This window comes from Anolis sagrei, chromosome 4 (genome assembly GCF_037176765.1).
Source record: "Anolis sagrei isolate rAnoSag1 chromosome 4, rAnoSag1.mat, whole genome shotgun sequence".
In the NCBI taxonomy this organism is placed as follows: Eukaryota; Metazoa; Chordata; class Lepidosauria; order Squamata; family Dactyloidae; genus Anolis; species Anolis sagrei.
The window spans coordinates 196,349,346-196,471,241 of record NC_090024.1 but is presented as its reverse complement, the minus strand read 5'-3'; the positions used below and the strand labels follow the sequence as shown (position 1 = coordinate 196,471,241).

At 41.2% G+C, this 121,896-nt stretch overlaps 2 protein-coding genes and 1 long non-coding RNA gene across 3 annotated transcripts; all 3 read right to left on the bottom strand.

The window, feature by feature from the left end:
* Positions 1-1,503: 1,503 nt before the first annotated feature.
* On the bottom strand, positions 1,504-13,823 carry LOC137097006 (uncharacterized). The gene is made up of 5 exons (XR_010909892.1): positions 13,228-13,823; positions 9,801-9,845; positions 8,720-8,749; positions 7,448-7,517; positions 1,504-2,992 (listed from the first exon to the last, which is right to left on the bottom strand). It is a non-coding gene; the product is annotated as an uncharacterized lncRNA (long non-coding RNA).
* Positions 13,824-13,874: 51 nt separating this feature from the next.
* LOC132773374 (complement decay-accelerating factor-like) lies at positions 13,875-53,449 on the bottom strand. The gene is made up of 11 exons (XM_067467106.1): positions 53,377-53,449; positions 49,882-50,070; positions 47,467-47,488; positions 45,672-45,757; positions 24,192-24,380; positions 21,914-22,004; positions 17,138-17,226; positions 16,547-16,747; positions 15,276-15,458; positions 14,433-14,540; positions 13,875-13,894 (listed from the first exon to the last, which is right to left on the bottom strand). Exons 1-11 carry the CDS (start codon positions 53,447-53,449, stop codon positions 13,875-13,877), a joined length of 1,251 nt encoding a protein of 416 aa, XP_067323207.1.
* A 32,290-nt stretch (positions 53,450-85,739) lies between these two features.
* On the bottom strand, positions 85,740-121,055 carry LOC132773376 (membrane cofactor protein-like). Its single transcript, XM_067467105.1, has 12 exons — positions 120,927-121,055; positions 117,124-117,487; positions 111,474-111,656; positions 110,388-110,478; positions 107,741-107,826; positions 101,832-102,029; positions 100,017-100,196; positions 94,944-95,024; positions 91,583-91,633; positions 90,434-90,463; positions 88,573-88,648; positions 85,740-87,403 (listed from the first exon to the last, which is right to left on the bottom strand). The coding sequence occupies exons 1-12, from the start codon at positions 121,053-121,055 to the stop codon at positions 87,325-87,327; spliced, it is 1,548 nt and encodes a 515-aa protein (XP_067323206.1). The 3' UTR covers positions 85,740-87,324.
* Between the last annotated feature and the right edge of the window lie 841 nt (positions 121,056-121,896).

Sequence of the window (121,896 nt, the reverse complement as noted above, 5' to 3'; positions counted from 1 at the left end):
TGTCTCACTTAGGAGATACAGAAGGGTTAAGGTTTCAGTCCTACCCAAAAATTAATTAAAACTGAACTCGTCTTACGTAATTTGGTTACTCCTCCTTCCAGCTTTAACATGGTCAAAAACGAAAATGGCAGGGACCTAACAGAAGCTGAAGAGATTAAGAGATGGCAAGACAATACAGAAGATATGGATTCAGATGTTATCCCAATGCTATGCCACCAATATATGTGGAGGACCTGTGTGTTTTTAAATCCACACACTCAAGGCGAACCCAAAAATCTTCTTGCAGAGGGCCCCTTTATTCAGCCCTCCAGACCGCTGCCACCAATATATGTGAGGGAATTATTTGATTAATTAATCAAAGGTTGAAGACTCAAATGCTGCCACCAATATAGTAATATTCTGAGGAGTTTTTACTATAGAATCAGGCTACCACCAAAGTCAAAAGGGTTTTTTAGTTTTCTTGTTTGACTAACATATTGAAAGTAGCAGGATAGTACTGAATTCGAACTCAGGGCACAGGACACTGAGGTGGATATTATTGAAATTCTTCTAGGTAGTTGCTGCCACCAATCTGGAAACTCCGTTTCCCTAATTTGCTATGGATACTTCTTCAAACAGAGGCACACTGAGACAGTTGTTTGTTAACAAAGAACAAAGATGTATATTTGTGTGGTTTTCAAAAACACAGGCACTTAAGCGTAACAGTTGCAAGAATGAGATGAAGCTTATTTGGTTACTTTAAAACAGTTCAGTACTTGGTTTCCAATAACAACTCTTAACTCCCTCAGGAAACTAGCAGACTTCTTCCTGACTAGAATTATTTTACTTCAAACAGTCCTTTTCCTGGGATCTGTTTATAATCACTAAACCAGCAATTCTTCCCTAATAGATCTCTGAACTTTCTAACTAACTCTTTGGCTTCACTAATGTCCATTTTCCTTCTCCTAAGGCCCAAAATTTGAAGCTGGGTTGCAGTTAAACATAAAAAACCAAGATTGTGCAACCGATTTGATTGATAACTGGCAAATAGAGGGAGAAAACATGGAGGCCATGACAGACTTTGTATTTCTAGGTGCAGAGATTACTGCAGACGCAGACTGCAGCCAGGAAATCAGAAGATGCTTACTTCTTGGGAGGAGAACAATATCCAATCTCAATAAAACAGTGAGAAGTAGAGCCATCACACTTGCAACGAAGATCCGCATAGTCAAAGCAATGGTATTCCCTGTAGTTACCTACAGATGTGAGAGCTGGACCATAAGGAAGGCTGAGCAAAGGAAGATAGATGCTTGTGAACTGTGGTATTGGCAGAAAGTTCTGAGAGTGCCTTGGACCTTGAGAAGATCCAACCAGTCCATAATTCAGGAAATAAAGCCTGACTGCTCATTGGAGGGAAAGATAGTAGAGGCAAAGATGAAGTACTTTGGCCACATCATGAGAAGAAAGGAAAGCTTAGAGAAGACAATGATGCTGGGGAAAATAAGGAAAAAGGAAGAGGGGCTGACCAAGGGCAAGATGGATGGATGGTATCCTTGAAGTGACTGGCTTGACTCTGAAGGACCTGGGGAAGGTGATGGCTGACAGGGTGCTCTAGCGTGGGATGGTCCATGAGATCATGAAGAGTCGGAAGTGACTGAACAAATGAACAACAAAATAACATAACAGTTACCTAGCAGGGTTATGTCCACCTGCTGTCTCAGGGTTTTTGCTTAAGAGCAATGGTTGTCTGAAATGCCCCGAATGGAAAGAAAAAGCTACACCAACTGTTTGCTGACAAATGTCTATTTTTACTGTTTTGTACATTGATTTTTTTTGTCGTGTCAGGAACGACTTGAGAAACTGCAAGTCACTCCTGGTGTGAGAGAACTGGCCGTCTGCAAGGACGTTGCCCAGGGAACGCCTGGATGATTTGATGTTTTTATCATCCTTGTGGGAGGCTTCTCTCATGTCCCCGCATGAGGAGCTGGAGCTGATAGAGGGAGCTCATCCGCCTCTCCCCGGATTCGAACCTGCGACCTGTCGGTCTGCAGTCCTGCTGGCACAGGGGTTTAACCCACTGTGCCACCGGGGGCTCCTTGTATATTGATGCATAACAATAATCAGACATCTTCAGCAGAAATACCACATGTGAAACTTGCAGTCTTTTATTTAACATAGGTTTAATATTGATCAAAGTTATGTTTTATTCAATTAACAAAGTAAGGATATGTATACAACCCTGTAAGCAGTTTACAAATACAACATTCCTCAAAAACACACAAAAGCTCACAAAGGTATGACAAGCTTGTCCTCCATATTGTAAAAAGAACAGTGCTTTTGAGACACACCAATTCCAGTGGCATAATTTCTTACATCATTTTCACTGAATTATTTGTGTCCTAGAAGTGCTCTTGATTTTTTTGGTTAAGTATAAACATTGTTGTTACTTATTAAAATACACACAAACACAGAAAAATTTAGATTAGGCACGTGTTACTTTTGGATGTTTTTATGTAAGAAATCCTGAGGAGATCACAAGTACAATGGACTTTAACAGCTATGCTTTCATCCCTTCAAGAGATAAATAGGAAACAAACCCCGAGGAAAGAAACATGTGGTCTATTAAATAATCTTCAGTGTGTCATATTACAAAATGGCCATATACTTTTTAAGATAAATAAAAGCATCACTTTCTGGGTAGAGAGAATAAAAGTGCTATACAGAAGAAACAAGTGCAAATAAACAGGTGTTTTCTGATGTGCAAAATTTCTTCATGCTCCAGATGCCTCGATCTGGACAGTCAATTTCAGTAACGAAAACTATGGCTATATTTCTTCACTCTGTTCCCATTTCCAATTCTCATGAAAACTGGGAAGTAATAGGTAACCGAAAGGCTACTAGCATTCACTGCAGAAAGTCAGTGCAAGAAGATCAGGATCTTGATGGACCTCCTTTCCCCTGCATTTCCATATTTTTACTTGGGTCAGGTGTACCAGGTTGAGAGCCCCCTTTCCTGTGGAAAAGGCACACATTTTAAATTGAATATAAATACAGTTTACTAAATGGAATTTCAAAGCAATTTGTGTTTGGTTCTCCCTGTCAGAAAAAAAAGAGGAAACACACGTGATTTCCATTAAACAATACACCAATATTTTGAAAGAAATGTAAGGACAGCAGTCATACTAAAAAGAAGGGCAAAGGCTGCTGATTCTGACAGGAAAATCCAATTACACAATCCAGGGAATCAGAAGTAATCTAGTTACTGTTAGTAACTGCAGGATAGAAGCAAAGAAGAATGAATACATTAGGACAGAAATCTTTGAAATGCTTGAGGTCAGAAGTGGTTTGGATTTCAGATTTTAGAATATCTGTATTTGCATATACATATTGATATATCTTGGAAAGCTGTGTTTAATTATCATAAGTATTAGGAATACAGGTTCCATAAAAAGTTATTTGGACAATATTGCTTTGATGGTGTGAACTCTTCTACTGATATGTTTCCTTTCAAGGTGGCGTATTTCCTAATGATGGAAAATAGCAGCATTTCTTTCTCTTCCCAAATAAGAATATACTTCAGCTTTTGCAATCATCTGTCTACTTACTAGTAATAAACCTCAAAGTAGAAGCGGCTCTTTTTCCAATCTAAACCGGTACACTAGCCCACCTTGAATTGTGAACTTGAACTTTTTGGCCATGACAATAAGTTGGGCTGGATACAAGCACAGGGAATTTAACTCAAACTTACACAAGCAAACGGTCCTCAGAAAAAATCGAAGATGTATGTTGACTTTAAGATCCCTATTACCATAACTTAGAAAAGGTTGAACCTAAACATTATGGATCATTTTTTGTTTTTTTAAAAAAGAATCTTTATTATGTTTGTTTCCTTGCTCTAGCCTCATGTGTGTCTCTCCTACAAAGGTTGCTTGTGGATAATGTAAGTACTTACAAGCAAAATCATGAAACTGGTGTCATGGCTGATGGGAACGCATGTACACTACTTGCAACAATTATTGTTCTGTTCCCCGAACTAATTCTCCTCAGGTGCCCTATTCTCGGCAAGAACAGAGTTGGAAACAAAAGGTGTAACAGTAAGCAAAAAGGAAGTTAATTGTATTGAAGACCAGCACTCTTAACTCCTCCCAGGGTCAGACCAACAAACAATTACTTGATGGAACAGATGGAAGCTTAGAACTTAACTGGGTTTCTCTTGATTTCTTCGAAAGGGATCCTCTTTCTAGCCTCTTTTCTGTGTCCTTTGTGCAGATTTTACTTCTATCAACATCTCCTGTTTAAGTCTCTTTTCTTCTTCAAACTGTAGACTGGGTTCCTCAATACCTCAAACTTGTTTCCCCAAGTTTTAAACTTAGTTTCCTCAACCTTTGACATGGAAGATATTACAGCCTCGAGGCTCCCTGTCACTATCTGAATGACAAACTGCAAAGGAATGGCTGAAGAGGACTGCAAATTCTGACTTGTGGAGGGGGTGTCCTTAAAAGGGACAGAATCTAATTATGGTTCCCTCCCACAGAAAGCTGTACAAAAAGGAACTACGCCCATTCTAAATAAAAGGACAACTGAGGCTCAACAAAGAAAACAGTAAAAATATCTGTGAAGGGTGTGACACTTACAAGCCATTCACTACATTTTGATATCACAACACCACTAGAAAACTTTGATCACTGCCTATAAAGGCATTCTTGAAAATATTTCAATTGTCAGTTGACAGTCACTCTATGAGGATCAAGATCTGAAGGCTGTGATGCAACTGTCTGAGTGTCAGCTGCATTAAGATCACTTCTGACCACAAGGTCATGAGTTCAAAGCCAGCCCGGGTCGGAGTGAGCTTCCGACCAATTGTGTAACTTGTTGTTGACCTTTGCAACCCGAAAGACAGTTGCATCTGTCAAGTAGGAAATTTAGGTACCACCTATGTGTGGAGAGGCTAATTTAACAAAATTTACAAGGCCATAAAAAAGACTCCAGCAAAGCACTCCAGCAAAAAGCATACGGGGAATGTGGAAGTACTTCATCAGTGTTAGAGATGGACGATGAAAGCGACAGCTCCCCTGGTGGTCAGAAAAAAGTTAAATAGCCTCTCACTGTTGGTTTCTATCTATTGTATGTTTTTGGCATTGAATGTTTGCCATATATGTGTACATTGTAATCCCCCCAGAGTCCCCTGCGGGGTGAGAAGGGTGGAATATAAATACTGTAAATAAATAAAGAAAGGCATCACCACCAACAACTCAGTTTCCCTAACCCTGAGGGAAACTGCACTGTGGAATTAAAGCAGTTTGATACCACTTTAACTGCCATGTCTTAATGCTGCAGATTGTGGTTGGGGGAGGCACAAGCCCTCTTTGGCAGAGAATGTGAAAGACTGAAAAACTTCAACTCCCAGGATTCCACAGCAGTGAGCCACAGTAGTTAAAGTGGTGTCAAACTGCACTAATTCTATAGTGTAGGTGCTCCCTAAGGAGGAAGAAGCCTTTCATACAGCAACTGATAACTATCATGCAGAAAACAGATTTTTGTTAGTATCAGCTAAGATCTTATTAGTGTAGAAGTGATGCAAAGATCCTGCCTCCCTCTCATGTCTGAAATTTTGCCATTTCAGTGCCCATTCCCCCCTTTTAAAGAGATCTTTTGGGGGCTCTTCCCAAGTCACTTTTGCTCTAATAATTCTAAATAACTCACTGCTATCAACACGGCTGGCTCATCTTAATTGTAGTTCATTTACCGACAGGTTGAATATTCTAGCCCCAATACAGGTCTTTGCATGACCAAAGTGATTTATTTATTTATCGTGTCATCAGCAACCATTGTATTACAATTCTAACAGAGCAAAACAAACACAGACATTAAAAAGAAAAAGAAAAAAAAAAGAAAAAAAAGGGAAAAATACCCACACAGATTTTGCAAATTTGGTATTTGGTTAAATGTTCTTTGACCAGTATCTGGCCACTTGGAGTGCCTCTGGGGTTGCCGCAAGAAGGTCCTCCATCGTGCATGTGGCAGGGCTCAGGGTGCATTGCAGCAGGTGGTCAGTGGTTTGTTCTTCTCCGCGCTCGCATGCCGAGGATTCCACCGTGTAGCCCCATTTCTTAAGGTTGGCTCTGCATCTCGTGGTGCCAGAGCGCAGTCTGTTCAGAGCCTTCCAAGTCGCCCAGTCTTCTGTGTGCCCAGGGGGGAGTCTCTCATCTGGTATCACCCATGAATTGAGGTGCTGGGTTTGGGCCTGCCACTTTTGGACTTTCGTTTGCTGGGGTGTTCCAGCAAGTGTCTCTGTAGATCTAAGAAAACTATGTCTTGATTTAAGTCGTTGACGTGCTGGCTGATACCCAAACAGGGGATGAGCTGGAGATGTCTCTGCCTTGGTCCTTTCACTATTGGCTGCTACTTCCCGGCGGATGTCAGGTGGTGCAATACCGGCTAAGCAGTGTAATTTCTCCAGTGGTGTGGAGCGCAGACACCCTGTGATAATGCGGCATGTCTCATTAAGAGCCACATCTACTGTTTTAGTGTGGTGAGATGTGTTCCACACTGGGCATGCATACTCAGCAGCAGAATAGCATAGCGCAAGGGCAGATGTCTTCACTGTGTCTGGTTGTGATCCCCAGGTTGTGCCAGTCAGCTTTCGTATGATGTTGTTTCTAGCGCCCACTTTTTGTTTGATGTTCAGGCAGTGCTTCTTGTAGGTCAGAGCACGGTCCAAAGTGACTCCCTGGTATTTGGGTGCGCTGCAATGCTCTAGTGGGATTCCTTCCCAGGTAATCCTCAGAGCTCGGGATGCTTGTCCGTTCTTAAGGTGAAAGGCACATGCCTGTGTTTTAGATGGATTAGGGATCAGTTGGTTTTCCCTGTAATAGGCAGTAAGAGCACCTAGAGCTTCGGAGAGCTTCTGTTCTACCATCTCAAAGCTCCCTGCTTGAGCAGTAATGGCATGATCATCAGCATAGATGAAACTCTCTGTCCCTTCTGGCAGTGGTTGGTCATTTGTGTAGATGTTGAACATGGATGGAGCAAGCACGCTCCCCTGAGGCAGGCCGTTCTTCTGTTTCCGCCATCTGCTTCTCTGGGCCTGGAACTCAACAAAGAAGCTCCTGTTTTGTAGCAGGTTTCCTATGAGGCGGGTGAGGCGGTAGTCCTTTGTGATATTATACATTTTTCTCAGGAGGAGGCGGTGGTTCACAGTATCATAGGCTGCTGACAAGTCTATGAAGACAGCTCCTGTGATCTGCTGCTTTTCAAAGCCATCTTCTATGTGCTGATCCAGAAGCAACCAGAGACCAAAGTGATTACAGTCCTCCATTTTGACCTCATACACTTACCTCTGATTTACGGAGTGTCGACTGGTTACAGAACAGAAGAGGATGCAGTGAAACCCGGAAGCACAGACATGTTCACACAGCCACAGAAAGGATACAAGGAAGCAAAGGCAGTATAACTGGGGCTCACTCACCCCCGAGATCTTTTGTACAAAACAAATGAACCAACTGCTATAGCAAGAGCAAGAATTCCAAGCACAACACCTGGGAAAGGAAAAAGAGAAAGAGAAAGAAACTCAGTGATATCCGGTACATAATGGTAACAAGACAAAGTAACAGGGTTTTTTTCTGTCCAGGAAGAACCCAGTGTACCACTGAAAACTCCCAATAGGAGCTTTAAGAAAGGTTTAAGGCAGTGGTTCCCACCCTGTGGTCCGGGGTCCACCAATGGTCCTCAAGAACTAAAATATGTTTTGCGGCCTCACTGTTATTACACCGTTGCAATGAGAGTGACTGGTTTTGTGAAACCCTCTTATAGTGTCAAGGCTCATTAAATATGGTTTTCTGTGGGCAAGCAGATGGTGACTATTGGATGGTGTATGTTCTGTATCACAAACTAGAGCTAATGTGGTCTACCCAATGCAATTTTCTGAATCAACACCCCCAAATAACCAAACCAAATCTAAAGTTGACAAAAAAAACCTTTGGTACTAATGTTGGAGAGTGGTCCCTGGTCAAAAAAAGGTTGGGAACCACTGGTTTAAGGCAAAACATCCAACCAGGACGAGACTGTATTATATTAAACATAGTCTTCCTGTTAAACTGATGGGAAGTAAAAAACGGTCTTCTTTTCAGGGAGGGAATGCAGAGTAACCTGGCAGAGAAATGATTGACTATGATGCTGAAGATGGAAACCTACTTGTTTGAATATTTCACGGAAAGTGTGTCTAATGTCTAACTTGCATCTTGTGTCAGATGCAAGTTGCCTTCACAGCAGAGCCAGGAAGTTTCTCATTATGTATTCATTAAGCTGTGCCATTTTTAAACTCCTCTTAGCAGCCCAAGCAATAATTTAATGCAAGTAACAGCTGAAGTGCTGTCCAGAATTTTTCAAGGTACAATAAAACCACTCAAGTACATTAGTTCAGTTACCTTGTAATGCTGGGCACAACAGGTTGTCTGCCAAGACAGACAGACACACAGACAGACAGACATATCTTAAACCAGAAACTGAACATTCTTTTTAAAATCTCTATCCACAGAACTGGATTTGGAGCCACCTTTTTTGCATCCTCAATAACTCCTGTTAAAAATATTCACAATTTCCTCCAAATGTGATTTTTCATGGTTGCATCACGAAATGGTTTGATAAGAATAGACTCATAGTATTCAGTTTTCTAAAGTTAAATTCCATCAAGAACTACCATATTCACTATATTAAAATTTCTAGCACTAGAAATACTTACCAGTGACAATTGCTGGGATATTGCTACTTCCTAAAGTGAAAGAGAAAAAACAAAAAGATGAGAAAATTGATATTTAAACAGCGTGCAGGAGGGATCTCCAATCTTTCTCTAGCTGAACCGAGGTTTGGCCTTTTTCAGCTATTAAAAACAAGTGTCATGAAGATTAAAGAGATAATCAAACTTTCAGATGTTTTCTGCCTTTTTTTGAATTTGTCATTTCAGAAATTGTATTTTTAGTTGTCAAAAGGCCAATTGCCACAGCAATATTTATTTACCATATTTATCCCCTGCCCTTCGCAACCCCAAAGGGGACTCAAGGTGGCTTTACACATAGGCAACTATTCAATACCTTAAAAACAACATGCAATTAAAATAAACATTTAAATTAAGATTAAAATTAATACACATCAAAACAGTTAAAACATTACATCAGTTATTAAAACCACACCATCCACAATCATAATCCAAGGCCATGCCAATTGTCATTGCACTTCTCCGAAGGCAATAAGTGAAGGCATAAGTGAATTGTTTGCGCAAGGGGAATAATTAATTCAAGAGACAAGCATGCTTAGACATTCTTTAGAGTCCTAAATAAACTGCCAACACCATGTCTACATTCACCACTGGACTGGAGAAAATGCCATCACTTCAGGCCTCTACTTGGTAGCAAGTCCCATTTAGTTCAGTGGGACTTACTCTGAGTAAGTGGGAACAGAATAGCAGCCTAAAATGTGTTGCTGAAAAACATTAGGGTTGGTGCTCATCTCCATTTCTAAGTCGAAAATCCGAGACACCTCCAAGGTCATGCGGCTGGCATGGCTGCATGAAGTGCCGTTACCTTCCCACTGGAGCAGTACCTATTGATCTAATCACATTTGCATGTTTTCAAACTGCTAGGTTGGCAGAAGCTGGGTCTAACAGCAGGAACTCACCCTGCTCCCCAGATTTGAACTGGTGACCTTTCAGTCAACAAGTTCAGTTGCTCAGTGGTTTAACCCACTGCGCCACCAGGGGCTCCTGTGTTGCCTATTAGAAGTCCAAAAAAGATGGCTGGTTTGCTACCACCATCATTTAGCTTTACCTGATTCATCACTAGGAACTGTTCCACCTGGACTCTGTGTAGATCCTATAAGAAAAAGGGAGTTTTGGGGTTAATGACAAACAGCACAAGTTTAAAAAAGCAAAACAGGGGGAGGGGGAATCACCAAATAAAGAGAGACCCCCTATGCAGAGAAAAAGAATGTGTAAGTTATGCAGAGGTGGACAAAACCTAAGCGAGTGCCAAGATCTTTTATATCAGCCCCACCATCCAAATGTACCATTTGGGTCCATTAGGATACAGCCTACCAAGGTCCACTGGATGGCCCTCTATGGCCCCATAACCTCCAACCACTGCCCATGAATCTTCATTTCATTTATCATAACAGTTAAGAGATATTGGATAATAGACATGCACTGTAACAATGCTTGGGTCCTTGAATACAATTTGAAATTTGAGAAAATGCCATGGGTTCCATCATCATAGATGGACAATTGTTGTCTGCTTGGGACTCAAAATAAGGAATTTTATGGGTTCTGTCATTGAAGGTTGGCAGTGGGTAGCCTGTTTGTTACTCAAAAGAGGTAATGTGCCCAACGCATAAAGGCTCAGGTGAGATCAAGATCCACATGGCAAACCATACCTTTGCCCCTCAAAACTCAACAAAATGATTGCACTTGCACTGTAAATATCTCCTCCCACCAAAAAAACCCCACCAAAAGACAACACAATGCTACAAACAAGATGGACACACCACAAGAAAAACTGCACAGAAAAAAAACACAGACATCAAAAATTACAGCAGGTAAAAACAAGTCGCCCTACATCACTCCCTGCTACTGCATGTTCTGTGCTCAGAAATTTCGCTTCTCTTGGTTCCCACTGCTCTCCCACTCCATTAAATGCCTCCTGTTCCTTTCCTCACACATTTATTCTAAAACTCAGTGGCTGCTATACTGGCTAGGGTAATGTAGTAAGCATTACTCCTGATACCTATTGAGGTCACCATAATAAATCTTAAACCCCTTTGCTAGATTTCACTAAAGTAGAGACATTGATTCCATTAGATTTATTTACATACTGACTTACCATTTAAGAACTGATTCAATGGGATTAATCTAGTTGGGAATAACCAAAAGGTTTCTACCCAGTGGAACCTCTACTTAAGAGCATCCCACCTTAAGAGCATTTTGAGTTAAGACCCATGGCTCACCTGGGTTTTGCTTTGACATAAGAGCTATGTTTTGAGTTAAGCGCTAATGCCAGAGGAAGCACTAGCACAAGTGTACAGGGCTTTAGGGCTTCAAGGGAACAGACTCCGTGACGCGTGCTCTTGTCAGTTTTGGGAGATTGCTGTCTGCTTTGAGAAACTTTGGGTTAGTTGATTTTGTATAGTTTTTAATCCTGGTATGTTTAGTTTCATGAAGAGAGGGAGAAAGAAAGAGCAAGAGAGGGAGGGAGGCTGGAATGAATACAGTATGAAGAAAATTGATGCTTTTGCCTCATTACTTTGTGCTTCCTTGCCACAACTTTGTGCTTCTACCATTGTACCACAACTTTGTACTTCTACCATTTTAAAGTTGATCTTTCTTTTTTATTGCTCCATGTGAATGTACGTTTTATACATTGTTTGTTATTTATAAAGTACATTTTCATATTTTAAAACACATAATAAAAATGGGGGGGGGGAGTTCAGGGGCGGAACCAATTAATTGTATTTCAATGGGAAATTTGCTTTGAGGTAAGAGCATTTTTAGTTAAGAGCTTGGTCAAAGAATGAATTAAACTTTTAGTGCAAGGTATCACTGTATTCTATTTTGGAGACAAGGTCAGGATATATCAATGTACTTGTTTACCCTTGATTTACATTGTATATATATATTTCTTTCTATTTTTCCTTCTCTCTCTCTCTTTCTCTCTCTCTTCTTCCCTCTCATTTTTCCTAGTAATCATAATTTTCAAATCTAGTAATTTTTAGAAAGGCATTTTGGCTGGACATGCTAGAAATCAAAACTTTAGTCTCTATTTGCCTGGCCAGGTTGCTTTCTCACATAGAGACTTGGGGTTTCTAGAGAAAGAAAACAAAAATGGAAAGCAAGCCAAAGGCCAATCTTTGCAATACATGGTGTGGCAAAGCCATTTTAAAACAAACTAAAAATAAAAAAGGAGAAGTAAGCAACAGGATTAAAGAAGGGCTTCAGGTACATATTTGGCAGGCCTAAGGGACAAATTTGCATCCCCAGCACTTATTGCAAACTGTACCAGATCTGATAGTGCTAATGTATGCAGAATCAAAATAAAACTTTGACACCAAATGTCAGGGGAAAACCTTTACCTTTACGTTAACAGTAAACTCAAGACGGTTGAGTCCAGCTAGATTTCCGATAGAAAAAGGAGCCCTCGTGACGCAATGGGTTAAACCCTTGTGCTGGCAGGGCTGCTGACCAAAGTTCAGTGGTTTGAATCCGGGGAGCTGGGTGAGCTCCCGTCTGTCAGCTTCAGATTCTCATGTGGATACATGAGAGAAGCCTCCCATGGTAAAACATCTGGGCGACCCCTGGGCAACATCCTTGCAGACAGCCAGTTCTCTCACACCACAAGTGACTTGTAGTTTCTCAAGTCACTCCTGACATGAAAAAACACAGGAAGAAAAGAACAAGAGGGAGGTGTCGACAATCACAAGAAAATGCTAAGGTCTGCCAAATCACCAAAATCATTTTGGACAAATTGAGGATAAATTGCCCAAAACACAGCCCTGTATAGGACAAGATATGAAGACCTACACCAACACTGAAACTTTAGTTGATAAAGACGAAAACAGAAGCATGAAGGAAAAGAAGAGCGCAATTCTGGTCAGAACTTTGAACAGGAGTTGTTATTTTAGGAGGACAGATATAAAGAGCAAAACCACATTGCATATCTAACGGTTCAGCCACTTCTGCCCTGCCATGTAGCTTTGACCTAGCAACATCTCTCCACAATAACCTCACACAATGAGGAGAATACCCATCGTAATATCCTCCAGTTAAAACATATAGGATACCGGGTAAAGGAAAGACTTTGCCCAAAATTGCACATTGCTGCCATTAAGTGCAGTTCATGCTTGAACAGATGCCACTTGTCTAGTTTTGAATAAAGTACATTCACTCAGTCAAATTGATCTTTGAATTTAAACTTAGATTTTATCACTATGAATGATTTTAATATGTTTTAATCTTAGTTCTGTGTTTTTAATACATGTGTTTTAATGGTCTCATGTTTAGTGTATGTATTTTAACTCAAGCTTTGAGGAGAGGTGGGTAACAAATCAAATTGACCTCTATTACTACTGCTACTATCTGTTCACATACAATACACTACGAATCACAACACAGAGACAACACAATCCACTGTGAATTTTGCTCAGGGTAGCAAAATAATCTGGTAACAAGCAAACAGAACACCATTAAAAGTAAAAGCAATTGTTTACCAGCTTCATTGGTAATGATTTCTTCTGTGGTCCCAGAAGTTGGTCTTACAGTTGGCCCTAGAGTTGGCCCTGTGTAACAAGAGACAGGTACTTACAGGTCTTGGCTGCTCATTTATTAATGGCCTCTTTCAACATTCAGGAATCACAGAAGTCCATATGTATAAGCTGCCATTCTTGAGAGGTTCACCCAGACTGGTTTCTTTTAAGACGTGGTCTTTGGAAAGTTAAACCATCTATATATATGACATGACTATTCTATTTATGCATGGAGACTGCCTTACTACAAAGTGCAGCTAATGTATTTGGCTGTCCCTAAAAATACCTACTGGCAAAACATCAGTTTAAATCAAGGCAATCTTAACTTAATTCAACAGGATGCTGTGGAAAATGGTTTATCTGTGAAATATACCTTACAACCAATCTAACAAAATAAGACAAAATTCAGCAAAATTCAGTAATGCATTCCAAGATACAAGGTTCCTTGAAATACATTAATTGCTGGGGGCAATGAAGGGCCAACAGAATTATTTTTCTTCACATTGAATCATTACCATTCAGATCTTTACTTGGTTAATTTGGAGAATAATAATAATAATAACAACTTTATTTATTTCTCTCCCTATCTACCCTTGGGGAAACAGGGCAATTCACAACAAATAGCGGCAACCTTTCAATGCCGTAAAGCGCAACCAAAAAACAATAACATAAATCAAATAAAATATATTAAACAAGAACATAAAATAGTGGTAATAATTAGGCAACACATAACTATTAAAATTATATCTTAACAAATAAGCATTTAGGACACCACTCAAAAATTAGGGGCTAATAGTAATTAAAACATAACATTTTAAAAGCCTGAAGAAAACCATTTCCATAAAACGCACTAATTACTGGCATTTTGTCAAGTTTTTGGTCACTTATTATTTTTTTGATACGAAGGTACAGAATGAAGATGTGGCTACAGAATACCACTGTGTTTATTTCAAAGTGGAATCATCATTATATTTATTTACATCCTGCTTTTTCCAGACTCAAAATGCCTTATGACGATTTTATAAAAATACAAAATTCAGAGTATAAAGAAGTTAAAGAATAATTAAAGTATAAAAATGTTAAAATCATGTAAAAACATAAACCATTTAAAGTAACAAATATAACACCCAGCACAATATACAAGCCTGGTTTCTTCTTTCTTAACTCACCAATATCTCCTCCTCCTCCTCCACCACCGCCACCGCCGCCGCCACCACCACCACCACCACCACCACCACCACCTCCAGCAGTGGTGGTAGTTGTAGTTGTAAATATACCTAGCCAAAGAAAGAAAGAAAGAAAAAGGAACACAAACAATGCAAGTGATTTGATTAGAGCATGGGTCCTCAAACTAAGGCCCGGGGCCTGGATACATCCCTCCAAGATTATTTACTTGGCTCTCACTCAGGGTCAACTTAAGTCTGAAATGACTTGAAAGCACACAACAAAAACAACAACAACAACAACAAATTTGTTAAAAAAATTCTTCATTTTAATTATTGTATTTTTTTAAGTGTTTTTTTTGCACTACAGTGTGCATAGGAATTCATTCTTTTTTTTTTTCAAATTAAAAGCCGGCCCTCCAACAGTTTGAGGGATTGTAAACTGGCCCTCTGTTTAAAAAGTTTGAGGACCCTTGGATTAGAGGGATGTCATGTACCCAACTTCAAATTCTTTTAGTGGTTCTCAGATTTGTGATACACCCAACACCTCAGTTGTGACTTCCAAACACTTTTGGTTTTGGTGGAGCCAGGTCCCCTTTGCCATAGAACAGCCCCCCCCCCCTTCTTAGAAAGCATTAGGTTGTTTGGCAAGACTGAGTAAAAATGGGGGTGGGAGAGATGGGACCTATATGGCTGCATCTTTCCTCCCCCCCCCCCTCCTTTTTTTTTTTTTTTTTTTTGCTTTCCACTCCCATTTTAGCCCTGTACAGAGAGGGAGTTTGAAGTCCAAATGGAACATTTCAGAATGCAAATGTTCTGAAATGTATGTGTGTATAGTAAGATACCTACCCTTGACACAAGTTGGAAGTTCAGGATGCCACTGATTGTCAGCACCACATTTGACAAACTGACTTCCTACCAGAGTGTGGCCAGCATGACACACAAATTGTAAAACGTGGTTATACTTGTATGTAGGCTGAAATGGACTTGTTAGCCTTCCGTCTGCAATGCTTGGTCTGGGGCAATTGACCACTGGAAAGGGAAGAGAAGATGCATGGAATAAGAAAGTGTTTGTATCCAATAAGTACCTAGAACCTTCAATCTGAAAACAATTAAACACAATCCCGTGTGTTTTAAAATCTACCATGTATTGCAATGTACATATACAAGTTACTACCACTGCAGCTGCTTTTCTATGTGTTTCATAAAGTCAGAGAATGGTGAACTTATTTTGCAGTGTAATTATTTTAACCCAAACTGGGATTTCCTCCTGTATATTGCTATTACTCATGTTCACCCCACTTGGGAAGCCCCCATCCAAGGGGCTTTGGGGCAATATTTATTCAAACACATTGAGAAAATGAGACTAGCCCAAGATCATTCACCCAATGTTTACAACTACGTGGGGATTTGGAGCCTATCTCTTGGAAACCTGCTCCAACATTCAAATCACTATACCGCAATAGTTCTGTATGCTGCCTACTGTATATAGGGCTCACAAGATGAAATGGATCCACTCCATCTATGGTTGTATGATGATAACTGTTACATGATGTTTATCTTAACTGTGGTGCAGAAAGGAAAACTATGGAATTATTATTATTATTATTATTATTACTCCTGCTGCAATGGCCACAAAAGTCCAAATGACCTACTTGAAAAAGGAACACATTTCAGTAATATCCTCACACCACTTCAACAGAAATTTTTGCAGACACACTGAAAGTCATGACACGTGCTTAGTTGGGAGCCCCCGGTGGCGCAGTGGGTTAAACCCCTGTGTCAGCAGGACTGAAGACTGACAGGCTGCAGGTTCGAATCCGGGGAGAGCGCAGATGAGCTCCCTCTAACAGCTCCAGCTCCTCATGCGGGGACATGAGAAAAGCCTCCCACAAGGATGGTAAAAACATTTAAACATCTGGGCGTCACCTGGGCAACATACATGCAGACAGCCAATTTTCTCACACCAGAAGCAACTTGAAGTTTCTCAAGTTGCTCCTGACACGTAAAAAAAAAAACAACAGTTTGGTGAATAACACCATGGCCAATATTTTTACTTCGGTAGTTTTGTGCAATCAAAGTGATGTCATGTAAGATATCAAAACATGCATGCCCATCACCTTTACATTCCGGTGGCGGTCTATCCCACTTTCCGTTTACGCCATCTGCTGCAACACTACAGGTAATACTTGGATGTCCAATAAGGGAAAAGTCTTTGTGACAAGTGTAGGTTACCACTTGGCCTTGCACATAGTGATCAAGACTTATGTCACCACTGTGATCTCCATTGGCAATTTGGGGAGGGCGACTACAAGGGATTCCTGTGGAAGAGAATCATTATCAGTGGTTCAGGTACATTAGAACTGTAGACAAAGCAATTAGAGCACAGGTAGGTATCTGCAAAAAAGGGCCAATTTTCATTCTCCACCCTTCCTGCCAGTGGACCCAAATCTATTTAAAAAATCACAGCATGTTTTTTTTTTGCCCCCAAACTATACAAAATGTTTCAAATCTACAATCAGACCCTCATTTTTATTTGATTATTCGCAGATTATTTGCTGCCATATCTGCTGCTGCCATTTTAGTAAGGATTGTAAGCCTCCCAAGAAAAATGGCATAGGTCTGGAGAGATCAAATACTGGCAATGTGGAAATGACAATGAAATCCACTGACGAAAACACTAATGAGCATAAATGAACAGATGATCTTACTTTCACAGTACGGAGCACTTCTCTGCCAGCCAACGTCTCTGCCTGAAGTCAAAACACATAGAGAAGTCTTGGCCCCCAGTAATCTGAACCTAAGGAGAGAATAATCTTACATTTTAGTGCACAAGAGGTAAAAAAACAAAAACAAAACAAAAACAGAATGCAAATACATAACATCATGAATCCATTGGGCTTAGTTTTCTGCAAGCTCATTAATATTCTAACATGTTTTCATTCTCAGCCCCCTCCTAAAAAAAATAAAAGATTATAAAAACAATAGCTCTTCAGTACAACAAAGGAATAAGAATTTATGAACAGTAGGATTATAATCAGTTCAGGAAATCTTTTAAAGAGATCTGAGCAATAAAAGTGTGAGAGCGTCTTTGCTTGGTGATGAATAAACAGAGTACCAGAACAAGAAAAATATTCTATAGGGCACCATGACAGAAAACATCTGTTTTATGGTTGTTTGTTACTAACTCAGGCGCAGATAAACTATGAATTCACATAATTACAGGAACTCCTGATGGCGCAATGGGTTAAACCAGGTGTCCTCAAACTAAGGCCCTCCAAGGTCATTTACCCGGCCCTCGCTCAGGGTGAAACCACTTGAAAGCACACAACAACAACAATCCCATCTCATCAGCCAAAAGCAGGCCCACACTTCTCACTGAAATACTAATAAGTTTATATTTGTTAACATTGTTCTTAGTTTTAATTATTGTATTGTTTTTAAGTGTTTTGTGCACTACAAAAAAGATATGTGCAGTGTGCATAGGAAATCATTCATGTTTTTTCAAATTATAATCTGACCCTCCAACAGTTTGAGGGACTGTGACCTGGCCCTCTGTCTAAAAAGTTTGAGGACCCCTGGGTGCCTTCCCAGAATAAGGAAACTCCCAGCAATATGTCCCTCAATGCACTTTATTAGTGATCTAGGAATGTTTTCTCACTCATTCCTCTCTGAAAATTCGATCTTAGTTATATTTAACCTGGTCATGCTCAGCATTATTTTATAATTTTAATTATTACATTTGGTCCAGACATAGGCTTTTAAACGTTGCTGTGTTACTGTTAATGTTTAGTGCTATTTTCTGTTTATGGGTTTTATTTTATTGTTATGTATTATTGTTGTTATTGTTTTTACTGATGTGCCATGAGCCTGTCCTCATGTAAGCTGCACCAAGTCCCTTGGGAGGTGGTAGCGGGGTACAAATAAAGTTTTATTGTATTATTATTTATTATTCTTGGTTTGGGGGCTCTTAATTGTTAAGAGTTAGCCAGCCATGCTTGCCCAAAGAGTGTAGATGAGGAAAAGGAAAAGGCATTTCCTCCAATCTGTGCCTGCTCTGGGTGGAACAGCAGATGGCTGAGATCTTGTTCTTCTTCTCTAGGTTGTGTATCTACGCTCAATTTCCATTGCCATTATGCTCAAAAAGAGAGCAGGAGATAGGAAATGGATGAGCGAAACAGTATCTATAAAAAGTCCTTTTGAGATAAGTAGGTTTTTTTATTTTCAATTTACATATTTGTAAAAAAAACAATGAAATAAATCTATATACATGTATATATGAATGAACCAGTACAATACTTCCTAACATCTAATTTTATACATTAGTATTTGGTTAAACTCACCCCTCCTCCCACCCATCCAAATTAATGACTTTGGAGGCATTCATATATAATTCCGTTCTTCTTTCCTATTACATTGTTTTTCTATTCTTCCTTCTGGCCTGATATTTATTATTTATACATTCCCTACACCAATTCTAACAGGTTAAATTATGAAGCCTTCTATAAAAACTGTTCCTTCTTTCTTTTTTAGAAAGTTTAGAAATGGTTCCCAGTCCTTGATAAAACTTATTTTGTGTGTTTCCAAAAGACTTCACAACCTCTTAGGATACCTGCCATAGATGCAGGTAAAAAGTCAGGAGAGAATGCTTCTAGGACATGGCCATACACTCTGCAAAACCTACAACTCCCAGCAACTCTGAACAACAACCCAGTAATTCCGGCCATGAAAGCCTTCGGCAATACATTGTTTTTGACTTGTACATCATTGCTAATTTGGGCTCCAATTGTATCTTTGATTGAAAAATGTCTTGTAGTGTTTTTTGTACCTTGTTCCAGAATTCTCTTGCTTTTTTACAGGGCCACCATATGTGAAAGAAAATTCCTGTTCTTTACATTTCCAGCACTTGTTGTTGCTTCCCTTATACATTTTAGCTAGTTTTGCGGGGGTCAGAAGTGTTAGTGGACAACACGTTGAACATGAGCCAACAATGTGCTGAAGCAGCTAAAAAACCCAATGTGATTTCGGGCTGCATCAAAAGGAATATAGTGTCTAGATTCAGGAAAATAATAGTGTCTCTCTATGCTGCTTTGGTTAAACACCACCTGGAATACTGTAATTCAAGAGAGATACTGACAAGCAGGAACATGTCCACAGGAGGGCAACTAAAATAATCAAAGGTCTGGAGACGATGCCCTATGAGGAGTGTCTTAAAGAGCTGGGTATGTTTAGCCTCCAGAAAAGAAGGTTGAGAGGAGACATGATAGCCATGTATAAATATGTCAAAAGATGCCATAAGGAAGAGGGAGCAGGCATGGTTTCTGCTGGCCTGAAGACTGGAACTTGGAGCTATGGGTTAAAATTACAGGAAAGGAGTTTCCACCTGAACATTCCTGAACAGTGGGACTCTCTTCCACAGAGTTTGGGGGAAGCTCCTTCCTTGGAGGCTTTTAAAGAGGCTGGATGGCCATCTGTAGAAGTCTTCTCAATTTCATGCTTCCTTGTTTGTTTATATAGTACGTTGTTATGGTATTGTTGGTGCACACCCACATGAGTTTCTCAAAGGATTTTAGTGCTTTGAACACAGTCAGCACTTCCAAGTAATTTTTTATAGTGCTTGACCTCTAACTGAGACCATCGATCATCAGCGGTTAGTCCTCCACAGTGAGCCCCCATACCATCATACAAGCACCTGTGGTGATGGAAATTGAAGGTTTTAGGGAATGGAATGGGACCCTTATGCAGACATTGTTGGGTTTTTTTCTACCATGTGAGCGAGCTTTGAATTTGGTCAGAAATCACAAGTCATTTCAGATGAGAATCTCAAAGAAGTCAAAATGTTGAAGAAACTGAACCTGCTGAGGCCTCATGTGAAGTCATGCCAAAGGGATAACTGCTGTAGTTGAGGCAAGGTGTCGTGGCAGGATTTGAGTGTCTTTGGCACAAACTCTTTTGTGTTTCTGACAGAACAGCACTGAGCCTTGGAGATTTGTAAATCTGTCCCTTGAAAGAAAGGCTCTCTCATTGAGGGAGTCGAACAACATCCCCATGGTACATTGGGATCAAATGAGATTTGTCCTTGTTCAGAATTATGCCAAGATTGTCCAGGAGACCCAGAATGGATTCTATGTGCTGCAGGAGCTTCAATGTCTAGGGAGCAACAATTGAGCAGTCATCAAGGTATGGATATGTGATACCTCTGATTTGAAGGTAAGCTGATTACCAGCACCATACACTTTGTAAACGTGGGGATCTATAGCCAGGATGAAGTGTAGAACCTAAAACTCAAAAAGGTGTCTAAATTCAATCAGAGTTGGAAGCTGCTCCTCGAGAGTGGAGAGTCCACAATCTCTCCTTCAGAATGCCCTTCAGTCTCTGTCATCTCTTTTTAGAGAGGAGGAGGTGAGCAATCTCCGTGTGGTTGTTCAGATCTTGATGGCTTAGAAACTTCCACCACCTCAGGCTCAAGTTCAATTGCAGGCTGAAGCCTTGCCCTGGTAAGGGAACAACTGCTTGATTTTGTGGTCTTCTTTTTCCCAGTTTCTTGAGACGGTTGCATCTCTGGGATCACCATTTTCTCACATTCCCTATGTCCAGATGATTCTTTGTGCTTGTTCTATTTTGAAGAGGTTACTTCTTCCATGGACCTCTTAAGAGATGCTTTCATAGATGAGGCATAGGTTGTGTCAGTACCAAGGACTCTGAACTCAAAGATTGGGACCCTTTTGAATCCTATGAAGCTCTTTAGACTGATTTCAACGTAGATGGCTGCACCATCAAAGGCGATGGAGGAGACAATTTTTTTTAACATGAGAGGGCATGTAGACAAGCCTCCCACTTTTTGTGTGGCTGGAGTATAAATGCTTGTTATGGAACACAGGACTGCACAATATGATCTTCCTCTAGGCACACAAGGCATTTAAAATGTCGATCTGTGTCAGGCATTTTTCCACTGCAGGCCTCACAATGAGATTATCGACCTTAGAAGTAGATGATCTGAAGAAAATACCACCAAAAGAATTATAAGTTTAAAAAAGAGTTTAGCCAAAAGCTCAGGGAAAATCTCACAAAAACCAATGAATATAAGACCCAGAGAAAAAGAAAGGCCTCAGCTGAAGAAAAGCACAAGGTTCCTAGAAGAGGCTGCAGTGAGAATGAAAAGGAACTGAGGGTGGTGGTGGCAACCAGTGCCTTACTTGCACTCAAGAGAACGGACAAGGTTATTGTGAAATATCTTCTGCCTAGTGATCCTAGAAGGTTTTGAAGAGGCTTTTTGCAGGTGCAGAATACATGTGATTCACAGAGACAATGATGAAGAAACTGCAAAAAATGAACAGAGGTTCTTTTCTGCCCTCTTCTATATGAAAAAATGCAAACAATGAATGGCTTAGATGTAAATACCATCTATAAATCTTTTAATATATTGCTATCAAGCCCCTTATAGAAGTTTTAGACATATTTGTTAAAACAAATAACCTGTAACTCACCCAAAGTCACAGTAAAAAGTTATTTCATCGCCAAGTTGGATACTGCCTTCAAATCTGCCATTGTTTATAGTTGGAGGCCTGCACTTTTTTCCTAGAAGAATTAGAACAACAATTATCTCATGGCGTCCTGATTTGTAGAGCAGAGTGAACATACTAACCAATGTCTGAGAAAGTAGTCTATTTCAGATCTTGACACTTCTATCACATTCAACTACAAGTGACATGCATATGAAAGAACAACTGCCACCCAGAACTTGATGCTGATCTGACCTGTATTACAGAGTCCTGTTTGGATAAGACTTTGGGGTGGGGGAGGTTATTATCTTTCAGCTCTGCCCACCTGCAGCAGAAGACAAGACCTGAGGGCAGAGGAGTGGAGTTGCAGTGGTCTATTGAGGTTCCATCCCCTGATTAGGTTCTGTGTCCCACCGTCTACAGCATTTGAGCGTGTATACCCAAAGGAGTGTAGATAGAACAAAACAGGGATTCTCTTGGTGTACCATCCACCCCACTGCTTAACAGTCTCCCTCCCTGAGCTAGCTGGGGTGAACTTGGAATTGGCTACTAGTGCTGTGACACTTCAACATCCATGCTGAGACTTCCCTTTCAGGAGTGATTCAGGACCTCATGACCTCCATGACAACCATGGGTCTGTCCTGAGTGCTATATGGTCCTACTCACACTGCTGAGCACACTCTGGACCTTGTTTTCTGTGCAGGATGGGATGATAGTATTGGTACTATAGAGGAACTCTCCAGTTCTGTTGTCATGGACCAATCAGTATCTGAAAAGGTTTAGACTTGCTGGGACTCAATGTCTCTGCAGGTGTGGAGGACCGATTCGAATGGTTCCTTCCAGGAGGCCAAAGAATCCAGATGGATTCCTGATGGCTCTTGGGGATTTTCCTGCCACCTCAACAGACGATTCTGTCAAAGCTCTGGCTGACCTCTGGAATGGGGAAATGGCCAGGGCAGAGGACACAGTTGGCTCCGAGTATCCCCTCTTACAGGTGGAGCCAAACCAGTCCTTTGGTTTTCCTGGGAACTGGTGGTGATGAAGCAAGTGAGATGGGGGACTTGAGGAATATTGGCGGAACACTCAAAAGGAATCTGACCAAACGCTGGTTAGAGCATATTTCAAAGCCTACTCCATGGCAATGAAGACAGCAGATAAATCATTTGTTGCTGCCAGCATTGTGTCTGCAAAGAACCACCTAGCTGAACTGTTTCAAGTGGTCAAGGACTTTTAAACTGATCCTCAAGAACAAAATGCTGACCATTTAACAGCTCCCTGTGAAGAATTTGCACAGCACTTTGCAGATAGAATTGCTCAGAGTACCAAAGGGGGCAGTTTTAGTGTTTCTGGTCATACACATTTGGACAAGTACACATAGTGCAAACGATGAAGGAATACTTCAGACACAGATAAGTAAATTCATTTTAAAATTATTTTAGTCACATTTCGTTATGAAAAGGAGCCAGTACTTTTTTCCCAGCATTATCTGATGGGGAGCAGGTGGGGGGATATGACTCCATGGTCAAAAGAATAAACAAATAAAAGTTGCTTGCTATTGGACATTGGCCAAGAACAGGGAAGCCCAAATAGGCTTAACACAGAGCTGAATAAGTGAAATCACATGGAAGCAGCTGACCTACAGAAATCTAGAAAGTTAGAAATAGATCAGACGTATCAGTTTTTAACCATTAAATCTTATCAATGCCAGCTGGGACCTGCAATTAAAATATTCAATATATTTTCACCTCCTAATATATGTGTATCAGGCAATCCAGACATATCCTCCATATCATGTTGTATGTTTTTATAATGGTGTGTATTTCAGGTACATATGATTTGACTTTGCTGTACCCACCTCAAGCTGTTAGGAGAGGCATGTAACAAAATTTATTATTATTATTATTATTAACTACTATCCCCACACCTGATTTTTTTATTTTTGTCAGTAAAGAATGACAGCTAGCATTCAATACCAACTAAGCATGCCTAGTTTTCATTAGCCTATTTTTTATTAATCCATAAATACGTGTATTTTTGTAGTTCTGAAGACATCAGAGAACCATCCCTTGAATTTGATGCTAGGAAAGACAGTGCTCCAAATATTCATTCTCTGCATTTTAAATATTTGGATCTTTCAGAAGTTTTAATCAAGCTTTCATAAAAACCACTGCTGCCTGCAAAATTTATTTGATTTTATTTATATACTGCCTTTCTCCTTGTAAGGTAGCCAAGGCAGCTGGAATCATGGAATAAATATACTCACCTTCACAAAGACTCGATTCTGATGACCACTTAAAATTGGACTGACAACGTATAATAGGTCTTACTCCAGATTTGAATTGATAACCTGGGATGCAATCATATCGCAGAACTGTTCCAACAGGATAGCTGGCTTTCGCGGGTCCATCCCTTAATGTCGCATGGGGCTGCCTGGCTGGAGCGGGACAATCACCTGCAGATAAAGGGAGGCAGAAGTTTTGTGGAAAGGTGAAGGATTATGGCTAGAAGCAGAACAGTCTGCTTAACGTATCAAGTCTTTCAGTATATTAAGTAAAAGAAATTTACTCCTTCGAAGGGAAATTCACTCCTGGAAGAATTATCATGGGGAAAAGGTGTATTCTCAATCTTCGCTTCCACAACAAGCCGATTTTTTCAAAACCCAATTATCACAGGGACAGGAAGTGAGGTGGAATTTTCTGAATAGGGGCAAGAGCAAGACAAACACCACGGGGATGTTAACCCTTCCCTGTGCTATCTAAACTCATAGAGAGAGAGGGAGGGAGTTACACATAAAAATGTACCTGTTCCAACTTACCAACAAATTCAACTTAAGAACAAACCTACAGAACCTATTTTGTTTGTAACTTTGAGACTGCCCGTACTACTATTACAATGTGTTTTATGTAGTACTTACTACTTACTACATGGACTGTAGTACTATTACTCCATGTAGTCCATGTACTACATGGACTGGATGAGGGTTATTTTGTTAACTTGGAGACTGCCCGTACTACTATTACAATATATTTTATGTAGTACTTACTACTTACTACATGGACTATAGTACTACTTACTCCATGTAGTACTTACTACATGGACTGGATGAGGGCTATTTTATTTGTAACTTGGAGACTGTCTGTACTACTATTACAATATATTTTACATAGTGCTTACTACATGGACTGTAGTACTCCTTACTCCATGTAATACTTACTACATGGACTGGGCTAATAAGTTGAAGGTAAATCCAGACAAAACAGACGTACTCCTGGAAGGAGGATCAGAGTGTGGGATTGCAGCCTGTGCTGGATGGGGCCACACTCCCCCTAAAGACACAGGTTTGCAGTCTGGGGGTGGTCCTGAACTCAGCTGGCCCTGGAACCCCAGGTGTTGGCAATGACCAGGAGCACCTTTGCAGAATGAAAACTTGTGCGCCAGCTGTGTCCATACCTTGAGATGCCAGATATTATAGAAAACAAACGACATAAGCATAAATAAAAAGAAATGACATGAGCTGAAGTTACCATGGTTAATGCTTCACAACTTTATGAATCTGTAGTGACATTGTGGAAATAGAATGAAATCCTTTTAGTGAAAGGGCGGCATATCAATGTCGCAAATAAATAAATAAATAATATCAGTAATGATAAGCTCCCGAGTCGAACTATTAGAACCTGTGAAAGGCAGAACTTAGATGGGTTATTTTTTGGCTTACAACACACTGAGTTGACATGGAGAACCAAGAGCTTCTGAGTTGAAGCCTAAAACACCTGTAGGAAGGGCCCAATGGCTGGTCTACACGGAATGATGCAGTTTGACACCACTTTCACCACCATGGCTCAATGGGAGTTGCAGTTTGGGGAGGTACTGGCTATTTTTGACAGAGGAGGGCTCCTCCTCCTCCTCCTCCTCCCAGGATGCCCTAACACTGAGCCATGGGCAGTTCAAGTGTGGTCGAAGTGCGCGACTTCTCCAGTGTGGATGCATCCAAGAGGATGGTCCTTGCCTTGCCTCTGGCTCATCCTTGGCGCCATCCTTACCCACCCTGGACTTCGGAGGGCAGCCAGAGCAGGAACAACAGAAACTCAGCAGAGCGGACGGGCAGGAGTGGCATGGAAGCGGCTCAGGCCAGAAGAGGTCCTCCTGAAAGCCCTTCCAGGGTGGAGGATGGAGAGGAAGGACCCCGCGCAGCCTCTCTCTCCTCCTGGGCTTCCGAGTGCGACGTTGTGGCTTCGGGGAGCCCAGCCACGCCCGAAGGCGCCCCCTGGCGGGCAGGGAAGGAACGGCCGGCGCGCCCGTTGACTCTTCTTTACAGCCTCTCTCTCTCTCTCTCTCGAGGCGGGATGCAAGCGTGCGCGCTCCCGAGAGGAGAGAAGGAGAGTGAGAGCGCGCGCGCACGCTTGCATCCTGACTCAAGAGAGATGCAGAGCCAAGAGCAGCAGAAGGAGGGAGGGAGGGAGAGGAGAGGTTTGGAAATATGTAATATTTAAATATTTAAATAAGGGGTGTGTGCCATGGCTTGGATATATATATATGTATATATATCCAAGCCATGGCACACACCCCATATATATATAATCCGTGGATATCTATTGCCTGGGACAATAAGTCTAACAGTCTGCCTTGGTTAGACCACACACCTGGAATATTGTGTCCAATTCTGGCCACCACAATTGAAGAGAGATGTTGACATGTCCAGAGGAGGGTGACTAAAATGATCAAGCATCTGGAGAACAAGCCCTATGAGGAGTGGCTTAAGGAGCTGGGCATGTTTAGCCTGAGGAAGAGAAGGCTGAGAGGAGACATGGTAGCCATTTATAAATATGTGAGAGGAAGCCATAGGGAGGAGGGAGCAAGCTTGTTTTCTGCTTCCCTGGAGACTAGAACATGGAACAATGGATTCAAACTACAAGAAAGGAGATTCATTAGGAAGAGCTTCCCGACTGTGAGAGTTGTCCACCAGTGGAACTCTCTGCCCAGGAGTGTGGTGGAGACTCCTTCTTTGGAAGCTTTTAAACAGGCTGGATGGCCATCAGTTGGGGTGCTTTGGATGCAGTTTTCCTGCTTGTTGGCAGGGGGTTGCACTGGATGGCCCATGAGGTCTCTTCCAATTCTATGATTCTATATATAGGCTCATCACACCAGATAATGAATCTGTTTTCTGCCTCCTGCAGAATTCTGGAGTTTGTAGTTTAGTGAGGCTGTTAAAGGCTCCTCCCTAAACTTGTGTGTGTGTGTCAGGAGCAACTTGAGAAACTGCAAGTTGCTTCTGATTTGAGAGAATTGGACATCACTCAGGAGTCACCCGGATGTTTTGATGTTTTATCATCCTTGTGGGAGGCTTCTCTCATGCCCCTGCAAAGGGGAGCTGGAGCAGATAGAGGGAGCTCATCCGCGCTCTCCCTGGATTCGAACTGCTGACCTGTTGGTCTTGTGAGCCCTGCCGGCACAAGGGTTTAACCCATTGCACCACCTAAACTACAAACCCCAGAATTCGGCAGGAGGCAGAAACCAGTTTTAAAGTGGATTCATTCTGTAGTAAGGCTTGTATTGTTGAAGACTTTCATTGTTGTGACCGTGTTCCAGAAGCATTCTCTCAGACAAGAAACAATCAGGGCCAGCAATCAACAATCGGGAAGAAACCACAATAATGAACAAAATCTGGCTGCCAGTATTAAATAACTCTAAAATCATAATGGTAAATAAAGAACAACGCTCAAAAACAGGGGAATTCCAGACAAGAAACAATCAGGGACAGCCAATCACCTCCCAACAAAGGTTTTCCCCAGGCAGTAAGAAGCCAGACCATGAAACTGCTTGGCCATTAAATGCTAATCAACGTGGCCAATTGCAACATTCACACCTACCCCAACAGACAAGAGTTCTTTTTCCCACCTTCCCAGATATATAAACCCAATTTTCCTAGTTTCCAACAGACCTCACAACCTCTGAGGGTGACTGCCATAGATGTAGATGAAACGTCAGGAGAGAATGCTTCTGGAACATGGCCACACAGCCCAGAAAATTCACATCAACCCATCTATGGCTTGATGTCCACAAGAGCCTGATAAGTCTACCATTCAGTTGCGGTGAGTTTTCCAGGCTGTATGGTCATGTTCCAGAAGCATTCTCTCCTGACATTTCTTCCACATCTATGGCAGCCATCCTCAGAGGTTGTGAACTCTGTTGGAAACTAAGAAAATGGGGTTTATCTATCTGTGAAAAGTCCAGGGTGGGAGAAAGAACTCCTGTCTGTTTGAGACAAGTATGAATGTTGTAGTTGGCCACCTTGATTAGCATTTAATGGTCTTGTAGCTTCGAAGGCTGGCTGGTAGGCTGGTAGGAATTGTGGGAGTTGAAGTCCAAAACTCCTTGAAGCCAAAGTTCGCCCAGGCCTGGTGTAGATGCATCCTTCAGTTTAGATTAATGGGGATAGAAACCATGGATGGGCCCATCTATATATATAAATTTGTTAGGGGCATCCAACGAGGAAACAAAACTCAAAAACCCCCCAACGAAACTTAACCAAAATTCCCATGCCCATAACACAACCCACAAGGTACAAACATATCTACTCAAAATGAAAAACAACACAACAACACACTGACAAAACGGCAAAACAACAAAACTCAAAAAAACCCCAACGAAACTTAACCAAAATCCCCGTGCCCATAACACAACCCACAAGGTACAAACATATCTACTCAAAATGAAAAACAACACAACAACACACTCACAAAACGGCAAAACAACAAAACTCAAAAATCCCCCAACGAAACCTAACCAAAATCGCCGTGCCCATAACACAACCCACAAGGTACAATTATATCTACTCAAAATGAAAAACAACACAACAACACACTCACAAAACGGCAAAACAACAAAACTCAAAACTCCCCCAACGAAACTTAACTAAAATCCCCGTGCCCATAACACAACCCACAAGGTACAAACATATCTACTCAAAATGAAAAACAACACAACAACACACTCACAAAACGGCAAAACAACAAAACTCAAAAATCCCCCAACGAAACTTAACCAAAATCCCCGTGCCCATAACACAACCCACAAGGTACAAACATATCTACTCAAAATGAAAAACAACACAACAACACACTCACAAAACAGCAAAACAACAAAACTCAAAAATCCCCCAATGAAACTTAACTAAAATCCCCGTGCCCATAACACAACCCACAAGGTACAAACATATCTACTCAAAATGAAAAACAACACAGCAACACACTCACAAAACGGCAAAAGAACAAAACTCAAAAAAAAACCCAACGAAACTTAACCAAAATTCCCATACCCATAACACAACCCACAAGGTACAAACATATCTACTCAAAATGAAAAACAACACAACAACACACTCACAAAACGGCAAAACAACTGAGCATGCGCATTGGCGCCCAGCCGCAAGTTCCCTGGCGCACGCACATGGCCTTCCGGCCAACGTTCCCTCTGCGGAAACCATGCCCACTCCAAGCCCCGCCGCGCCGCTTCCCGCACACACACACACCCTGCCGCACACACACACGCAACCCCACGCTCCATCACTCCCCCCGCCGCCGCATACACACACGCAACCCCACTCCCCCCGCCGCCGCACACACACACGCAACCCCACTCCCCCCGCTGCTGCACACACACACGCAACCCCACGCTCCATCACTCCCCCCGCTGCCGCACACACACATGCAACCCCACGCTCCATCACTCCCCTGCCCCAATCTTACCTCCTTTTACTTCACGCCACATCCAAACCCCACCCCGCCCCTTCCCGCCCTGTCAAAATCTAGGAAAGACAGGAAGGAAGGAAAGAAGGAAGAAAGAGAAAGGGAGGTAAAGAAAAAGGGGGAAGCAGGAAAGTTAGAGGAAGAAGAAAAAGAAAGAAAAGGAAAGATGGAAGGAAAGAAAAGAGAGACAGCAGAAGAGAAAGAAAAAGGGGGAAGGAAGGAAAGAGATAGAGAAAGAAGAGGAGAAGGAAAGATGGGAAGGAAGGAAGGAAGGAAGGAAGGAAGGAAGGAAGGAAGGAAGGAGGGAGGGAAAGAGGGAAGATTGGCCACAGCAACACGTGGCGGGTAAAGGTTGTTATTTCTATTATTATTATTATGCTATTGTTCCTATGAGACCCTTTTAGGGGGAATGGGAGAGGTGTCAGGTCCCGGAGGCAATGCATTGCATTATTGTTATTGTTATGATGGTGGTGAAATAAAAGGAAATAAAAAGTGAAAGAAGGAAGCAAACAGGGAGGGAAGAAAGGCAAAGGAAGAAAGGGGGAGGGAACGAAGGAAAGAGAGAAGGATGAAACCAAGTAGTGAAAGAAGGAAAGAAAGAAAGAGGTAGAGAAGGAAGAAAGGAGAGAAAGGGGGAGGAAAAAGGGGAAGGAATAGGTAGGTACCTCTCTTTCATAATAGTCCAGATATCTACCTCAACTTTGATAAGTTTTACTATAGGCCACAGCAACGCGTGGCAGGGCACAGCTAGTTCTATATACATCTGTGTTTTTTTTGTTTCAAAACCCACTGAATTAGATGGACTCCTGTCTTGTACCAGTGGATGAAGTAATGTTCCCCATTCCCTTAAGGTCAACATAATTCCGAAACAACTTGATTCGCACAACAATAACAAATCATGATCATACATCAATCCCAAACTCTTTGTTAAAGCCTCCCTTTTCTAGTGTGGGCAGGTCCTAATCCCAGTAGTTAAATATCGGAACAATTTGAATGGGAGCAGATGGTATTTACTGTTAACGGTGAGAGGAATGCCAAAACCGGAATGATATTATATGTATTTCTACTGTAAGTTTATGATTGTTTTCTAATTGTGAACAGCAAACACAAGGCCGTTGCCACTCAGAATACAGTAGAGCATTAGAAAGTGACTAGTACTTTAGCACTGACCTCACTATTTGTCTTGGAAACCAATTTTTTACAATGTATCTTGGGATGCAACATAAAATGTACACTATATAGCTCAAGGGAGCAAACTCAAGTGAATGCAGTGATATTTTGTTTTCAAGCCATTTCTAGTTTTATGCCTTCAAAACATTTCCAGGAAGCCTATAACAAAGTTAAGTGGCAAAACATTTTCAGTAGGGTTTGCCTTTGCCTTCCTCTGAGGCTAAGAGAGTATAACTTGTCCAAGGTCATCCAGTGGGGTTATATGACCAAGCAAGAATTCAAACCCTAGTCTCCAGAGTAATTGTGCCAACACTCAAACCACTACACCACATTGTCTCTCTGCAGAGGTACTAACTTCTGAAAAAAAATATTGGTAGCATGGTTACTATTAGTATTGAGTGCCTTCAAGTTATTTCAGACTTATAGCAATCCTAAAGCAGATCTGTTACGGGATTTTCTTGCCAAGATTGGTATTGCCTTCCTCTGAAGCTGAGAGGGTGTGACTTGCCCAAGATTGACTTGTGGGTTTCCATGGCCAATCGGGATTTCAGACTCTGCTCTTTTAGAGCAGGCATGGGCAAACTTGCGTCATCCAGGTATTTTGGACTTCAACTTCCAGAAATCCCAGCCAGCTTACCTGCTGTTAGGAACGATGGTAGTTGAAGTCCAAAACACCCGGACAGCCCAAGTTTGCCCATGCCTGTTCTAGAGTTTAGTGTCACTAAACTCTAGACTATCACTACACCACACTCGCTCATGGACAGGATTACACTATAAATTGCCCAATTGAGTTCTGTAAAGGTTATGGCTCACGAAAATGTTATTTGTACATGACCTTCTCTGAAGTAGCATGTAAATATGTAACCTCTGCTTTTTTCCCCCCACATGATGGCATATGTGCAGAAAAACCCAAAGTGTGAACTTAAGTGTTTCTAGCCTCTTTTACAGTACTGGCTCTAACTTTAAGAGATGTCACGTGAATCACAATGTCTTCATGCTGATTAGCTGTATAGCCATGTACATAACTACATCAAGAAAATACATATTATTGAATGCATGGAGAAGACTCTCCTAGTTTGAACCTGTCATTGTAATATTCTTCTATGATAAGAAATTTCCCACTTCTGCATTACAATATGTGCTTGGAATGTGAACAGATACATATGGTATGAAAGTTAGAATTACTATGAATTACTATGAATTACTATGTTGAGTAGAAGGACTAAGAAGAGAGGGAGCTGGCTTTATTGCTATATGTATATAGTTTATATACATATGTGTATGTGTGTGTTGTCAGGGGTTCTATGCAGTCATTAAACTCCTGTTCTTGTGGAAATGACTCTATTAGTTCTGGTTAAGGAACCAGGTATCCAAAAACACAATTGAAGTGGTCTTCTACTCAAACAACAAAACACAGAGAGACTTTTATTCTTTCCCAAATAAACAGGAAAGCTTTTCTTTCTCCTTTGTTGCAGCAGTATACAAAGAATATACAATATACAAACTTTACAGTTTCTTCTTCCTCACTCCTCACAGCAGCAATTCTCCAAACCACCATTTCCCTCAGCAACTCTCATCAACCCTCAACAAACTTAGGGCCCTTCCACGCAGCCCTATATCTCAGAATATCAAGGCAGGAAATCCCACATTATCTGAGTGTAGATTCAGATAACCCAGTTCAAAGCACATATTGTGAGATTTTCTGCCTTGATATTCTGGGATATAGAGCTGTGTGGAAGGGCCCCCACTCAGTATAACTACAACCTATATATTTCTCCCATCGCATTAACCACCACACTCTAATTACAGTGACATAACTCTTTTACAGGAGGTTAGGCCAGAGGTATTAACTCTGCTATCACTTAGAAAATGTCAGGTATTTTCCAAATCCTGATACACACATACCTCCAAGTTTATATTCATCTCATTTATGTGAAGAAAAAAACCCATGGAAATGCCTTCTCAAACAAATGCTCAGTTGCAACTAAAAGACTAACGTGTAACTGGAAAATATTTATTAATCACTAGCTGTGCCCTGCCACGCGTTGCTGTGGCCTATAGTAAAACTTATCAAAGTTGAGGTAGATATCTGGACTATTATGAAAGAGAGGTACTTACCTATTCCTTCCCCCTTTTCCTCCCCCTTTCTCTCCTTTCTTCCTTCTCTACCTCTTTCTTTCTTTCCTTCTTTCACTACTTGGTTTCATCCTTCTCTCTTTCCTTCATTCCCTCCCCCTTTCTTCCTTTGCCTTTCTTCCCTCCCTGTTTGCTTCCTTCTTTCACTTTTTATTTCCTTTTATTTCACCACCATCATAACAATAACAATAATGCAATGCATTGCCTCCGGGACCTGACACCTCTCCCATTCCCCCTAAAAGGGTCTCAGAGGAACAATAGCATAATAATAATAATAGAAATAACAACCTTTACCCGCCACGTGTTGCTGTGGCCAATCTTCCCTCTTTCTCTCCTTCTTTCCCTCCCTCCCTCCCTCCTTCCTTCCTTCCTTCCTTCCCATCTTTCCTTCCCATCTTTCCTTCTCCTCTTCTTTCTGTATCTCTTTCCTTCCTTCCCCCTTTTTCTTTCTCTTCTGCTGTCTCTATTTTCTTTCCTTCCATCTTTCCTTTTCTTTCCTTTTCTTCTTCCTCTAACTTTCCTTCCTTCTCCCTTTCTCTTTACCTCCCTTTCTCTTTCTTCCTTCTTTCCTTCCTTCCGGTCTTTCCTAGATTTTGACAGGGCGGGAAGGGGCGGGGTGGGGTGGAGTTTGGAGGTGGCGTGAAGTAAAAGGAGGTAAGATTGGGGCAGGGGAGTGATGGAGCGTGGGGTTGCGTGTGTGTGTGCGGCAGCGGGGGGAGTGATGGAGCGTGGGGTTGCGTGTGTGTGTGCGGCGGTGGGGGGAGTGGGGTTGCGTGTGTGTGCGGCGGTGGGGGGAGTGGGGTTGCGTGCGTGTGAGGCGGTGGGGGGAGTGATGGAGTGTGGGGTTGTGTGTGTGTGTGTGGCGGCGGGGGGAGTGGGGTTGCGTGTGTATATGCGGCAGCGGGGGGAGTGATGGAGCGTGGGGTTGTGTGTGTGTGTGCGGCAGGGGGTGTGTGTGTGCGGGAAGCGGTGCGGCGGGGCTTGGAGTGGGCATGGTTTCCGCAGAGGGAACGTTGGCCGGAAGGCCATGTGCGCGCGCCAGGGAACTTGCGGCTGGACACCAATGCGCATGCTCAGTTGTTTTGCCGTTTTGTGAGTGTGTTGTTGTGTTGTTTTTCATTTTGAGTAGATATGTTTGTACCTTCTGGGTTGTGTTATGGGCATGGGAATTTTGGTTAAGTTTTGTTGGGGTTTTTTTGAGTTTTGTTCTTTTGCCGTTCTGTGAGTGTGTTGCTGTGTTGTTTTTCATTTAGAGTAGATATGTTTGTACCTTGTGGGTTGTGTGATGGGCACGGGGATTTTTTTTTCTAATTTTTTATTGGTTTATCACAATTATTACATACTATTGCATTTTATACATCAACCTCTTTAACATGTTGTTTTGTTGTTTTACTTTGACATTTCCTCCCCTTTTCTCTCTTTTTTTCCCCCCCTTTTTTTCACCTCAGTGCTCCCCTCCACCCGTCTCAAGCCACATTTCTTACATTTCATCTGTCCAAAATTTCATTTCTTCTTGTGACGGTAATTTTCCTTCCTTATTTTTTAGTCCATTTACCACAAATTTTCCCCATATAGCATCAAAATCACTTTGTTTCCATATACCTTTTTTAACCTTTAATATACATGTCAGTTTATCATTTAATGCTATTTTCCATGCTTCCTTATACCACTCCTCTATTCGTATATTCATTTCTTTTTTCCAATTCCTTGCTATGAGCAGTCTTGCTATAGTTAGTAAGTTTGTTATCGCTTCTTTATCCTCCTTTTTCAGTTGCTTATTGGTATATAATGATAATAAGGCTATACTAGGACTTTTGTCTATTTTCATATTCATTATAATTTCTATTTCTCTAAATACCTTCTCCCAAAAATTATTTACATATTTACATTGCCACCACATGTGTATATATGTTCCTGGTTCTTTACACCCTCTCCAACAATTTGTTGAATTGTTTTTATTCATATATGCTATTCTTACCGGTGTTAAGTACCACTTCCATATTAACTTGTAGTAATTTTCTTTAACACGTATCGATAGGTTTTTTAAATGTCTTTGTCCCCATAACTGTTGCCACTCTATTTCACTTATTTTTATCCCTAAATCCTCTTCCCAAATCTCCTTAAGGGTACTCTTTTTTATTTTCACATCCTTCATTTCAATTAGTATCTTATAGATTTTGCTAATTATACCTCTCAAGTTTTCATGTTCTTCTACTGCCCTTCCCTTCTGTATTATTTGTTCGAATTGATTGAGTTGGCTTCCATTTCTATTATTTTTTTTCCAGTTTATTAACCATTGTTCTAGTTGTATACAATGAAACCATGATAATTTTATTTCTTTAAATTCTTCCAACATCCTTTCCCTCTTCATTTCCACCTTCATCCAATCCCCTATTCTATCTAAATTTATTTCCCTTACCTTTTTATCCATTGCTTTTTTTAAATTTTTTGGGAATTTCTTTTCCATCACTATTGGGGTTATGATTGATCCTTCCTTTATTAACCTCCCCTTGTATTTATTCCATACTTTCAGTATGTTGCTCAGCATTGGGTTTCTGATTTCCCTCAGTTCTTTTCTAGTAAGCTGTTTAAAAAATATATTCCAAGTTTCATCTTCCACTTTTCCTGAATCATTACTAAGCCAATCTATTCCCTCTTTTTTAACCATTCCTTCTATAACCAAATTTAATCTACTTGCTTCATAATATTTTTTTATATTAGGTAGTGCTAATCCACCCTCCTTTTGCGATCTATACCATAACTGTTTGTTTAGCCTGTTTCTTTTACTTCCATTGCAGTACTTATTAATCATTTGTTGCCATCTAGTTAGCTCTTCTTCTGTGATTTGAAGTGGTAACATTCTAAATATAAAATTTATTTTTGGAAGTATTTTCATTTTTACTAATGCTATTCTTCCAAACCAGGATAAATGTATACCTTCGTACTCTATTAACTTTTTCTGAACTTCTTTTCTTAAAGTTACTACATTTACTTCCTCTATCTCTTTTAAATCCTTAGTTATTATTACTCCCAAGTATTTTAATTTATTCTTAATTCTTATTCCCATTTTTCTCTGTTCTATAAATTTTTTTTCTTCTTCTCTTGTATAATTGAGTAGCATCATTTCTGACTTGTTCCAATTAACTTGTAAACCCGTTGCTTTCCCAAATATCTCCAAATGTTCTTTTATTCTATCTATTTTCTCCACTATATTTTCTATAAATAACAATGTATCGTCAGCGAATAAGCTCACCTTCTGTTTCTCCTTTTTTCCTAATCCTTCTAAATTTTTATCATTCCTTATATTATTAGCAAAAAGTTCTATCACCATAGCAAATAATATTGGGGACAAAGGGCACCCTTGTCTAGTTCCTCTAGTCACTTTTATTTCATTTGTCACTACATCATTTATAGTTATCACTGCTGAGTTCTTTGAATAAAATTGTTTTAGTACTCCTTTTATTTTATTTCCCATTCCAAATTTATTCAATATTTCCCCTAGTGTCTCCCATTCCACACAATCGAACGCTTTAAAAATATCTAATGATAGTATCCCTGCTTTTCCCTTCCCCTCTTTAACCCAATGAATTTTATTTAGTGCTCTCCCTATCAAATTTGACATTTGTCTTCCTTTTATAAACCCACACTGATCTTCTTTTATGTACTTATACATACATTTATTCATTCTATTAGCTAATATCGCGGACAATATTTTTGCATCCTGGTTTATTAATGATATGGGCCTGTATGACCCTGTGTCTGTTAAGTCTTTGTCAGGTTTGGGTATTAATATTATTAATGATCTCCTCCATGAATCGGGTATTTTATCTCCCTTCATTATTCCATTATACAATTCCAATAATTTTGGGGTTAAAACTTCTCTAAAGCTTTTATAATATTCTGTCCCTAGACCATCCAGGCCTGGGGCTTTTCCTACTTTTAATTTATTAATGACTTCCTCTATTTCTTTTTTCTTAATAGGTTGATCCAATAGCTCTTTATCTTTCTCCTCCAGCTTACTCTCCCAATTTTCTTCCACGTATTTCCTAATTGCCTCTATGGGACATGCTTTAGTTTGATATAAGTTTTCATAAAATTCCTCAAATACTTTCAGTTTTTCTTTCATAGCTCTACATAATTTACCTGTTTTATCTTTTATCGTGTTTATCATTCCTTCCATTTTCTTTTTCTGTGTTGATTTAGCTAGGATCTTTGAATTCCTATCACTAAACTCAAAATATTCTCTCCTTAAATAAATTAAATTTTCTTGTACTTCGTCTATTTCCATTTTATCCAATTCCTCTTTTTTTGCTCTTAACCTAGCATAAATTCGTGTATCTCTCTTTATTACATATGCTTTTTCAATCTCTTCTATTTCTCTTTCTAGATTCCTTTTCCTTTCTTCTTGCCTTCTTTTTAAGTTAATTGTCTCTTTTATACATAACCCTCTGGTCACTGCTTTCATAGTATCCCATAGGACTCCTTTTGTCACCCCCTTTTCGTTGAAGCCCCATATTTCTTGCCATTCTGCTTGCACTTTATCTACTATCTCTTTATGATTTAGTATTCTTGTGTTTAACCTCCACCTTTTCATTTTATCATAATCACATTTCAACGCAATCTCAATTGAAACCAAAGCGTGATCCGAAATCTTAATCATACCTATATCAGCATTTAGCACTTTACTTGTCATATTCTTGGAGACAAAAATATAATCAATTCTTGTATACACCTTGTGTACCGATGAATAATATGTATATCTACTTTCATTCCCTTTTACCAATCTCCACACATCCTTTAATTGCCATTTATTCATTACTCTGCTTAAATCCGTTGTTTCAATATTTCTAACTTTTGATGCTATCGTAGTTTTATCCTTCTTTAAATCCATACAGCAATTACAATCTCCTCCAAATATTACATTTTGTTGATGATAATTCTCTATTTGCTCTAGCACTTTTTCATAAAATTCTTGCTGTTTCGCATTTGGTGCGTATACATTTACTAATACATATTTTTCCTCCCCTATTTCCCCATATATTATTATATATCTTCCCTCTTCATCTTTCAATACCTTGTTTATGACAAAATTACATTTCTTTGCTATTATTATTGCTACTCCTCTTGACTTTGATGACCCAAAAGATGTTTCATAGTTCCTTATCCAACTCGACTTTAGCTCACTCGAGCCCCGTTTATTTTGATGTGTTTCCTGTAGGAAGATGGCGTCTGCCGCGTCCTTCTTCAGTAGAGATTCGATTCGCCTTCTCTTAATTACCGTCCCCAATCCCCTCGTGTTAAGCGTTGAAATTCTTAATTTATTGGACATCATTTCCCTTTCCCTTTAAAAGCTTTTTTGTGGCTTGAAACAACGTGAACCCTTGACCCTTTCCCTCCCCTACCCTTAGTCCCCATTCCCCCCTCCCCCCCAATCCCCCCACTTCCCTCTTTCCCCCCTTCCTCCCCTTCCAATCTTCGGGACTTCTCGTCCCAATCATGGCCCCCGGCCTTCCCAATTGGGGAGGGGGGGGTGAAGTCATCCTGTGGCCCAGAGTCTCCCTCCCCCCGAGTGCTCATTTTAGATAAAAAATAAAAAAGAACGTTGTTGCAGTGTTTAATTTCTTCTTACATCTCGATTCCTCCAACGGCACCAATTAATTCCTCCAATTCTCCTCCATCCGGATCCTTTTCCTCCTCCTCCTTCCGATCTCTTTCTTGTCTTCTTACTATTCCAAGCTCCTCCAGTAATTGATAACCTTGTTCCAATGAATCTATTCTGTATCTCTTGCCTTTCCATTGGAACTTAAGAAAGATAGGGTATCCCCAAGTATACAAAATTCCAGCCTTCATTAACTGAATCGTGATAGGCTTCATTGAGTATCTCCAATTCTTGGTTTCTGGGCAGTAGTCGTTAAATATCTCCAATTTTGAATCACCCATCTTTAGGTAATCAGGATTCTTCTTAAGTATTTTCATCAGGTCTTCCTTCTTTGCAAAATTATGGAATCGAATTATTATATTTCTGGGTGTTATTTTATTTCTTCCAGCCGGGAGGCGATGAACTCTCTCTATATCCAATTCTGACCAGTTCAATACCGGCGTAATCTTTTGCAGCCACTTCAGGATTTCAGCTTTCAGGTCTTCTTTTTTATTCCCTTCTGGATAATTTTTAATTATTGCATTGTTCCTTCTTTGATTGTCTTGCATATAAACAAACTTTCTTTCCATATCTGAAAGTCTATTTTCATTTTGTTGTGTTTGCCGTTTAAGTACAAGTTGTTCCTGTTTGTTTTTTTCAATTTCTGCTTTATTCATTTGTATTTCTCCATGTATTGTTTTCAAAGTTTCTTGTATTGCCTGGAATTTTTTATCTGAGCTTTTTCGTTCCATATCCAACTCTGATTTCATTTCTTTAGCACTGGTCAAGATATCTTGTTTTAATAGCTGAGTCTCACTTTTGATCAGATCTGCTATTTTATTTAACATTTGACTATTGCTCATTTCTTTCTCTGATTTCCCCGGTTCTTCCCTCTCACTTCTTCCTTCTGATCCAACTGGTTTTGCAGTTAGACATGGCAATGGTGTTTTAAGCTGATTACCCTTTTGAAGGGGAGGGCTGCGTCTAACTGCACTCATGTCTTTAGGAAGCTGAGGAGCCTGGGGAGCCTCAAGATTTTCCAACCTGTCCAATCCAGTAAGCCTTGTAAGCCTTGCAAGAGATCTGTCTGAGGGCTTGGTACGTTCCCACAGAGGGTTTTTTGGAGTCTCTCTTGGTGTGTCTTTCCCTTGGTGTGTCTTCCTACTCCTACTCATTCAGTCCATTCAGTCATTCAGCACTGTCCAAAAATTTCCAACCAAATATGTCTTGTATCACTTGCAGCTTTCCCCTTATACCGAGGGATTTGCTTTAACTGATAATAATAACTCACTCCTTCCTCATAGGAAAGGCATGCCTTTAATCATTGCTTTGGTCATTGCTTTTGCCTTCCAAATCATTTAATCCAGTCTCTCCAAAAGTTTTTCTTTAAGTAGGAAAGCTTATGACGCACTTGTAATTAGAAGGTTAGTTTCACTTTCGGCCGAAGCCGGCCAGCCAGCTTTCCAGAGTTCATAAATCAAAAGCAATTAAACGGTAGTAATTTACCTTTAGACTCCTCTTTTTTCAGTTCCTTAGACACACCACACTTTCGCCTCTTTTCCAGTCCATAAAGAGAAATCCTTGATCCATTTATCACTGCATTCTGATCTTTTTGCTCGGGAGCTACCAAGAAGACGTCTTCTACACAGCCATGGTGGCTCCTCCCCCGGGCACGGGGATTTTGGTTAAGTTTCGTTGGGGGAATTTTGAGTTTTGTTGTTTTGCCGTTTTGTGAGTGTGTTGTTGTGTTGTTTTTCATTTTGAGTAGATATGTTTGTACCTTGTGGGTTGTGTTATGGGCACGGGGATTTTGGTTAAGTTTCTTTGGGGGATTTTTGAGTTTTGTTGTTTTGCCGTTTTGTGAGTGTGTTGTTGTGTTGTTTTTCATTTTGAGTAGATATGTTTGTACCTTGTGGGTTGTGTTATGGGCACGGGGATTTTGGTTAAGTTTCGTTGTTGTTTTTTTTAGTTTTGTTGTTTTGCCGTTTTGTGTGTTGTTGTGTTGTTTTTCATTTTGAGTAGATATGTTTGTACCTTGTGGGTTGTGTTATGGGCATGGGAATTTTGGTTAAGTTTCGTTGGGGGATTTTTGAGTTTTGTTGTTTTGCCGTTTTGTGAGTGTGTTGTTGTGTTGTTTTTCATTTTGAGTAGATATGTTTGTACCTTGTGGGTTGTGTTATGGGCATGGGGATTTTGGTTAAGTTTCATTGGGGGAATTTTGAGTTTTGTTGTTTTGCCGTTTTGTGAGTGTGTTGTTGTGTTGTTTTTCATTTTGAGTAGATATGTTTGTACGTTGTGGGTTGTGTTATGGGCACGGGGATTTTGGTTAAGTTTCGTTGGGGAAATTTTGAGTTTTGTTGTTTTGCCGTTTTGTGAGTGTGTTGTTGTGTTGTTTTTCATTTTGAGTAGATATGCTTGTACCTTGTGGGTTGTGTTATGGGCACGGGGATTTTAGTTGTTTCGTTGGGGGATTTTTGAGTTTTGTTGTTTTGCCGTTTTGTGAGTGTGTTGTGTTGTTTTTCATTTTGAGTAGGTATGTTTGTACCTTGTGGGTTGTGTTATGGGCACGGGGATTTTGGTTAAGTTTCTTTGGGGGATTTTTGAGTTTTGTTGTTTTGCCTTTTTGTGAGTGTGTTGTTGTGTTGTTTTTCATTTTGAGTAGATATGTTTGTACCTTGTGGGTTGTGTTATGGGCACGGGGATTTTGGTTAAGTTTCTTTGGGGGATTTTTGAGTTTTGTTGTTTTGCCGTTTTGTGAGTGTGTTGTTGTGTTGTTTTTCATTTTGAGTAGATATGTTTGTACCTTGTGGGTTGTGTTATGGGCACGGGGATTTTGGTTAAGTTTCGTTGGGTTTTTTTTTAGTTTTGTTGTTTTGCCGTTTTGTGTGTTGTGTTGTTTTTCATTTTGAGTAGATATGTTTGTACCTTGTGGGTTGTGTTATGGGCATGGGAATTTTGGTTAAGTTTCGTTGGGGGTTTTTTGAGTTTTGTTTCCTCATTGGATGCCCCTAACAAATTTATATATATAGATAGACAAAAATGTTCCGGCTGGTCCGAAGCTCTTTGGGTCTGAGTGTGAATACAAGTCTACATATCAAGGTCTCCTGTTCATTCTACGGCGGGAAATATTCCACTGGGGATATGAATCAACTATGCCTGTCTTTATAGTGGGTGGACTGCACCAGGAATTGAATACTTAGCTGAATCAATGTCTGAATTGAGACTGTTCTCCCAGCTCCACTGATAATCGGATTCAAGTATTTTTTCCATTTTATTTATTTAAATATTTTATTCCCTATCTCTCGTGAAAAAACTAACATAGCATAAATTGGCAACTTTGGAAACAATTTGCAAAAACAATAAAATAGCCATAAAACTCTGCCCCACTGAAGCAAGAAAGTAAGAAACAATACAAAATATCTGGAAAGGGTAGAGGGAAATCAGCAATAGCAAGCATTTATGCCCAAATGTCTTCCTCAAAAGTAAAGATTTGAGCATCACAGGAAAAATTGAGATTGTAAAGGAGGAAGTGAAGCCAATCTCAAGAAGGAGATGAAAAACATAGGCATTCACAATGAAAGCCCAACCCTAACTCATCTTCAGTATTTAATTATTTAAAAAATCTCCAGATATTTCAGAGAATATGTAATTTACATTAAGCCATTTGTATTTTCTTGCTTTGACCAACTTACTCATGTGGAAAATTAGTTGCATTATCTACCCTCCATAACAATATATCGAATGAGTTCAAAGCCAGTCCAGTGATGTCGGCATCAACGTGACTAGAACATTCTCGGTAATCATACAAAAATAGTAGTTCTTTCCTTTCTGAGCAGCTACTGTACCATGCAAGGCAAGATAAGATAAACGAGTAGGGTTTTTCAACATTTATCTTATTACCAAAACCACTTCCTGTACTGCAACTACTGTTATCTCAAAACTTTGGGGAGAGTACATTTGTTCAAAATGACATGATACAGAGTGATGTTGTTTATGTGCTTCTGTTCAGTGTCACGAAACCGTTCTGATGTTTTGAAGACTCAATACAGTTGTAAGACCCTTCCACATAGCCCTATATCCCAGAATATCAAGGCAGAAAATCCCACATTATCTGAGTGTGGACTCAGATAACTCAGTTCAAAGCAGATATTGTGGGATTTTCTGCCTTGATATTCTGGGATATAGGGCTGCATGGAAGGGCCCATAGTTAACCATCTGTAGTGAGGCTTTCACCTCAACTGCTGCTGCTGACCGAATTCAGTTTAATTTGTTTCTTAAAATATTTACATCTCTTATTGTGACATAGGAATACCCTGTACTACAGAAAGCAGATTTTTATATAATGTTCCCCCCAATGGTACAATAAACAGATTTTAAGCAGCAGAACAGCATGATGGAGTAGGATAAACTTGGCTAAACAGTGATTCCCCCCGCTTTCCTACCCTTGGGATGAAGTCCTAAGTGTCCTGAATTCATTTAAAACAGTGCAAAGTATGGATTAAACGAGAAAGATAACCAAATACAAGACAGCCAAATACACTGGAAAAATGAAATACATAAACTTTTTTTCCGTGTCAGGAGCGAATTGAGAAACTGCAAGTTGCTTCTGGTGTGAGAGAATTGGCCGTCTGCAAGGATGTTGCCCAGGGGATGCCAGGATGTTTTGATATTTTACCATCCTTGTGGGAGGATTCTCTCATGTCCCCACATCGGAAGCTGGAGCTGACAGAGGGAGCTCATCTGTGCTCTCCCCGTATTTGAACCTGAGCCCACATGATTCAGATATTCATGCTATCAGTATAGACAACAGAATTTCTTAGACATCCTTTATTTTCAAACAGCATAGATCTAGTTCTATTCAAACACACAGAGGTTACTCAAATGATGTGGATCCCTCACGGAGTTCCTTCTAGGCTTCTTTTTCTTCACATGAACCAGGTGATATTAAGCCTAAGGGAACAACATTGATCCATCCAGTCACTTATCATTGGAGAAGCCTTCCAAAAATAATGTAATAATAGTTTTAAAATGGGAAGTGACCAATATCTGTCACAGTAAGCAATAATGCAGTATGTGCTGACCTCTAAATTATATATAGTTAATGACAATGTTCTCTTTCAATTTAAGGGAAGGACTAATGGCACAATTTCCTCTTGGCATATTACACATACACAAATCTGTTTCTGTTCAGTACGCAGCATATTTTTAACAGTAATTTGTTACATGCTATATGTGAGGAGGAAATAATAATAATTTATTTCCTCCTCCATCTCCCAAAAAGGATTCAGGGTAGCTTACAGAAGCACATACAAGTGCCATCAATACCTAAAATACAGATAGGATTACATCAACATATTAAGCCAAGGGTCCTCAAACTAAGGCCTTGGGGGGGGAGGGGGCGGGGCGGATGCAGCCCTCCAAGGTCATTTACCCGACCCTCGTTCAGGGTCAACCTAAGTCTGAAACAACTTGAAAGCACACAACAATAACAACAATCCTATCTCATTAGCCAAAAGTAGACCCACACTTCCCATTGAAATGTTTTACCAGCCTTGTGGGAAGATTCTCTCATGTCCCCACATGGGAAGCTGGAGCTGACAGAGGGAGCTCACCCCACTCCCTGGATTTGAACCACCGACCTTTTGGTCAGCAGTCCTGCTGGCACAAGAGTTTAACCCATTGTGCCACTGGAGGCTCCTGGTCAAGATAATAGAAGTTACTAATGAGGAAGGTCACACAACCTAGAAAGGTCTGCAGGAGTTCACTTTTGCCTCAGCCTGTTGGGAAGGGTAAGATTCTTCTTCTGTTTCTCTGACCCAGTTAATTAATTGTGCAAAAAATGACTTTTTCACTCTGAATTAAATTTACAACTATTGAAATAAGATGAGGATAAAGAAAGAAAGTGAGGAGTAGAGAGAGAAACCAGGACAAATCTGCCAAATCAGAACATTTGAAGGGTATGATGCAGATTCAGTATCCTTCCAGTACATCATTTTGGCATGTGCATGTGGCCAATCTTTAAAATAGATTATTTTTTTTTTAAAAAAAACCAATCTAATCCCACCTACATTCAATTATCCAGATGGAATTTGATTGAGAGACACCAATTCTGCTCCTCACAAAACAAGATGTGAAAAAGAGACAAAAGCTGTATCTGCACTGTAGAATTAAAGCACTTCGAAAGCACTTTAACTACCATGACCCAATGCTATGGAGTCATTCAAAAGTAGTTTTGTAAGGTCTATAGCCTTCTCTGCCAAAGACTGCTGGTACCTCTCCAAACTACAAATCCCAGGATCCCATAGCATTTAGCCATAGCTGTTGAAGTGGTGTTCTACATTAATTCTACAATGTAGACACAACCTAACAAAGGAAATGTGATAGAAAAGATTTGTATTCAAAGGCTAAAGTGTTATATTTTAAGAGAAAGTTTAAACTGCAAAGTTAGAGAGATGTGGGAGTAGAAGAAGGAGTAAATTCCTGTCTAAGGAGTTAGCTAGGGAGAAAGGACAAAACAAAGGAGGCTGCAATTTAATCATAATGAAACAATGGCAGAGTAAGGATGTCAAGAGGGCAAATAATGAAAAGTAAGAAGGGGTGGATGAAAAGATGCTGTGAACACACAGGCTTAAAAAAATAAAGGTCAATAGGAATGTTTGCATGATGGCAGCTACAGAGCATCTATTCAATGTGCAGCTCTTTTAAAGTCATGATTGCCACATCTCCTTGTACCACCTTACGAGGAGTTCACACCACAGTTACTCTCCATGCCAACTTTAACTCGGTTTTTCCAAGAGATTGAAAGTGGCACAGTTATGGTTCGGCTTTCTTCTGTAGACTTCAGACTCATCACTTTCTCCTGCTATTGTTACATACATTTTAGGGCAGTGGTTCTCAACCTGTGGGTCCCCAGATGTTTTCGCCTTCAACTCCCAGAAATCCTAACAGCGGGTAAACTGGCTGGGATTTCTGGGAGTTGTAGACCAACACACCGGGGGACTGACAAGTTGAGAACCAGGGCTATAATAGCTGTAAAGCACTTGAAGACTCTTACGTTGACATTTTGGAGGATCTGGTTTCCATTTAACTCCATCTCCCTCTAGGACACACTGGGCTGAAGATGATCCATTTAATTTGTACCTGAGGAAAAGAAAAGAGCAGGTAGCACATTTTTATCTCAGTCTGCTGCAGCTCAGTTAGGAGCCTAGGTAACGGTAAAGGTTTTCCCCTGACATTAAGCCCAGTCATGTCCGACTCTGGGGGTTGGTCCTCATCTCCATTTCTAATCTGAAGAGCCAGCATTGTCTGTAGACAACTCCAAGGTCATTTGGCCAGCATGACTTCATGGAGAACTGTTACTTTCCCACCTGAGCGGTTTCTGTTGATCTACTCACATTTGCATGTTTTCAAACTGCTAGGTTGGCAGAAGCTGGGGCTAACAGTGGGAGCTCACACCGGATTCAAACCTGTGACCTTTCGGTCAGCAAGTTCAGCAGCTCAGCACTTTAACCCACTGTTCCACCAGGAGCCTACACATTTGTAAAATCTATTTCTTTGTGGAAAGAATTGAATGCTGACATGTGCGAGTCCCTGTCTATAACAAATGCACTTGAAAAATGTACTTTGATGACTAACAAAGAATACATGGCGTGTTCTAGCATTATTTTCTCCTGACCAGAGATGCAGGTGAAACATCAGGAGAAAATGCTCCTAGAATATGGCTATAGAGCCCGGAAACCACACAACACCCCAGTGATTCCAGCCATGAAAGCCTTCAACAATACAACAAGGAACTATGCCAAGTTTTCTATGCTTCTGTTAGAAACAGACTCAATTAAATTGTTTTCAAACTTTTAATCTGATTTTATGGCTTTTAAAACATGGCAATAGACATTTTTTTCTTTTATGTTGAAAATGGCAACCTTCTACAAGCCTCCTATTCTAGTTATTTCTTATATATATAATTGTGATTGCTTAATATATTTTATGTATATATTGATATGCAGTTTTCCTTAACTATATGTTGTGGGAGGGGTTGCAGACCATGTGATCAGATCCGGCATTGTTCAGGAGTCAGACTCCATTTTAGAGACAGCATGCTTCCAGAAGCCATTAGACTTTCAATGTAGAAACAGTAAAGTTTAGAAGTCAGTAGAAACAAAACGCTTGAGATAACTCACTCCATGAGACTCCATTAGACTCTCAGAACAGAGAGATGCTTTTGGACTTTGGACTGTTGATTATGAGAAAGATGCCCTGTGTTATCTGCATGGAGAAACTACTTCAAATTCTATCCATAACTGGACTGATAAGCAATGTACCTGTAGGCTGAATACATGAAGTTTGTGAATAACCCAACTATATTACTTTTAAAGAAGTCTACTTATTTTTGTCTCGAGAGAGATTTAAACCAGGATGTTTTAAGAGAGAGTAGATATTATATATGTATGTTTTTATGCATTGGCATATCTTTGTCCCTAGCAGTTCAAAGAGATATCTAGGTATATCAGTTTAAAGGCTGAGAAACCTAATTGCATTGCATGAATACCCGTGGATAATTACCACTAAGGAGAAGGTTGACTCAAGCAAGTTTCTAACTCTTCTCCGGGAGATTCCTGATTTTCCCAAAATGATGGTGAATGCCATTTTCCAAAAGGCTATGGCATCATTTTTTCTAAAAAGGTTATGATTTCTAACAAGTTCATGCCTTTCCAAAGATCATATTTTTCCAAAATGTCATTCATCTAACTCATTTATTTTAATGGGTCTGCTCCAAACATGACTAAGTCAGGATTTATTCTATACATTTTACATCAGTTGCTTTAAAAAATAGCCAGGTCAATACTCACTCTTCCTCACAGATGAAGTTTACTTTTGCTCAATAAAGGAGGTTAGTTAGAATAACAGTGTCATCGTTTTCTGGTTTGCCTGGATCACCACATGATTTCCCTAGTAGAAAACCAAACAAACAAACAAAAAAAGCACGTAAGCACTCAGATTTTTTCAATGTAATGTAACAAAGAGCCAAGTACAATTAAAATCACTTAGTTTAACAACTTTAAAGGCTGTCAAGGGAGAATGTGTTTCCATTTATAATCAGCACATGACAAAATTTAATGTAAGAGACATGTACCTGGGATTATACTACCCAGTTTAAAAGCAAATGAAATACATTATATAGAGATGTAGATATAGATATATATTAGATTGTTCACATTTTTTTCAAAACAACTTATTTACTGAGTCCGTACCCTTATATTATAGGCTAGGCTTGAAATTAAATGAGATAATAAAATACTAACCTTCACAAAAAACTGGGAGTGCTGTCCAGGTATAATTCGTAAAGCATGTCATAGTAGGACTGACCCCAGGGATGGTGTTATAACCCGGACGACACGTATAGGAAGCTTTGGACTCTGCGGGGTAGTAGGTGTGGATATCCTTAGGGTTTATTCTAGCAAATCTGGACCTTGGTGGGTTAACACAGCTGCCTGGCAACAAAAGGAAACAACAGATAAGAAAAGTATGCCAGTAGCAAGGGCTATAGAAGTTAGGCTTCACTTTTTGCATAAACCACCATGTGATATACTTAGTTAGCATAACTTTTTAGCCAGTCACAACATTGTCTGTTCTAGCTCTCCAAACATGTCAAAATGAAACATGTATTGGGTGAGCTTATGATGGTACAAATGCTTGAATAGCTCAAAGCCTCTTGCCAATTGATTACGGAATGGCCTTAGACTCTCATCCCTGGATGGTGTGTTTTAACATTGGAATGCATTTTAATTATGTTTAATATGTATTAAATCTAATTTATTTTTAAGTTAACATTGTATTTTTTAAGGCACTGTTTAGGTGCTACATGTAAGCTGTCTTGAGTCTCCCTTGGGGTAGAGAAAGGCAGGATATAAATAAGGTAAAGAAATAAATAAATGCTACAAATACCTCTGCATCCATTTTACTTCACCTTCTCTGTGTTCCCTTGATTTTTTCCTTTCCTCTTTGCTACTCTGCTTCTGAATATGCATGGCCAGTGTGGAACACATCCCGGCACATTAAAACACTGAATGTGACTCTTAATAAGACATGCCACATTATCACAGGATGTCTATGCCCTACACCACTGGAGAAATTGTACTATTTGAACAGCCTTGAGTCACCTCTGGCTGAGAAAGGTGGTATACAAATGTGGTAAATAAATAAATAAGCCGGTAATGCACCACCTGATATCCGCCAGGAAGTAGCAGCCAATAATGAAAGGACCAAGGCAGCGATATCGCCAGCCCATCCTCTGTTCAAATATCAGCCAACATGCCAATGCCTTAAATCAAGAAATAGTTTTCTAAGATCTACAGAGGTACTCTCAGGAACACCTCAGCAAGCAAGATTCCAAAGGTGGCAGGCTAAAACCTGGAACCTCAATTCATGGCATGGAAGACTGTGTGACTTGGAAGATGCTGAACAGACTGCACTCTGGCACGATGAGATGCAGAGCCAACCTTAAGAAATGGGGCTACAAATTGGAGTCCATTACATGTGAGTGCGGAGAAGAGCAAACCACAGACCAGCTATTACAATGCAGTCTGAGCCCTGTCACATGTACAATGGAGGATCTTCTTACAGCAATACCAGAGGCACTCCAAGTGGCCAGCTACTGGTGAAAGAACATTTACTATAATACCAAGTTCTTAACTTGGTTTGTGTTTTTAAATACATTATAACTATACCCTCAACTCGCTTCTGACACGATAAATAAACACATTTTCATTTCCTTACCATTTACATACAACCTAGGCACTACTTTGATGAAAGATGCCCTATTTGCTAAACACTCTTTGCAGCTTGTTCTGTTCTGTTTAGCCTGAAGAAGAGAAGGCTGAGAGGGGATATGATAACCATGTATAAATATGTGAGAGGAAGCCACAGGGAGGAGGGAGCGAGCTTGTTTTCTGCTTCCCTGGAGACTAGGACGCAGAACAATGGCTTCAAACTACAAGAGAGGAGATTCCATCTGAACATGAGGAAGAACTTCCTGACTGTGAGAGCCGTTCAGCAGTGGAACTCTCTGCCCCAGAGTGTGGTGGAGGCTCCTTCTTTGGAAGCTTTTAAACAGAGGCTGGATGGCCATCTGTCAGGGGTGATTTGAATGCAATGTTCCTGCTTCTTGGCAGGGGGTTGGACTGGATGGCCCATGAGGTCTCTTCCAACTCTTTGATTCTATGATTCTATGATTCTATGATTCTAAGAAGGGCAGGAAGACTTACGTTCGCAAAACTCCTCGATGGAGGTCCACTGTGAATCTGAAAGGCATGTTACAATATCCAGCTTCCCATAGATATTATAAAAACCATCCAGACATTTGTAGGTTACTGACTGCATGTAAGAGAAGCTTTCTCCGAGAAATTTTTCATCTGGAACGGTGTTGTTCAATTTTGGTGGAGGTCCACAATCACCTTAAACAGGTAGAATATTGACATTAATCACTGCATAGCTGATTTGTTTTTCAAATATTTTATAGATTTACACTGAGCATTACCAGAAAAGTATGGCATAACTATATGCAACATATGCAAAATTCATGCAAATCTTCATTAAATGGACATGGATGACAATTTATAAATTATTCCAAGCACAAAAACCTTTTACTAATAATCAGTATCACACTTGCCTCAGTCACACTTGCTTCAAGCAGACAAAAGTTCTTTCTTGCACCCTAATAAAAGGCAATGTTTGTATTTATGTATGTGGATATGTATGTATGTGGATATGTATGTATGTAAGTATGTATGTATGTATGCCCACTCTACATCCTGGTGTGGTTTGGAGGAGGATGGACCATGGACAATGGGACTTGCATATTGGAGTTGTAGTTCACCCACACTCACTGAACCCAGCTGACATTGGATCTAGACTAAACTTGGAGCACAGACAAACAATGCCTTTCTCACATAACCCGGGCATCTCCGGGTCCCCAAGTTAGTATGTATGGATGTATGTATGTATTTGTGTATGTGGCACCTTTCTGATTGGCTGCCACTTCCACAGGCCACTACAACCTCCACGAATGATAGATCTGGGTCAAACTAGGTACACATAACCCCCAACCCACTTTACGTCCTGGTGTGGTTCTGGGGAGGATGGACCATGGATTATGGGATTTTCTGTCCTTTCAATCACTTGGGCTCCTACAAACCACTGTGGCCACCACCAATGACAGATCAGTACCAAACTTGGCACAAAGACCTCCCATTTTATGTCCTGGTGTGTTTGGGGGGGGGGGGGGGGAATTGGACCACAGATGATGGCACTTGAAGTACCTTGACTCACTTCTGAGGCCACTGTGACCCACACCAATGACAAACTTGGCACACAGAGCCCACATGACCCACTTTACATCCTGGTGCAGTTTGGGGGACCATGGACAGTGGGATTTGCAGTACCTTCACCTGATTCACTTCCCACAGAACACTGCAGCTCCCACAAATTACAGACCTGGACCACACAGACACCCCCCCCCCCCATGACCCACTTTACATCCTGGTGCACTTTGGAGGGAATGACAGACTATTGATGATGGGATTTGCAGTACCTTCACTCACTTCCAAAGACCACTGCGACCCACACCAATGACTGACCAAGACCAAACTTGGCACACAAAGCCCACATGGCCACTCTACATTCTTGTGTGGTTTGGAGGAGGATGGGCCATGGACGATGAGACTTACATATGGGAGTTGTAGTTCAACTGCACCCACTGAACCCAGCTGGCATTGGATCCAGACTAAACTTGGAGCACATACAAGCAATGCCTTTCTCAAATAACCTGGGCACCGCTGGGTCCCCAAGCTAGTAGATAAACCTCAGTTTAGTTTCCAACAGACCCCTCAACCTCTAAGGATGCCTGCCATAGATGTGGACAAAACGTCAGGAGAGAATGCTTCTGGAACATGGCCATACAGCCTGGAAAATTCACAGCAACCCAATCAGTATCTCATTCAAACCGACAAGTTTCAAACATAATGAAAGAAAAATAACCTGAAATAGAGGCCAGCATTTTTTTCTAAAAACAAAAATATAACTAGGCAACATTTTGGTTCCAAGGCAGCAAACAATATAGGTATTGTTGTTAACATTACATCTTTTCAAGTAAAGAATTTATCCCTAGACATCAGTTTTAAAAATCTAATTTCCTGTTCAGCAGTCTGACATCTTTCTTCTGCAAATTATTTGCAAGGGTGGTGGCAGGACTGAACCAAGCTTCCTTGGAGAAGACCTGGCTATTTGACTGAAACCCAAGGGTGTAGTTGTAATGCTGAAATCAGTTGCTCTAAATGAAAGTTTCCATAGCCACACCTACCATGGAGATCTAGGGAAATATGCAGGAAAGCTGTGCTGATTTATATCAACAAAATAAATCTAGCAGTTCTCATTACTAGTTTGCTACTTTATTACAACACACAACTGGTTTCCACATCTAGACTACTCAATACAAACTGGCTTTATTCCTACTTTTTGAAACATTGATTGTTTATATATTGTGATTTTTTTTAACCAGTTGCTTGTTAAAAACCAGCACCCAGGCCTCTTTATTACTCTTACTCACAATGAAAAAAGTGTAATTTCCACTCATTATAACTTAATATTTATTATTTCAAACACAACAAGATTAGTACACAGCAAACAAGATCACTATGCTGGTTGTTGTATTGGATCACACATCAGATACTTCCCAAGTGTCTAGGACTATGTGATATATTGTCAAATAATGCATGCAGATCGCAGTAAGGTGGCCTTTTGCAGCTGACAGATGGTAATTTTGTCAGCGCCGATTGTGTTTAAGTGCAGGCCAAGGTCTTTAGGCACTGCACCCAATGTGCTGATCACCACTGGGACCACCTTGACTGGCTTGTGCCAGAGTCTTTGCAGTTCGATTTTTGAATCCTTGTATTGTGTCATCTTTTCCAGTTGTTTCTCTTCAATCTCGCTGTCACCTGGGATTGCAACATTGATGATCCATACTTGGTTTTTTAACATGATTGTGAGATCATGTGTTGTGCTCCAAAACTAATAGTTATTATAATTATATTTATTTCTATCTCACTTATCTCTCCCTCAAAGTGGTTTAACATAGAAGCATTAGTATAACCATTTCTTTTGTTGCTTGATGCTTGTCTATTATTGTTATGTTAGTTTTATGCTTTTAAATTGCATTTTGTTATTGCTCTGCTTTTAATTGTATGTTTCCTGGGCTTGGCCTCATGTAAGCCGCTCCGAGTCCCTTTGGGGAGATGGAGGCGGGGTAGAAAAAAAGCATCCTTAAGCATCCTGGCTCAATACTATTCTGGGATTTGTAGTTTGGTGAGGTGCTAATGATTGTTATACTGATGTTATACTGATGTTTAATTATTTATGTTACAATTGCTTTTAATTTGAGTCGCCTGAGGGCTGAGAAAAGCGGTATATAAATAAAGTAAATAAATAAATAAATATCTTTTGGGCAGAGAAGGCTAAAAACCATGTAAAACGACAACTCTTAGGATCCCATAGTAATGAGCCAGGGCAGTTGAAGTGTCATCAAACTACACCCAGGCAAGAAATCTTCAGAGTTGGTGTTGCCAATCCTCCTTCTGAAATACAGCCCAGGCACCTGGTGTTCAACTGGTAGCCTCCCATCCAAGTCCTAACCGGGGCTGACCCTGCTTAGCTTCACAAGATCAGAGGAGACCTGGTGTCATGAAGGCGCTTCGATACTGACTTACCCCAGATCCCGGAGAGCAGCGACAAGAGACCAAGGAGCGTCCAATTGTGGCGGGAGAGTGAAGGGCTCTCCATGTCACTTGGGGCTCCCTCGAGGGCAGCGAAACGTAGCCACAGGGTCCCAACCCGGGAGGGGAAAAAGCAGGATGCTCTGGGGGGAAATGGGGGCAGGAAAGCCGGCTCCAAGCGGCGGCAATTTCCTCCGTCCCGAGGAAAGACGACCGTGGGTTGTGCGCCCTCCACTTTTCACTACTTCTTCTTTCAGTTTCCCCATTTCCGGCAGTTTTTTTTTTGTTTGTTTTGTTTCACCCTATAAGAGCCAGATGGTGCCTGGGCTTCCAAAAACGCCCCCGCTGCTTGTGGACGTGGGCTTTTGCTGCCTTTTGGGACGAGGCAGGCACTCCTATCCCGCTCCCTTTGCTGCCTTGGTGGTCTTCCCCCCTCCCTTTAAGACTGATCTGTGAGCTGCTTAAAAGCCAAGGAAAGACAGGTTTTTAAAGGGCACCGAGGAGGGGGGACGGGGACGTGGGGACGGGACTGAAAGAGGTTTCGGCTCTTGCTTTTAGGAGCGGACAGCGTTTGCTGAAGCTCTCCATCTCTGCTGCTTTATTGCATCTACACAGGTGTTATGGTGGGAGTTGAAGTCCAAAACGCCAGGAGGGCCAAAGTTTGCCCATGCCTGAGCTACATGGTTGAATGAGCAGTTTGACCCTATTTGGGTTTGTAGTTTGGAGAGACACCAGCTCTCTCTGATGATGATGATGATGATGATGATGATAATAATAGAAACAACAGGAAAAGCTGACACGATATGAGGATTTAAAGATCGAACCACAAAGACTCTGGCACAAGCCAGTCAAGGTGGTCCCAGTGGTGATCAGCACACTGGGTACAGTGCCTAAAGACCTTGGCCTGTACTTAAACACAATCGGTGCTGACAAAATTACCATCTGCCAGCTGCAGAAGGCCACCTTACTGGGATCTGCACACATCATTTGCCAATACATCTTACACAGTCCTAGACACTTGGGAAGTGTCCGATGTGTGAACCAATTCAATAGCCAGCAGAGTGTCTGCTTTGGACTCATCTTGTTGTGTTTATAATAATAATAATAATAATAATAATAATAATTATTATTATTATTATTATTGAACACACAAAAATACTGTGGGACTTTCGAATCCAGACTGACAAAGTTTTGGAACACAATACACCAGACATTCTGATTGTGGAAAAGAAAAATAATTGGATTATTGATGTCGCCATACCAAGTGACCATCTCATTGAGGAAAAATAACAGGAAGATCTCAGCCATTATCAGGACCTCAAAAGCAAACTGCAAAGGCTCTGGCATAAACCAGTCCAGGTGATCCCAGTGGCCATTGGCACACTGAGTACTGTGCCAAAAAATCTCAGCCAGCATTTGGAAACAATAAACATTGACAAAACCATGATCTGTCAACTGCAAAAGGCCACGGTACTTGGATCTGCATGCATCATTCAAAAATACATCACAGAATCCTAGACACTTGAGAAGTGTTCGACTTGTGATTTTGTGATACAAAATCCAGCATATTGATCTCATTTGCTGTGACATACTGTGCTTTTGTGTCAGTATAATAATAGCACTTCTGTAGTTGTTTTGCTTCCAGTTGCCTTATAGGCCATGCCCTGGTTGCTCAGCAGTGGGTCCTGGTTCCTTGTACCCACTTGTTCACGGGTGCCCAGGAGAAGTACTCACCATGGTCCTTATCCTGGACGACGACCAAGCCATTATAGACTTCTTTAGAGTTTGTTTCACCATATTTAAATGGGTTGGATGCACTTAGTTCTATTTCTCAGTTGAGACCACTGTGACTTGGTTGAACCTGCTGGTAGTTTACACTACTGCTAGCACAGCTTGCAACGTGCACTTGGCATGAACTTAAACATAATCGGCGCTGACAAAATTACCATCTTCCAGTTGCAAAAGGCCACCTTACTGGGATCTGCACACATCAGTCGCTGATACATCACGCAGTCCTAGACACTTGGGAAGTGTACGAAGTATGACCAATATAACAGCCTGCATAGTAATCTTGTTTGCTGTAAACTCATCTTGTTGTGTTTCAAATAATAATAGCACAATACTCCTGACATCATGATTGTGTTAAAAAACCAAGTATGGATTGCTGATGTTGCAATCCCAAGTGACAGCAGGACTGAAGAGAAACAATGAGAAAAGCTGACAGATACGAGGATTTAAAGATCGAACTGCAAAGACTCTGGCACAAGCCAGTAAAGGTGGTCCCAGTGGTGATCAGCATACTGTGTGCAGGACCTAAAGACCTTGGCATGCACTTAAACACAATCGGTGCCGACAAAATTACCATCTGGCAGCTGCAAAGGGCCATCCTACTTGGATCTGCACACATTATTCTCTATACATCACACAGTCCTAGACACTTGGGAAGTGTCTGATTGGTGATCCAACATCCAGCATAGTGATCTTGTTTGCTGTGTACTAATCTTGTTGAGTTTCAAAGAATAATAATAATAAGGTAAAGGTAAAGGTTTTCCCCTGACATTAAGTCCAGTCATGTCCAACTCTGGGGGTTGGTGCTCATCTCCCTTTCCAAGCCGAAGAGCTGGCATTGTCCATAGACACCTCCAAGGTCATGTGGTCGGCATGACTGTATGGAGTGCTGTTACCTTCCCGCAGGAATGGTACCTATTCATCTACTCACATTTGCATGTTTTCAAACTGTTAAGTTGGCAGAAGCTGATGCTAACAGCGGGAGCTCATGCCGCTCCATAATAATAATAATAATAATAATAATAATAATAATAATAATGATGATGATCGGAAAATCAGAAATCCAGAAAATCAGGAGGAAGAGGACTTCTGCAAGTGAAACAAATGATAGAAGAGAAACATACACTGGCAGATTATGTGAAAGGCAGTAAAGAACCAACATTGGTGGAAGTCAATAGTAGAAAACTACTCGAAGTGCAAAAGACAAAGAGGGAATAATGTAAAAATACAATGCGAAGCAGAAGGGAAGACTGGCAAAAGAAGGCTCTCCATGGACAATTCCAGGGAAAAATTAAGAGCAAAATTGAAAAGGAAAAAAACATTGATATGGCTCACAAATGGAACTTTGAAAAAGGAGACAGAGGGCCTGATTTTGGCAGCCCAAGAACAAGCCATTATAATCAATGCCATCCAAGCCAGAATTGAAAAGTTGACGACAGATCCCAAGTGTAGACTCTGCAAGGAAGCAGATGAAACGATGGATCACATCCTCAGCTGCTGCAAGAAGATTGCGCAGCCAGACTACAATCAGAGGCATAACACCATTGATGATCCATTGGAACTTGTGCCACAAATACCATCTACCTATGACAAAGAACTGGTGGGATAACAAGCCTGAAAAAGTTACAGAAAATGAAATTGTCAAATTACTCTGGGACTTCCGAATTCAGACTGACAGAGTTTTGGAGCACAATACTCCTGACCTCACAATCATGGAAAAAAACAAGTATGGATCATCGATGTTGCAATCCCAGGTGACAGCAGGACTGACGAGAAGCAACTGGAAAAGCTTACACAATATGAGGATTTAAAGATAGAACTCTGCAAAGACTCTGACACAAGCCAGTAAAGGTGGTCCCTGTGGTGATCGGCATATTGGGTGCAGTGCCTAAAGACCTTGTCCTGCACTTAAACCGAATCAGTGCTGACAAAATTATCATCTGTCAGCTGCAAATGCCACCCTACTCAGATCTGCATGCATTATTCGCCAATACATCACACAGACCTAGACACTTGGGAAGTGTCCAACGTGTGATCAAATAAAAAAGCCAGAATAGTGATCTTGTTTGCTGTGTACGAATCTTGTTATTTATCATATAATAATAATACATTTTATTTATTACCCACTCTCCTGATGGCTTGAGGCGGGGTACAACAAATTAAAAAACAAATGAACATAAGAGTACAATAAATTACATAGATAAACACCACACACACACAATTTAAAAAAATTATTTATAGCTTGGGTACCCAACATTACCCAGGTTATTTGAAAAAGCCAATTTTTAATTGTACAAAATGCATAAGGTGTTGAGTGAACTACAACTCACACCATGCCAGGTTAACCCCCGAGAAACTCCATCAGTACTTAAAGTTTGTTATGTTGGGCAAGTTTGTTCTAGATGCATCATTGGAGGGGTTCAGTGTACTCTCTGGCTGCAGGATAAACTACAACTTCCACGATGGTGAGTCAGTCCCCCTCAAACCCTTCCAGTAGATTGAGTTAGTCATGGGGGTTCTGTGTGCCAAGTGTGGTCCAGTTCCATCATTGGCGGAGGTCACAGTTTATCTGGTTGTGGGTGAACTACAACTCCTAGAAAGGAAGGTCAGTTCCCCTCAAACCCCTCCAGTAATAAAATTTCAACATAGCAAGTTGAAGGACCATTAAGTATGATTAATTATTTTTCTGAGTAATGCTGATTCTTATAGCTACTTTCCCAATGAAGTATAAATAACTGATTTAGAAACAATGGCCTGACAAGCCAGAACTTCCTTGTTGCGGTTCAATATAATCTGAGCTCTTTGGCTTCGCAAACTTATTTTGGAATGCTTTGTTGTGGGTGTTGCCACAGAGAAAGTGTTTCTGTGGAACTACTCTCTTTTTGGCACCTTCTTCTGAATGCATAACCACTGCTGCTATGTACATGTTTGTGGGATATTACTTACAAAGAGAATGAAAGTTTCACTCAATGCCTGGAACCTTTTATTCAGTATTCATTTACTTTTGACAAGTATCCTCAGATAAACAGTTTACTTTCCACATGCTCTTCATCTTTTATTCATTTAACAAAGTACAAATCTGTAAAATCAAATATGGGATTTAAAAACAACACTATTTACAGAAACACACACCAAAAAAAAACCAAACCCTTGAATTTTACATGCCTTGGCTCCAACCTCTCCCTTTTGAGATGTAATTATTTCAGTGATAAAATTAGATTTCTTCACTCTGTTTCAATTACAGTTTTACAACATAAAGCACATATTCGTTGCTTTAAAATATGCAATACAGAATTGATATCATGCACATATAGTTTTACATTTTGAAAACACAGGAGAGAAATAATAAATGTTTAGCTATTGCTCTGTATGAGAAGTCCTGAAGAACTGCGGTGGATTTTGCTATGTTTGCATGCCTCCTGAGATCTTGACCCAAGACTTGAAAAAAAGAAATAGATGCTTTGTAGCCTTCAAGACAGGTAATCCAAAAGAGCCCATGATACTTCCATTGTAGCATTTCCATATGTGTTTAAGGATAACAATGTGCATTCAATGTAGAAATCTGTCCAGCCCCCACTTCCTCTTGGTTAGTCCTATGTTGAAGTGTAGGACCACACATGCTTTCATGTTCAAAATGCTTTCGGTTTGTAGATTTGTGATCTGTGTAATTTGAAAATGGCCAGCACTCTCCACTCAATCTCCATTTCCAGTTCTTAAGCGGAGAACTACTGAGATTCAATTATCAGGAATTCACTCCAAAGCAGATCAAGGTCGATGGCTTTCCTTTTCTTCTTCTACAGCATTGTTAGCTGAGACCTTGTCATAATTATCACAGGGCACTTCTGAGTCATAAAGCATATAAAATGATTGCTGGATCCATTTTTGGGACAATGTAAAATTATTTTTTGTTCATGAAGTACTGAGATGCCACAGATGTATGCGTTTTATAAAGGCAATGATAGTAGCAATCAGAACTATAACACCAACCACAGATACTGAAGAAAAAAAGAAAAAGGGCACACAGTGAAATGCAGTACAAGACAGGACACGTTATATTCAGAGAGACCCAAAGTATCAATACACTGACACAGTATATTCAAAATAGGTTTGGGGGGGGGGGGGATGCAGGATGAAAGCATAGAACAATTAAAATATGAAAAACAAAAATAGACATCTAACATTGATGGGGAGGGAATCTCTCATTTGCTCGGAACAGATACATAAGAAACAAAGAAGCAGATAATTTAACTCTAACGTTAAAGACCATGCTTCACATATGTGAACAATTGCTCCAATTTTCTGATTCTGAATCTAATATTGTATACAAGTTGCTTTCATAGCAGAGATGGAGAGAGGATTCTCATTGACAAGCATCCTTGAAATATGGAGTGTATGAATATATATATGAGTATGTGTGCATGCATACACACACACACACACATATATACACACACATACATATACAGATAGATAGACATACAAATAGATAGATAGTAGGCATGGTTAGGTCCAGTCAGAATCTTCATCATTCGGATTAAATTCGGATCAAATTCCTTTTTGAAGCGATTTTGAAGCGATTTGGGAACCCAGAAGTATCCTTGCCATTTCGAAGCCACTGTTGCCATCTTTTTTCTGACTCAGAAAGTGAAACAGAAAAGACCCAGCATTTGGAGGCAAGCAGCAGCTTGCATGCTGGGATGCTTGCCTCCAACCAATGAGGGGAAACCATGTGGGGAGGGGCGGGTTTCGGCATGGTATGTGTGCCTCATGGGCTCATTGCCAGCCAGGGACGTGAAAGGAAAGGGACTAGGGCAGGCTGCTTGGGTAGGAAAGGTGTCACGCCACTGCTTAGCAAGGGAAGGACAGGGTTGGGAACAAATAATTTCCTTGGGGAACCACACAAAATACAACTAAGGAGCCCCCTTTGTCTGTATGGGTTACACGTTGTACTTTTGGGAACAAGAAATCTATAATCTGCTAAACATTTCCTTGAGGAAAAACAAAACTCCACTTTGGAGCACCCTTTCTCTGCTTGGGTTTCAAGTTGTACTTTTGGAAACAGGAAATCTCCTAATCTAATAATTTCCTTGGAGAAACATAAAATCCCACATTTTCTGCTTTGAACTGGAATATATGACAATATTGTGGGATTTTCTGCAGATATTGTGGGATTTTCTGCCTTGATATTATGGGTTATATGGCTGTGTGGAAGGGCCCTATGAACAACAAAATTAATGTACTATGAGCCATGCTACCTCAAGAAGACCTGATAAAAGCATCTATTAAAGGCACTTTACATTAGCAGAAGGAATGGCCGGGCTTCGGCCTGACTAAGGGGCTCTTCCACTCCAGGTCTGCCTCGGCTGTTAATGCGGAGAAGGTGATACATTCGCCAGACGGCCGTGTCACCTCCTCCTCCTCCTCCTCCTCCTCCTCCTCCTCCTCCTCCTCCTCCTCTGCATTAACAGCCGAGGAGGAGGAGGAGGAGGAGAGCTGAAGAAGGCTGAAGCCTGGTTGTTCCTTCCTTCCTTCCTTCACTTTCTTTCCCTTCTATTCCCCCCTCCCTTTCTCATTCCCCTGATCCTTTCCTTCTTTCCTTCCTTCACCTTCTTCCTTTCCTTCACCTCCTTTCCTCCCCTTCCCTCACTCCTATCATTTTCTCCTTTCCTTTCTTTTCCTTCTTTCATTCACTTTCTTCCCTTCTTCTTTCCCTTACTCTTTCCTTTCCTTTCTTTACCCTCGCTCCCTCCTTCCCTCTCTTCTCCCTCCCTTTCCTTTCCTTTCCTCCCTTCCTTCCCCAGTTTTGGGAAATGTCACCTTGAGCCAAAGTTGCCAAAAATAGGTGAAAAGGCGCCCAAAGCTTGGCCCCAGTCAGTCCCCACTTTCTCTCCACCTTTTCAGTCAAGTTTGTCCTTGTTAAAGGATTAGGTTGCCTTTTGGTTACTCCTCCATGTATAATTTTGGGGCTGGAAATGTCTCCAGAAAACCCAACAGGGAAGACGTCTTGGGGGGGGGGGGGGGGGGTTGAATGGGGCCAGATTTAAGGTGGATCACAAGGTAAGAAGCCTGTCCCCATGTGGGCTCATTTTGCGGGGTTTCATTGACAGCCGAGGCAAGCCTGAAGTGGAAGAGCCCCTCATCAGGCTGAAGCTCGGCAGCAGGAGCCAAGCAAAGCACCTCTGGAGGGGCTTCAGCCTGACTGAGGGGCTCTTCCACTCCAGGCCTGCCTTGCCTGTTAATGCGGAGGAGGAGGAGGAGGAGGAGGAGGAGGAGGAGAAGGCAACAGGCCCTCCAGCAAGTGTATTGCCTTCTCTGCATTTTTTTTCCTACTGTGCATGTGTGTCTGCCATTAACGAAGTATTCTGAAGTTTCAGAAATTTTGGAAAGTTCTGATTTGTTTTCCAAAAAAACCAAAAAAACCCCAAAAACCAGAATATGAATTCCAAATCGAACCACCAGCTACAAAAGTGAGTTTTGAACCATTTTTTAAAATCAAACAAGCCTAATAGATAGATAGAAATAAATGCTCTGTTTGTTTTTAGTGGCATCATAACTCAAAAACTGGTGGACGAATTGATGCCAAATTTGCCCACAACACATCTACTAACCCAAGGAGTGACCATAACTCAGAAAAACACCAAAAATCACAGTGGCAGGGACTTAAAAACCCCAGAAATCTAGAATACACTACAGCGCATGCACGCAAATGACTTGTTTGACCTTGCCCCCCTCCTGCGTGAGAGAAAACAAACTAAACAGCTCTCCCACCTCTCTCGAGAAAAGACTGCAGCTGTCCCCAAAAGGTAAAGAAAGAACTGTATCCAAATGAGATGTGTTTTGCTGTCTGTGCCCCTGTTAAGAAGATTTTGCCTTATTTCTGTCCTTGTAACAGCTGCATTTTGAAAAAAAGCTTCACTGGAGACTCCTTTTCCCCATAATAACTCTTCCCTTCTGATGACTTGATTTCTCTCACTTTCTATTGTCTCGCTCCCATTCTTAACTGTGAGTCGTTTGTAAGTTGAATGTTTGTAAGCCATGGACTTTCAAACATCCTGTACTTGATTTCGGGCCAACTATTTACTTTTTTAACCAAAGTCAATTTTAATTTCTGTGCATACAGTATGGTGAAGCACATTTTGCCTCATGCACCTGCACTCAAAGAACAATTGCTAGAAATAGCTACCCTTTCAGCAATTCTTCAACAAATTCTTCAATGGTTTAGACCACAAAATTGAGAGATAAAAGGGCAGAAAGCATCAAATGTTCTATGCTCATTCCTATCATATATTAAAGTACAAGAGCAATAGATATATATTTTTATTCTATAATAACTTACCCACACCAATTCCTGTGGTTCTGGCAGTTCCTAAAATGAAAGAAAGGAAATAGGAACATGTTTCCAGCTACATTTAAAAAGAGTGAAATATACAGTCCCTGTCTTACTAAATTGAACAAAAGAACAGCTTTCTTGCTATAAATGTTGCAACACGTTGCAGCAGCTCCACTGGCTGCTGATCTGCTTCTGGGCTAAATACAATTGCTGGTCATTACCTTTAAAGCCCTAAACGGTTCAGGTCCAGGCTATTTGACTAACTACATTTTCTGCTACAAACCAACTCAGGTACTACGGTCATCAGAGGAGGCCCTGCTTTCGGTCCCACCCCCTGGAGGAAACGAGAGAGAGAGAGAGAGAGAGAGAGAGAGAAAGAGAGAGGGCCTTTTCTGTGATCTTCCCACACCTCTGGAACTCCTTCCTTAAAGAAATAAAGATGTTCCCCTTCTCTTTTCTCCCTCAAAAACAGCTGAAAACCTATGCTTGCTCACTAGCATATGTATAGGAGGAAGATTAGATGAAGAGAGACTACATAGAGAGACTATCCATGCACATATCTTTGAACCTTTGTTGGCTTTTGTAAATTAATTCAGATGTTTTATATTTACATTTTATATTAGTGATAATTTTTGATAGATTCTGATTTTATTTAAGTCATAGATGTCATGTTTAAGCTGTCCTTTTATATGGGGTAATTCTGGGTTATTACATTTCTACTTGTTATTGAGGCATTGAATGTTTGCCTTTTTGTTTGTTGGAATCTGACCTAAGTCGTCCAGGGAAGATAGAGTGGAATATAAATAAATAAATAAATAAATAATAATAATAATGATTATTATTATTATTATTGAAATATATGCACTGTGAGAATTCAGATGTACTGCCAAATATAATGTGCACTTTCATTAAAATATTGTGATGACTATCATAAAAATAAAGAATGAAATGAAGTTTTATCTTGCTTTACCCTCTGACACTTTAGAACCATTTTGGAAAATTCCTTTTTGGTGATAGGAAAAAGTCAACTGATAACAGCATAGTGAATTTTTAAACATGTACATCAGCTGAAAAGACATTCCTTGATGCTCTAAAAGGTCTGGAAAACTATAAATGAAACTGCTACATGCATGATTTGCCTCCCAAAAAATCAGCTCTTTAGATTAATACAAGTATATGTGAAAGCAGGTCCTAATTAGTTCGGTGGAACATAGTGCAGGAAATTGAGCTATAAAATATATTGCTAAAATTATTTCATAGAAGCAAAGCTTAAGTTTGCATTGACAATGTCTGTGAATTACGAGCAAGCCAACCACAGCTTTTTATCTAGGTGCATATTACACACATACCAAATTTAGTTGTGCACAGAAGCCTCAGGACAAATAATGAGAATTAGTAACTTAATTGCCTCCTCCAGTGGCCCCACTTTCATGTCTATTATTAGAATAGTGTATATTATTAGAAGAGTGAACATAAATACAGAAACAAGATTATTTGTCACCCCACTTTTTAGCTTTACCTGATTCATTTTTAGTAAATCCTTTAGCATGACTCATGGTAAATCCTGTATGAGAGAGAGAGTTAGTTTTATAAAGCACAACTCTATAAAAGAAAAGTTTCTATATACTATACAGGATTGGACAAAGCCTGATGGAATTAGAGAAATATAGTTTCGAAACAAAAGGAAAGAAACAAGATTGAGAAACGTTGAGGAGAGAAGAACAAGAAATGTGTTCCTCTCAATTCCTAGGAAGTGCCTCATAAATACCTCTGAATTTAATGTGAGTCCAAGGTGTATTCTGCAGAATATAATCCCAACAAATCCAAGATGTCAACCCCCCCCCCCCAAAAAAAAAAGAGAGTAGATCAGCTGCATTTGTGCTGACTCCAAATTCTTTGCAGTTTGCGGATGCTAGAAGTTATTCAGAACTTGATTGGACAGAAACCGATTCCTTAATATGAATTCTATTAATTAATGTTTTTTGAAAAAGAAGAAATCACTTAAATGAAATTATAATTAAATTTACTGCAATTTGCAGTGGGGGTAGGGGGTGTTCTAGGACTGGGATTCTTAAACTACTCCACTTGGGATGCCTTTCGGTCTGATAATTTTTTATGTGACCCCTGGTATATAAATATAAAAATAGATATAAAAATCAAACATTTACTGATAACAAGTCAGCATTTGCAAAACTTTCTAAACAGGTTGATTTTTCCTTTTTATGAAGTACAGCTGAAGCATCCTTTACAACAGTGGTTCTCAATCTGTGGGTCCCCAGATGTTTTGGCCTTTAACTCCCAGAAATCCCAACAGCTGGTAAATTTATTTATTTATTTATTTATTTCTTGCATTTATTGACCGCCCCTCTCAGCCCGAGGGCGACTCGGGGCGGTGAACAGCAACAAAGAAAGACAGTGTACAGTAAAACACGACAATACAAACCAGACACATACAACATAACATATACTTATACTAAAAATCCGCTTCGTCAAGTCCTGGGGTCATAGCCGAAATTCGTAGTCCTAGTTCATTCCAGTGTCATTCCAAGATACACTCAGTTGAAGGCCTGCTCGAAGAGCCATGTTTTCAGGCCCCTACGAAAGGCCATCAAGGAGGGCGCCTGTCTAACTTCAGCAGGGAGGGTGTTCCACAGCCGGGGGGCCACCACCGAGAAGGCCCGCTCTCTCGTCCCCGCCAGGCGTGCCTGTGAGGCAGGCGGGACCGAGAGAAGGGCCTCCCCGGATGATCTCAAGGCCCTCGTGGGCTCGTAGGCCGAGATGCGGTCTGCAAGGTATTTTGGGCCGGAACCGTTTAGGGCTTTGTAGGATAACACCAGCACCTTAAATTGGGCCCGGTAGCGAATCGGCAGCCAGTGGAGCTGGGACAGCAGGGGCGTTGTATGCTCTCTGCGTCCTGCTCCCGTTAACAACATGGCTGCCGCGCGTTGGACTAGCTGAAGCTTCCGGGCCGTCTTCAAGGGCAGCCCCACGTAGAGAGCGTTGCAGTAGTCGAGGCGGGATGTGACCAAAGCGTGTACCACCGTGGCCAAGTCAGACTTCCCAAGATACGGGCGCAGCTGGCGCACGAGCCTAAGCTGTGCAAATGCTCCCCTGGTCACCGCTGAAACCTGAGGCTCCAGGCTCAGCGATGAGTCCAGGGTCACACCCAAGCTGCGAACCTGCGCCTTCAAGGGGAGTGCGACCCCGTCCAGCACAGGCTGTAACCCTATACCCTGTTCGGCCTTGCGACTGACCAGGAGTACCTCTGTCTTGTCTGGATTTAGTTTCAGTTTGTTCGCCCTCATCCAGACCATTACAGCGGCCAGGCACCGGTTCAGGACTTCGACGGCCTCCTTAGTAGCAGGTGGGAAGGAGTGACAGAGTTGGACATCATCTGCGTACAGGTGACACCGCACCCCGAAACTCCGGATGATCTCACCCAGCGGCTTCATGTAGATGTTAAACAGCAAGGGGGACAAGATGGAACCCTGAGGAACGCCACAGGTCAACGGCTGTGGCGTTGAACAGGAGTCCCCCAGCAACACCTTCTGAGTACGACCCTCCAGAAATGACCGGAGCCACTGCAGAGCAGTGCCCCCAAGACCCATCTCTGCAAGGCGCCCCAGAAGAATACCGTGGTCGACGGTATCGAAGGCCGCTGAGAGGTCCAGGAGCACCAACAGGGACACACTCCCCCTGTCTAGCTCCCGGCGCAGATCATCCACTAAGGCGACCAAGACCGTCTCGGTACCATGTCCCGGTCTGAAACCAGACTGTGCCGGATCCAGATAATCCGTGTCTCTCAAGAATACCTGGAGTTGTGAGGCCACCACGCTTTCCATGACTTTGCCCAAGAAGGGAAGATTGGAAACAGGCCGAAAGTTGTCCAATTTAGTGGGGTCAAGTGATGGTTTCTTCAACAGCGGCTTTATAACAGCCTGTTTTAGGCTCGCTGGAATCTTGCCTTCCCGAAGGGAGGCATTAACCACCACCGTTACCCACTCGGCCAATCCCCCTCTGGCCTCCTTCAGAAGCCAGGATGGGCAGGGGTCTAGGATGGACGTGGTGGGTCTCATTCCTCCAAGTATCTTGTCCACATCCTCGGGTTTCACAAACTGAAAAGAATCCAACAAAATCGGACAAGCAGGTGCTTGTGTCACATCCACGGAGACTGCATCTAATGTGGCGTCCAGCCCAGAGCGGATCAAAGCGACTTTGTCTGCAAAGAACCGAGCAAATGCTTCACAGCGCGCTGCCGAATTGTCAGGGCTCCCACCTGAGATAGGGGGAGTTAAAAGACCTCTGACAACCCGGAACAACTCCGCCGGACGGTTTTTTGCAGACGCAATAGTGGCCGCAAAGAAAGTTTTCTTTGCGGCTTTTATTGCCGCGGCATATGCCCTTAAAAAGGACACAAACCGTGTTCGGTTTGACTCGCTTGGGTCCGAGCGCCACACGCTCTCTAGAACCCTCTTCCTTCGCTTCATCGCTGCCAGCTCCTCAGTAAACCAAGGGGCTGGTTTAGCTCGGTTACTTGAGAGGGGACGTTCCGGAGCGATCTTGTCAATAGCCCTGGTCATCTCCCCATTCCAGAGAGCGACCAAGGCCTCGACATGATCACCTACCACGGTGGCGGGAAACTCCCCAAGAGCCGTCAGGAATCCATTCGGATCCATTAGCCTCCTGGGGCGGACCATCTTAATGGGTCCTCCACCCTTGCGGAGGTTAGGGGGCGCAGTAAGCCTAAATCTAATCAGGAAATGGTCGGTCCACGGCAACGGAGAGATGGACAGCTCCTCCACACCGCCACCCTGCTCCCATCCCTGGCAGAAAACCAAGTCCAATGTGTGTCCAGCACAGTGGGTGGGGCCAGTTATTTGTTGGGACAGCCCCATGGTTGCCATGGCGGACATGAAGTCCTGAGCCGCACCTGTGAGGGTTGCCTCGGCGTGGATGTTGAAGTCCCCCAGCACAAGAAGCCGTTGGGACTCCACCGCCAGGCTCGAGACCACCCCCGCTAGCTCAGGTAGGGAGACTGTAGTGCAGCGAGGTGGACGGTACACTAGCAGAATCCCTATTCTGTCCCGGTCACCCACCCTCAGGTGGACACATTCAAAATTTGTGGTCTGCGGGATGGGGCTCCTGGTTAGATGGATGGTATCTTTATAGACCACTGCGACCCCGCCTCCCCGTCCTCCGGCTCTTGGTTGGTGTTGCACGGAGAAACCTGGAGGACAAAGCTGGGAGAGATTTACGCCCCCCGCTTCATCCAACCAGGTCTCCGTGATGCACGCCAGATCTGCCCGCTCCTCCAGGATTAAATCCTGAATCCAAGTTGTTTTTCCGTTGACAGACCTGGCGTTCATCAACACCACCTTCAAGCCAGAGGGCACGCTCACCTGGTTACACCAAATTGCCTTAGGAGACCTATTGGGAATAGTTAATTTGGAAAAGCGGTCCGAATTAGGCCGAATTCGAGGTCTCCTTCTCCCGCATCTCCTCCTTCCCACCACGACCTCTATGGGGGCCCCTCGGCTAGTGGAACACCTCCCCCCCTCCATGCCGCAGTTATGAGCCATAAGATTTCTTCCTCCTACGCTTGTTGTTAGGTTTATTGGTTCTTGCCAGCATCCCCCCTTCCCCTCCTCCCCCCTCCCCACCACACCTTCAATCACGGGCTCCGGGCCACCTCCTCTTCTGCCCCCTCCGCTGCACCAGAGCAACAGAAACAGTACACAAAGGGGGGCAGGGGACCACATGGGTAGCAGCGATACGGATGATAGTCGATATTCCGACTGCTTCAAAAGACCAGTTCTTAAAGTGCATAGATTTCAGGAGCAGTCCGTCGGTGAGCGTAAATGATCATAAATTACTTAGCAGTAACACACATTCAAAGGCACATTAATAAAGTGCTAGGTCTAAAGTGCTCTACTTAGCGATATAAAGTGCGGCACAGAGGGACAGGGAAGGGGCGAAAGTGCTGGTGCAATCTAGCAGCAGATGGCAGGCGCCTAGGTGCTCTAATTCGTTCTTATTACAATAATGACAGATGGCAACAAATGACTACCAGGAAAGTGCTAGATGATATTATACGACTACCCTTTATGGGGTGATAATGATGGTAATTAACTAAATATTGCTATGACCCCGGTGAGACTCTAGACGGTTGGTAAACCAGCGGATAGGCTTCCGGAGTTGATAACTCGGGGGTGGGGCAGCACAGATGGTCAGACACACTCTTGCTCAGTACTAGCAGCGAAGAAGCCAGCTTAAGATCTACACAAAAAGCCAGGTGCTACACTTTGCCTGAAAGGGCTGAACCCAGCAGAGGAGCTCCGCAGCACCGCAGCGGCCCAGCGGAGGCAGTAGCCGCGGCCTGATGGAAGAATGGCGGCGGTAACCCCGGCAGCGGCAGCCGCGGCCCGGTGGTGGAGGCGGGCCTCCGCAGTGATGGTTCTGTAGAGCAGCTGTGGCTCAGGCGGCAAGCCTGCAAGCCTCCAAGAACTCGGCGCTGGATCTTCCTCCCAAACTCTCTCCACAGCTCTCTCCTCGACTGCTGGCGCGGCTGCAGCGGCAGCAAGCGGGTCCAAGCTCCCCAGGCCCTCGTAGGAGGCGGCCGAGGTCTCGTCCGGCAGCCCAATGGCGGCCGCGGCCTGGTAACTCGGCCGCGGCCTGGCCCCCGCAGAGGGGCGTCAGCAGCTTCGTCCAGTCTGCGATGGTAGCTCCAGCAGCCTGGCGGTAGCCACGGGCGGTAGCGTCGCAACGGGGCAAAGTCCCTGGGGGTGGAAGGCCTCTACAGCAATGATTTGGCCTCCCCGGCCTCCACGCGGCGTCTGCCTCAGCGCCCGGCCTCCCTGCGGTGGCAATGGCGGCCTGGTGGGAGGAGCGGCGGTGGCTTGGCCTCCTCGGCCCCACTCGGCGGCGGCGGCGACGGCGGCGGCGGCTTGGCCTCCACTCGGCCCCCTCCTCGGGAGAAGGGGCGGCGATGGCCTGGCCTCCTCGGCGGCTTGGCCTCCACTCGGCCCCTCCTCGGCAGAAGGAGCGGCGGTGGCTTGGCCTCCCTGCGATGGCAATGGCGGCCTGGTGGGAGGAGCGGCGGTGGCTTGGCTTCCTCGGCCCCCACTCGACGGCGGCGGCGACGGCGGCAGCGGCTTGGCCTCCACTCGGCCCCCTCCTCGGGGGAAGGGGCGGCGGTGGCTTGGCCTCCCTGCGGTGGCAATGGCGGCCTGGTGGGAGGAGCGACGGTGGCTTGGCCTCCTCAGCCCCACTCGGCGGCGGCGGCGGCGGCTTGGCCTCCACTCGGCCCCCTCCTCGGGAGAAGGGGCGGCGGTGACCTGGCCTCCTCGGCGGCTTGGCCTCCACTTGGCCCCTCCTCGATAGAAGGCAGAAGGGGCGGCGATGGCTTGGCCTCTTCGGCCCCACTCGGCGGCAACGGCGGCGGCCCGGCGACGGCGAACCAGTCCGGCGGCGGCCCCAGTAAAGGGCAACGGCAGCGGAGGTAAACTGGCTGAGATTTCTGGGAGTTGCAGACCAAAATGCCTGGGGTCCCACAGGTTGAGAACCACTACTCTACAGTGCAATCATGGCACAACATATTTGTGTAAATGTTTAAAACTGCCACTAGGAGGCTTTCAGGAATCTTTTACTGTTGTCACATTTTGGGACTCTAACATTGAACAAAGGGGACCACTTGGGGTCTGGACCCACTGTTTTAGAAGCAGTGTACTAGGGAACAATAAGGGGAAAGCTGTTGTGTTTTCATTTGCAGCATTGTTTCCCTTGTTGCTTCATTCCCTGACATCCTTTCTACCACATGGCACTTGTGGCAGTGAGTATATGTAGCAAAGAACAGGACAGGGAGAGCAGAAAGAGTTAGCCGGTGGCTTGCTACCATGTTGCAAAGGCATGAAGGAGAAGGAGATGTCTATCAGTGTCAAAAAATAAGAGAGAAAGTGAAAGAGGGTGAAGAATGGAGTACAACAGTCAGGGAAAAGGGAAGTGGAGGAAGAGAGCCATGGTGAGAAAAACAAGATGAATGAATCATGCAAGCATTGGAAACATGGAGAAGAAGAGAGGGCAGATGGCACAGGGAAAAGACAAAACAGTAAGCCAAAAAGGCATGCTGAAATGTGAGTGAGAAATTAAGAAAGGTGAGGAGTAGCAAAGAAGTGGGTATAGGGTGGTGTTCATCTGGACAGGTGGGTACCGGAGACGGAAACCAGTGGGCAGCAATTGTTTACCAGTTCCAGGTTTAGTGGCTTCTTTGTTGGATGGTTTGTTATCTGAAGTTGGACTTTTGGTTGGTCTTGTTTGCCCTGCATAACAAGAAACAGGCGTTGACTTTCAGATGCTGGCACCACTTTCAGTATACTAGGAGTCAACAGGTTTTTATATTTGTGAGGGATTGACCCAAACCAGTTTTCCTCAGAGTATCTTTGGAACTGAAAATGCTTCTAAACCAAGGGCTTGCCTATACCAACTTGAAATCCCATACAAACCATAAATGGACCATTGATGGTTTTCACAACACACAATAACTCCCATTGAATATCCCAAGTTTGTGTGTGGGTGGGTGGGTGTTGTTAAACCACCTTTGCCCCATTTTTTAGAAAGTTGGAGCATACCCTAAATTTGCTTGAGTATCCCAGGGCTTCAGAGTAATCTGGACAGCTGGATCAGGCCCAATCCATTCTGATCTGCTGTCCAGATGAACACACCAATATTAATCAATGGAGGGAAAAGGGATGGAACATATCCATGTTGCCATTACAACCATTCCTACCCAGTTATAGAGTTTTGCCTGAGATGTCAGGACAGGGCAGCTCCATGACTGCATGGAGGAGAGGAGATAGCTTCCTTGATTGAGTCTATCCATTCATTTCAGTAAGCTTAATACAGATATCAGCAAGAGTAGATTTAGGGCTGTGTACAGCTCCTCAAGGCTATTTTTTCACTCCCAATATTACTCCTTTTTCTTATAAAAACACATGTTGCCTATGGTAGATATCTCTTAATCCTAGAGTCTACACTCAGCAATTCACTCTAAAAATAGGCTTCAGGACCTCCACATTCTGTTCAATATAAAAGAATCCACTTTTCAAAAGCAGAAAGTGGTATCCAGTTTGTTCTGTTTTCTTTTCTTTTCTTTCTCTCTCTCACCATGTGGAGTACATTGTACAATCTCCAGATTTGACTAGGGGTACATCTACACTGTAGAACTAATGCTGTAGAACAAATGCAGTTTTAACTGCCACAGCTCAACTCTTACGGATATTTTCTCCTCATCTTCTTCTCCCCATGGAGTACTCTTAAGAGAGGACTTCACATCTCTCAACCTTCCAAGACGTAGCTAGCTTAGTTTAGTTCCCTGAGTAACTTTCCTATTTTATAATGCAGTTCCTACAATAACGCTTAGTTTCTCTCTCCAAGCCATTTGCATTTTTGCTCCTTAAATCAAGATCTCTAACTGCTAAATGTACTCTAATATCTCTCTGTAGCAGCTCCAACCAATTTTCTGAAAGGTTGAAGCCGACACAGCTGCTGTTTGGGTTCTTCCAGATGTCCAGATCTTGCAGCTCCAATCCTCTGCTGCTTCAGAAACACTATGTAACATAATTTTGGTTCTTGGGTTATAAATGTCATTTCCTAATTGGTTGTACCATAAAAACATGGAAGCAATTTATTAAATTGCAAAAACTTTGTTTTTGTGAGATATTCCCGAAGAACATTTTGCTATAGTATTTCAATGAATATCTCATAATCCCAACCAATTTAACATAGTTTGTGACAGCCACAAAAACAAAGTTTCTGGAGTATAACAACTACTTTCAAAGTAAATACCACATAATTAAACAGGAAATTACACTTTCAAACCAGAAACAAGTTTTTTTTAATTTTGTTACATAGTCTAATATAAGTGGGTTTCTGCTAGAAATAAGCATTAGAATCATTTTACGTTGACATTCTGGGGGTTGTGATTGCCATTCAACTCCATCTCCCTTCAGCACACACTGCACAGAAGACAATCCAACTAAGATGTACCTAGAGAAAAGGGGGGGGGGGGGTGAGGATGAAAAATGAGTATTCTTATCTTATTCTTCCATAGCTTCTTTAAGATCCTATATTTGTTTAACTTTTTTCAGTTGCAGATCATTTTTAAATAAGTTGGACTTATAACACCATGGCAAATGTGAACAAAAGAAGTAAAAGAGTATGCCTCTTCATGTTCTTAGCATTTATATCATTTATTCTAACCAGCACAAAACAGCTGCCATGAAGGCAAAAAGCAGTGCCCCAAAGCTTTATGCTGCCCTCACTGCTTCACAGATCCTAAAAAGGAGCTCAGTGTGCCAAACACCTATGTATCATGGATTACCCAGCAGCAAATGGTTGGGTTCTATTTTTGGGTGTTTGGGAAATGTCTGAAAATAATCATCTCATTGGGTTCACAATTTATCTCTATGTAATGGGTACCCATTGTGATCCAGTTTGTGTGTCTGAATGCTAGTAAAAATTACAACATCCCGGTTGATCAACACAATTTGTCAGGGTAATTAACAAAATCAGTCTAGAACAGTGGTTCTCAGCTTGTGGGTCTCCAGGTGTTTGGGCCTACAACTTCCAGAAATACCAGCCAGTTTACCAGCAGTTAGGATTTCTGGGAATTGAAAACCAAAACATCTGGGAGCCCACACGTTGAGAACCATTGGTTTAGAAGCTTACTGCAGTAGATGCCAATTTTACAAGGAAAAAAATAGTCTTAAGAAGACTTGAAAAGATAGAGCTACTTCCATTATTACATTTCTCCTTTACAATAGAATCATTTAGAAATGAACCTTCAGACCTTCTTAACCTTCCTTAATTTTCTTGTCTTCATCACTAGTCTACTGCAAGTAGAAAAACAAGGGTTGAATTTTGAAAATTTTCAAAATTATCTTCCAAAGTGTTTTCTAAAAACAGTTGTTAGACGATGGCTTTGGTTTGGTTTTATTCCAGTCTTGATTAAGACCAGATCTAATCCATACATTTAAATCACAATGAGGTTTTTAAAACAGAGCTTAGCCAATACACACCCTTCCGCACAGATGAAATTTACTTTTGCCGAAAACAAGAAATCGGTTAGAATAACAACTTCGCCATTTTCGGGAGTTCCTGGATGACCACATGATTTTCCTAGCCAAAACACAACATTGAGAAGAAACATGCAGGAATTATAAAGACAGTGCATTACTGGACAAAAAAATTAATTTCTTCAGTATTCTGGCCCAAGTTCAAAGGACCACAAGGAAAGATAAACACTTCTTCCCTTCTTGTGAACAAGTGCTGTAAAATGTTAGAGAAGTTGCCCTTCAAGCTGAAAGGAGTTTCTTTACACACACACACACACACACACACACACCCAATCTCAGTAGAATATTCACAAATCAACGAACCATATTTGTCCTTTTGGGTGTAATTAATAATGAGTTAAAGGCATGTAAGTCTTTCAAAGTTATCAATTTCAAATTTAAGGCAGTCATTTTATTTGCAGGTTCTGCTGCATTTTATGAATTTTAATGTTATTAAGTTTTATGTGTAATTTTTGTGTTAATTTATGTTTTCATTGTTTTATTTATTTAGTTATTTATTTATTTACTACATTTGGCAACAATTTGATGCCAGTGCTTTACAGCAAAATTAAAAAATTAAAACAGTCATAAATACTTGTCTTCCATGCTCGCATTGTATATTTTATGCGTGCGGCACTTTGGGGTGTTTTGTGAGCAACCCCAAGTCCCTTTGGGGAGATGGTGGCAGAATATAAATAAAGTTTATTTACTATTATTAAATGAGATAAATGAATTGGTTTTGTTTACATTTTTCATGAAATTGGTACTGGCTCTTGGTGTTCCTTTGGAAACGTAATTCTTCTTCAAAATAAACTACCTGGATCAATATTCTCAGAATTCCGATCAATTCCATTTATTCGGGCATTTTACCCTGTGTTTTTGCCTCAGTCTGAGATGCTTGGAGCAGTCATATCCAGTCAATAAATTCAAAATTACACATACCATGGCATTTCTACTTTGTATAACTGGAGTGTGGAGAGTGAAAAAAGCCAGCAGGAAGGAAAGCAACTCGTTTCAAATGTGGTGCCCAAATCAACATCTTTAGATACCATGGGCTGATAAAATAACTAAAAAATGAATCCTAGAGCAAATTAGGTTTGAAATCTCACTAGAAGCCAAGATAATTAAATTGAGATTGTTGTACTTTGGCTATATAACATGAAGGCAGTCAGAAAAGAGGAAGATTACAAGCAGGTTGATTCAGTCAAGGAAACCACAGCCCTGAGTTTGCAAGACTAAAGAAAGGCAATTGCTGATTGGAGTTCTTTAGTCGCTTTTGGTGGGATATAAATAAACATAACAACAACAACAACAACAACTCTTGAAGGATTCTCATTCCTACGGCCCCCATAAGTCAAAATTGATTTGATGGCAAACAACAACTACAAGTGTGTCCCAAAAGTCTCCATGCATAGGGGAAATTAACACTCATAATTTATATTTATAGTTTCATGTTTATTATATTTAAAAGCCATGGTGTACAAGGAAAAGATTAATAACACAGATCATTTAAGGAAAACCTTCAAAATGTATTTACTTGCATAACAACAGATATGTTGTTATGTTGTCCCACCATGAGTGGGAAAGAAAACTTCACGTGAGTGTAGAAAAAGGCGGCCAATATGCAGAGAATATTTTTAAAAAATCCTGTATGTTGTAATTAAGGATATATTTAGCTACAATTTCCCATTTTTCCTATGTATAGTGACACCCTGCATAAACAATAATAAAACCAAACTATAAGAGGAATTCAAATACAAAATGAAAACAAAAAAGATATAAACAAAACAGATTATGCCAATCAAATGAGAAGGAAATAAAACATACCGCTTTTCTGTAATCAAACCACTTAAGTTTCTCAAGAATATAGTCCACAACTTCTATGTATCTTATCAAAAAACCTTATGTACTAAACATGATACCGTTTTGAAATTAGCTAGAGGCCAGAATGCTGTGGAAGTCTCATAGCTAATTAAAGTAATAGGATACTGACCTTCACAAAAAACGGGAAGATTTGTCCAGGTATGATTACTCTCAAGGCAAGTAACAACAGAACTGATTCCAGGGATCGTGTCATAACCTGGGCGGCAGACATAGGTCACTCTGGTCTTTGCAGGATAGTAGGTCGCTAAATCCTCACGCCGTGGTCTAGCAAATCTGTACCTTGATGGAGTGTAGCAGCTGCCTGGGAACAAAAGGAGGTAGAGAATCTAACAGATCCTGTGAGCACAGTGATTCCAAACCTTTTTTTTTTAAATCAGGGACCACATTGATTTTTGTTGTTGTTAGCAGGGACATAATAAACTGTGTCAATCTAAAAATAAACTTTAATCAAAAATGTTAACATAGTCATTAAACTTAATAGCAATATGAATATGAATTAATATTAAAAAGAACATTTTAATAGAAAATTAAAGTTGGTTTGCATCAATGTGATTTTTGAGCTTGCATCTTCTTTACAAGTTGGGTAATCCTGGGGCTAATGTTATTGCTCAAAGCTACACGCATATCATCACTTACTTTCAATTGATTCCTGGGCTTGTTTTTAATTACCTATATGCCTATAATATCTATGTCTATAATAATAATATCTATATGCACATATAATAATATGTATACATCTATAATAATATTAGCTATATAATATCTATAATAATAATATCTATATGCCTATAATAATATCTATAGGTCTGTAATAATATCCGTACATCTGTTGCCCGTTTTTGCTCGAAAGATGTTTAGCCCTGTGCTCCTTCTATTTTTTATCAGTTTTATACTAATTCATGCATTGCTTTGAGTCCCCCCAGGGGTGAGAAAGGCGGTATATAAATACTGTAGATAATAATAATAATAAAATTTTGGTATGAAATAAAAATAGCATCTATAATAATATCTATATACCTTTAATAATAATATTTGTGTCTATAATAATAATATCTATGTTGTTCATTCGTTCAGTCGTCTCCGACATTGCTCTCCTCCCAAGAAGTAAGCGTCTTCTGATTTCCTGGCCACAGTCTGCATCTGCAGTAATCTTTGCACCTAGAAATACAAAATAATATCTATATGCCTATAATAATATCTATATGTCTATAACAACAACAGCAACACCGATATAATACCTTTGAGCTGGGTTATATGGCAGTATGGACTCTGGTAACCCAGGGTCCTTCCACACATCCATATAACCCTTTGGCCTCGAGGAGACTGAAAAGGGGCCTATATTAGGTTGACGGAGCCCCCGGTGGCGCAGTGGGTTAAAGCACTGTGCTGGCAGGACTAAAGACCAACAGGTCGCAGGTTCGAATCTGGGGAGAGGCAGATGAGCTCCCTCTATTAGCTCCATGCGGGGACATGAGAGAAGCCTCCCACAAGGATGATAAAACATCAAAAATCATCCAGGCATCCCCTGGGCAACGTCCTTGCAGATGGCCAATTCTCTCACAACAGGAGCGGTTGCTCCTGACACGACCAAAAAATAAAATAAAAAAAAATAGGTTGACACTTTGCCATGTCAGTTGTGTACTAAAAGCTTAGAAACCAGCTCTTCCTCTTTTCTTTCTTTCCCATTTCTCCACAATGGGCCACAGCAACGTGTGGCCGAGTACAGCTAGTAAATATATACCGCTCTATCTCCCCTAGGGGACTCAGGGCAGTTTCCACATGGGCAAAATAACACAGAGGACATAGAGAATAAGCAAAACATAGGCATAAAATTATTAACACACACATATACATTGAAAACATTTAAATGTTTTGCAAACCGTATTTTAGTTCTTGCAGACCACAGGTGGTCTGCGGACCATAGGTTGTGAATGACTGTGCTAACAAGAACTATAAAGAAAGTTTCCACTTTGTATAAGAACCAGTATATGGCATATTGGCTCATAGATAAATCAGTTAGTTTCAATTCCAGGCTCTTAGACTATGCAAAAGGATGCATGTGACAATTTGACAATGGTACAGTATATAAATAGTTTAACGCCTTTATGCTCTGGATAGCTCTGCATTCCTCCTGAAGACACTTGGCTGGAATAATATTTTAATTTTAATTAATTTTAATTAATTGTTGTCATTTTCACTCCTACATCACCTTCTCTCAATCATAACAAGTAAACGTATTGTCACCTGAATAGATAATGTCCATGGAAAAAGCCCTTGCTGGACTTTCTACCACAGCATGGGCTACCTTCCTTTATTCCAAACAAGCTGTCCTATGCAAATATAGAGAAGCAACAAACACAGCAACAAGACAAAATCGATATCTCTTCTGAAGAAGGACCTTCTATTTTTACAAGAGTGTCATAAGAGATTGGGGGACAGTACTCCATTATAAATCAGGTCAGGTTTAAAAATCTAGAGATTCAAATTGTGCTGTCGTACGCTGGGCCTATGCATTAGACTGTAGACAGGACATAAATTCTGTGTGCCCAACGGGATGCCGGGGCTGCCTCAGATCAAAGACCCTTAGATTCCCCCAAAACAGAGTCTTTAGATTGCTTAAAGGTTCAACAATGTTCTTTATTGATGAAAACAAACAGGTACTTTAAAGCTTTCTTAACAGTCTATTGGCTTTTGCAATCTTGTTCACTAGGAACAGGCACTATCTTCATAACTGTATACTAATTAATGGGGAAATCCTTAACTTCTAATCTGGGCAGTCTGTACTTGCCTCTGTTGGCGTGGAGCCCCTGCACCCGGTACCAACTGCGTCTGGCTTCTGCGAGCGACCCTTACCAAGCAGAGCTTTGTAGACTTCCAGGGGAAAAGAAGGAGTTCAGGTTTTGGTGATGGCTGGCCGAAGTCCTTCAGCAAAGGAGCTGTAAGGCTGTATGATCCTCGGCCAAGCTGTGGGGCTGTATCTCCCCGGCCAAGCCGTAGGCTGTATATCTCCCCGGCCAAGCCGTAGCAGACGAAGCTTTCTACAGGGGCTCTTGGTATTATGTCCTGCATGGAAAGCTTCTCTGTGTGGACTGACCCAAAAAAGGCTCCTATTCCCTCCAAAAACCCCAAAAGGGGACGGGACCAGGGAACCTAACTATAATTGACAGGTGGTTTGCCCTATGATTGCAGCCAAAAGAAGCCACCTATCTACAGAGTCCCTGAAACTTAGGACTGCAACAAACATTCAATGCAAAGCAAACAAAATTGGAGCTCCTGGTGCAGTTGTACCTGCACACAAATAGAGCACGTGGTTGGCGATTTTAATTAAAAACACAAGTGGAAAAAGTAAAAAGGGATTCAGAGGGGAGGTAGGTAATGATAAAAGGAAAAATAGGAAAAATTAGAATTACTCTGGTTTGTATATATACCCCAAACAAAAATCGGAAAAGATATATAAAACAAGTATTTAGAAAGGTGGATAAGTTTGCACAAGGGGAATTGTATTGTGCAGAAGATTACACCTTGGAATTAGTATCAACAAGGCAAAATATCAATAGGAAGTTAAATATAAGAGAATACAACATGCACGATCTATTAGAAGAGGAATTGGAGAATAATAGATCGACATATTATTCAGGAAGACATGATATATATAGAAAAATAGATTATATTCTGGGGGAAAATACAAACCAATCAGTGATTTTAGAGGCAAAAACACTTCCAATATATTTGTCAGATTATACACCATTAAGAGTAAAAGTAAAATTAGAAATAGAGAGAAAAGAAAGAACCTGGAGATATAATACAATTTTAAACAGTAGAGAGCAAGAATATGAAACGATAAGGAAAGAAATAGCCAAGTATTTTGAGACTAATGATAATGGACAAGTAACTAAAGATATAATTTGAGATGCAAGCAAGGTAGTGATAAGGGGTCACTGTATAAGTTTAGGGGCAAATCTCAGAAGGAGATGGAAGAATGAACAAGATAAGAGACTAAGAAATAGAAATCTTGCAGGACAGACATAAAAGAACTAGGGATAGAAAGATCTAGAGAGAATTAAAGGAGAAGAGAAAACAATTAGAACCTTTAGAGGAAAGGAATATAATGCAAGATGCTCAAGAAATATCATATTTTTCTGTTTTTCCTCAACAACTACATGACGCTGGGAAATATAAAATTACTACAGTACAGTATACCTTATTACAGTCAACAAACCATAAGGCAATGCAATAGTTACATACATCTTACATATATGTAAAAGAGATATTACTAACACTCCAGCCTTAGATTGTTATCCCTAGAACTAAGAATAAGAGTAACTTGTTGTACAACATGTGCAAATTTCTTACAGGTAAAGTTACACAAGTCCTATCTATCTATTAATAAAAATGTAATATATAAATTAAAATGTAATGTTAGTTCGTGCTACCATCAGAACTCAAAAACCACTGGGGGAATCGACACCAAATTTGGACACAAGACACCTAACAGTCCAATGTATGTTCTCCACTCAAAAAAATTGATTTTGTCATTTGGGAGTTGTAGTTGCTGGGATTTATAGTTTACCTACAATCAAAGAGCATTCTGAACTCCACCAATGATGAAATTGGGCCAAACTTAGCACACAGGGCTCCCATGACGAACAGAAAAAACTTGAAGGGTTTGGTGGACATTGACCTTGAGTTTGGGAATTATAGTTCACCCACATCCAGAGAGCACTGTGGACTCAAACAATGATGGATCTGGACCAAACTTGGCACGAATATTCCATATGCCCAAATATGAACACAGATGGAGTTTAAGGGAAATAGACCTTGACATTTGGGAGTTGTAGTTGCCAGGATTTATAGTTCACCTACAATCAAAGAGCATTCTGAACTTCACCAATGATGGAATTGAACCAAACATGGCATACAGGACTTCCATGACCAACAGAACACACTGGAAGGGTTTGGTGGGCACTGACCTTGAGTTTGGGAGTTGTAGTTCACCTACATCCAGAGAGCACTGTGGACTCAAACAATGATGGATCTGGACCAAACTTGACACAAATATTCCATATGCCCAAATATGAACACAGATGGAATTCGGAGGAAATAGACATTGACATTTGGGATTTGTAGTTACTGGGATTTATAGTTCACTACAATTAAAGAGCGTTCTGAAACCCACAAACGACAGAAATGAGGCAAACTTCCCACACAGAACCCCCATGATCAACAGAAAATACTTAAGGCCATCCAGTCCAACTCTCTTCACCAGGGCAAGAAAATGTAATCAGAGCCCTCCTGACAAAGAGCCATCCCGCCATAGATATAGATAGATATGGTTCTATCTATATCTATGGCTGAGATATAGTATCATAGATTTGAAAGAGACCCTTAAAGAAGGACTATGATATGTTGCATATTCCAGTGTAGGCAAACCAGACACACTCCACATCAACACTGACAAAGAAACAACAAGAAATACTGTTTACTCACAAGCATAAAGGAATTACATATATTAGAAACCAACGCTTTCTAATTACTTTATTTTCCAGATCACCAGACTGGGCCACAGCAACGCGTGGCAGGGGACAGCTAGTATATAATATATTTTACTTCAGTTTCTTTTTCTAAACAAGTAGTGAAATAATGAGGATTAATCCTATAAATGATTAAAGCTTACGTTGACAAAACTCTTCGATGTCGCTCCATGTTGAATCGGAGAGGCATGTTGTCACATCCAATTTCCCGTAGATATTATAAAAATTATCCAGACATCTGTAGATGACTGACTCCCCGGGGCGGAAGCTTTTCCTCTCAACATTGTCAGAAGGAACAGCATTTTTCAATTTTGGTGGAGGCCCACAATCCCCTACGATGAACAGGAAATATTCAACTCAAACAGTGCATAGCTGGGTTTGATTTTCAATATTCTTTTAATGGATTGATACTGAACCATAAGAGTGAAGCACGCCATTTATGTATTGCTTTTCAATACACATTCTATGAGCTAAAGATGGGGATCATCTGGCCCTCCGGATGTTCCCGGGGGGCCACTCTCAGCATCCCTAGCCTCAATGGTGAGGAAAACTGGGGTTTAACAGTCCATCACATCTTAAGGTTGGGTGGTGTGACTTTTCCAGGCTATATGGCCATGTTCCAGAACCATTCTCTCCTGACGTTTCGCCTACATCTATGTTTCGCCTACATCTTCAGAGGTTGAGGGGTCTGTCGGAAACTAGGCAAGTGGGGTTTATATATCTGTGGAATAATGTCCAGGGTGAGAGAAAGAACTCTTGCCTGCTTGAGGCAAGTGTGTATGTTGCAATTAGCATTTAATGGCCTTGTAACTTCAAAGCCTGGCTGCTTCCTGCCTGGAGAACCCTTTGTTGGAAGATGTTAGCTGGCCCTGATTGTTTCTTGTCTGGAATTCCCGTTTTTTTTAGTGTTTCTCTTTATTTACTGAGTTTTTTGATACTGGTAGCCATATTTTGTTTATTTTTATGGTTTCCTCCTTTCTGTCAAAATTGTCTACATGCTTGTGGATTTCAATGGCTTCTCTGTGTAGTCTGACATGGTGGTTGACCTAAAATCACAGAACTGATCTATTGAATAAGTTTGCTGGAACAGTAGTAAGTCAAAACTTGGAGCCAACAGAGTATATGGTTTGAGCATTGGATTAAAAGTATTGGGGTGCATTTCCACTGTAGAATTTATTTATTTATTTATTTTATTTCAAAGTTTTATATACCGAGCTTCTCACCTCATAAGAGGGACTCAGCCCGGTTTCCAACCATAAAAACACATACATTCGGTAAAATATCAAAATACACATTACAATAAAACATTAAAAAAGCACATATATTTAAAACCACAGTGGTCAGTCATCATACTAAAATCGAATATACACTGTCTTCCATCCAGATCATTGTCTCATTCTTCAAAAGCCTGTCTCCATAACCACGACTTCACCAATTTACACTACCATTGCTCAATGCTATGGAATTATGGGAGCTGTAGTTTGCACCAGCACTCTTTGCAGAAGGCCTTGTAAAACTACAGCTCCCATGATCCCATAGTTTTTAGCCATGGCAGTTGAAGTGGTACCAAACTGTTTTAATTGTACAGTGTTGATGCACAATGGGACACCAAAGTTTGACTCCCCACTTGTCCATGGAAGTCCACTGGGTGTCTCTGGACAGGTCACACTCTCTCAGCCTCAGAGGAAAGCGATAGCAAAACCTCTTATGAAAAAAATCTCACAAAGAAAACCCTGTCACTGAAAGTTGGAAACACCCTCATGGCACACAACAAAACAACATTGATATTCCAGAACAGGATCTTCCAGAAACAAACCTTAGTTGGACCATGCAGTTTCCTTATAAAGTAGAGATGAAAGTGGAGAGAACAGCCTTTTTATATTTATTAAGATGATCTGAATAAAAGAGATTTAAGACAGGTTAGCTGCACATTTCTACCAGCTGTTAGGAATTGTGGGAATTGAAGTCCAAAACACCCAGAGGGTCAAAGTTTGCCCTTGGCCAATCTACAATGTAGATTTAATGCATCTTGACACCACTTTAACTGCCAATATTCAATACAATGGAATCTTGGGTGTTCTAGTTTTATAAGGTCTTGCGCCTTCTCTACAGAGTGCTGGTGCTTCACCAAATATACCATTCTCATGATTTCATAGCATTGAATTTTGGCAATTAAAATAGTGTCAAACTGCATTAATTCTACTGTGTACATTCACCTTTGTTTTTAACTTACCTTGAATTTGGGAGAGCAGTGAGAAAAACACCAAGAGCGATGGGTCCTGGATGGACCACAAGGAGTCCAGCATCGCGCACGTTTTCTTCTCCCTAAACAGCCTTTTCAACTGATGAAGGATTCCAAGAGTGGAATTCCCAGACTGGAATGGAAGGTACACTGATGTACCTTCTCAGCCCAGGTACATCAGTGGCATACATGAAGCTGAACCTCAATAAATAATAAAATAATAAAACTTTATTTATATACTGCTTTATCTCCCCGAGGGGACTCAGAGCGGTTCCCAGGTAACATCACAAAACATACAAAGTAAAACTACATAACCATAAGATTGACAAAACAATATAAGCATAAAAATTGTCACCATAACACACATATATTAAAAGTAATCCTGCCTGTTCAAGGCAATTAAAAAAATTAAAAGGCCAGGCCAAGATTTGTGCAAGCCCAAATATTTGGGGCCCCGGGAATTAGCTGCAAGGCTATGGCAGGCAACAATATTAGGTACAGGTCTGTGGCTGTTCATTCCGGGGCCGATTAGAAGTGATCTGGGTAATTGGTAAGGAAGAATAAGGCCGCATTCGACAATTAGAACTGGTCATTTTCAAGGCTTGTTGAAACCACCAGGTCTTCAAGCTCTTATGAAAGGAGGGGAGGGATGGGGCCTGTCTTATTTCCCTTGGAAGGGTGTTCCAGAGGCGGGGGGCCACCACTGAGAAGGACCTCTCTCTCATCCCCACCAATTGTGCTTGTGTAGATGCATTCGGTAATCAAATCACTATACAACACTAGCTCTTTACACCTTAATTCATTGCAGAAGTGTTACTATCATCTAAAGAATCCTTATTTGCATATGTATACTTTCATATGACCAGGCACTTTAAAGCTTTATTTGCTGGCTTTTGGTAATTCTGTTATGTGGTCATTTGTAGCATCTCAAGCCACAAGTTGCATTTGTAAACAAAACATTTACAATATATATATATATATATATATATATATATATATATATCAATAATTACAATCTATCCATGTTTGAAAATGTTGTTCCTGGTGAAGAATAACCGCTTTGTTGATATAGACAAAGACACCAATCTGGATTCTGCTCCTTGTAGATGTGAGGACAGGGGACTTTCTTAGACAACTCTACTTACAAACATGTTGCCACTACATTACTGTGTTTTGAATGGCTGTGTCAATTTCAAGGATATTCCATTTTATTTCCTTCTCCTCTGCTTTTCCAGCAACCCCACATCCTGCATGTATTTGGAGGGATTTTGCACTTCTTCCCCCATATAATATTTTCTCCATTTCTGCAAACCTTTCACTAACATTTTCTAATGCATCCTCTCCTGCCGAAGCATTGATTGCTGTCAAGAAAACTTATCATCATGTATGTCAAGCAATGTGATATTTGAGTTTAATAGCAGTCAAGCTGGGTCTCAGTCCAGAGAGGAAATCAGGGTACAAATAATAATATAGTAGCAGCAAAGGAGTGATTAACTCAGGACCTCATCATACTAGAGAACGAATCTACTTCAAATCCGGTTTCTGCCTCCTGCAGAATTCTGGGGTTTGTAGTTTAGTGATGCTATTAAAGCAGTGGTTCTCAATCTGTGGGTCCCCAGGTGTTTTGGCCTACAACTCCCAGAAATCCCAGCCTACCAGCTGTTAGGCTTTCTGGGAGTTGAAGGCCAAAAACATCTGGGGACCCCAGGTTGAGAACCACTGTATTAAAGGTTCTTCCCTAAACTACAAACCCCAGAATTCTGCAGGAGGCAGAAACCGGATTTGAAGTTGATTTATTCTCTAGAGTGATGAAGTACTCAGTCCCTCCAGTAAAGGAGTAAGGTACTCCTATGATTTCGCCTTCTCCTTCCCTTTCCTGTTTAGATTGTATAAAGCATAAACTGTTGTATCGTTTAGTATCTGTAGAATACTTTAAAGGTTTTAGACTATGCAAAAGTGTTAAATATAATCTGGGTAGTAACATACAATGATAGCCAGCGTAGTGTTGTGGTTTGAGCACTGGAATACAACTTTGGAGACATAGATTCAAATCCTTGCTTGGCCGTGGAAGAACATTGGGTGATCCTGAGCAAATCACATTTTCATAGCTTCAACGGAAGGCAAATGCAATTCTCCTCTGAACAAATCTTGCCAAAACAAAACAGAACCCCAAACTGTTAGTTAAACTTGAATCTTCACAAAAAAAAGGTAGCATACACGCTGCATTGCATGAAATGCTGGCATGCAATTATGGTACTATTTTTTATTTGATCTAAAAGTTGTTACTTAAGAGAATTGTTGCTGCACATTTCATCCTTCAGGTGGAATCTAACTAGACTACAAACTCTAATGTTTATTTAAAGTAACTTATAAGGCTGTGTCAGGCATCTGTAGTGATGGATTTCTATGGAACCATTCAAGTGGAGAATAGCAAATGCCTTGTTGCTACGTACATGATTTCAACAGAAGGAAAGCACACTTAATAGTTTGTTTTATTAAACACACATTTAATTTTGACAAATGCTCTCAGGGAAACAGTTAACTTTCTGTATAGCCTTCATGTAACATATTGTACAATTCAATATGAAAATTGCAATATTGACCTTACTTCCAAATACACCCTTTTGGATTTAACAAGCTTGGGCTCAGTTACATATTTTTTGGCATGATTTCAGTAGGTTACTTAACTCAGGATTCCTCCATACGGGGTAACTGTGTTGGGAAATTGCAGTATTTGTTGCAGTCTTCCTTCCTTCCTTCCGGTCTTCCTTCCTTCCTTCCTTCCTTCCTTCCTTCCTTACTTACTTACTTACTTACTTACTTAATCTAATGAGTGTATTTTCAATTCCAAGACATTTTGACACAAAAAGTACAGTAAGACCTCAGTATCCATGGGGAAATATGGTTCTGGCTGGACTGTGGTTACTTGAAACTGTGGCCATGACTGAGCATTAAATTAGCTAACAACAGCCCCAGCATATCATAGAATAGTGCTGGAGGATCTAGAGATTCCCAGAGAGAGATTGTATCTAAAACTTTTCTAGATTCTCCCACACAGCTCTAACACAACATACAATCACCAGGAAAACCTAGCAAATTCTTAAAGCGTCAATTTTTCCTCAGGCGCACTTCAATGGAGCCACAGATACAGATTCTGATGAGATAAAATACAATAAGATATAAAGATCTTATTATATTTTATCTCCTTTTTAATAAGCCACTGCAGTCAAAAAAGCCTGCCAAAAGAGAGGAAGGAATGGCTGAGAAAACAACAAATGTAAAAAAAGGCACAAGCTGCTTATATTGGAAGAACTCACTTCCTTCAGATTAGTCTGGAAGTGCGCCCCATCTGAATGAAATTTGTGTCTTACAAAAACACTTCATTTACTAACAATACATCTCTCTCTCTCTCTCTCTTGCTTATTAAAACACACAAACACATTATTTACATGAGACATATTTTTTACATATTTTTAAAAAACAAGAGATAAGTCAAAGAGGCTCATCGATGGCTCTGCATGAGAAATCTTGAAGAATTCAGAGGAAGCATGAATTTGAAAAATCTATAATTTTCATGAAGAGAAGTAAACAGAATAGAGCCTTGAGGGGAGAAATGAATTGATTTGAATTATCGAAAGCCTCCTATGGTTCCTGACAAAATCCCATGGCAATTTGCACTGCAACATCTTTATCTACTTACGATAAGTTAAAGCATCACTTCTTCAATGGAGAGACATCACCCTTCCAAGATCCTCCATTAGAGTCTTATACCAAAAATAATAATTAAAAAATCCGCAAGGGGAGAAGTGCTGAACTGTTGAATGCAGAAACACTGTGTGCAAAAGAGCAAGCTCTTTCTTAAGTCCAAACATTATTTTATACTCCAAACACATCTTAATCGGTATAGCCAATGTCAACAACTTTCAAAATAACTTCTTCATTAAATTTCCACTTCCAGTTTGCAAGGAAATAATTGACAGTTGATCATCAGCAGGAAGCCAGCAGGTGCAAGAGTTTATGGCAGAAATCCAGTGCAAGCACATCCAGGGCCTGATAGCTTCATTTTTCTTCCATTTCTACCTCTTTACGTGATACTGCATGGTAAGGTTTTGAAGGATTAGGAGGGGTATCACTTTGCCTATAAAAAAAGACACATTTTTTAAAATGAAGGTCTCTAGATAAGGCATCGGCAAACTTTGGCCCTCCAGGTGTTTTGGACTTCAACTCCCACAACAGCTGGTAGGAGGGCAGAAATTTACCCATGCCTACATTACATCAATAGGCTTTTGTAAAGAACTGAAAGGTATGCTGATCACATGAAAACATTTTGGTGTTAAGTATTTACCACTGAATCTTATGAAATTATTGCTGGATCAACACTTTAATTGACATTCACAAAAGTTTGCACTTATATCTAGAATACAAAAAGAGAAAATGATGTGCACAATCCTAACCCAAGGAAGGAATCTCTTATATAGACAGAAAGAAAATCCTTTGAATAGTAGAAATATTTAAAGTTAAAGTGAAAGTTGAAAGTGCAATGACCCAGGACTGTTTATAGACAATGGCTATGTCTTTGTGAGATATGGAATGTTATTTTATGTGATGTGTTTAATAATGTTTAATGTTTTATCAGGGGAGGGTCAATTTTGATGTTTTATACTGTTTTTTATCGATGGTATTGAAGTGTTGCCAAAACTGTGAACCACCCTGAGTCCCCTTCAGGGTTGAAAAGGACGGTATATAAATACCACAAATAAATAATTAATTAATAATTCAATTTTGTGCTAATCAACCTAATGTGACCACCTTGTGGCCTTTCCCTAAGTCCTGATCATCTATATAGAGCAGGGATCCTCAAACTAAGGCCCAGGGACCAGATACGGCCCTCCAAGGTCATTTACCCGGCCCTCACTCAGGGTCAACCTAAGTCTGAAATGACTTGAAAGCACACAACAACAACAATCCTATCTCATCAATCTAAAGCAGGCCCACACTTCCCACTGAAATACTAGTAAGTTTATATATTTGTTAAAATTGTTCTTCATTTTAATTATTGTATTATATTAAAGTGTTTTTTTTCCAAATTATAATCTGGCCTCCAACAGTTTGGGGGACTGTGACCTGGCCCTCTGTTTAAAATTTTTGAGGACTCCTGATGTAGAGGTTAGAATATATCAATTTTAATGTACTAATAACTGAGGAACAGAAGAAAACTTATAAGACAGAGTAAAGCAGACACACATGCTTGCTCAAACAGTCTGAAAAAAGTTATAAGGAAGAAAAAATCATACCTTGGCAACTCACCCCTTTTTAAAGCAAAGTAGTTTTTTGCTATATAGAACAAATCCAGCCACCACAACTATAATAGCAGCTAAAACTCCTTGAAGAAAAAACAGAAAGAAACTCATTGTGCTGGAAAAATTAAGCTTTGTATTGTTCAGGCAGAGCCCAATGTACTGTTAAGACTCTTTACAGACAGACGGGAAGAATGACAGTGATATATAGTACATTTTGTACATATAATTACTACCCTACTAACAAACAGATTAGTTCAATTAATTTTTAGATTGTTTGGCAATAAACAAACCTGAACAAGAGAGTTAAAAGAAAATAATTAACAAACAATCAAGAAAAAAGGAGAAGAAAAGAAATATGGAACAAGACAGAAAACACAAGAAGATGGATCAAGAAGATAAGACTATTAAGTTTAATAGAAGATAATAAAATTCCTCTTTGATATGGAGTATATATCAAACTTGCCAAATTTTAGTATCACAAGTAATGAGTTTGGATAACAGAGACCAAGAATTGGATGTAACACAATAAAATGTTATATAATGTTTTCCCCTTGCCCTCTAAACAGTTTTCCTCCTCCTCAATTTACTAGATATTTGTTAAGATTTAATTTACTAACACTATCACAAGTATCCCACCTGCTCCCTTTCCCTACCATACCCTCTGGAAGTAATATCTTGAAATGACTAATAAAAAAATTACACACACGCACACACACATACACAAAGGTTCTTTACAGACAGAGCTCCAACACAGGCTTGAGACAAATCCTCCAAGCACGATCAAATTGGATCATAAAGTACAAATAACTTCTCAAAGTAACTTGGTGGCAGAACCATGCATTTGCTCAGGAACCAGACTGACAGATATTGGAATTCAGCTCTGAGTATTGTGGATTTAGTGCCTGAATATGCTAAAGGTTTCTTTTTAAAATTCTGTTTCTAGTGTCTGATACATGTTGCCTTCACAGCATATAGGAATCCTCTGATGTGCAAGTATCTCAGAAAAAAGATACAGAATCCTAGAATTGGAAGACCACAAGAGCAAGTCCATCTCCATGTAAGAACTCACAATCAAAGCTCTCTTGACTGATGGCCATCCAGTCTCTGCTTGAAAACTTCAGAGATGGAGCCTTCATCAATTTCCAAAGCCGCATATTCCACTGTCAAACAGCTCTCAGCGTCAGGAAGTTAATGCTTCCTGTAGTCTGATTCTGTTGCTCCATGTCATAGTCTCTGGAGCAGCAGAAAACAAGCTTGCCCTCTCCCAAATAGGACATCCTTTCAGATATTTAAACATAGCTATCATGTCCTCTATCAACCTTCTCCTTTCTAAGCTAGACAAACCCAGAACCCTACGATGATCCTCACAGGGCTTGGCTTCCAAAACTTTGGTCAGTTTGTGTGCCCTTCTTTGGACACATTCCAGTTTCTCAATATCCTTCTTGAATTGCGCCCAGAACTGGATACAGTAGTTTCAGATAAGGTCTGAACAACTCAGATATATCTATATCTATGCCTATAATTTGCTCATTAGCATTAAACTTTTTAAGCAGCACAAGAAATCTTTTCAGTGTAAGTAGCAACACAGTTTTTCAAAAATGTTCTAGATACCATGGAATTCATCACTCAAGGAATTCTATAATGTTGGATTCAGTAAGTCTATAAGCAGGTAATGTATATTAACCCTGAAACCCAGATCTTTTAAAATAAAAAACCCAAATTCCTCCAGTGGGACTCAGAATCAACAGTTCTTTGTTCAATACTTGGATCTCAGCCTGGGAGAAAAAACCCCCGGTATAAATTTAATAAATAAAAAATAACAATGACAATAGCTGTCTATTGAAATATATCATTAAAGAGTTACTTACCAATGACAATTCCCACAATTGTGTTACTTCCTAAAGTGAAAGAGAGAAAAAAATAGACCTTATGTTTCAAGGTATGGTCAGCGCCAGAGAAATGTAATCTCTCTTTCTAGCTAGGACCTGGGAATTGGCTTTGTTGCTATAAGAAAAATATAACAATTCAGGTTTATTCCCACAGTCTTGATGTGGTTTCTTTTTTAAAAAAGATAATGGTTAGTTTTGGTCAGAAAACAAAATTAGTTTTCTTATTACTTTTGTTGAAATTTTAGAGCCCTTTCAAAAATCACAGTACAGGCAGCCCCCAAGTTATGAACAAGATAGGTTCTGTAGGTTTGTTCTTAAGATGAATTTGTTTGTATGTCAGAATAGGCACATTTTTAAGCGTAATGCCAGTCAAATGCACTTTGGATAGCATAAAAAAGGGTTATCACCCCTGTGATGTTTCTTTTGCTGTCTGTTCCTCTGTTCGGAAAATTTCGCCTCACTTTCTGTCCCTGTGACAATTGGATTTTGAAAAATTTGGCTTGTTGTGGAAACAAGGATTGGTGAGAAAGCTTCAGTGGAGACACATTTTCCCCATGATAACTCTTTCAGGAGTGAATTTCCCTTCTGAGGGGTAGATTTCTCTCACTTCCTGCTGTCTCATCCACATTCTTAACTGTGAGTTGCTTGTAAGTCGGATGTTTGTAACTGCCTGAGCTTTTTTAGTAATGAGGAAAAGACTACTGATACAGCACTCATGAATTGTTTGAACACGATAAGCTGTCTTAAACAACTTGAGAATGACCCTTAGCTGGACAAATCTTTCTTGCATCCTTTGAGGCCAAGGAAAATCTACATACATGTCATTCATCTACATACATTAATGAACTAAACAAAACAGGAACACATCAAAACCTATAAATTTCTATAGCTCCACCAGACTTTAAAAGAAACAACATTAAATCTAGAAGGGCAGTGGGACTTCTGTGGGGTTACAGCAAACCCAATACAATTATTTATCCACATAAGCACAATGTGCATGTCAAATTTCATGGTATGCCGGTGTTTCAAGGGAAAGCATGAGATAAAGAAACTGAACTGCCCCTACCAGTGGCTGCACTGTTTTGTCTATGAGAAAATCACAATCAGATTATCGGGTTGCTGCCTCACCTGGTTTATCTTCACCTGGTTTATCTCCAGGATCTGGACGCTGTGTAGATCCTGTATAAAAGAGATATTTTTTTAAAAAATATGTTAACATTTTGGGATTTACAAAAAATGCTATGGACATTTTAAAAAATACATCTGGAAAGAAAGTTTCCATAGGAAGAAAAAGATTCATAAGTTATTGGTAAATACAGTATTGCTACATAATGTTACTGTGTACTAAACTGCTTTTTCTGTTTATTTGTTGTAAAACATGATATTTTGGTGGTTAATCTGTAAAATCATAACGTAATTTGACAATTAATAGGCTTTTCCTTAATCCCTCCTTATAATCCAACATTTTTGCTTATCCAACGTTCTGCCGGCCCGTTTGTACTGGACAAGTGAGACTCTACTGTATCTTTTGGTTTTCACATGTATGTACGGAATTGAATTTTGCCTTTATGTTGGAAACCGCTTTGAGTTCACTTAGGGGAAGAAAAGATACAAAAAGAAAGAAAGAAAGAAAGAAAGGACAAAAAAGAAAAGAAAAAAAGAAAAAGAGGCATTGGAAAAAGTAGCATAAAGAAGCAAAAAGCACAAAGCCTTTTATCATATAATTTTTCACAATTTATTTATTTTCCTATTTTTATTGGGAAGTGTCAAAAAGGAACAATCAGCACTACAAACAACTTTTAGACTATAAAAGCCTTCTATCAATGACTTGGTTGCATTTGACCAAATAATGAGTTTCCTCAGCTTTATTGCAAAGTAATATAATGCCCCCTTCACCTGCTCATTCAAAAACGCACTGAAAGGTTGACTGGAGTTGGAAACCACAAAATATAAAATAAACAAGAAAAAGGGAGAGGGACAACCTGGTTTTCCAAGCTTTGTGTTTCTTAACTCCTTTGACCACGAGATGCTTCCTGCTGCCTTCTGAAACAGTAAGAGCCCCTCCCCGCCCCTTTCTAAAAAGGCATTTTAGCTGGACAGGCTGGAAAGCAAAATCCTCGCTCTGCCCTATTCCTTTCCCACAAATGCCTCTGGTTCCCATGAGGGCTGAGGCATTCTGGAGAAAGGAAAAAGGACAAGATGGCTTAAGTCAAATCAAATCAAATCATTTATTTCGGACATTGACCAGCACAGAAAATAGTCACATTTTCATACAAACTTGGTATGTTTGGTACATTAAAAATATAAATATAACGACTGAAGCACAATATGGGTGAGGGAGCAGAAGGGAAGGGGAAACAGGGTAAAAACATACAATGCCCAGATCCATCACCAAATTGTAGATTCAGAGAAGAAGATTACTGGACACACAGTTAACTTTTGGGACTAGTCATTCCCTGACGGATTTTGTATGCTGCTGCACAGAACTTTGCAACATTGTAGGTTGTAGCTGAATTAATATCTGCAATGAATTAATATCTGCAAAGCTTAAGTCTAAACTTTGCTTTACTAAAGGTAACCAGGCTATGTTAAACTTAAAAACCAAACAAAATAGAGATGGGAAGACAAGGACCTCTGACACCACAATCAGACTGTCCTAGGGCAGAAGTGGGCAACTTTGAGAGAGCTGGGGCCGTGTTTTCATCCCTAGTATCTGCTGCAAATTGTATCAAGCCTGAAAGTACCAAAACATGCCAGGGCAGGAGGGGAAGGCAGATATATGACATACCAAACAAGGAAACAAGATGTGGGTGACTCTGCATTTCCTGTTTCAAGGCTTTTGGTAGGGAGGAACTTGTCAGCCCTTTCCCAACACACAAACACACACACACACACACACACACACACACACACACAGCCTGGCTAAATATAAAAGCATTATTCATGAAGGATTCTATCAGTAGAAAAACTGAAGTTTAGCCTGAATTGGGGGAGTATCAGAGTATATTTGAAAATGCATGTATGCATTTTGCCCTTTCTATCCCAGTGAAGTGAGAACTAGACACTTACAGAATCAATATTTTCTTTAAACGATTCATTTTAATAACACACCATTAACAGATGCTTCAATTTCTCTCTCAAGCTTTCCTGTAATATTATATACATTTGTTTCATTTAGCACTCATTCTACAGCAATATATGTAGTATCCCAGTACCAACTACTACAGCATTTCAGCCTTGCTTTCCCACACAGTCCAGAAATTTGCAGGGAAAATTGTAGCTTTAAAATATACAGGTTTCCCCATTATGTATATCCATCACAGTATCCTTCCACTAAGATTACAGAGTATTGCCTGGAATGATAGCATTGTCAAGCATTGTCATGCTGGTGCCTGTGAGAAGGTCTAAAGATATGGACTCCTTCTCTCCTCTCCTTCAGGAAGAAACTCAAGTCTTGGCTTTTGGACTGGAATTCTGGACTATATTTGAATTTGCAGACTCAGACTTGGTTGTGTTAATATTTTAAGGGTCAATATTTAATGTATTTTATTACTTTTTAAATGTATTTTATTGCCTTTATAATGTATTTTATTGCTGTTGACCTGTTCATTTTAATTGTTGTGCTCTGTTTCTTTGTTGGCATCAAATGACTGCCAATTGTAAGCTGCCCTGAGTCCCACTTTCAGGGTTGAGAAGGATGGGATACAAATAAATAAATATTTGTACAAAACATTGTTTTTTCACTACATATTTTAAAACTAAGTGTCTTGAGATGTAAAGCACAAAAATTACATATCCATTTGTAAACAGCTCTGGGAATTTGTAGCAAAAGACAATATAAGAATACCTCAATCAACAAAGTTTCTAGATAAGTTATTTTTATGTCTCTTCAACCCCACTTTCCTGCTCGTCCTCTGTCTAGCTGGGAAGATGTGAAGGAGGGCTGGAAAACAGCTTTTCAGTAATAGGTTGCAATAGTAAACAATGCAAGAAAGCCTGAACTAAAAAAGATATTTCATTCTAGCTAATTCTACTGTGTGCTGTACACCTGTGTACCAAAGGGAAGAAAATGGTAGCTGCCTCCAAAACCTCTTACTGAGCATGCACAGACAACAAAAGACTGCAAAAAAGTAGCAGAGAAGCCTGGCTCAGCTGCTACACTTTGTATGCTACCAAATTAAGAAAACTGGTGGATGGTGGAAAGAAAATGATCACTGGACGTAACTTAAGAGAAGCCTTGCAAAAAGTTAAAAATATTTTTGTTCACCTATTCAGGGATTACCCGACTAGACCTATGTATTGTTCATTTAGAGTAAAATGTTTGCTTTATTTGCTATCACTATTTCTTCCATATAATTCAGGCCACAGCCACCATTTTTTTCTGTTAAATGCTTTGAGATATATCTACTTCCTTAACTGAGACATTCCTGTACAGAATTTCTATAAAAACCAAAAATACATCAATACAAATATTAATGCAATTCTTTACCAGTTTCTTTGGTAATGGTTTCTGTAATGGTTTCTGTTGTTGTTGTTCCTGGGCCTGGTCTTATGGTTGGCTTTTCTGGCTCTATTGTGTAACAAGAGACAAGTACAGATTTTCAGATTAGTGATTTCTTTTCACATTCAAGAGTCCACGAAGTCCCTATGGACTATCATTAATAACAGTTTTCACAAGATGATTTCTCGTGGAACACTGTTAAAATGTTTCTAAATGGTTAAGTTATAGTTATGGCTTACTTCAAACAGGGATGCTGATAACAGAGTGACTTGGAGCTTTCTCAGTTGAGGTCAACTTGGGGCTACTAATAATGACAACAGTGTCATTAAACTTTAAAAACTTGGAGAGTTAACAGAACAGAAATATTATTTTTGTTTTATAGAGTAATATTTACTCTCTACTTGCAAAATGGGAAATTATAGGCTACTTTTATTTCTTTTTTTGGAGAGTTTAAAAGTATTATTTTTTTAAATAAAATAAAATAAAGGTAATCAATATGACCATGCAGAAGAGGAAGACATTCAAACAGGTCTAACAGACCAGTGAGTGACCATCACTCATACCCCCCCCCCAAAAAAAATCAGCAGAAAGAACTTTAACCCCCCCCCCCAAAGCTAAATGATTATACAGCACAGCACATGCACGAAAATGACTCCCCCGCCCCATATGAGGGAAAAGAAAACAGTTGTCCCAGCTCTCCTTTGCCCATGCCTGTGCTACCATCACATCAGAAGGCTGTGGTCCTCAGTGGGTGGCCTTGGCCCATAGCAGTTTGGCCCCCAGTCCTGTGACTCCAAAGACACAGGCAGTTGGGAGAAATGACAAGAAGACCTGAGAGTGACATGAGGGTACAAAGAAAGTATGTGGGGGTGGGGGGTGGGTAGTCGCTCACCTCAAAGATGAGTGACCAGAGAAACTTTGCAAGTGGCTCAGACCACATCTCAAGCCTGGGCCACTTTCCACAGGTGCAGCAGTAGCCGCCTTGTTGTCTGTCTGTCTGGCCACAGGTCCCACACACTTCCGTTTAACCCCTCGCCTGTCAGACCTGGCCCAGGAGACAGTCCTCCTCCCTCCCTGCAAGAAGGCTCCCACAGATGTCCAGTGTAATAACTGTAGAGCCCTTGTTCTCCAGAGGGCAGGGACACACCTCTCTCAAGTGCTGCCTTTGGGCCCAACTCTTTTCTGGCTTATGTCTAGAGGGAAGGAATCAAGGAGGGAAAGTGGAGGGGGGGGGGAGAATTATTATTATTATTATTATTATTATTATTATTATTAACTTTATTTGTACCCCGCTAGCATCTCCCGAAGGACTCGATGCGGCTTACACAGGCCGAAGCCTCAGAACACAATACAACAAAAACATAACACAACAATAAAACAAAAGCAAATCAAAATAGTTAAGCAGAATAACAACACTAGTAACAATACATCAGGACAGTTAAAAACTGGGCCGGCCAGAGCGGTGGGTACAGGGTTAAAAGTGCTGAAATGGCAGGAGGAACATAGGATTAAAATAGTGCGGTGTGCAGCAATCTTATTTATACTAAAGTGCTTCTAGGACTTGGAATGGGGAGTTCCTAATCTGAGAAGGCACAACGGAACAGCCAAGTTTTTAGATTCTTTCTGAAAACTGCTAAAGTAGGGGCCTGTCGAAGATCTTTTGGAAGGGCGTTCCAAAGTCGGGGGGCCGCCACAGAAAAGGACCTGTCCCGTGTCCCCACCAAGCGCGCTTGCGACGTGGGTGGGATCACGAGCAGGGCCTCCCCAGATGACCGGAGTGAGCATGTGGGTTCGTAGATGGAGATGCGGTCGCACAGGTAGGGTGGTCCCAAACCGTTCAGGGCTTTGTAGGTGAGCACCTGCACCTTAAATTGGGCTCGGAAAATAAATGGCAGCCAGTGGAGCTCCTTAAACAGAGGGGTAGACCTCTCTTGATAATGAGCCCCGGTTAGCATCCTGGCTGCTGCCCGCTGGACCAATTGAAGTTTCCGAGCCGTTTTCAAGGGCAGCCCCACGTAAAGCGCATTGCAGTAATCCATTCTAGAGGTGACCAAGGCATGGACCACCCCGGCCAGATCCGCCTTCGCGAGGTACGGTCGCAGCTGGCGCACAAGTCTCAATTGTGCAAAGGCCCTCCCGGATACTGCCGACACCTGAGCCTCAAGTGTGAGCGATGAATCCAAGAGGACACCCAGGCTGCGGACCTGTGACTTCAGGGGGAGTGTAACCCCGTCCAGCACAGGTAGCCACCCTATACCCCGATCCGGTTTGCGATCGACCAGGAGGACCTCTGTCTTGTCAGGATTGATCTTCAGCTTGTTCCTCCTCATCCAGATCGACACAGCGGCCAGGCACTCATCCAGCACCCGAGAAGCCTCCTTGGAATTAGATGGAAAGGAATAGTAGAGTTGTGTGTCATCTGCGTAAAGATGGCATCCAACTCCAAAACTCCGGATGACCTCTCCCAGAGGTTTCATGTAGATGTTGAAAAGTATGGGAGACAAAATAGAGCCTTGCGGGACCCTACAGGTCAAAGGCCAGGGGTCAGAGCAGGCGTCTCCCAGCTTCACCATCTGGGTTCGTCCCTCCAGGAAGGACCGGAGCCACGACAAAACCGTGCCCCCGAGGCCCATCCCAGAGAGACGACCCAGAAGGATACCATGATCGATGGTATCGAAAGCCGCTGAGATGTCCAAGAGAACCAACAGAGTCACACTCCCCCTGTCCAGCTCTCTGCGGAGGTCATCCACCAAGGCGACCAAGGCTGTCTCGGTGCCATGACCAGGCCTGAAACCAGACTGTGACTGATCTATGTAGTTGGTATCGTCCAAAAAGCTCTGGAGCTGGGAGGCGACCACCCGCTCCAGCACCTTACCCAAAAAAGGGAAGTTTGAGATTGGCCTGTAATTGCTCAGCACCGTGGAGTCCAGGAAAACTTTTTTGAGGAGTGGACGAACCACAGCCTGTTTCAGATTAGATGGAAAAATCCCTTGCTCCAACGATGTATTAATGATCAATACAAACCAATCAACCAACCCCTCCCTGGCCGATTTAATGAGCCAAGATGGGCACGGGTCTAGAGAAGAGGTGGTTGCCCTCACAGCCCCAAGAATCTCTTCCACAGTTTCAGAGAGAACAAGCCTAAAAGAATCCCACAAAATTGGACAAGCAGATGCCTCCGTCACCTCTTCTGGCACTGCGATGAAATTGGAGTCAAGCTCAAGGCGTATCTGAGCAACTTTACCTGCAAAATGGTGTGCGAAATCGCAACACCGAGCTGCCGGGTCGTCAATGATCCCCTCCGCCACCGGTGGATGAAGGAGTTCTCCCACAACCCGGAACAGCTCCGATGATCTATTTGCTGCAGGCGCTATACGGGTGGTCGTGAATGATTTCCTGGCCACCCGAATAGCCACGGAGTATGCCTTAAGAGAGGCTTTAGCCCGTGCTCGATCAGACACGTCCCGAGATTTCCTCCATTTGCGCTCTAGCCCCCTTCTCGTATGCTTCATTACAGCCAGCTCCCCGGTGAACCAGGGAGATGGCCTGTCACGACGCAACGAGATGGGGCATTCGGGTGCGATCGTATCTATCGCCCTGGACATCTCACTATTGTAGAGAGACACCAAGGCGTCGATAGAATTGCCAGGCTCCAACGCAGGAAGAACCCCAAGATTCCTCAGGAATCCGTCCGGATCCATCAGTCTCCTAGGGCGGAGAAGGACGAACAGAGGGAGGGAACGAAAGAGGGAAAGAAGGAAGGAGGAAAGAGGGAAAGAAGGAAGGAGGAAAGAAAAGAGGGAAGGAAGGAAGCAGAAAAGGAAGGAAAGGTAGAGAAGGAACTAAGGAGAGAAAGTGGAAGGGAAAGATTAAGGGGGGAATGCAGGAAAGAGGTAGAGAAGGAAGGAGAGAAGGAAAGAAAAAAGAGAAGGAGGAAAGGAAAGAGAGAAAGAAAGGAGAGAAAGAGGGAGGGGAGAAAGGAAGGAAAGAGAGAAGGAAGGATGGAACCAAAGACCAAAGGAAGGAAGGAAAGAAAGAAAGAGGTAGAGAAGGAAGAAAGGAGAGAAAGTGGATGGGAAAGAAAAAGGGGGGATGGAAAGAAAGGGGGAGGGAAGGAAGGGGCGAAAGAAAGAAAGAGGAGAGAGAGGGAAGGTTGTTCACAGCAACGTGTGGTGGGTACAGCTAGTTTACCAATAAAATTAATCAAAATACAAATATATTTTACTAGATTAGAACAGGTTAAGTCACATTGAAATATAACTAGTCTACACTAAAACAACAGTAGTAACTAATGTGACGAACATCTCTGTGAATGGGAGGGGATAATGACTCTTTCTCAAATAAATCCAGATTTTAGTCTAATATTCAGTTTGTGAAATGAAATGGTGGTCTAGATGTGACAAGAGCCCACTCATGCCCATGGTCATAGATTTTGCATCCCAGGCTATTCTATGTTAACAGAAAGATAAGGAAAGGATCCAAAGTAACAGAATTCCAGTATGGAGCACCACTGTGTTGTCCCAAAGAAAATATTTTCCACCCCCAAAACTGAGGGTTATGTGCTTAAACGTTTAGACCAGAAAATGACAGTGTAGCTGACAGGCATGAAGTGGATTCCAAATCCTTTTTTGCAGTTCTCCAGTTGATTCCCTTCATTTCTAAAACTTTGAAAAGACCTTTTCCTTAGAGAAGATTGGGAAAAACTTTGCCATTATGATAAGCGAGACCTCAGACCCATAGGAAGCTGTTTTGAAAACCAGGTTACTACCTAGGTTTCTTTCTTTTGAGTTTTTTTTTATTTTAAAAGTCTCCTTGACCTAAAGCAGCTTGGCCAAAGGTTATACAAAAATTTTCCCTTTACTGCCAGAGAGTATGAAGAGATTCTGGACTAAAAGCAAGACAATAATATGGAGTAGAAGTTCCTGGGTCTGATGGCACCTGTATGAAGCCCCTGGGCCTTAGTAAGTTGCCCATCCAACCTAGCCTTGCAAAGGCAGATAATTTAGCATTCATATGCACCCAAGCTTGTATGAAAACAATATAGGCACAGAAAATATTTACCTATGTGACACTTTGGAAGTTCACTCCATTCACTGTCAGAATTGCATGTAACAAACTCAGGTCCCCGCAGAGTGTAGCCATCGTTGCATACAAACTGCAGTCTCTGGTTATACTTGTACGTAGGCTGAAATGCACTTGTTAGCCTTCCATTTTCAATTTGTGGTCTGCTGCACTCAACAGCTGGAAAGAGAAGAATGCCAATGAATAAGAAAGTGTTTGTATCAGATCAGCTCATGGCACCTTAAACTTGAAAACCATTGAAAATAATCAACCTGCAGCCATAATGAAATGCAATGAATAGTGCTCGCAAAGAACCAGTTTCATTCCCATTAATTGAATTAATGAATGCTATAGCATACACAAACACAAAGAATCATAAAGTTGGAAAAGACCACAGGGGCCATCTAGTCCAACCCCCAGCTATGCAGGAAAAACACAATCAAAGTACCCTTGACAGATGGCCATTCAGCCTCTGCTTAGAAGTCTCCAAAGAAGGAATCTTGATTACATTCCGAGGCAGTGTGTTCCACTGCTGAAAAGCTCTCATGGTCAGGACGACAGAATCAGCTTTCCTGTAATCTGAACCCATTCCTCAAAGGCCTAGTCTCCAAGGCAGCAGAAAACAAGTGTGATGTGTCTGCCATGCCTCCAGAGACCAATCTCCTCTTTGTGCCCACTGGCTTCCTTCTTTCCTGTCACATACGATACACCACAGCTTACAGTGCAACACTAGTCTGAGGACTAACACTTTGAGTAGGACTAGGAGGTTTTAAGTAAAAAGTTTGACCCCTAAGTCAGTATGAGGTATTCCACTAGATGCAAGAGGAAAAATGACTTTCCTTATAATTTTACATTTGATATATGTAACATTTCCTCTCCTCTTCCCACAAACATTTCTCATATTGGTCTTCGCAATAGCCTCCCCAACCTCTCCACCAACTCAACTTTAAATTGTTTTAGGTGCTATATCTCTACCATTCCACAACCTAACTGGCTCACCAAAGTATCATTTCTTGACATTTTTTGCTTACCAGTTATTGCCATTAAAATATGCTTTTTCAAGGTACCTGTGTAAGTTATTAATGTTGTTGCTGTATCTCGACATGTCACTTTAAGACACAGAATGATTGTCATATGTTATTTTATACTGTAATTATTTCATCCCAAAGAAAGATGTCATTTGCTTAATCATTGCAAAAAATGCACTCAAGAAGCAGTGGACTAAAGCTCTCTCAACCCATCTCCATAGGATGACAATGACTTTTTCATTTTTGTTGCTGCTGTATTGTAAGAAGGAAAGCATCTCTATTCTGTTGATCATGCCTGCTCTACCAGACACAAATGCCCAGATGATGCATTTGAAAGAAGCATCACATTTAGTGGGGTATCCTCACTACTCTGCTACACTGTTTGCAGTCCCATTAAAGCCAAGATAGGCTTACACTTGGTGGATTATGCTATTAGACCTTGCAATACTTTCATTCCAATATTTCTGTGCAATGAAAGTGATCTCACATAAGATATTACCAATCAATCAATCAATTTTATTTAATGCTTAGACCATGGGTCTTTTGCATACAGAACGAACAAGTAAGTATATATAAACCCAATTATAAAATGATAAAATGCCAAGCAATGCAACATTAAAAGTACTACATAAACTAACTCTTGCATAGTTAGAATCCATGCAAAATTCAATATGACTGAAGACTGAAACAAGAGAACTTTGAATAAAAGCAAACACACAATGATTAGATAAAAGAATCCCCAGCACAGTCAACTGCAATATCAGTAATTAAGATATTAATCCATCACCTTTACACTCGGGTGCAGGGTTATCCCATATTCCTTTTTCAGTATCTTTTTCAACTACACAGGTAATACTTGAATTTCCAATGAGGGAAAGGCTTCCATCACAAAAGTATGTTATCACGATGCCAACAGTATAAACATCATGTCCATCTAAATTGTGTCTTCCATTGTTAATAACAGGAGGACGTACACACTGGATTCCTGTAAAAGACAATTAGTAGTTCAAACACACATTATAATGCTTTTAGATCTCTCAGCAGCTTTTGATACGAAATCGTTGCATGTGGGGAAACAGTATTTCTTGTTGTTTCTTTGTCAGTGTTGATTTAGAGATTGTCTGGTTTGCGTACTCTGGAACATGCAACAAATAATTTGCCCTTCTTTAGGAGTCGCGTTCATATCTATGATACTATACTATCTGTCATATACATATGTGTGTGTGTGTGAGAATCAAAGCTATCTATCTATATCTATGGCTAGATGGCTCTTTGTCAAGAGGGCTTTGATTATGTTTTTCTTGCCCCGGTGAAGGGAGTTGGACTGGATAGCATTAAGGCAGCATTTTTCAACCTGGGTGTCAGGACCCCCGGGGGTGTCGGGAGGAGGTTTCAAAGGGGTCGTCAAAGACCACCAGAAAACACAGCATTTTCTGTTGGTCATGGGGGTTCTGTGTGGGAAGTTTGGCCCAATTCTATAGTTGGTGGGGTTCAAAATGCTCTTTGGTTGTAGATAAACTATAAATCCCAGTAGCTACAACTCCCAAATGTCAATGTCTATTTCCCCCCAAACTCCATCTGTGTTCATATTTGAGCATATGGAGTATTTGTGCCAAGTTTGATCCAGATGCATCATTGTTTGAATCCACAGTGCTCTCTGGATGTAGGTGAACTAAAACTCCAAAACTCAAGGTCAATACCCACCAAACCCTTCTAGTGTTTTCTGTTAGTTATGGGAGTCCTATGTGCCAAGTTTGGTTCAATTCCACCGTTGTTGGAATTCAGAATGCTCTTTGTTTGTAGGTGAATTATGAATCCCAGCAACTACAACTCCCAATTGACAAAATCAATTTTTTTGAGTGATGGTCCCTCTTTGGATTAGTAGGTGTCTTGTGACCAAATTCGGCGGCAATTCATCCAGCAGTTTTTGAATTATGATGTCACTCAAAACGAACAGAGCATTTATATATATACTAGCTGTCCCCTGCCACACGTTGCTGTGGCCCAGTCTGTGTATATGTATTTTGTGTGTGTATATATGTGTGTGTATATATTTGTGTATATGTGTAAATATGTTGTTTTGTGCATGCATTGTAATGTATTTTTTATTTTTTTTTGGCTTTTTAGTCTCTTCTGCTGTGTTTTTCGGTGTTTTTATGAGTGATGGTCACTTGTTGGCCTGATATATGTATTTTGTCCAAATTTGGTGTCTATTCGCCCAGTGGTTTTTTATTTATGTTAATCATAAAGACACGGACAGTATTTTATTTATTTTTATAGAATGTCTTTAGCAATGTTCCTTAACTTTTTTAATGCCACAACCCCTTAATGCAGTTCCTCATGTTGTGGTGACCCCCCTACCATAATACTATTTTCATTGCTCCTTCATAACTGTAATTTTATTAGTGTTCTGAATCATCATGTAAATATCTGATATGTAAGATGTATTTATGTTGAAAGTCTTCGACTAAACATTGTATTTCTGTTGTTATAAATTGAACATAATCAAAGCATACTGATTAATCACAAAAACAATAAGTTTGGGGAGTATGGACAATGGATGATGGGATTTGGAGTACGTTCAACTGATTCAGCTCAGACTTCCACAGACCACTACGACCCTCATGAATGACAGATCCAAACCAAACTTGGCACACAGAACCTTCATGGCCAGCAGAAAATACTGGAGGGGTTTGGGAGGAATTCACCATAATAGAATCCTAGTGTTGCAAGAGACCTCCAAGGGCCATCCAGTCCAACCTCCTCCTGGCATAAGGGAAAAGCACATCAAAACTCTCCTGATAGATGACCATTTAGACTCTCATTATTATTATTATTATTATTATTATTATTATTATTATTATTATTATTATTAATTCCTTCCTCCCTTCCTCTCTCCTTTCCCTTCCTTTCCTCTCCCATCCCTGCCTCCTTTCCTTTCCTTCCTCTTTCTTTCCTTCTACCTTTCCTTCCATTCATATTCTTCTCTTCACCAGTCCTTTTCTTCCTTTCTTCTCTCCTTTCTTTCCCTTCCTCCCTCCCTTCCGTGGCAGTTTGTAAGGGGTTTTAAAGGGGGTTGGGGGTTGGTGGGGGGGAGGATGAAAGGTTGGAAGGGGGAATGTGGAGCCCGACTGGGGGAGTTGCTGGTCTTCCCATAGCTTGCATTCTCCCTTCACCCAACGGGTCCCGAGGGGGGGAGGGGTGTGTGCAGCCACTCGTGCAGCCAGACTTGCCTTGCAATCCTCCAGTTTTGTGGGGAGGGTTGCCTGGGGGCCACATGGGTCTCAAGGAGCCTCTATGGTGGCTGGGGCTTGCCTCGCCAAGCTTCCACACCCTCCGTCTCTCCTTCCTTCCCTCTTTCCTTTCCTCAATCCCTCCCCTCCCCAAAACAAAGAGGACTCTGCCTTCCTGCTTGGAAAGGGACTCCATGGCGAGGCTTCTCTTCCCTCATAACAGTTGATGCGTCAGCCTTCTCGCGTGCTGGGGAGGGGTTTTTTTTGCGCATGCTCTGTGAGGTATTTTTTGGGGGGATTTTAAAGTTATTCATTTTTAAGATTTTTTTATTTGAAAGACATAGATTGGATTCGAATGTGTTTTACTGCCAAATTTGGTGCCAATTTGTCCATGGGTTTTTGAGTTCTGTTAATCCCACAAACGAACATTACATTTTTATTTAGTTAGTTAGTTAGTTAGATAGATAGATAGATGATAGATAGATAATCTTTGTACCATGTATATTATTATTATTATTATTATTATTATTATTATTATTATTAACTTTATTTGTACCCCGCTAGCATCTCCCGAAGGACTCGATGCGGCTTACATAGGCCAAGGCCTCAAAACACAACACAACAATACAACAGTTAAAGCAATATTAACAACAAGCAATAAACAATACATCAAGACACTATAAAACTGGGCCGGACCAGAGTAATGGGTACAAGATTAAAAGTGCTGATGTGACAGGAGGTATGTAGGATTATAGGGTAAGTGCAGTATGCAGTGTGCAGCAATCTTAGTTCTACTAAAGTGCTTCTGGGACTTGGTATTGGAGATTCCTAATCTAGAAAGGTACATCGGAACAGCCAGGTCTTCAAGTTCTTTCTAAAGACTGCCAATGTAGGGGCCTGTCTAAGATCTTTTGGGAGGGTGTTCCAGAGTCGGGGGGCCACCACAGAAAAGGCCCTGTCCCGTGTCCCCACAAAACGCGCTTGCGATGCAGGCAGGATCACGAGCAGGGCTTCTCCAGATAAACGAAGTGAACGCATGGGTTCATAGACGGAGATGCGGTCACACAGGTAGGCTGGTCCCAAACCGTTCAGGGCTTTGTAGGTAAGCACCTGCACCTTAAATTGGGCTCGGAAAATAAACGGCAGCCAGTGGAGCTCCTTGAACAGGAGGGTTGACCCTCCTGTAAATCTGGGAAGTGGAGTGAGCTTCCGCTGTCAGCCTCAGCTTCTGCCAACCTAGCAGTTTGAAAACATGCAAATGTGAGTAGGTCAATAGGTACTGCCTTGGCAGGAAGGTAATGGTGCTCCATGCAGTTATGCTGGCCACATGACCTTGTGGGGATATGAGAGAAGCCTCCCACAAGGATGATAAATACATCAAATCATCCAGGCATCCCCTGGGCAACGTCCTTGCAGACGGTCAATTCTCTCACACCAGAAGCGACTTGCAGTTTCTCAAGTCACTCCTAACACGACAAAAAAAAATTAGAATCTTAGAATCATAGTGTTGGAAGAGACCTTGTGGGCTGTCTAGTCCAACCCCCTGCCAAGAAGCAGAAAAATTGCATTCAAAGCACCCTGACAGATGGCCATCTAGCCTCTGTTTAAAAGCCTTCAAAGAAGGAGCCTCCACCACACTCCAGGGCAGAGTTTCACTGTTGAACAGCTCTCACAGTCAGGAAGTTCTTCCTAATGTTCAGATGGAATCTCCTTTTCTGTAGTTTGAAGCCATTGTTCCACATCCTGGTCTCCAGGGCAGCAGAAAACAAGCCTGCTCCCTCCTCCCTATGATATCCCCTAACATATTTATACATGGCTACATTTATACAGTTATACATTTATACATTGTTGGAATCCGCCCTGAGTCCCCCTGGGGAGATAGGGCGGAATACAAATAAAGTTGTTTTTGTTGTTATTGTTATTTCTTATATTGATTGCAAGACCATTAAGACTTCTGCAGGAACTACATGCTAACACAGAAATGAGGGTCAAAGTTGGCAGAAATGGTTCTCTGACAGAAGCTTTTACAACAGGGGAGTAAAACAGGGATGCTTACTGGCCCTCACACTTTCTAACATCTATACGAATGTTTTAGTGCCTTGTTTAGCTAAAACCGACTCTTCTTCACCAGTAATGAGGAACAGAAAGATCTGCATCCCAATGTATGCAGACGATCTAGTGCTAATTTTCCTCTCTTGGTTGGATCTTAAACATTTCTGAAGGTTTTCACTACCAAGAGGAATATCTGTAAATAAATTACTCCAAAGCCAAGGTTATGATTTTTGGCAGACACTGCCCCAGGTATAAATGGTCTTTAGACCAACATGCGATAGAACAAACCCATCTATTCAAATATCTAGGCATTGTTTTCAATGAATTCCTTTCCTAGAAATGCCACAGGGAAGCAGTGAACCTGAAAACTGAGGAAACAATAGCAGATCTGATGAAAGTTTTCTATACTCAGGGATGTTAGCTAACTGAATCTGTTCTAAAAAAACTTTAGTAGTTTAGTAGTTTAGTGTTGGTGAGGATGGTATATGGTGCAGAAATCTGGGGCCTAGATGATAAAATTGTAAAATCTTGGACATATTACAGAACAAGTTCCTCCAAAAACTTTATTCTCTTCCAACTGGAACTCCCGCAACTGGATGGCCATCAGTAAAGACAAAAGTAGAGTATGCCCAATGAAGATACTTTAAACAAATTGCCATTCTACCGAGTAAATGTCTTCCGCCATTGCGTTACTTGGAAATAAGTAACCATCAACATTGAAAAAAAATCAGAAAATCTCCTACACAGCTACAATCTCTCCAATTTGAATTCTGCCTTGGACATAGTTAAGCAGCAACTAAGAGACTGGCTATTTTGGACTGATTCAAGAAGGGTTCTGCAATCAGCCAGGAGCACAAAATTCTCCTCATATTGAAATCCGAACATTTTTGAGCCAGATATCTGATTAAACTTAAGTCATCCTCCTCAGCCCCCCCTCGAAATTCTCAGGGTGGTCTGTGAGAAGGCCTTACTGGTACATTATTTAAACTGTTATGTTCATTCATATCATGATCTGATCACCATGTTCAATATATCCCATACGCATGGGGGTATTGGGGTAACGAAACAAAACGTTTGCTAGGGTAGACCCTCTTTCATTTAAGGCTACGGGCCTGGTCCTCCTTAAGAATTGCCTTCATTGAACTGCGATTCCAAATAATGCCCACTGCAGTATTAGATGGCCATTACCATAATGTGCCATTGGAATAGGGAAGGGTGTATAGGAGAATTATGGAGGCTCCCAGTTGCTTTTCATTTATGCTTCTAGGCATCAACACAACTTTGTAGACATATAGAGTAGTACTGTATAATAGGTATTGATTTATTTAAAAGCCTAGGTTGGCAAAATGATTTGCAATATTGAAATGTACTGAGACAAACATGAGCAAGATCAAAGAAATAGAAATCTTACTGTCACACAATGGAGGGTCTGTATCCCACTGAACACTGCTTTCAAACACAATACAATGAGCAGTCGTCGCTCCAATTGGTTTGTACCTAAGGAAAGAGAGACCTTACATTTTAAAATAAGGAACAAATATGTGTCTCCTACGTAGTAGGTTAATTGAGATCGTCTATGTCCCACTATCTATTGCTCTGAGGGCCTCTTACAGAAATATAAGATGATCAAACTAACAGTTCGAAAAAGGTACACACAATACACCAGTGAGAACATATCAGAAGACAGATTAAAACATGTTGGGGGATTGGTTGGTTCTTGGTCTAGTACTCTAAAGACATAGGACTGTGTGCCACTGGAAGCTCTCTGTGGAATATTTTTTTCCAAAAGGTACTCTAACTGAAAAGGTTTGTTCTCTATTTACTCCCTGTCCTAACTGAGATAAGTACTAATGAGAGAATTAGCATAAATAAAACTGCAACACAGCCTCCTGTTACAGATCATGAAACTTCCAGCCTGGAGTGCCTGAGCATACAGTCATACATCTTGATCAGAATAGAAGGAGCATTGGCATGTAGACCCACAGAACGCTGTGGATCAGCTCTAGAGGAAACATTTTAATTGCTCTCGAAAGGAGGACACTGCTCCACAAAATCGGCTAGGACTGGATAGAGATCAACAGAGGAGGGTAATCGTGGTATTTATTTATCGTGTCATCAGCAACCATTGTATTACAATTCTAACAGAGCAAAACAAACACAGAGATTAAAAAGAAAAAAAAAGAGAAAGAAAAAAAAACCACACAGATTTTGTAAATTTGGTATTTGGTTAAATGTCCTTTGACCAGTATCTGGCCACTTGGAGTGCCTCTGGGGTTGCCGCAAGAAAGTCCTCCATCGTGCATGTGGCAGGGCTCAGGGTGCATTGCAGCAGGTGGTCAGTGGTTTGTTCTTCTCCGCACTCGCATGCCGAGGATTCCACCCTGTAGCCCCATTTCTTAAGATTGGCTCTGCATCTCGTGGTGCCAGAGCGCAATCTGTTCAGCGCCTTCCAAGTCGCCCAGTCTTCTGAGTGCCCAGGGGGGAGTCTCTCATCTGGTATCACCCATGAATTGAGGTGCTGGGTTTGGGCCTGCCACTTTTGGACTCTCGCTTGCTGGGGTGTTCCAGCGAGTGTCTCTGTAGTTCTAAGAAAACTATGTCTTGATTTAAGTCGTTGACGTGCTGGCTGATACCCAAACAGGGGATGAGCTGGAGATGTCTCTGCCTTGGTCCTTTCACTATTGGCTGCTACTTCCCGGCGGATGTCAGGTGGTGCAATACCAGCTAAGCAGTGTAATTTCTCCAGTGGTGTGGGTCGCAGACACCCCGTGATAATGCGGCATGTCTCATTAAGAGCCACATCCACTGTTTTAGTGTGATGAGATGTGTTCCACACTGGGCATGCATACTCAGCAGCAGAGTAGCATAGCGCAAGGGCAGATGTCTTCACTGTGTCTGGTTGCGATCCCCAGGTTGTGCCAGTCAGCTTTCGTATGATGTTGTTTCTAGCGCCCACTTTTTGTTTGATGTTCAGGCAGTGCTTCTTGTAGGTCAGAGCACGGTCCAAAGTGACTCCCAGGTATTTGGGTGCGCTGCAATGCTCCAGTGGGATTCCTTCCCAGGTAATCCTCAGAGCTCGGGATGCTTGTCTGTTCTTAAGGTGAAAGGCGCATGTCTGTGTTTTAGATGGATTAGGGATCAGATGGTTTTCCCTGTAATAGGCAGTAAGAGCACCTAGAGCTTCGGAGAGCTTCTGTTCTACCATCTCAAAGCTCCCTGCTTGAGCAGTAATGGCACGATCGTCAGCATAGATGAAACTCTCTGTCCCTTCTGGCAGTGGCTGGTCATTTGTGTAGATGTTGAACATGGATGGAGCAAGCACGCTCCCCTGAGGCAGGCCGTTCTTCTGTTTCCGCCATCTGCTTCTCTGGCCCTGGAACTCAACAAAAAAGCTCCTGTTTTGTAGCAGGTTTCCTATGAGGCGGGTGAGGTGGTAGTCCTTTGTGATATTATACATTTTTCTCAGGAGGAGAAATCGTGGTATGGAGCAAGAACTACCCCATATTTGCTCTCTTTTTCTCCCCAGCCTCCCACACCTATTTATGCATTTACCCATCACCTACATTTAGGCTTAGAAAGCCTATTTGCACTTTGTATCTCCCAGAATTTCAGTTGAAACAAAATTTGCAGTATTTGCTATCAGTTAAACTTGCCCCAAATGGAAGCCTAAGATCTTCCTAACTAGTTAAGGATAACAAGTCCCTGGAAAATATAAGGAAATTTAGTCTCTCTTTCTAACAGAATGTAGTAAGTTGTAATGTGAAGCGGGGGAAACACGCAAAGAAAACATTCAGCTAGGCAGTCCTCCTTATCCATTCAATTTATCTGACGGTAAGACATATAGAAGTGACTCATCTCACTTATATTGATGCTGCCAATTATGATTTTTTTAAAAGAAAAATTGATTACAAGTTGTTTTTAAAGTATTTTTTACCTTTAGGTTGGCTGTAAATAGGTGTAAATAAATATTGTTCGAAGTTTAGCACTATCTATAAATATTTTAAGAATTAACATGTGGGTATCAATCCTATAAATTGCTACAAATCACCTGCACTCACCCTGGGTCACAGAAATAGGTTATAGTTGCACCAAGCTGAAGGTCACCTCTTATTCCGCCATTCTCCACAGTTGGAGCCCTACAACTTCTTTCTAGAAGGAGAATTAGAATTAGTTGTCCTAATTCTTAGAACAGAACAAACATGCTTACAGATCTATTTCAGATGTTTAGAAATAAAATATATTTCACAAGCCAGCAATCTTTCAGAAAGAGAATCTGGCTAGACATCCGTATTTTCAAGGAGGTCGTGTTTCACTGAGATCTTGTGAGCCACCAATGGCGGGTTTTATTAACAGTTCTTGCGAATTCTTTGTATGTAGTGATACATTTTAAACTGTAAAGTTTAATTCTCCACTCAGTTCTACTTTTGCTTTATTAGCAAGAGGTTTTTCTCTTAAATTAAATTAACGTTTAGTCGACTATTCCCTGTCACTAAAAAATAGCATGGCCTGGTATTGTCACACTACTGCCTGAAATTATTATTAGGATTATTAGGAGTAACTACTACTTCTGTCTTATCTTTTTTTTTTTTTACCGAGCCCCCGGGGGAGCAGTGGGTTAAACCCTTGTGCCGGCATGACTGAAGACCAACAGGCTGCAGGTTTGAAGCCGAGGAGAGCATAGATGAGCCCCCTCTATCAGCTCCCGCTCCCTATGCAGGGACATGAAGAGAAGCCTCCCACAAGGATGATAAAACATCAAAACATCCAGGGCATCCCTTGGGCAACGTCCCCGCAGACGGCCAATTCTCTCACACAGTTTTGCAAGTCGCTCCTGACACAAAAAAAACCTTTTTTTTTAAACCCAAACACTGATTTTTTTTCTTAAACTTTTTGAAGAATTTGGACCTTTTTCAGCCTGTGGGCAAAATACTGAGGGATAAGAAAGCAAATAATTTAGTATGATTAACCAGCTTTATATAGTCTCTAAAGATATAAAATGGTGTATTTGAGCACGCTTGCAATTTCGAATTCATAAAAAAGGAACAGAAAGAAAAATGCTGAGTTTTTCAGAGACATTTGGATCTCTGTTCCAACATTTCACAAACGACCAACATTATTTGCAAATGCAGAACACAAACAATTACCTTCACAAAATGTAGGAGTGGTTGACCATTCTGAACTTTCGAGACACTTAATAGTAGGGTTTGCTCCACTTATATATTGATAACCAGGGATACACCTATACCTCACGGTAGTCCCAACAGGGTAGGAGTCCACTTCAGTCATCAAAGTAGCATGGAGCTGCGCTGGAGGAGCAGAGCAGTCCCCTGCAGATAATAACAGAAAAGGGGTTTTTGAAAAGGGGCGGTTAGACAAAGGGTTAGGATCACAGAACCCTGGATAACCCAGTCTCATCCTAGTCTCTTGAATGGACCACATTCTTGCCAATTTTTGGAGTCAATCATGCAGATTTTAAAAATTCTACACAACTTATTTTATATATTGACAGCATTCAAATGGGTGAATTTTTTTGAAAAACTGTATTTGAATTATTCTACTGTATACCGTATTATATATTCCTACTGTTCTGTTTTCTCCCACTTTTCTCATTCAGATTAGCTTCCCCAAAAGCTCCCTTTGTTTTTATTATGAATTTCTATTCATAGTCCTTACCAACTGTTCCCTCTTACTAGGCATTTAGTGTTTTTGTTAGGAAATTACTTTTGCCAACTCCCACAGCCTATCCATTTCCAAGTCTCCCTCTGCTGTTCTGCTGCCTTACCCATACTAGTTTCATGGAAGCAGTAGATATTCATTTTTGTGATTGAAAGTGGGTGCCCCTACATTAGAAAACCATCACTGTGCCTCAGGTATTATACTTTCAATGGATTACACGCTAAACAATCCTGAAACATGATCCTTAACAATCTCTGTAGCGTAGCTTTTTTGCACCATGCTATACTGAGCAATGAAGCACCATCAAAAAGACAGGGGCCAAATAGGTAAAGTTTGTGTACAGGCAGTCCCCATGTTACTGACAAAATAGATTCTTTAGGTTTGTTCTTAAGTTTAATTTGTATGCAAGTCGGAACAGGCAAATTATTTAAGTGCAACTCCAACCAAAAATACATTCTTTTTAGCTTTGGATGGCATAGGAAATGGTTAACATCCCTGTCATGTTTGCTTTTCTGTCTGTTCTGTGCCCATGTTCAGAAGATTTCACCTCACTTTCTGTCCCCGTGATAACTGGATTTTGAAGATTTGGTTTATTATGGAAATATTGATTGGTGAGAAAGCTTTAGCTGAGTCACCTTTTCCCCATGATAACTCTCCCATTAGTGAATTTCCTTTCCGAGGGGTAGATTTCTCTCACTTCTTATTGTCTCACTCCCTTTCTTAACTATGAGCCCCTTCAGGGAGAGAGGGTGGGTTATACTGTAAATAAAGTTTTTGTTGTTGTTGTAAGTCAAATGTTTGCAACTTGGGGACTGCTTGTAAAGTGGTCTCAAGCTGCATTATTTCTACAGTGTTGATTCACCCTCTATGGCATGCTATGGGATCCTGGTAGTTTGAAGAGGTACCAGCATCCTTTTGCAGGTAAAGCTAAAGACCTTATAAAAAGACAACTCCCACAATTCCATACCATGGAGCAATAGCAGTATAAGTGTTGCCAAACTGAAACAATTCGACAGTGCAGTAGATGCACCCTTTGGATGTGCCTTCACTTCAAGTGGCATTCAACTGGACTATCACAACTAATTATTCCCATTACAACCTGCCTTTATCGATAGACTAGCTTGGGTACTTGGCATTGCCCGGGTTAGGTCTTTTGTAATGCTATTTATGAGAAATAGTCATTGTTTGGTTTGGGTTGTATTAATGGTCACATGAGAAATAAATATGGCTCTCTGGATGCAGGGTCTTAGGATGTCGGTGAACTACAACTCCCATCATCTTCTGCTATGGCCCCACCAAACCCCTTTAGTATTTAAAGTTGGTCATGATGGGTATGTGAGCTAAGTTTGGTTTAAGTTAGGCATGGGTAAACTTTGCCCCTCCAGGTGTTTTGGACTTTAACTCCCACAATTCCTAACAGCCTATCGGCTGTTAGGAATTGTGGAAGTTGAAGCCCAAAACACCTGGAAGGCCATTGTTTGCCCATGCCTTGTTTAGATCAATCATTGGTGGGGTTCATGCAGCTTTCTAGATGTGGGAGCCATCCTAGAAAATGCATACTGAGATAGATAGATAGATAGATAGATAGATAGATAGATAGACAGATAACACAGAAACATAGTTTCACTTTTAGTATATACTGGAAGTCCCCGAGTTACAAACATCTGACTTACATACAACACATAGTTTAGAAGGGGGCAAGACAACAGGAAGTGAGAGAAATCTACCCCTTGGAAAGAAAACTTACTCCTTAGAGAGTTATCATGGGTAAAAAGTGCCTCCACTGAAACTTTCTCACCAGTCCTTGTTTCCACAACAAACCAAATTTTTCAAAATCCAATTATCACTGGGACAGAAATCTTCTGAACAGGGGCCCAGACAGTAAAAAGAAACACCGCTGGGGTATTAACCCTTCTATATACTATCCAAGGCATGTTATATATATATATATATATATATATATATATATAGAGAGAGAGAGAGAGAGAGAGAGAGAGAGAGAGAGATGAATTTGTATTTCAGTTGGAACACAAACATTTTTAACTGTCATTCCAGCTATACATATACACACATGTGTATGTATGTCAGCTGGAACAGGAACATTTTTAACTGTCACTCCAGCTATATATGTATGTCAGTCGGAACAGGAATATTTTTAACTGTTATTCCAGACAGATATACATATAGATAGATGGAGTTACACTTATTTATTTATTCCTTTATTTAAGTAGATTTTCCCCTGGCTTTTTCCCCGCACCAAGATGGGACTCAAAGCAGCTAACAATACAATAAGAACATAGGTAAAGGTAAAGGTTTCCCCTGACATTAAGTCTAGTCATGTCTGAATCTGGGGGTGGTGCTCATCTCAATTTCTAAGCCGAAGAGTCGGTGCTCTCCATAGATGCCTCCTAGGTCATGTGGACGGCATGACTGCATAGAATGCTGTTAAGAACATACAAAGTAAGAAAAAATTAAAAAGATGAAAATCCGATCAATTCCTTAAAGTAACCTGATTAATCAAACCCTATTTACAAATACAACATATGTATATATATAAAACATTAACAAACCCCATTGGGAGCCAAGTTCCTGTACTGTTGGGATTCTAGAGCAGGCATGGGCCAACTTAGGCCCTCCAGGTGTTTTGGACTTCAACTCCCACCATTCATAACAGCCTCTGGCCCTTTCCTTTTCCCCCTCAGCCGCTTAAGCCCCCCGGTGGCGCGTTGGGTTAAACCGCTGAGCTGCTGAACTTGCTGACGGAAAGATTGGTGGTTTGAATCTGGGGAGCGGAGTGAGCTCCTGCTGTTAGCCCCAGCTTCTGCCAACCTAGCAGTTCGAAAACTTGCAAATGTGAGTAGGTCAATAGGCACTGCTCCAGTAGGAAGGTAACGGTGCTCCATGCAGTCATGCCGGCCACATGACCTTGCAGGCGTCTGCGGACAATGCCGGCTCTTTGGCTTAGAAATGGAGATGAGCACCACTCCCCAGAGTCAGATTCAAGTAGACTTAATGTCAAGGGGAAACCTTTACCTTTATCCTAAAGTTATTAGAAAATGTCCTCCCCCAAAAAGGAAGTCTCACTCCAGTTGTGTGAAGGAATGACATATAAGGAACACATCTTGGATGGAGGGCGATTAATAAGTAATTAAATGATGATGATGATGATGATGATCTATTAAATACTGCAAATTTTAATATAAAGTCTACCAGCATAGTTTTGGAGCCCCCAGTGGCGCAGAGGGTCCTCTACAAGTACACTTCCTATCTCACCCAGGGTTTTAATTTTTGAATATTTTCTCTTGCACATTTGGCCCGCCCTTTGTGATTGGTTTTTGTTATGCTATTTTGCATTTCTATTTTATTTTGTTGCATTATGTATTTTGTTGTGTTTAATTTTCTATTGTTTTGTATATTATTTTGATGTATTATTTTTGGCCTTGGCCTCATGTTAGCCACCCTGAGTCTCCATTGAAGAGATGGTGGTGGGGTATAAATACAGATTATTATTATTATTATTAAAGTGCTGAACTGCTGAACTTGCTGACCAAAAGGTTGGTGGTTCGAATCTGGGGAGCGGAGTGAGCTTCTATTATTATTATTATTATTGTGCTGAACTGCTGAACTTGCTGACCAAAAGGTTGGTGGTTCGAATCTGGGGAGCTGAGTGAGCTTCTATTATTATTATTATTATTATTATTGTGCTGAACTGCTGAACTTGCTGACCAAAAGGTTGGTGGTTTGAATCTGGGGAGCGGAGTGAGCTTCTATTATTATTATTATTATTATTATTATTAAAGTGCTGAACTGCTGAACTTGCTGACCAAAAGGTTGGTGATTTGAATCTGGGGAGCTGAGTGAGCTTCTATTATTATTATTATTATTATTATTATTATTAAAGTGCTGAACTGCTGAACTTGCTGACCGAAAGGTTGGTGGTTCGAATCTGGGGAGCAGAGTGAGCTTCTATTATTATTATTATTATTATTATTAAGTGCTGAACTGCTGAACTTGCTGACCAAAAGGTTGGTGGTTCGAATCTGGGGAGCTGAGTGAGCTTCTATTATTATTATTATTATTATTATTGTGCTGAACTGCTGAACTTGCTGACCAAAGGGTTGGTGGTTTGAATCTGGGGAGCGGAGTGAGCTTCTATTATTATTATTATTATTATTATTATTATTAAAGTGCTGAACTGCTGAACTTGCTGACCAAAAGGTTGGTGATTTGAATCTGGGGAGCTGAGTGAGCTTCTATTATTATTATTATTATTAAAGTGCTGAACTGCTGAACTTGCTGACCAAAAGGTTGGTGATTTGAATCTGGGGAGTGGAGTGAGCTTCTATTATTATTATTATTATTATTATTATTATTGTTAAAGTGCTGAACTGCTGGACGTGCTGACCGAAAGGTTGGTGGTTCGAATCTGGGGAGCGGAGTGAGCTTCTATTCTTCTTCTTCTTCTTCTTCTTATTATTATTATTAAAGTGCTGAACTGCTGAACTTGCTGACTGAAAGGTTGGTGGTTTGAATCTGGGGAGTGGAGTGAGCTTCTATTATTATTATTATTATTATTATTATTATTATTATTATTAAAGTGCTGAACTGCTGAACTTGCTGACCGAAAGGTTGGTGGTTCGAATATGGGGAGCGGAGTGAGCTTCTATTATTATTCTTATTAAAGTGCTGAACTGCTGGACTTGCTGACCGAAAGGTTGGTGGTTTAAATCTGGGGAGCGGCGTGAGTTTCTGCTGTCAGCCTCAGCCTCTGCCAACCTAGCAGTTTGAAAACATGCAAATGTGAGTAGGTCAATAGGTACTGCCTTGGCGGGAAGGCAACGGTGCTCCATGCAGTCATGCTGGCCACATGACCTTGGAGGCGTCTACGGACAACGCAGGCTCTTCACTTAGAAAAATTGAGATGAGTACTACCCCCTAGAGTCAGACTCAACTAGAGTCAAGGGGAAACCTTTGCCTTTCTTAGAGAGAGAGAGGGAGAGGGAAGGCACACTCTATCAGCAAGCCCTACCATGCTCCCCTTATGAAGGCTGCCACGCCTCCTTTGAAGGAGAGAGAAGGGGCCTGGGCGCCTGCTCTCAAACACCCCCAAATCCTTACCGTGAGCTCCTGACAGGAGGAGGAGCGGCAACAAAAGCAGCAAAAGCAGCGACCAGGCCGGGCCCTCCATGCCTTCAGCTCCCCCCTTCTTCTCCTCTTCCTCCACTTTCGTCCGAGAGCGGCTCAACGGCAGCCGGGCGGGGCCTGCGAAGCCGACTGCCAGGAAGGCGCCGCCCATGCTGCTCTTCCGGGAAAGCGCCCTGGCCAAAAGGGACTCCTCCGCGGGAGTCTCTGCTTCAGAGTGGGTGTGGCGCGCCCCGGTGACGTCACTCGCTGCGCCTCCTTCCTTGCTTCCTTCCTTCCTTTCTCCAGGCCTCCCTCCTGCTCTGGTTCCAGGACCTTCAGCTTCCTCTGCACCTTCCCTCTTTGGCAGACAAAGCTGAAGGCCTTGTGGAACCACAACTCCTGGGCTTCCATAACATTTGAAGTGGTGTAAAATGCCATGGAGTCTACCATGTAGTTTGTTTGTTGTTTTTTTTGTCGTGTCATGAGTGACTTGAGAAACCACAAGTCGCTTCTGGGGTGAGAGAATTGGCCGTTTGCAAGTACGTTGCCCAGGGGACGCCCGGATGATTTGATGTTTTTATCATCCTTGTGGGAAGCTTCTCTCATGTCCCCGTATGAGGAGCTGGAGCTGATAGAGGGAGCTCATCCGTCTCTCCCCGGATTCGAACCTGCGACCTGTCGGTCTTCAGTTCTGCCGGCACAGGGGTTTAACCCACTGCGCCACCGGGGGCTCTTACCATGTAGTGACACAACTTTAACTGCCATGGCTGAGTGCTATCAAATCCTGGGATTTTTAGTTTGGGGAGGCACCAGCACTTGAGGGAGTTTTAAAATGGAATATTCATGGATGCTTCAAATGATTGTAAGTCCCATCTGTCTGTATTTGGATTTGATTAGACAATTCCCTGGACTTAACTATGACCCAAGTCATACTACTTACTACTTTCCTCAATGCCAGAGATACAGCTTAATGGTGTAACATTAGAAAATGTTGACCATTTCCGCTACCTTGGCAGCCACCTCTCTACCAAAGTCAACATCGACACCGAAATACAACACCGCCTGAGCTCTGCGAGCGCAGCATTTTTCCAAATGAGAGTGTTTGAGGACCGGGACATCCGTAGGGATTCCAAGGTGCTTGTTTATAGAGCTATTGTCCTCCCAAACCTGTTATATGGCTGTGAAACGTCGACTGTCTACAGACGTCACATGCAACTCCTGGAACGATTCCATCAGCGCTGCCTCCGGAAAATCCTCCAAATTTCTTGGGAAGACAGGCGGACAAACGTCAGCGTGCTGGAAGAAATAAAGACCACCAGCATTGAAGCAATGGTCCTCCGCCATCAACTCTGCTGGACCAGCCACGTTGTCCGGATGCCTGACCACCGTCTCTCAAAGCAGTTGCTCTACTACGAACTCAAGAACGGAAACAGAATGTTGGTGGACAGGAAAAGAGATTTAAAGATGGGCTCAAAACCAACCTTAAAAACTCTGTCATAGACACTGAGAACTGGGAAGCCCTGGCCCTTTAGCGCTCCAGCTGGAGGTTAGCTGTGACCAGCAGTACTGCAGAATTTGGAAAGGCACAAATGGAGGGTGAAAGAGAGAAACGTGCCAAGAGGAAGACGTGTCAAGCCAACCCCGACCGGGACCACCTTCCACCTGGAAACCAATGCCCTCACTGCGGAAGAAGATGCAGATCAAGAATAGGGCTCCACAGCCACCTACAAACTCACAAGAATTCTGATCCTGGAAGACTATCCTACTCGGCCAACAAGGGATCACCTAAGAAGAAGAAGAAGACTACTTTCTTATCCAAAGCTTTGCACCTTACTACTTTCCTATCCAAAGCCTTAATTCTCCAGTTGAAATTGTTATTTTGCTTCTTTATGGCATATGCAGAAAGCAGCAAAATAAAATGACATACTTATTAGACCTACCTTCTGAATTTTGGTGCACCAGACCGCCCTCCTACAATGAGACTTGAATTATACTATTGGTTGTTTCTGATGCTTGCTTTATTGTTGTTATAATGTTGCTTGTGTTCTTTTAAATTGATAATTGATTTTGTACATGTTTTAACTGTCAACTGGGCCTGGCCCCACATAAGCTGGCCCGAGTCCCATCGGGGAGAAAAGTAAAGTTATTATTTTATTATAACTTTATATACAACTGTTTGAAAATGCAGTGTAAAAGACATAGGAACCTGGAACGACTGAACAATGAGATGGATAATGTTTTTAATTAGAAGACACAAATTGCTTATGTTTATATTACTTTTGTTTGGTTTTATACTATATATTAAAGTTTTAAATGTTTAATGATGTTCTTGGGCATCGAATCATTGCCTCTGTAAACTGCCCTGAGTCGCCTGAGGCCTGAGAAGGACGGTATACGAATATAGTAAATAATTAAATTAAATTAAATATTATTATTTATAGAGGCATTTGTCTGCACTCCATGCAGTCATGCTGGCAATGTGACCTTGGAGGTGTCTACAGACAACACCGGCTCTTCGGCTTAGAAATGGAGATGAGCACCAACCCCCAGAGTCGGACACGGCTGGACTTGATGTCAGGGGAAAAACTTTACCTTTTTACCTTGACTGTGAAGTGAAAGAACTGCTACAGGGAGGTGAATTATTCTCAGGTTGATAATGGACCCAGTGGAATACAGAGCAGTCATCAAGTTCCTTTATTTGAAAGGCTGCACACCAAAGGAGACATTTGATGAGATGAAAGAGGTTTATGGCGATGATTCCCCATTGTATGATGTAGTCAAGAACTGGCATCGTCAATTAAAATATGGTCGGACTTCGGTGGAAACTGCCCCAATTCCAGGGCGGCCCCACTCTGCTATTAATGAACACACCTTTCAACAAGTGGAGGTCACCATTTTTGAAAATTGCTGCGTGACCATTCGCCACCTAGCCCAAAATGTCAAGATTATTGTGGAGTCTGTGGGGAAAAAAAATCATGCAAGACCATCTTCACATACATAAGGTATCCACTCGCTGGATTGCCCAGCTGCTCACACCTTTTCAGAAGCAGGAATGAGTCAAATGCTCTCAGGCTCTCAGAACCAGGAGGACTTTTTCAACAATCTATCTATCTATCTATCTATCTATCTATCTATCTATCTATCTATCTATCTATCTATCGTGTCAGGAGTGAAACAAACAGTTGTATTGTATTTTTTAAAAACAAAACAAAGTTTGTAAACTTGGCATTCTATTAAAAGTCCTTTGACCAGTATCTGGCCACTTGGAGTGCCTCTGGTGTTGCTATAAGAAGGTCCTCCACTGTGCATGTGGCAGGGCTCAGGTTGCATTGTAGTGGGTGGTCACTGGTTTGCTCTTCTCCGTACTCGCATGTCATGGATTCCACTTTGTAGCCCCATTTCTTAAGGTTGGCTCTGAACAGAGCGCAGTCTGTTCAGTGCCTTCCAAGTCGCCCAGTTTCCTGTGTGCCCAGGAGGGAGTCTCATTTGGTATTAGGCATTGATTGAGGTTCTGGGTTTTAGCCTGCCACTTTTGGACTCTTGTTTGCTAAGTGTCTCTGTAGATCTTAGAAAACAATTTCTTGATTTATGTCGTCAACAGACTGATCACACAGGATGAAAGCTGGGTCCATCACTATGATCATGAGAATAAAGTCCAGTCGATGCAGTGAAAACAATGGAAGCATCATGACTCACCACCTCTAAAGAAGGCATATGTCCTGCTTCTGGCTGGCAGGGTCATGCTCAGAGTATTTTGGGACTAGCACAGTACTGATGGATTTCCTAGCAAAGGGTACCATGATCACTGGGGCATACTTGTTGTTCATTCGTTCAGTCGTCTCCGGCTCTTCATGGACCAGCCCACGCCAGAGCTCCCTTATACTGCGGAAATTGAAGGAGGCCATCAAAACCAAGAGCTGTGGCATGCTCACTCAAGGTGTCCGCCTTCTGCAAGACAGTGCACCAATTCAAAACTCACATGTTGCCCAAATGGAAGCATGCTCATGTGGCTTTGAAATTCTACCTCATCCCCCTTATTCACCCAACCTTGTACCATCAGACTTCCATCTCTTTCCAACAATGAAGTTATTTTTGAATGGCAAGTGTTTTTCAGATGATGAGACTCTGATTTCCGAAGTCATAACGTGGATTTTGGAGCAGGCTGTTGACTCCTACAAGTCAAGTGTTTACAGTTGCTTAAAAAGATGGGAGAAGTCTGTGTCCCTAGGTGGCACCTATGGAGAGAAGGACTAATAACTGTACCAAGCTTTCAGTCCACAGGAAGTGGGTCAGGGGAAATCTTTAATGAATGCCCCTCATATATTTGAAACAGAAAAGTAGATAAGACTGACCCACAGATGCTTTGTAGTTAAGTGCTCAGGGTCAGAGACATGAAAACATAACTGTGCTATTGACCTGCTTGTTAGAGTTATAGAGATCCAATGAAAATCTGTATTAGCCAGCTTAGACCAATGGAATAATTGATCTTTGAACACCAATCAGAATGTGTTTTTAATTTTCTGTTAAAGTGATAAAAGCTTTGCAACCCTGTTGCAGGGCGTGACAAACCTTTTTTGTGTAGTGAGCACACTGTTGCCTTACTACTTGGCACGCAATATAAGCCTTTGTAGTCCGAATCCAAGTTGTGGCATCTTCCTTGCACAGCTGTCTGGGGCCTTTAGGGGACTCCTGAGCTCGTGCAGAGTTTATTTGGAATGCTCATGAGCCTGAGTCCCTACACACTCTTTGACAGAGAAGGCTTAATAA

Coding starts and splice junctions, on each gene's coding strand:
- LOC132773374 (XM_067467106.1), bottom strand. CDS start 53,449: ATGGAGAGCCCTTCACTCTCCCGCCACAATTGGACGCTCCTTGGTCTC. Junction 24,381..45,671: donor AGATCCTCCAAAATGTCAAC/GTAAGAGTCTTC, acceptor CTTTATCTGCAG/GTGATTGTCCCGCTCCAGCC. Junction 17,227..21,913: donor ACTTTTTACTGTGACTTTGG/GTGAGTTACAGG, acceptor TTCTCTCCTTAG/GTTCAGATTACTGGGGGCCA.
- LOC132773376 (XM_067467105.1), bottom strand. CDS start 121,055: ATGCCACAGCTCTTGGTTTTGATGGCCTCCTTCAATTTCCGCAGTATA. Junction 102,030..107,740: donor AGACCCTCCATTGTGTGACA/GTAAGATTTCTA, acceptor TGTCTTTTACAG/GAATCCAGTGTGTACGTCCT. Junction 87,404..88,572: donor CTACTTTGCTTTAAAAAGGG/GTGAGTTGCCAA, acceptor CTTTTTTTATAG/GCAAAGTGATACCCCTCCTA.